Here is a 144,179-nt window from a genome sequence, read left to right as displayed (position 1 = left end):
TTGACTTTATAACCTGCTCTGGACAGCAGCGTTAACAGGTCTTTGGTCACTCTGAGGCAGATTGCAGCAGTCGGTGCGGCCAGCAGTATGTCATCTACATACTGTACGAGAACTGTGTCTTCTGGAATGGTGAGGTCTTTGAGGTCTTGCTTCAGGGCTGCATTGAATAATCCCGGGCTGTCTCTGTAGCCTTGCGGCATTCTGGAATAGGTGTATTGTCTGCCTTCAAACGTAAAGGCAAACATAGCTCTACTTGCTTTGTCAAGGGGCAGACAAAAGAAAGCATTTGCCAAGTCAATGACAGTGAAGTACTGTTGTTTTGGTGACAAGCAGGACACTGCTGTGTAGGGGTTGGGCACTTGAATGTTCTGTGGCGCTGTGGCACTGTTGATGGCTCTCAGGTCATGTACCATCCTTCAGCCTTTGTTGCCGGATTTGGGAACTGGCAATATTGGAGTATTCCATTTGGACTTTGTGTCAATCAGCACTCCTGCTTCTTACAAGCCTTGGATGGTCTCTCGTATGCCGTCCTTCTGTTCTTGCTTCAGGGGATATTGATAATCATTTCCACGTTGTGTTGGGCGGTGTGACCAACATCGTAGTCTCCACTTGACCATATTTGGGGCGGCACGTCTTCTAGCATTTCATCAGTGGCAGGATGGTTGGAATGTTCTCTCCCATGATTTCTGTCAAGGTCAAGTTGTTGGAGCAGTCCTTTAGAATACGAATGTTGTTGTACTTTCCAATAGTCACCATCGGGGGTGTGTGACAGACAGGGGGATGTGGTAGGAATCCACCTTACTCTTGAGACTGCTTTCATCATGGGGCCAAGAGAATTGTAAGGTATTCTCAAAACTGGGGCACTACGCAGATGGTGGAAAAACAGGCTTCCGGACGCGCATGGATTAAGTTATCAACATTTAATGGCAGGAAGTGTAAAACAATCATTCGAGGCGCTCTCCTCGTGTCCCTGCTCTCGGGAGCTCACTTGAGCACACCCTCCTGGGTCCAGCTTACCTGAGAAAGAGGCCGGTCTCCCTGAGACACGGCGTTTTCTCTCACCGTCGAAACGTCACTTCCGGTTCCGTCGCTAAAGTATTTTCACAATAAGATTCCAGTCTTGGTTTTGACTGCATTAAAAGTCACCTTCACGGAATTCAACCGGCTTCGTCAATCTATAATACTAACATAGTCACTCTCATGCAATATACATTCATTCTTGCCATTTACATTTGCATAGAGTAAACATTACCCCTATGCTTCATAATACATTAATAACAATATCAATATTCTCCTTAATATTTTCTCTTATAATATCTTTCTATATGTATTAATTTAAAACATAAGACCTCTGCAGATGTTATCAAAATAAACTATTACAACTTAACACAACATTACGGTAAAGTGGAACGGAAATATGCCTATGGCATTCAACCTGAGAATATACAGTAGAGTTACTGTGGCATGTGTGGATGGTAGGTTATCATATCTTGTTCTTGAAAAAGAGGTTGAGAATAGCAGCATGTCTTCATTACCAGTGCATTATCACCATGAGATGAACACCAACATGTCTGTCCACAAATTGTGTTCATTATTCTGCATCCTGCTTCTGTGTAACGATGTGCAGCATGTGTTGCAAGACACCGATGAAGAGGGGCATTTAGAGTTAATGACATTTCTCTGAATGATGTGACGATATCGTGGCTTTCCTGCATCACTGTCAATTACTATGACAAGAATTGTAGGTGCAATGCTGCTTCTCATGGTGCAATACTTTGCTCTCAATACGAGCTTGTTATGACCTAGTGTGGCGATCACATCAAGTTTATAATGTCAGTGGTCCACTGGGAAATAACACCTGCTCATAGCTTAATACAGTTTGAACTTTAACAACATGTTAGAATTGAGAGCTGTATGTTCCCCATCCCTGTAAGAATACAATTCCATCAATCTGTTGCCTTATCAACGGAACATCGGGACCTGCTACATGCAATAATGGATGTTCTGTACCAAAGTACATGCAAATCAGCACTCTGTGGATTTCATTATCTGCAGCATAAGTATTAATCCCTCATGTGTGTTGTCTGAAGATCTTTGCACCTCATGTAATGTCAGCCTTAGATATACACAAATCTACACAGCGTGCCATGTCATAGTTCTTATACACGGTGGTTGTGAGGACTGTTTTCCAATAAAAGTGCAACCATATGCGCATCTAATCTGATGAGCTATTTTAACTAAAAAATGCACTCTTTATACCAGCCATATGCTGCCAGTAAACTAAAGCATTAGTTAGCTGGATGAGTGACAATAAAATCCAAAGTGATTCAGCTTTGTGTGGCAATGTCACAGACAGTGATGAAGGGAAACCAAAGGCCCTTCAGTAACATTAGGCTGTAATTACACGAAGAGGCTTCATATTGATGTTCATTTCTATAATTCTATAAATCACCCTGCTTTATCTAGTTGACCTATTGGCCATCATTAAACAGGTTGTGTAGTACTTGCTAGTGTGGCAGAACCAACAGCAATTAAACATCTTACATTCTCAACAAAAAATTGATAATTTAGGCTTGACACCGATATTAGTTTTGAGGACTACGGCTGACAATTGCGTTTCCTTTGCAAACCGGAGGGAATGGTTTTAGTTTTTTACACGTTATCCATCAGTATGACTTATCTGGCGCAGTGTATGAAAATATTGGATTCAAATATTGGTTTCACCCGAGGAAAACATTTGACTGTTTTGGACTGACATCTGTGAAAAGATGCAATCAGGTGTTGGATAACAGATAGACATTTCCCTTGTTTTCGGCTATGAGCTCCAGAAAAACGAATGAACGTACAGAGTGCAGAGGTCACGCATGATTCTAAGACGGAGGTTTTTAAAGTGGGGTGGAGCATCAAAACATATTAAGGGGAGGCTTAATGAAGGCAATACAAAACTACATCAGTTATCAAAATAAGATCAAATAGAATAGCCTAAATGTGTCTGATGTGGTTGAAGAGATAATTCAGACATCCAGAAGTTTTGGGAAATTCAACGTTTTTCTCCATTTCCCCATCAGAAATACCATAGGACAGACCTTTTATGTATTTGCTACAGTCTGAAGTGATGGCCATTCAAGGCTATCTTGGTAAAACGGTTTAGTGTCCGTCCATGGGATCAATTAACATAATCATGATCCCATGATTATGTTACGAAGCACGTAAACTAAGGGCGCCTTTTGCCAAGTTTTGTCTGAGGGGATTATATGAAACACTGTTCAAATATATTATATAACTAATAATACTATTTTGATTTGGAGTTAATATATCTTCAGGAGGATCAAACATGAACCCGTTGCTGAGTAACACCTGTTCTTGGTTTTATTCTGATAATCTTATCAGAACAACAATGTTCTCTATTCCAACAAGTACAGTATGCTCTGCAGATCGGGACTATTGAAAATGAAACTTGACAAACTACGAGGAAAAACCGTAAATGTTATTTTAATATATAATGGAAGTTAAGAAATTTCGTGGGCCATACAATTGCATGAATATTTGCACAATAATCCTTAAAAGCCCCATTATCCAACATTGTCCTCAATTTCCAAGTAATCTGACATATGGTGTTTGTCAAGGCTCTTAATTAGACAATTCAAGTGATTTGTTTAATACCCTACTAGTATACTTTTTCATGATATTCTAATATTTAGAGATAGGATATTTGAGTTTATCAGCAATAAATCAGAATAAAAGGCTTGCAATATTTCAGTTGATTTGTAATGAATCCAGAATGCATGACATTTTTGTTTTTTTAATTGCATTACAGAAAATAAAGAACTTCATCACAATATTCTAATTTTCTGAGACAGTCCTGTATATTGCAGCTCCGGCTGTGAGGGTTTGTGCTGCAGTAAAATAATTCAGCACAATTTAATGTGGAAGTGTTTTCAATAATATTTAGCACAGTGCCACAGTGCAATGTTCACAGAAGGACTGGGCAGAGTATGGCTCATTAATTGCAAATTAAATGTTAAATAAACACTGTAGGACAACAGACCTCCAGCTGTTTTTCTAGAGAAACTACGAGTGAAAGATGAGTAACCTTCGCGCCAGACGAGAAGCATGGTAATTACTGTATCCTTATTGCTCAGTTCTAGGAAGGTGGAGCTGTAATAATTCAATCAATTCTGGCCTTTAGTCTTAACTTTACAAACCAAGCATCTCTTCAAGGGCACACTTCTCCCCCTTGGGACCCCGGTGGCATATTCAAGTAGACGCTCCCCTCTCCATCTCTCCACCTCTCCATCTCTCCATCCTTGCTGATACAAACAAAATGTAGTGCAGAGTGAAGTGCTTTGTGTTCGGGCTCACGTCCGCGATAGCCCACAGCAGCTGGTGTTCTCACAGACCACTGCATGGAAAATGAGCCGCTTTCAGGATGAAGCAGCCAATGGTGGATTTCTAACTCTGTGCTGTTTGGGGCCAGAGTCACTTTGATATGGACTTGAACAAGATTAACAGCAAGATTGTAAGTCCCCAGTCTCAGTTTTGGTACGTGTTGCTGCAGTTTGTGTCATTGTGTCTATTCCACAACTATGTAATGTTTTTAATGTAATTCATTTGAACTGAAGATGCAAGCTCAGATGGTATGATAGTTATGATGTAGGGAAGAACATGATATGTGACTACAAACTAGAGAAGTGTTGATACCGATATCAGATATTGGTCCAATACTGACTCAAATAGCTGGATCAGGTGTGTTGCATTTTGTTTTGCAAAGTTCAAAAAACAATGCCTGATCTACAGATAAACTAATGATCCCAGTCCCGTCCACACAGAAAGGCATACATTTTATTAATAGCAAACTGGTTTCAGATGAATACTTAGTCAAGTAAAGTTCAGGTATTGTCGTCGGTACTGAAAACATCAGTGCAATTCTATTTCAAGCACCAAGGTCATTGCAACACATTCGTCAAGAGTGAGGAAGGACAACATTTAGTAGCTCTCACACAAACCTGAATGACACTCATATTACATGATGTATGACATCAAAATATATGAAACCTAAACATCTCCATTAATCAAATGAAGAAAAAACCCACTACATCTGCGGTGTTTATCAGCTGAAATGAGAAAAAATGAATAACACGTTTGAGAGGCGTTGCACGACCTCTTTAGCAGTCTGACATGGCAAGCGTTACCAAAAGTTTTGATACTTGGGTAGCTGTGTTCTACACAGAATTATGATGCCAGTGTCTCCTCGCTCATCAGCACTCTCAGCAACTCCTTTGCTTATCTTTGCATAACTACACATCCTGGTCATGTTTCCTTTCTCCTCCTGACCATCTGTTCACTGCTGCCAATCTTCTGAGTGTGCCAGCTTCTGCCTCAATCTGAGTATGGATATTATATTCTTCCACTATCCTTACAGACACACACACACACACACACACACACACACACACACACACACACACACACACACACACACACACAGTAATGCTGTTAAATATGGCAGAATGGCATACACAATTTGTGATTGGTTTCACATCTTGAACATTGTAGAAATTGGCATGAGGCTATATAACGCAAATATGGCAACTAATATTCCTCGACATAAATAAGGATACAAATTTGTTCGGTGTATCAAACAATTTATTAGGATTTTAAGCAATAATGCAACACATCATACTACTCATTACATTTATGAGCAAGTTTTCGCAAATTGAACAATTTATGATTTCTTTTGTTAACTTCTGTTGTTTTTGTTAAAAAAATAACATACGGAAACTTAACTTTCACTTGATGTGCCAATAATTATGAAGCTCAAGTGGAAGTTCAGGAAGGAAGACACTCACTTAACACTGCTGTTCATTCATTATCAGTCTCTAATTCTCCTAGCGAGTATTCCATCAGCTGATTGGGGGCGTGTACATTAAATGAACTAATTAGATTCTCAGCAGTTGTCATTTCAGCTTAAACCGCCTCCCCCCAGGCTCCTCCAGTTAGCAGTCAGTCCTGGTCAACATTCATCGTCAGGTTACAGCAACTCTTTTTCTACACCACCACCAGTGTCTGGACTCCAGGGGGGATTCTGCCTTCGCAGATATCAGCAACATTACCCATTGCTTAACCTAATACAGAATGAAGTCCAATTGCCAAAGACCTTGCACGATTCAAATATATGCAGTTGTATTATATTAATGTTAAACTCTAAACAAGTCTCTCCTGTTCGAAGTCTTAATACCATTTAGAGTAGTCATATAGTGAAAAAGTGACCACAGCACTGATAGTAAAATATGTTGTTAATTAGCTTGTACTTTGTTATGGCAGTATTGATGATAATCAATAGCACAAGTGGTAGTTTTCTGATAAATATAGTGTGTATATCAAAATATGGCAAGTAAATGCAAAATCACATAGAAGATAACTCATGTATGTTTAAATGTCGTGCATTCATAGTTGTGGCACCAATGCAGCTAAATAAATGCTGGGTTTGAATTGGGAGAAGAACTATGGCCGCACGGCTGCTAAATATTGCAAGTATGGATATAAGAGAGGCACAAGCAGGCTATAAGGGCAAGAAATAATACAACTTCACGATTGCATAAACCCAATAGTGACAGCTCCTTAAGGGCTAAGCCTATTCTCATAGAATCTAGACATTCCATCCCTAACTAACTAACGTTCTTAGGTGTGTGTCAACTTAAAAAACATGTAGAGATTTTCTGCAGGCAAAATATTCCTGTTGTTTGTGCCAAAGAAGATTGTAAGTTGTCTTATTCACAACACAACACTATTTTCTCCCACAGCACATTACTGTACCTGTTCCTTGACCGGCCTCCACACTTCCCATTTCCTCCGGTAGCTAGTGGTTGGCATCAGTGTTGCCAGGTCCGCGGTTTTCCCGCGGAATTGGGCTACTTTTGAAGTGTTGCCGCGGGTTGAATTTCTTGTCCGCTGGTTCGGGTAGACCTATTTTGCATGCAAATTACATGACTATCTTTAAATAAAAATCCATATTTTAAATGAAATAATTTATTTCTACCCAAATCCTACCAAACTGACTCCAGATCAGCACGTACACACATGGACATGGGACACGCCCACATACACACACGCACCTAAAGCTCTCGCCGCTCTCAGTCTCCCGCGACCCGCTCGATCCCAACTCTGGTCTGGTAGTTAGTGTAGCTAGCTACACTGGAGAAACATGCCACCCGGTAAGTGGGCTAAATACGGGAAGAAATATACGAAAGAATGGGAAAGTGAAAATGGAATTAAAGAATGGATAGAACGGGGATGATACCAAAGCTTTTTGTCGGTACTGCAAAACCGAGATTCGTGCGCACCACAGTGATCTCCAAAACCACAGCAAAACGGGGAAATGCTGCTCCGTTCTCCAGTTGTCGAGTGCGTACATTGTTTGAACTATAAGTATATGATAAAAATATAGTGAAGCAACATAAGGTGTTTCAGTTGAAATAAGGTATTGCATTAACTACAGTGAATGCATATGAAGTAAAAACAGTACATTCATGTTGTCCAGGCAGGGAGGAAGAGAGAAAAGGGAAGAGAAAGCCTCAAGACAAAGCAACAGGTTAGTTTGTCCGTCAGTGAATTGGTCTACACCTTCACAGAGCTATATTTTATTTATGATAATATACTGTATCTAATTACACAAGGCCATTTTAGGACCTAGGTGAAATAACTGTTTAGGGAAAACTGCTTTTAATGCTGGCATACTAACCATTTGTTGTTACTTTGTAGATATTACAATACATTTGGAAATGATAGCAATGTTGTTGGACTTTAAAAGCAGTGTATATGGTTTGGCACAGGCATATTTTGAGTTCTGATATTGGGCTTGTTTTTTGGGCTTGTTTTATTGGCCATTGGGCTGGTTTGGGCTGGTTTTGATTGGCCATTGGGCTGGTTTTGTCACACAGACCTGGCAACCCTGGTTGGCATCCACTGCGCATTAAGAACTCCACTGCTGGCCTCAGGCTTTAAAAGTAATGACTAATACACTCTTTGCAAACCACCAAAAGAGTGCTGTAAAACATCTCAGCCTTAACAAAGTGATGCAATAATACTCTGTGGTCAACACATTTAACAGAGGGGTCTGCTTGTTCCGTAACATTCAGATAAGTAGTTTGCATATTATATTAGTATTATGGTGTTTGGAAAAGGCTTTCCTTTAGTTTTTTAATTAATACAAGTATCAGACATATGGAAGTTACCACCAAGTGAAGCCCAAAAATAAATGTATTTTCATGTTTTGTTTTGGAGAAAAAATGGGATTCCATCAGTGCAATTTGTATATTACATAATTTATACAGAGATGAACGCTTATCAAGGCAACATGGCGACTGAGGTACACGCAATTACAAGAGTTGCTCACATGAAAGTAAAATAATCTGATATAAATAAGTGATAGGTAAAGAAAAAATGCATTCAGGCTAACTTGTATAATGATGTTTTTGGTCAAGCGAATTACACCACTGGCAAATTACTTCAGTACAAAACAGCATGCTGATGGTCAATTTTGAAAGTGCACTTATTCAAAATTTTGGATGTATCTCCCAAACAGCTTGTCAGACCACAGCAAGGTGATTAGAGAGTGTTGCTGCGCCGCATGCTAACTATGGCTGGGTTTTCAGACTTGACAGGTGTCCCGACATATGTATTAGAATGAATTTGCACCTCTCCTCAAAAGAGAGTATTTCGATACGTGCTCTCTGGTCAAAACAAAGCTGACCCCAGAGGACAAGGTGGTGTTCTGTCAAGCAAAACCCTCACTGACAATCATCAAGTGTAAGAAATTCATCTCTTCTATGTCTCCGGTAAATATATAAACAATGGACCACATATGAAATATATGTAAAAAGATTCCAAACATCTCAGCCTTAACAGAGTGATGCAATAATACTCTGTGGTCAACACATTTAACAGAAGGGTCTGCTTGTTCTGTAACATTCAGATAATTAGTTTGTAAATTATATTATGGAATCTTTTTACTGTGGCTTCAACATTGTAGCTTTACTCTCACACATTCTTGTCCAATCAACACTTGTTTCTCTCAACACTTCTGTTGGTGTCCCATTTACAGATTCACTTTCACCCTCACAAAGACGTCTGTTTTAGAGGGCAATAAGCCTTTTTAGCTAATGGCTAATTCACCTGTAGAGTCTATTAGGAGGATGCACTACCTGCTGTTTCTCAAACTGTGCTGATCATTTAGGATGACTCTCTAGTCACAGTACATGTGAAACAAGGTAAAACACCAAAAAAAAGCACACTTAATATAATGCCTGTATTTCAGCGCTACACGCAGACATTGGAAGGATTTTTAATGTCACAGATTTTCCAAAATCTTCGCACAGTTAAAGCACCATAAAACAAAAACTAGTCTTGCAGATAATAATAATTTCCCCCGGGTAGGCTATTATCGCTTACTAACAGTGCAAGAGAAACAAATCTTGATTAGTTCTCCTGTGAATTGTCTGGCCCTCTGAATATTTATCAAAGTAAATGATATTATATATATATATATATATATATATATATAGTATATATATATATATTGTATATATATATATATATGTATATAATTTACTTGATAAATATTCCAAAACCATTCCTATACAAAATATTATTTCAGGAGTTCCACATTTCATGCACCCTTTTTGATAGTGGGATCTTGATTGAGTCCTCCAAATTGAAATGTCAACATGTCACGGATCAAACCAATTTCCCAATGTTTCTATTGTTGTCTGGAAAATTGAGAGGGGAATATCACCTGACAAAAATAATGTGTTCATATGCAGGGATGAGGCAATACATAAAAATGGAGCGATTCTTTTGCCAGACAGAAAGTAAACACTGATGCTGCTTTCAGCCTGCGCGGCTTTCCATTTCGCCAAAGAAATGTGTCAATTATCTTGATATACTCTCTGTCTGTGCATGCAGGGTCCGATTCATGGTTTTCGACTGTTAAGAAACAGACATATGTTGTCTTCGATAAGGTACATAGCGATGGAGCATTTCCAGCTGTGCTTACGTTTTTCAAATTTAGCCCTAGGAAATTAAATACACCCCGTACTGCTTTGAATGCATCTCATTTGAAATTATGAATACTTCAGGTGCTATAAACTATAATACACGTAATAGTCTAATGCAGCTCTGCAGCGGAGAGGGGGAGCTGGTTACAGCAGCTAAATCTGCTGCACGTCCCCCAATCAATTAGATCTGTGAAATCCATTTCTCTTTGCATGTTTGCTCTTGTTTGCAATAATTACAACCTCCACCCCAAACAGGCATGATAAACACCTCCTGATTTAGAAGTGTTTGTTCAGATCGGAGGGACCTGCTGCTTGTCTTGCTGTTTATAAACCGTGGAAATCTACAGGGATTACACAGGCTCATCACCATCTGCGGCATTACTCCAAAACAAGTCTGCACAGAGAAGAGCCCTATTAGGGCGCAGAGAGGAGGAGGGCCAAGTCAGACTGACATGAAATGGGCTGCTCTCACCTCGTCTGCAGAACAATACCATCATCATTAATTGGGCTGTTAGCGCAGACTCAAATACACACAGACACCCACAGACACCCACAGACACACACACACACACGCACACATTATCTACATATATGGAACTGTATGTAAGGATGCAGACTGTTTGTTACGCATATCCGTACATATAGAAAAACATGCTTTTATGTTTAATTTCATACTTACTTTAAATAAAACTACACGCATGTACCTCTTATCACATAGACCAGGGGTGTCAAACTCATTTCCCCCCGTGGGCCACATCTGCATCATGGCCGCCTCTTAAAGGGCCGGTTGTAACAGAAGTATATAAACTACTCCCCAACATATTGTTAAATCTCTCTCTCGTCATTTAATTAGCGTTTATTTGAGTGTAGAAATATTGTACATGAAAAAAGACTAATATTATAGCCTAACATGAATCCATTTAATCTGAAACCTTCAAGATAAAAGCACGGGATTTGTTGTCATAAATGTCTTTCAGAAAAGGTGATCGTGTGTCTTTCAAGCCGTCGGGGGCCACATGAAATGAAGTGGCGGGCCACATTCGGCCCGCGGGCCTTGTGTTTGACACCTGTGACAGACAATCAAAACTGCGCTGTAAAGGCTAATTGCATTTAGTTTTTTTTAAACAATATTTTCAAGAATAAATTTGACCCATTTTTGAGCAAAAAAAGACAGCAAGGGTAGAAAACGTTAATGTTTCAAAACCCTATTGTTGAGATCAAAACCCATTTTTCTGTCAGAACAACTGTGATTGACCGACCGGAATTTCAAAAACAAAACGCAATACACAACAACAAAACTGCAGGATACTTCCTGCATCACAATGCTTCAGATCAGACAGACTGTAGTTTGATTTGTTAGAGGCAACAAAATAACTCCATTGACTTTTAAATGACGGATGTCACAAATCAGATTCCTAATGATTGACAACTGCCGTCAACGCACCTGACAGAGACAATTTTAGTGACATCGGAAAAACACAGACAATAATAAAATATTTTGCAACAACAGTGCTCGACTGATGTCAACATGTAGGCCTGATAAACTGGCTTAATGATCGGTGTGCCTTGGTATACAACCTGCATATTAATGAAAGTTAAAATCTAAAAATAAAAAAGAAATAAGATCGGTCCCCTGAGTTAAACAAAGATCCACACGAGATGCACAAAAAAATAGGAATTTTGGAATTTTTATGAGAAGCGAAACTCTCCATATAAATAATGAATAGTCTTTTAATGTCAAGAATTCTCAGAAATTATGAATTACTATCTTTCTTCATATCAACAATAGTCACCGTGTTTACCCACTATTAGTACTAATATACTTCTCACAGACCAAGACCCTTTGTTTGGTTGTGTTCTGCCAGATCACTTTTTCCCCCTAGTTTTGCAAAGGTCTGATTTGGTCAATAAATCCATCAACAGCACATTGCTGTTCACCATGTCCATTCAACAAAATAGTAATAATTATGTTCGCAGTTGCTGCCAGAAACGATGCATTTTCTCGATTACATTTATGTTGTTGTTGGAATCAAAACATATGACCCTGCATCAATCAGTTTATAAATGCCCTCAACTAAAAGTGAAAGGATAATCCGGATAATCGGAGTACACGGTTCCCTTCCCAAATGAGCTATCACCAACAGATTAGTGCACTGACCCCAAAACCATTTGACTCACCAACAGACATTGTTCAGGCAATTTACAGTAATTGTAAAGTTTACAATGTAACCTTATAACTACAAAGACCTATCGGAAGACAGAAGCTAAATGGACTCCTGTTATAATATGGATTAGGTTAATATATTTATGTAAGACAATTCCATGTTCATAAGGCATTACGTTATATCAAACCTATCCATATAGAACTAAAGGTTGGTTAAAAAAGGAAACCAATAACAGCATCATGGTTATTGCAAAATTCCCATGGTCACTATGTTTTCTTGAGAATTTCTGCTCCAGTAGCTTCCATTAAGTCAAGTGGTGAATGTATCGTTTGTTTTTTTCTTTTATCTCTTTATTTTTTTTTATTATTTTTTCCCTTTGTGTGTTTTTTGTATTTTATGTTTGTGTGACAAACCTAATTGTTGTATCTATGTAGGTCTGCCATCTCTAAGTGTCCTTAAAGTTTTTATTTTATTCGGTAAAAATGGCAAATATGATATCAGAAGAGATATCATTTTGACTTTGATTTCTGGATGTGAATCTGAATACAAAGGAATTGTACGTGCTACTGCTTCACTTCACCCCTACAATACAGCACATTCCCTGTGTCACATATTATATTTTCAGCTGTATATCTGTGAATATATTCTTATATAAGTTTTTATGGCTTTCACCATTGAGGCAAATGAAAATCACATCAGGGGTCTTTTTCCAGCGGTTTGAAGTCTCTTGGACTTGAAAGCCCCCATGCAGTCGCCTCATCAACCATTTGGAATGTTTCAAAGAGACCTTGCAAGAAAATCACTAGTTAAGAGGGAACGATTTAACTAATTCACCTTTGACAAACAGGAATTTGCGACCCGTGGACCTACTCATATGTCACGCTTTATCATGGACCTCTTTCAAAGCAATCAATGACATTTAAATGGTACGAAGAGGCCACAGAGGGGGGTCTTGAAAGTTCCAGTGCCAAGGTTAAACTAAAATGGAGGGTAATCGAAATTCCGTTTATAGCAGAACAGAAGACTTGAAATAATTTCTTGAGTCCTGTTGAGAGAAATAGATTTCAAAATGAGCCACTGTATTTGGGCCCAATCCCATAACAGCTTTTATAGTAGAGTGTATCATATCATATACGGTTAAGAACTTAGACTTGGATGCAAAAGCCTTCTACATGTGGTGCCACTTGTTCCTCTACCGTTCAACCTTTCAGGAGAACACTTTACTGTCAAGTTATAAATGTACTTATGATAGCAGTAAACAAGTATTTGCTGTAGCTATTGTGGTAATAGTACTAGTAATAGTAGTAATTTATGGAGGATTTAAAATATCTTAAGTAAAAATAAATAAATAAATGTATGAATAAATACAGGAATAAATTAATAAATGCTTAAATACATGTATAAATGAACAAATAAATACAAGAATAAATAAATGCTTAAATACATGTAAAAATAAATAAATAAATACAAGAATAAATGAATGCTTAAATACATGTAAACATAAATAAATAAATACAAGAAAAAATAAATAAATGCTTAAATACATGTATAAATAAATAAATGAATACAGGAATGTAGAAATAGATTTATTTAATGATGTCCTGTTTGGTATAACTTATATTAATATTTTCCTGTATTTATTTATGTATACATTTATTTAAGCATTTATTTATTTATTACTGTATTTATGTATTTATTTATACATTTATTCAAGCATTTATTTATGTATTCCTGTATTTATTTTCTGAAGCATTTATTTATTTATTCCTGTATTCATTCATATATTCATTTATTTATTTATACTTAAGACATTTTAAGTCCTCCACAGGAATTTCCACCTGTGCAGAAAATGAAGTCACTCTCGGTCTGTGTAGGCTGTGATCCGAGCTTTGCTACCCTTTGTTGACATAACCGGGCTGGCCATCCATGATTGTAGTGCATGTTTGTGCAATGTGCACAGGCTTTGACCGTGCCCAGCTGGATAGCTAATGGATGCTGCTCCACATTGAGTCCATGCAGCGGTTAAAGTTGATAAAGCCATCCGACAACACAGAAAAGTAGCAGCTGCACTCTGACTCGCCCTCAGTGAAACACTTTCTGCGCTGCTAGCGCCGTTAGCTGTGAGACGCAGGCTCAGCAGTCGCCATGTTGATAGGCAATAGAAATGCACCCAATCTCGCATAAAGCACGTTAAAATCTCAAGTGAGAATGTAAAGTGCTACATAGCACTGAGACATGACTTCTCAAGGTAACAAATGACCTTTTAACAGTTATGCGAGGCAATGTCCGATCTTAATCCTTTTAGATCTCAGCAAGGCTTTTGATACTGTAGATCATGCAACTTTAATTGAGTGCCTCAAGCACTGGTTGGGTATTAGAGATACAGCACTTTGCTGGCTCAGCTACTACATTTCCCAGAGAACCTTTTCTTTCACTGTCGGCAATTTATCATCCTCCTTGCCAGACACACTGTTACTTGCTGGGTCATACAGGGTTACATTGTAGGTCCTATATTATTTTGATTGTATATGTTCCCACTTGGCCATAACATCCGTAAACATAATTGTCTCTTTCAACGGATAAAACTGTAGGTTTCTAGATTATATTTCCTGCTTTATGGCTCTTTTTTTTAATCTATTCCGGTATTATTATCAAATGGCCTCACACAAACACAGAAAAAATGACAGACATAATTTCTATTAACCCAAATAAGCTGCTGTTAACCTCTGCAAAAAAAAACATTTGTTATTCATACGTTTGTGGCGCTCAACAATGACGAAGCATCAGAGCAGATTTTCACAACCTTGAGCAAATCACCACCAACACATTTGAAACAGCAGACTGGGAAAATGATCAACTCAGAAACAGACTTTTCCTTTTGAAATTATAAATATGCGCAGATCTCTCACAAAGTTGTGGTATGCAGTATTGACAAGTAACAAATGACTATCAGTATTCAACATCAAAAAGATTTTTAAAAAATGTCACTGACAGCAGCCACATGGGGTTTCCCATGAAGAAATTAATGATGTGAATTAAAACAACATGCTACATCTTTAAAACTAATATACATTCACCACCAGAACCCCGGAAGCATGATGGGAGCATTATGATGCACATGCTTAAAGATAATCAAAGGAAGTGAGTTCAGCCACTACAAGAAAGTAATCCGCACATGCATGAGAATAGATATCAGCGGCAAACGTCATGACAGTGAACCCATGGAACAACGCACCGTGTTAACTTAACAGTTTACAAATATTGCATTCAACAGAGCCAAAACATTTCCAACACACGTGTGCACAAGCATGCAGTACTTATCTCGTTGAAGTGACGCCACTGGCCTGAAGTTCAAATTTGACAACCGATGGACGGAGGCAGAATCAACAGGATTATTTCCCCCCAAAAAGCCGCCCTGAAGCAAAGCATTGTTATCCCAGATGGTCAGACTGTCCGCAGGCGATCAAGTTTGTACAACACCACTGGAGCAGCAGCAGCAGCAGCAGCAGCAGGTGTTGGAAGCAGCATTACAAAAGAGTTCAGCAGAAGCAGCAGTTCCAAAAGTGAGATACATTTTCAATAGCTCGCCTTTACTTGCAAAAGGTGGATTAGATATCTAATAACGGCGAGCAGACTAAATCATGCGAGGATGCTGCTGCCACTTCTTTCATATGTGCATCAATAACTCTGTGAATATGGGTAGCACGGTGGCTCAGTGGTTAGCACTGTCGCCTCACAGCAAGAAGGCCCTGGGTTCGAATCCCGGTCGTCCCTGTCGTTCCCGGTCCTTTCTGTGTGGAGTTTGCATGTTCTCCTCGTGTCTGCGTGGGTTTACTCCGGGTACTCCGGTTTCCCCCACCATCATAAAGACATGCACCGCAGCCTCACCCCGGTTCGTATGGATGTGAATGAATGAATGTTGGTGGTGGTCGGAGGGGCCGTAGGCGCTGATTGGCTGCCACGCTTCCGTCAGTCTGCCCCAGGGCAGCTGTGGTTACTGATGTAGCTAACCACCACCGGTATGACTGTGTGTGTATGACTACTGGACTCTGGACTCTGTAATATCTTGTTCGGATAATTGGAATATTCTATTGACTTCCACCACTTACATCATATAACTGTAAAATGGGTTGACGTTATGTCCGTTCAGTACATGATTCCAAAGTCATTCTTGTGTATTAAATTTATGGCCAGCAGCTAACACAGAACACTATAAGAGATGAGTTAAAACTTTAAAGCCTGTTTTGATTTAAAATTAATTAGAAAAGCACAAATCAGTTCACAGTTATTATGTGTAAATACATCTGTAAGTGTGAAAATATTGCTATTGTGAAAAGAATCAACATGTATAAAGTGGATTCAAAATGCGGCTAATTTCTACATTTGTCATTCAAACTGATTGATACCTCCACAAAAAAAATTATAACTGGACAGTTTTTTTCTTTTGGTAATTTTCTTTAATAATACATTAAGTCCATGTTAATACTGACATTTTCTTCCCTCTGTGACAGGTGTAAGGGTACATATATATTACAAGGTTATGGTATTCCTGACTGAACAGTTAATATTTTTAAGTTAAATACTCTGGATATTAAAGAATCTGTCAAATTATGGGCAGAATTGAATTCAGATCATCGAGGCATCCATGCATATATTAAGGCTAATGGAGGCTGTGATGTGTCTCTTGAGTTAATGACTTTAATGCAAATGTTCACTTGTTTAAATTGGTTACTGTTTTGGACTTAAATGAACAGCCTGAAAATGTGTCTTCATTATCACAATTAAAACACAATATTGAAGACTGTATTCCTAATAATAATAATAATAATAATAATAATAATAAGACGAGAAAGCTGCAAATTCTGATGTACCCAAGAACATCAAGGTTTCTGTAGCTAGTGTCTTATTAAAAATATATTAGCTCTTTTACTATGAATATTCAAATTTTTCACTTGAGTATTTTAGTCGCCCTCTGTCTTCCTAAAGAACAGCATCTGGTTAGGTGTGTTACTTTTCATATTTTCATGGCTTGATCTTGAAAGGTTGCAAAGATGCAAACTCACACTTTGAAAAAAAGTGAACACAGCACACATTTGATGTTTTAATGCATCTTTCATCTTTGCAGGGCACTTATGGTCGACTGTTTACGGTCTGAATTCTTTTTTTAACCCTTGTGTTGCCTTCGGGTCATTTTGACCCGATTCAATATTTAACCCTCCTGTCGCCTTCGGGTCAATTTGACCCGATTCAATGTTTAATGTCGGTGTTCTTTCGGGAGTCAACAAACAAACATAAAGTACCTCACACTTAAACTTGGAAAACAATATTAATTCTAATAATTTTCAGGAGATTTTAATAGCTGGGGTCATATTGACCTCAAGGGTAAAATATGTTAGCAAATATAAAGGTAACAGGAGGGTTAAACATTGAATCGGGTCATATTGACCCGAAGGCGACAGGAGGGTGAAACATTGAATCGGGTCAAATTGACCCGAAGGCAACACAAGGGTTAAACATGTGAGTATAATCTTATCTCAAGTATTTTAACAGCAAAAAAGACCCTTGTTCTTCTTTTCTGTTTCAGGAGGTGAGTAATGCTCTGAAATTGAACCTATTTTTTATTTGCATCATACTGAGATAATAGGACATGTTTAAGACACAGTCAGATTAGGCTTGTTAAGACCAAGAGAGACATCATATCCTCATAGTGTGTGTGCCATGCAAGTCAAAAATGACAACGGTAGGTATTTAATTAGTCATCAGGATATGTATTATATTCCATCTTGAGACAAGGCCAGTGTAATTATTTTTCTCTAACCTTATTTGACAATTGTCTCATGTTTCTGTTAAGGAAGCCCTGATTTCCCCTCACTGAGGCCCAGCTGAAACTCGGCCTCTTCACCCTCTTTCTTTGGCGGCATCCCTTGAGTTCCCGCTGCTCCATTTAAACCATTTGGTCTGTAGTTATGTGAGGTCAGGTGTTAACAATCCACTTCTTCTGAAGGGGCTGACTAGTCTGAAATTCTGAAATTAGTTTTGCCAAAATCCCAGAGTACAATACAGGCTCCGCTTGGCTCCTTGTGTCCTCAAACTACATCCACAACTGTGACGTCAATCGTAGGAAACCACTTTGAAGCACATATTTTAAACTCACTCAACATAACCCCAATATGGCTGTGAAACATTCAGAAAAAGTACTCTTGCACGTTTGCACGCTGATAGGACATAACACCTTGACATCACAACTCTTTGAAGAGATTCATGTCCCTACCCAGTACTTGTGTTCTGCCTCACCCAGACTCACTGACATTGCTTCTCTGGTGTCTCTCATTCAAGATCTGTCTGCGGTCCTTTCTGAGATCCCAGCTTCTACATCCTTGAAATTGAAGGCTGGAGTGAATCTTATCGCCTCTCATTAGTTTCATTCCCATCCTATATGGCTCCCGTTATTGCCCGGCGATACACTTCTCACTCGGTAGCATTCATGGAGAAGTGGTGTCCTTCCGTCAGAGGAATTATATGAGTTGCAATAATTCAGCACACTTCTCCCTAACATAAAGCTTGAACCCCAACAGAAAGCAGTTGTCTGTATTGTGCCTGGATCATGTTGCCGTACCTAATTACATTTTTTCAATGATCATACATTTCCATTCAGTGCGACTGAAACTTGCACGTGTAGCATTTAAGCAGTTTTATTTATATAGCTTCATTCTAGAGGGACTGGTGCCAAGGAAAATGCATCGTGAAGTGCATATTTTATATTGTCGGTGTTCATGGACTGTAAACCACAAAACTGTCTGAACTAATTGTCTGATGAGGAATTATGTAACATTCAGTTCCACAGACTCTAAAATCAGCAGCAGTTTTAAGCTCAGAAAATGTATACTAATTATGTTATGGATGGAGTTCCAGAAGCATTGCCTGATGCTTTTGTTTAGTTTGATTGATGTGTTTTGGATTGATTCAAATAAATTGTCCCTTTTTTTCCCCAAGTCACAAACCGAAGAGCTGACTCTACTCTTGTCTGACAGCACGGGTTGGGAGTTGTTTTGAAAAGCGGCTCCCCTGAAAATATATTTCCTTAGTAGAAGGCTGTGAGGCAGCGTCCTGTCCACACAGTCACTTAAAAACGACCAAAATACTTCATCTTTATCTTAATCAAGCACTGCACGTACAGAATCAGAGACTGCTTGTATCATATTCAAATTAGATGCAAATATGGATAACAATGAGCGCCTGAGATGTTCATATACTGTACATATATATATATATATATATACTGTATATATTTTATTGATATGTCCTCTTTGCCTTGGCTGTGACATCCCGTCGTCTTCGTGCCTTCTCCTCTCAGATTGGGCTTGGCTGTGTCTGAAGCTGGTCCTGGCTCCTGACCCCTCACCCCGGTTTCTTGCCTCCATCTCCGCCTGGCTTCAATGGTCTGGCCTCTTTCGCAATGCCTCCTGCCTCCGTGGCCCTGCTGATGCACCACGACCCCCCATCCCCCCCCCTCTCTCTCTCTCTTCTCTTCCTCCTTCTGTTTCATGGATTGTGGAAAATCTGGATCGAAGATGTGTCGAGACTTTCTGCTGTCCTGATGTCAGTGGGGAGCTCGTTCCACCGCTGAGGAGCCAGGACAGCAAACTTTCTTGATTTGGTCGATTGGTTGTTGCCGAGCGGAGTGACTGCTCTGGGCGCAAATTACACCTGTACATGGTTTTAAGATTTTAAACCGGAACAGAACTCACTCAACATAGTTTTTGGCCACAAATGGGTTAATACAAATGAGGGTCAGTACCACTTTCTATCTCAATTTGAAAGAATTTGCCAGCTCCTTTTTCTTTTCTTTGCTCATTTACTTGCCTATTATGGTTGCCTCGCATGGCCCTCAGAAACATTGCACATGATTTAGCATTTCATTTCCACATCCAACTGTCAACTTCTCCATTGCAAAGATATTCTGAGAAGCAGTTTTTCTTTACATTGTCTTTCAAAATTGTACCTTCCCTGACTTTTTCTAACGAATGTACGGCACAAAGGGAGGCAGCACCTTGTTATGCCACAAGTTTTTTCTGAAACATCTTTTTCTTTCATCCAGAAATAAGAAAAGTACAATTATGTTCCTCGTACTTTAAAAAGAATATGCTGTTTTGTCTTTTTTTAATTTTTTAACCTTTATGTTCATCCAGCATTCCTGCCCTGCTCAATATATGATTGCATGCAGTCATAAGTTAGAGCCACCACAATTAAAACATATATAATATCACAATGAAAGCTTGTGTTTTCCAAGAGATGCAGCTGCTATAAATGCACTACTTTTGTATGTCATCATTTTAAATTGTGTAATAAATAGCTGAAGGCAGTTTCTGTTTATTCTGTTCCTTCTTAAAACATTTAGAGCTACAGTGACTTCCCTTCTATCTTCCGGAAGCTATTTTGTTTACCTTGGAGGTGTATTATGGAGATTGAACACTCTGGGAAGTAATTCTCTTAGCTTGGATGTATTAAAATATTTTGAAGAATAATTACAGGTATTGAAAGACTAATTATATTTTTTCATTACGCATGATATCAGTGTAGCATGCTTGTATACTCACATCAATTTAGGCAAATGAAAAGCTTGTTTGTATCTGCTTCAATTAAAGTCACACTGGCAGTCGAAACTGGCATTTCAATTGTGTTTTGCATCTATCATGTTCTTTCCAACTAAAATAGGATTCAGTTGGACATACAGTTTAGCACAACAGGGAGGGGAATGCTCAAAGCTCCGTCGTTAACAACATCTGAATTATCTCTGAATGAATAAATTGCTGCCACTCGGGGTGGCAAACATGGTATCTTGGAAAAAGTAAAAGGAGAAAATAAAGATTTTGTTGGGGTTATACTTGAGTGAATAGGTTGGAAGGATTGGGGCAAAGATGTTGTAAAAAAAAAACTTTAAATCTGCCATTTTCAGTCTGTCCCTCCATCAAAGATAGAGACGTCTTGAGCCGATAAGCCATCGTTGACAAAGCATCTTCAGGTAGTATAAATAAAAGAACATGTGTGTTATACAATTGTCAGACTAGCATCAACCACAATAACTACAAAAGTCAAGCAGACACAAAAAACCACAGTAGGACACATAGCAAGCAACCTTATTTTGTCAATTCCTCAAGTTCTTCTGAAGTCTTGTCATTTCTATACCTGTTGACATGTTAAATCATATTTGTGTTAACCCTTTGGAGCTCTGTTAGCTGACTAGCTGAAAACCAAATCAAGATCAGATTGCCTTTTATAGCTGACAGATGTTGCATTAAACTTCTTCCATCTTTGGAGAAGCGTTCGTAAATGTGATCTTTATTCAATTTCATTATTTGTTGTTCTCCATGGAATTTGTTGTAAGTTACTGCAAGGTTGGAGTGTTGTTTATTTGCAGAAGCTGCTGTCAGACTACAGTTTAGACTCTGCACTCCCTTAGTGATTCAGGGTATTTTCACTCAAGTGTTATTTGGTTCTTTATTAACTCACGCCAGATAATACATTTTGTTAACGGAATTTTTGAGGGAAATATTTGAGCTCAGTCTTTTCAGAGTGATCTCAGCTTTCAGGGATGGACTGATAATCTGCAGCAGGTGACTTGTGACTTGTGCTAAAAGCAGGTGAAACAAGGGGCCTGTGAACTGTGCAGTGCGGAAAAGGCTGCCAGAAATCCCACTCGGGAAAACAGATATGTCTTTGCTGTTGCTATTTTACGTTTACAACATCTCCGTGTCGTCCCTTACAGACGAGGAACTCTTTTGACTCAATCAGACAGATTGCCTAGGTAATATAAATTGTAGCCATATTGCTAACAGATAGCCGACAATCAATTAAGAGCTTCCTCCTGCTCATCAAGTTAACACCCTTCAGATAAAATTTAATTTTTGTGTCAGCTGTTGCCATTGGGTTGCCGACTGTGTCTTTTCACGTACTCCTGTAAATATTTGTTATTTAGCTGTGAATCTCGGAGACAACATTTATTGGCATAACCTTCTTGGATGGACATTAACACGCTTGTTTCCTCTTTTACCAACAGATGGCTCTTTAAAACGACACTCCCTTTGTGACTTTTAGATGGGACAGTTTTATTTGGCGACAAGGACAACACTTTCAGGGGCCGCACTATTTCTTCAGTCAGTATGAATGTTTAACAGCCTTTTTCCAAGAGGGATTTAATCTCAATTATAGCAAGGTTATACTCTTCAAGTCTATTTAGTGACTTCTGTCAAGTAATTTGTGGCAGAACATGTTGAGGCCACAAACAACAAGCTCAAAGCATTGCATTTTAGAAAAACATGCAGATTAAATCGAAAGTAATCCACCCCCCGCCCCCTCCCCTACACACACACACACAAGGTTAAACAAATGTAACTTTGCCCAAATCAATGGGATCTTGCTCAATGGCGACCTTTTTCTTTTTTCTGAATAACAAGCAAATAAAATCAATGCAGTCCGTTTCAATTTAGTTTCTATGGAAAAGCTATAGAAGCGGGCCAGTAATTGTTGTTAGAGGTGGAAAGAAACTGATTATATTTACTCAAGTTTTCAGCGCAATTGGATGCTACTTTATAAATCTACTCTATATTCCACTATAATAATTCTACCATTTACATTACTAGTTTCTTCGCAGATTCAGATTAATATTAGAAAGTATAATCAACAAATACATTATAATGTACTATTAAAGGTTATCATATTGTTGATCCCCGGAACAAATGTAATAGCAAGCAGTCTATAATGTAATTAAAGTAAGCTGCACCTCCATCAGCTGTCATAATAAATCCATATGCATATTAATGCACCACTAATTCCCATTTAACTATATGAAATAAATGTTTCTGCATAATACCCTATTCAAAATAATGAGTAGTTTTAATATTTTTCCTTCAAATATATCCTGATGCTAAAATTGTTGTTTTTTTACTTTTACATGTATGCACTGTAGTGTTACTACTCAACTACTACTCAAGTAATGTTTGTGCTGCTTCTTCTATCATTGGTTGTTGGCATACAAGACAGTTTGACCTGACAGCTAGAATAAAGGTCACAGGGTCACCAACATCCTGGATGCCAACTCATATTATTACAAAATGCACTCATAATACTTGAGATAAGAGAAAAATCATTCTTTCCTAATTTTGAGTACCAGAGACATTGAGGCTTTTATATCGCTGCGTTTGTATTAATTAGGCTATTTTTTTCTTTCTTTCTTCTTTTTTTCCAAGCACAAAGTCAATTCTACAGTCTGCAAAAAGCTGCACGTCTAGAACTCCAAGTCGTCTCCCTCTGACGCGCAAGATGCTTCCTCTGCTGTCATCTTAAAGTTACACTGTGTCCCGGCACCGCGCGGCTCGGCTCGGCTCTCCCACCCGCTGGAGAACACAGCGCGTTGCGATGGGACGGGCTTGGCGCAAAGCAGCGTTGATGCGCTGTTGTGTCCGGATGCTATAAAGATGCGCACAGTGCCTGCGCGCCCGGTGCTACACGCTGTCAGTGCATCCGAGCAGCAGCGGTCGGTGCTCGATTGGTTTCGTCTGGAGAAACCATGGCAGACCGAGAGGATAGTGTTGCAATTCCTGACTTCAGCTGCCTGCTCCAAATGGATCCCTGTCTCAAACCGTACGAGAAGGACTTCAAGCGGAGGTAAAACGCGGCTTAATCGGCGCTTGTGTGCACAGATTTGAGCCCAAATCAGTCCCCGGCGAAGCGAGCAGAAGCCATGTTTACGATGGCATCCGCGTCTTGAAATAAACATGCACAACTAACAGATTAATAGCGATGTTTGCCACACGCCAGACCATCGCCCTCTGCGTTCGGGTTTGACATTAGGTGTGATTGGAGGTCGTGCGTCAGCAGCTTGCCACCATCCTCCCCGCCTGCTGAATAACACGCACGCACGAGAGGAACATAAATGAGCCGCTATCTAGCATTTTATTTGACGAGTTGCCCAAGAAGTCGAGCCGCGTCTCCACTTCCTATGTTTGACAGTTCGAGGGCAGCAGCGTGTGTTTCTCAGTCAGCTGACGTCCACGTTGCGCCGTGAGCTGGCGCTTCGGGCTGAAACTGTCTGATCCTCGCCTGTTGTGGTGCTGGAGCTCGACCCGGAGCATCGCTGTGGTCCAGCACCACAGCAGCCTCTGCCTCCCGCAGGCCTTGGCCCCCGGTGAGGAGGCGCTTTCCTCGTCATTGTGTCCGCTTGTTATCGAAGCATTAGTTGTCCGAGAATGGCTTTTTAATTTAGTTTAAACTCTTCCAAATCGGTGCACATGCGCTATGTGATTGGCTTGTTTTTTGGGGGTTTTCCAAGTGAAGGGCTCTGCAACACAAATACTGATTCATACTGATCTCATATGCTGCAAAGTGCGTGTTTGGACTATAGTGCATTTCATAATCTGCGTTTATATCCAGCACACATTAATTTTATTGAATCTTTGGACAATAAACAACACTGTGCAGCCCTTTTTATTGATTTGTCCAAGGCTTTCGACACTGTCGACCATGCAGTAATGAAGCAGAGACTTCTTACTATTGGACTGTCAAAACATACTGTCTGTTGGTTTGAAAATTATTTATCAAACCGATCACAGTGTGTACAGGCTGAAGGCATCACCTCGAGTTATCTTGATATAATAAAAGGTGTGCCACAGGGTTCAGTCCTTGGACCACTTTTATTCACAATTTATATTAACAGTATCGGTCAAAATGTGCCAAATGCCAATTTTCACTTTTATGCAGACGATACTGTCATTTACTGCTCTGCTCCTACACAGCATCAGGCTCTCTTACACTTACAAACAGCCTTCGATACTGTGCAACACTCTTTTAATGAGTTGAAATTATTGTTGAATCCTGATAAAACGAAGTTGATGATGTTTACAAACTCAAAAACAAAGCCATTAAACCTTCCAGCTATGATTTCATTTCAGGGCAATGTGATTGAGTCTGTATCATCATATAAATACCTGGGATTCTTGATTGATGACTCTCTCTCTTTTAAACCTCATATTCAGCAACTTGTTAAGAAGTTGAAAGTGAGGCTGGGTTTCTATTTCTGAAATAAGTCTTGCGTTTCTTTTAATGCTAAAAAGAGACTTGTTGCTGCTACTTTTATACCTGTGATTGATTATGGTGATGTCTTATATATGCATGCATCTTCTCAATGTCTCCACTCCTTAGATACTGTCTACCATGGAGCATTGAGGTTCATCACAAATCTTAAGGCTCTGACTCACCATTGCTCCCTGTATGCGAGGGTTGGTTGGACTCCTCTGTCCATCCGGAGACAAAATCATTGACATGTCCTTATTTATAAGGCTATTCTCCACGTACTTCCATCGTATCTTTGGACGCTAATTCAGCTGAAAAACCCTGGAAGCTACCATCTTCGCTCTGTGACCTCTGCTCAAGGCCTCCTCTTGCTCTCCGTCCCTCACGTCCGTTTGGAAATGGGGAAAAGAGGTTTTAAGTTTGCTGCTCCTGCGGCTTGGAATTTGCTGCAGACAGACCTGGGTCTCCGGGAGCCGGTCTCCTTAGGTGTTTTTAAAAATAGATTGAAAATATTGGAGGGAAATTCATCTAGCTGTCGATGTTTTATATGACGGAGGTATGTGCTCCTGTGTGAGCTGGGTTGTGTTGGCTTGAGTCTTAGTTTTGGTTTTATTCATGCTGTGATTTAGTTTTTCGTTTTATATATTGTCTGTCACTGTTTTATGTTGTATTGTATGGAACTTTGTGTGACGTGCTGCTGCTGCTGTCTTGGCCAGGACACTCTTGTAAAGGAGATTTTTAATCTCAATGAGGCATTTCCTGGTTAAATAAAAAAAAAATTTAAAAAAAAAACATTGTTTGTGCAGTTGCCAAAGTTTCATGGTTGATGGTATCAAGCTACAACTCCCAATAGTTTATGACAAGGCTTGAAATGTTTCCATGATGCGTCTTTGTAATTGAGTCATGTATTTGTGCGAGTAATGCACAAACCAAAGAGGAACGTTCTGATGGATAATGTGACGTCTTTTGTATTTATAAAAATGTGAGAGTTGAGCCAGAACCAGTGGCGCCTGGTGAATTTGGGGGGGGGGGGGGGGTGCAGTTGGGCAACGCGGTTTAAATAGCACTCAACAATGAGAAGAAAAGAGGTTTTGAGTAGAATATTGTACAAAACAAAGCTTTATTTCAAGAAAACACCGTGCTCAACACTGTCCAATAACAACTATCAACACACTGTAACTTTGGGAATGAGAGGTTCAGAGCAGCTTTAAGAAACATTGGGTTGGGTTTCAGAGGTTTACAATATAAAAGAGTTTCACCCTCACATGAAAGAGGTTCAGAGCAGAATAGAGTCAGAAAGAGATCACATGTTACATTGGGTGTTTGACAGAGTAGACCCACTACTGTAAAGACAAGTAGCCCTCCTCTCTTTAATGTTGGCAAACTTCTCCATAACTCTCTGGTTAAAGTCAATCATGTCTGTAACCAGCCTGCTTCCATTATTCTTGAGGGAATGTGTCTGTTTTTCAGAACTTCTTCGTTGTGTTTTCGATGCCAGTTCGGTCTCCTTCTGCTGCTCTGCTCTGCAAACAGGGTTAGCTTCATGCTGTTAGCGAGTTAGCTCCATGCTCTTTGCTAGATAACTGTGGCAAGATTTGTGCTTTACACTTGTCTGAAGCTCTTTAGATCCCTCACCCCGTTGTAGTCCAGAGAGTTTCAGTCCCAGGACTTTGGAACAACAGACAGGGGAAACTAAACAGCGCATTACTCACTGAGCCTCCAGCTAACAGCTCCGGTTAGCAACCTGCTCTCGTAGCTCCGTGGAGCTCTCTGGATGAGGGAACGATACCGGTCTCTGATTATCCGAATAGTCCAGTCACGTGAAATAAAAAACGATGTCATTGGCCAGGGCGCAAATGTTTGCGCCCCAAGATTCACGTTTCATCCGCCAATGAGAAGCCGTCCTTGCGAAACGACCGTGACATGTTTGCTCGCTGCCGCACACACATTGCCCCGAAAATGGGGAGGGGCTTCTCTCCGTGAGGATGAGTGGCGATATATTATTTGTCACATTTAACTTAAGTGGTTGTTGACAGGGGCTTACTGTCTCCCACACACATTTAGCGCGTCAACACGGTATATTTGCTATTTAAATGATTTGGGATATAATGTTTTTTGACAGGATATATTATATTTTTTTCATTTTTTTTTCATCTCAACATTTTAAGAGGGGCGGCGCCCTCTATGGACGCACCGCCACTGGCCAGAACCATTCAGATGATAACCTTTTGTGATCTAAATGTGTAATGTTATGCACCTGAAGTTATACATACATGTTTTAATCCAGAATTTAAAAGAAATTGTCCTTGTTCCTCGTGGCATCATTTGGAGATTATTAGATGTGGGCTCACCAAACATACTCGTATGCCATGATCACGTTTACGTGTATGCACTGAGTAAAGACGCAACTTAAAACTTTTCATCAGCATCAAGTTTACATTTCTAAACTTAAAGTTAAGAAACATCTGTTTCTAAAACTGACCCTGAATAAACACACCGTTTATTCTGTGTCAGTTTTAGCATCAAAATAGTTTGGAGAATATTTACAGGAAATCTAGAGACTGGACATTAGTTTTAAGTGAACACTGACACACATATGAACTTTTATTGCCTCTCCTCACAGATACCTGAAAATACTAAACTTGTGTCCCTCAGTTGACCTTGTGCCGACTCTAATCTCCAAAAGTAAATAGACTCTCTAAATCAATAGTCTGCACAGGCTCTAAAATTAGGTTAATCTTTTTGGTTTTCGTGGCTCTTTTTTAAAAACTACTGTGAGTTCTGGTTTTAACCTGATAAACAGACTGTTAAAGGGTGTAAGGCCGTATGGCTCGGGCTCACCCAATGACAGTGTAATTATTTAGCTCAATTCCACACCTGTTGCATTAGCCTCACCTGCTGGATGTCTTGATAAAAAATTGAGTGTGATGTTTTTCACTCACAAGCAGACAGCGATAATGATGTGCAGCGTTCATTGTTACGGTATCTACTCACTGTTGGGTCGTTCCCCACACTAGCCCTCACAATTTGGCTGAGGGGCCACATTGGTTTAATCTATTTCATTACCATGTCCGATCTTGTCTCTAATGTGGCAGGTAAGGGACCCCCTGCTTTGTATTTGAAGCATGTGAGTGGGGCTCTAGTCTCGTCAGCTCTATCTAAGACACAGCTTGGGATCGCTCGGCTTCACAGAGCCACAGACGTGTCTCAAACACCTGTCACGCAGATGAAACTAGCACATACATTATTTTAAATGCAGGAGCACTGCTGTGTGAAGGTTAATTCTGCATAAGCCCTCGATGTCCCATGGCCCAAACACCACACCATGAGCACGGGCATAGCAATTGAGAGCTTTCTCCGGCTGCGGTGTCATGCTGAGTCCCCTCGTCCGGCTGCACGGTGCTCAGAATTCATCTGGCTTATCGGGAAGAGACCTATGACCATGCAGGCTGATGCCTTAGATTGCACGGCCATGTCAAGGCTACCTTCACATCTCAGCTTTGTTGAACTTTCTTTCACACCAGATATGGCCCGGCGTATCTGGTGTGAAAGAAGGACTCCAGACGATTTAGCAGGCCTCCCATCCTAATGAGTTGTTCGGTGGGTTTGTGGGGAGTTCTCATTTTATTTCATCAGGAAGCTACTTTCAGAATAAATGGGAATAAAACCCTTGATGCACAGTGAGCAGTGCTCTGTTGACATGCTTCAGTATGTACCCTTCCTGGTGCACAAGGCTACAGGAGGTTCTGCAAGGAGTTTGCAGCTCGTGGCTCCGCATCTCCTAAATTGGACCAAATGAAAGTATGGAGCATTGGGAATGCTTATTGCGGCAACGAGTTTTTGCAAAGACTTGAGTGTCATCGCAACTCATTTCAAAGTGAAAATACAGTAATAAGTCTGAGTCTTATGCTTGTGATGGTGATGCAATATATTTAAAGCAGACTGGATTCTTGAGTTTGAAGTGATGAATACAAATGCATGGCTCTGACTGAAAAGCAAAGAGCTAAAATACAGGGATTGAAAATAAGCGAGAGAAAAAAAAGGCAATTTACAGTTCCTCAATGGGAATTATTAGACCGACTGGATCATCTTCCTGAAACTATTGTAATAAGTGAATGTTTTATGTGCCTTCGTTAAAGGGCAGCATTCATTTTCCTGTCACCTTGCTTGAGGGTCAACAAAGGTATGAGGTGAGCTGGGAAGTATCGCTGTCATCAATCACCCTCATCGTGCAGGTCCCTCTTTAGCCTCATTAATGTAGAGTCAAAGAAGGACTTTAATGGCATTATTTGGAAGTCACCTTGCTGCCGGGGCCCTATGAAAGCCCTGTAGGCGAGCTCAGATCTGGAGGAGAGTTCAAGCATTTTTCTCCTCGTGCTTTTTCAGGCTGTTGTGGATGGTCCTGACACCTCTGTGCTTCAGCTGTCACCATCAGTCGTACACGGACACGCACTCTACATTTAGAAGCTCGATTATCTAACGGTGAGTTAAAGAACAGGTTACAAAGTGCAGCTGCTCCATGGGGAGAATTTAAAAAGTGGATTATAGTCACGACGACAGATTTTAAATTCTGACTGCTACGACCTCTCATCAATTTTTGTTGAAGATATGATGGAAAATAGATAAGCCACCCTATCTATCAGATGCAGAGCTTTTTGTTTGAAGAACGAGGGGTCAGAACAATTATTTTATCTGACTTGATTTCTCTGATTTATCCGCCTCGTCATTTTAATCCATCCATTTGATTAATTTGGTCACCATAAAGCTAGCCCAATGATTCCTTTCACATGTGATGAAGATAAGTCCAACATTCTAGAGAACGAAGCAAAACAAATTAAATCCTTTTTCTCTAAGAGATGCAATTGTATTTGCTGAAATTGACCAGACTATTCAATAAACTTGGGTTGACCTTAGGAATTTGAATTATTGTAAAATGAATCTACCTGAAGCAAACAATGACCACTCAGAGTAGTTTAGACGATACAATTCATTTTAACAGTGATGAAATGCGTTATGGAAATATTGAAATGATGTAGTACAATACTTCACCTTCTACGTCATGACAAAATACTGTTGGGTTGCAGTTGAAGCCTAAAAATGTTTATGAGTGTGTTGAACTATAATTGTACAGTGCTATATGCACATTATAGGACTTTACGGGCTGAGTATGTTTATAGTGCATTATAGACGGGGGCTTTATAGAAAGTTTTACCAAACTTACAATTTCTAGAAACTGTGGAATGACTAATCAAGTCAAGCTTTTTTCTTTAGGCCAGTTCCACATACAACCATGAGGCAAAGGTTCTCTACTTTGCCCGTGTTTTTTAATCCAAGAAAAAGCTCACCATGATTAACAATGCTTATAAGAAGTTGCCGCAGGAGGACAATGAGGTGAGACATCCTCCTACCACGGGATGTTTGGTGAAATGGTGCAACTGGTCTTCCACTGGGGCCAGGCATGAAAAAAGCTCTGAGGTCCAACTTTCCTTCTTGGACTTTTTGTCTCCAGATCTAGCTGGGATTTAATGCTGCGCTGCTTCTTTTCCCACTAGTTCAGTCTCTCGTGAGACTTGTTTGAGCTCCTCTGGAGCCCTGAGGAAGGGAGATCTTCTCCTTTTTGTTTCTGCAGATGATTGATCTTCTGCTGCTCCTCACTGTTTTTTAGAACCAGTCTCTCCAGCTGAGCCTCATTCTCTTTTTCAGGAGAGTGCGCCCCAACTGGTGTGGTATGTGGAGCACCCTCACATCCTCAATGAGATCTTCACACACTCATTTACACCAGCACCTCTGGAATATCTCCTACTAACCAATTTGGCTTTCTCTTGTGCTTGCTGAGCCCAGCTCTTCTCCACTAATCCCGCTTTCAGTCGCTTCATAGTCCAAGTCTCAGCTCGTGACTGGAACTCATTTAAAGTTTCCTCTTGTTTGTGAATATCAACACGATCCAATTTGAAGGCGTTTTTCTCTGCAACGTTACGATCTGACAAGTTCTCTGGGAAAATTGTGTTGACGTGAGACGAAGCGAAAATGTAGCTGACACCGAACTTATTTGACGGGATGTTGATGTCTGTCACTTGCAATTTTGCTGTGTGCAGTAATATGCGGGTCTAATATCTCAGTTTTGCCGCATGACATTTTCTCCTGTATAGATAAGATAAGATATTCCTTTATTAGTCCCTCAGTGGGGAAATTGCAGGATCACAGCATAGTAGAGCAGTAATACAAATAAAATACAGTAACAATATTTAATATACAGAGGAATACAAATATAGGTAGTAATTGAAGTGTATTCAACAGATTAAAGCAGTGGTTCTCTAACTTTTTCTGTGGTGCCCCACTTTGGAGGAAGAAAGATGTTCGTACCCCACCGCCCCAACAAAATTGTAACAAAATGGTCCATGCTGAATTTGTATTGAAATAACAACTTCTTGTGACTCCTAATATTTTGCAATCACTTTCATTAAACCAGATTGCTCCGTCAGACAAAAAACTAATCCGTTTTCAATCACTCTATTAGAATACAAATTAGGGATGGGTATCGTTTGGGTTTTTTCCGATACCGGTACTTTTAAAACGATACCGGTGCCTAAACGGTGCCTGAACCGATATTTTTTTTTTTTTACGCACAATGAGGACATTAAAAACCTCTTTGGCCATATTCCCTGTAGAAGCCGTTATCATGGAGCACTGACAAACAACGGATATCAGACTGTTAACATACACAAGATATGTTCTCCATTATATGATGTGATATGTATTGTCATGTGCAGACTTTATAGGGTTAATCCTGTCACTGTTTTGATGGGCAAAGAGAACAACCAATCAGAGGTACTGAAGATGACACGTGACAAATAAAGTTTTGCTTCCGACAGCGAGAGTTACACTGAAACAAAGTGATGCCCCACGGTCTTTATTCCTCCGTCATTATATTCCCGGTAACACCGGGTATACAGCCGGGATCGCTGGACATCAACACATCTGCTAGCAGACTGTCACGCTCGTAGCTAGCTACGAGCTAGCTTAAACATGGTTATAATGGCTAATTTATTATTTCTTGGCCTACTTTTATGAATGCAAGACTTGCAATCAACGATACGGTACTAATCTGAGTTCAGGCTGCTCGTCATCATCGGTCTCCACGTGTTCAGGGGGACCGGTGACGGTCTCCCCATCGCGCCCAGCCTGACGCTGGTGTGCTCCACACGGGCTCACGCAGTCACACACGGCGCATGCCTCCGCTGTCAAAGTTAAATATGAGAGGCTCGTAACCTGCTGACAGGGCGGAGTCACCTGAGAAGTTCACAACAATAGTTTTATTCAATTTCAATCGGCTCAGGCACCGGAAAGAAGCACCGAAATGTGCGTTGCGTTTCGGTCCGGGTAATACCGGTTGTATTGGAACTGGTACCATATTGGCACCGGTTTCCGGTACCCAACCCTAATACAAATACAGTTTTATCTGTGCAAAACCCCCTAATATTTGGCAAAAAATAGCTTATTTTGGCTGCAATTAACAAGCTTTGCACTACAAATATTTTCAAGATAACAACAATAAAGTGCAACCTTTACAAAACAAAACGAGTGCAGATATGTGTGAGTCATCACGTTTTATCATTATTATATGCTGCAATGAGCTTTCCACGACAACTCTTTTAAAAACAAGGTTGCAGGCTTGATACGGCCACTCTCAATTAATGCTCAATGTTGAGCTCTTATTTTGAAGGGCAACAGAAGGAAAGCGGAACTCACTGAGATTCTTGGCAAATCTGCACTCCAAAAGACCTCCGTCTCCTCAGCAGAAAAAGTCTGCTCTGTCCCTTTTTAGAAAGTGCATGTGCATTATCAGCCCATTCCAGTTTATTGTTCAGGTGAACACCCAGGTACTTGTGAGATTTTACAATCTCAATGTCCAGTCCCTGGATGCTCACTGGTACCGGAGGAGAGCGTTTACTACGGCAGAAGTCCAACACCAGATACAGATAGAGAAGAGTTATCCAAATGGAGAGAGATAAGAGTGCCAGGACTGTAATCTGTGCCTCCATCTATAATCTCCTGTTGCTCTATGACCACTGACGAGGATACAGAACCAGACTCTTTTGTAATTTGTGGCGACGGGGATTCGTAGTGTCTCTCGTCGTGTACTACTTCTTGACAATGAGCAGCAGTGTTTTTTAAATATTGCTGTGTTCCATTGGGAAGCGGTAGTGCGAAAATAAAGGCATGCATAACTGATCTTTTGAAGGTTGTGTATTTGATAAATCTGCTCCATCACATCTTCCCATTAACGATGGGTCACATGACAGCAACAGGAGGCGCTCAGGGTTTAGTTGCTCTATCGGATCTAAGGAGGGATTCAGCGTGTTTTAGCTCTTTGGTTTCATGGCCGCACTGTATCCTTACTCCTCTGGTTCAGTCTGACTGAACTCATCAGTGTCCTTTATCGACACAGCAGGCAGCTATTTTCAGCAAAAAGATCTGATAAACCCGCTGTAGCCTCTCTGCCCAGCTCCAAGTGGCAGCCAGACTCAGCTCGGGACAATCTGGGGAACATAGTGGAGTATTTAGCTGCTAAAGAGCCAAATATTTCCTTCAGGAGTTGGCGGAGAGCAAAACTCTGAATGTTGAATTTGTATTAGTCAGTTGGAGAAAAACACGACTACATTAATGTTAATGATGATAATGTTTCTCCATGTCTGCCAGGTGTGTTGAGTTTGCCATATAAACTTGTGGTTAAAGCCTCCACCGTTCCCAGGAGGTAAAAAGAAAAAAATTAACGAAGATTTATTATGATAAGATAGTGGCACATTATAATGCAGTACATCACTTTTTACTTTTAGTGAATGTTTAATTCAACATGTGTCCAACCTTCTCCCTAAACACTGAGATTAGTCTTATTTATTTGAATTGCAATTAGGAAATTCATTTGTGAGGGAAACTTAAGGGTAGCATCATTTTGGAACTATTGATTCTCACCTTAAGATTCAAGGTGCTCATAATATTTCTGAAAAACTTAACACTGACTGAATATCTCTATAGTCTAGACTCGAAATGTCCGACTTGAGCAATATTATAGCTAATGAATGAACTTGGACTGACAGCGATGCACAAAAAAAAAAGTCATGCGAGCTGAATCCTTTTAAAGATGGGGATATTTTTCCATAAATCCTGCACTTTTTGGTTTCAAGCCTAAGACAAAATAGATGCTCCTCAACATTTGACAGGCACATGACTATTAAACTGAGATCCGTTATTTATCTGCTCTGTTGTTACGTTTAGTGTGACATGTAAACACAGGAATTGCCTGTAGTTTTAATAGGTTTGAACATTGCATTCATGGCGGTGGAACCTCATAACCTTCAAATAAATGTGACGGCTTCAACTGAATACAGGGACACAACAGTCTGCTATTTTAACCTTGACGTGCCTTTTATATTATTATTCAGTGCCAGGGGAATAAAGGCTTGCTGTTTGTGATGAAATGGTCACTCTGTAGACTCTGCACTTTGTTCCTTTTTATAGGCGCACAATTCATTTGTGATGTGTGGTCTCACCTCCTCGCTGCAATCTCATGTGGAAGCAGACACAGGAGATGTGCGGAGAATACTGCAGCCACAGGATTTTAGCTCGCCATCCTCGCCGGTCCAACCTTCTGGAACTCACGTGTTATAATCATAGGCGTGACTTTCATGCCTGTTCATATTGTGGCAGAGGAGCTCTAGCCCTTCGTGAAATCTTCCCTTTGTCCTTCTGTTTAGCATTTTCTGGAAATGGTGGCAAAGGAGGTACAGTCGTATGCAAAAGTTTAGGCACCCCTCTGAGGCTGCATGATAATTTACTCTGTCTTCACCAAAAAAAGATCACAGTTGTGTAATATTCATTTTCTAGTTAACACTGAGTGCTGGGGTGTTTCCCAGACAAAGATATTTAGTGTAGCAGTATTTAGTTGTGTGCAATTAAATCAAATGTGAAAAATAGGCTGTGCAAAAGTTTGGGCACCCTTATCATTTTGTTGATTTGAATACCTGTACCTACTAAATCGCTGATTAACTGCAACACATAATTAGTCTGATTAACTCGTTAAGCCTTCAATTCCATAGAAAGGTGCATCCAATCATTAGAAAAGGTATTTAAGGAAGCCAATTGCAAGTTGTGCTTCTCTTTGATTCTCCTCTGAACAGTGGCAACATGGGGGCATCAAAACAGCTCTCGGATGATCTAAAACAAAGATTGTCCAGCAGTATGGTTTAGGGAAGGCTACAAAAGTTATCCCGGAGGTTTCAGCTATCAGTTTCCACTGTGAGGAATGTTATTAAGAAATGGAAGGCAACAGGCACAGTTCTTGTTAAGGCCAGAAGTGGCAGGCCAAGAAAAATATCGGAGAGGCAAAGGCGAAGAATGGTCAGAATGGTCAAGGACAACCCTCAGACCACCTCCAAAGACCTGCAAGGTGATCTTGCTGCAGATGGTGTCACTGTGCATTGCTCCACCATTCAGCGCACATTGCACAGAGAACAGCTGTATGGGAGAGTGATGCGGAAGAAGCCTTTTCTGCACACACGCCACAAACAGGCTCGCTTGAGGTATGCAAAACTACATTTGAACAAGCCAGGCTCATTTTGGAACAAAGTGCTGTGGACTGATGAGACAAAGCTACAGCTTTTGGTCACAACAAGAGGCGTTACGCATGGAGGCAAAAGAACACAGCATTCCTAGAAAACACTTGCTGCCCACAGTCAAATTTGGTGTGGGGTCCATCATGCTGTGGGGCTGTGTGGCTAGTGCAGGTACTGGGAATCTAGTTAAAGTTGAGGGTCGCATGGATTCAACTCAGTACCAGCAAATTCTTGACAATAATGTTCTAGAATCTGTAACAAAGCTGAAGTTACGGCGGAGTTGGGTGTTCCAGCAGGACAACGACCCGAAACATCGCTCCAAATCCACTGAGGCATTTATGCAGAGGAACAACTACAATGTTCTGGAATGGCCATCCCAGTCACCAGACTTGAATATAATTGAAAATCTATGGGGTGACTTGAAGCGGGCTGTCCACGCTAGGCACCCATCAAACCTGACTGAACTGGAGATGTATTGTAAGGAAGAATGGTCCAAAATACCTTCATCCAGAATTCAGACACTCATCAGAGGCTATAAGAAGCGTCTCGAGGCTGTTATTTTTGCAAAAGGAGGCTCTACTAAATATTAATGTGATTTTTCTGTTGGGGGTGCCCAAATTTATGCACCTGTCTAATTCTCTTATGATGCATATGGCATATTTTCTGTTTCTCAAATAAACCTTATTTCACTGCTAAAATATCACTGTGTCCATGAAGTATTATATATATGACAAAGAAGTTCCTGATCCAAATGCCCAACAATTTATAGATGAAAGTAATGGAGATTATCAGGGGTGCCCAAACTTTTGCATACGACTGTATGTGGCATCATTGGTTGGAATTTAAAGGTTTACATTTGGCAAGTACTGCCTGGATCCACTAAGCTCAACACATGGAGCAGCTGCTGAGAAATGGCGCTGTTACTTCAGCCCATCATCACCAGCCCCAGGGCATTCACAGGCTAGTCTGAGCTTGGCTTCAGGGCTAAAGGGGAGAGAGTGCACTTAACTCTGCTGGCTGAAAGAGGCTTTCTGTACTGGGAAGAAGGGTGGGAGTGGGGGCTGATATGGACTCCAGCTGGAAGGAACTTAAGTGAGATAAATTGCAAAGTAATTTGTCTATCCTTCCCAGTTAAAGATAACAAACAGAATAGTTACACATTGTGGAAGAAGTGAGGTAGGTTTGCACCCCGTGGTATGGACATTAAAGCGAGCGTTGGCATGGAAATATTAAAATGCAGCGACGTCTACTGCTAAACTTGTGCTGGAATATTTTAGAGATACAGTATATATTCCCAGGTGAAAAGGGTTACAAAAAGAAGAAAAAATGAACAGGTATCACCATTATTTCCTCAGATTACTTGCATGCAATACATCTTTTTTTGCAATGTAATTTTTTTGAAAATGTATGTTTAAATATGAAAATGAGCTATTCTACCATAAAGCCAGGTTTAAAATATTTGTTCTGATTGTTGAAATATTAGACTCGAGGCTTTTTGCTGAGGGAACATTGGATTTATCTTTATCCTTCAATTGTTGCAATGTTTTAAGGGAGCTACGAATGATGGATGAATACAACCATGTGCAAAAGCCTTAAGAATTTAGATGGTAATGAAACGGCTAAGTCTGGTGCATGCAAGTGCTCCTGGAGTGGAGATTTCTGGCTCGCAGTATGAGAACATCCTCAATTATAGGAAACTTCTTTTAAAGGAACATTGTGTTAGGAGAACATACTTATAAATATTCTATATGATTCATGTTAAGTGTATATTCACCTGAGAATTTTCATTTATATATTTGAACAGGGACATACACAGCAATCAACCCAGGGTTAAATAAGGTTTTTGATACCATACAATGATCTCAGGAGCTTGTTCTTTACATGGAACTGGTCGCCATGTTTCTACAGTAGCCCAGAAAGGACAAAGCAAATGCTGACAAGCACCTAGCTATAGACATTTGCCTTTTAACGTTTTCTACATGGGTTGCTGTCGTTCTCTGATTGGCTTGTCACACAAGGGACTTTTCAGTTGGTTGTAATCTGCAACCTCACAGCTAGATGCTACATGCAGCATCTTAAAAGTGATGTATTGTAAAATGTCTTGCATGTTGTGAGACAGTACAGGTAAATGGGGTACATTTGTGTACCCAAATATGTGAAATGTTGTCTGTTGACAACAATTTTTTTTTTAGGAGAGGTCTACATATGCAAATGGACAAAGTATAAATAGCTAAAGGTGTATTTATTGGATAATATCTTTCCAGTAGTCTGAAATAATGTGACGTGTTTAAAGTCATGTTATGGAAGCAAAATAGCACAAAATATTAAAACTGGACCGGTGAATGAAATGCATTGATTTTGCCTTTTTTGAGTCGACGTTACCTGATGCAAATCCTTTGGTTCAATATATTTAGTTGACATTCAGCAGTGACACTGAGAGAAAGCTATAGCAACTCTTGCACTGTTATCTCCATTTACTGGCATTTCACTCTCCTCCCACACCTAACAGACCCGAATGCAGTCGATGCTCTTCGGGGGGGGGGGGGTGGGGGGGGTTGTCAAAAAAACGTGATGGAGTGAAATTGATTCAACATCACTGATGATATAAACCATTGGAGGTATCTGTGCTTTTAGTGGCGAGTTATTCCATTGGACCCAATCAACTTGTGTGTGTGTTCTGAAGGTATGAGCTGCTACAGAAGCAGCTTTTCCAGCTGGAAGAGACGGAAGGAGGCTTTGACCGGTTCACACGCAGCTACAATACCTTCGGTGTGCAGCGACAGCCTGACGACAGCCTGTTTTTTAAGGAGTGGGCTCCTGCTGCAGAGGCCCTCTTTCTCACCGGGGACTTCAGTAAGTATCCTGAGGAGAACTCCTGTCAGCTCCTGAACATGTCAGCTGTGTGATCGAGGTAGTTTCTCTCAAGCTTGTACTGTACGAGTTTCAGTGCTGCTCATTTATTATCTACTCACGCATGTTAAGGTGTCCCAATTCTTACAAAATATAATCCAATGTGAATGCAAACACCCTGGAATTAAAGCTGAAACTATGCGTGTTAACCTCTAGAATTATTGTTTTTGCCATTAGTACAAAAATAATGAGTCTATTCAGAAATGTTTTTTATTTGTGTTTTTTAAAAAGCCTGCAGCAGGCTGATGGATGTAAGTGTCCTTCAGTCTAGTTGTAAAAAAGCAATCAATGAAAAGAAATAACACTTTATAATTAAGTTACCTTCACTGTTCGGGGCCTGAAAAAGACAAAGGGATTTTAGCGTTGGAACAGTAGAGAAAGGGTGCATATCTTCGCTGTGCATTAAATAAGAAATGTGACATTGTTGATCACTTGAACACAAAGAGGCCTCAAGGGTGCGGCACAAGGGTAGCAGCCTTTTTGATCAACCAACCTGGGATAGTAAATGTGAAAAATATTGATGACACGGGATAACTTTTATCCTGAAAAGGGTTCTTTTGAATGTGGCAGTGTTCGTTAATATTTCAGTAGCTGGTTATTTCATCATCGCCTGCAAAGTTGTTGAGAGAGTGCAACCTCTGTGAATGCACTGAAATCTCTTATTCCCCCCCGGTGCCAACTTTGAAAGTAATTTCAGGTTAATAGTCTTTTGAGTGTTATTTTCTTTTAATGTGGGCTGTGAAAATTATGCAAGATTATTTATTTGTGTCATCATTAACGCGATTAAATGAGACTTGGCTTTCATCTATCAAGCATATGTACAAGGTTATAAAAACCCTGTGTCATTTTCTTTCCTTTATCAACTATATTAATGCATTTTTTACACATGCCAGTAGTAATATATTATGGACAAACAAACAATGTAATAATAGAAGAAACAACAACAAGAAGGATGGTGAAATCATTAAAACCTGTGCACATAACTCCAATACTATTTGCTATGCCAGGCCACAGCACAAGCTCTCGCCTCTGTGCCGCGGACATTCTGAACTGACATTCTGCAGGTAATGATAAAGAAAAGCAAATGCTAGTAATAATAATTCCCTCAGATGGATGTTGTGTGCAAAACTGGAGATTTGTCTATTGTCCCTACACTTTTTTTTGTGCTCCTTAGTTCTGTCGCTTCCCTCTTTCCATATTTCCCCCTGTGACTTTTCCTTTTTTAATTATCTTCCCAGGACCTTGGGCAACAGCTCAATTCCAGCATTCAATTCTGTGAGATTGCATTTTGACACGGCTCAGTCATATTATTTGATTTCAATTTCGTAGTAAATGTGGAAACAGCCCAGCAGCCCCAGTCATGTCCATGGTGCAGGTTGGATGCATAATGCACTGTTTCTGTAGAGCAGTTTAAGCAAAGGGAGATAAAATAAAGTGTGAAAAAATATGACTGGGCCTGCCCTGCCAGTGGAAAGTGCTGGTGTTGTGCCCGGTCACTTCTGGAGCATCTCTTGTGATTCAATTCCCATCCTCTGCTTGTTTCTGCTCATGAATAGCAAACCGATGTAGATTACTGAATAAAAACGACATCCTAAATTGACACGCCGAGGTAGATGTTTAGTGTCTGGATATATTCCAGTCAGTCAATGATGATTGTTAATGTGGTATCAGCAGGGTTATGAATTTCACACCTCTTTGTCGGTCCCTCCGGAGATATAATTCAAGGAGCAGTGAAGTGGTATTTTATCAGTTTTGCTTTTAGATGACTGACCCCGCTGCTTTTCTCACTGTTGCGAAAGTCGCAGGATAGACGCGAGCAGTGCGGAATATAAAAACAACCAGACACAATTATGCATAATGAGACAGCGGGGGGGGGGGGGGGGGAGATATTGTGATCACTTCATACCAAGAGAGATTCATGTACCGACTTCGGCATCTATGATCATATGGCTCTCTTTCATCACGACACAGCTAATCAGAATGATGTCTGGCTCTGTGTTGTAAACCAATTAATTTGAATCCTTTGCCGTGCTCCCCTATAGATGACTGGAACAAATTCACCCACCCCTACACCAAGAAGGAGTTTGGCAAGTGGGAACTGATTCTACCACCCAAGCATGACAGGACTCCAGCTGTGGCCCATAACACCAAACTCAAGGTAGTACAGAACATGTTCATGCTTTAGCAGGCGGCGTCTTGCTCCGGTACGGGGGACCTGTCACTGTAATGTGCGAGGGAGATGTCATGTGTGGTGTCTTATTGACCAAGTGAAAACCTGGCGTGTCGCCGTCAGCAACATGCCATACTCTCAGCGCGGGCGAGAAGGGAGATTACTGCATGTACACAATCTGCTCAGCGGAGGGTAGATACACCCGAGGAGCCCAGCGGATGGCTTTTATTTCAGCTCCCGTCTGTGCCAGCTCTCCCTCAGCACACGGTGCCGTGTTTGTCTGTGCATGAAAAAACACTTCTACGTGATTGTTCTTAACCTCTGGTCAATAATTCATCAGGGTTAAATGCAAAAGACCCATTATGCATTGTCTCCAAAGAAAATGGCGTGAATGACAAATGATTCCGCAATGAGATGCCAGGCGTGGATCGGACGGCACCGTGGCAACACTCTCCTTGGGACCGGGTCATTGCTGGCACAGTCCAGTGCCCTGGACAGGTTGCCCAGCTCCCATTGTCAGCGGAGGTCAGTCTAAGGACGATAAGAAGCAGATGGAAAAGCTGGCACCTGGCCTTTCTTTGTGCACCCCCGCTGCCTATGAATGGCTGTCCTGCTGCGAGCTCCACTTCAGAATTAGTTCCACAGCACTCTCTCGTGGAAGCACGAGCTGAGCTCCAATCACTCTCATGTAGAGCAGCTTTTGTTTTTCCTGTTCTTGCACCCCCACCCAGCAGTCTGATTTTTCTTTAATATTACTAATGCTGGCCAATTTATCTGAAGGACCACCGCTCTCTCAGGCTATATGCCAGTCCATTTATCTAACGATCTTTTACTAATCCTATAAATTGTGAAGCATGTCATCAGGGGAGCCAGGCAGCTAACCCCTAGGTGGCCTGGCCATAATGAAAAAAACCCCAGAGGGGGTCTGTCCTACGGCTCACTTGCCGGTGGCATTGGAACAGTCGTTACTTTACAACAGAAGCCAGAATTAGTTGGGTTCTAATGCCGGTTTCTGCAGGGGACAAAGCGAGGCGAACACATACTGCGGCTAACGCTACAGGATCGATTTCTTGTTGGGCTTTTCCAACTCTCACGCTGGCTTCGTCCTTTGGCTTTTTGACTGATGGAGGCAAAATAACTTTTCAGTTAGATTTCCAAACTATACTTATTTGACCCCCTTCCAGTCCAGAATTGCAAACATAATAGACAAGAAGTGAGGGATAATGATTTAGATGTCCTACTTTTCTAAATTGCTCCCTGGCTCAAATCCACGCTCAAGATGAGCCAGTAAGTGGCTGTGTTAATACCAAGAGGAAAAGAAAGAAAAAAACACAGGATAATTACCATTAAATACATATTCCCCACACCAACTTCTCTGTTCAATACTGTGGCTTTTGTATTGTGTCTCTGGAAGCAAAGTATAATGGGTTTAAAGCTGATATTTTTATGTTAGCGGGGAGCTTCTTCCTGGATGAGCAGTGATTTTCATGTTGACATGTCGAAAAATATTTTGTTTATTGGTTGAACAATTTGCACCATTCTTTCTGTATAATAGATGGGGAATAATGGCACATTAAAAAAAAATGTTTATGATGCAAGCATTTTCTGTCTGGAGGATATTAATAAATGCTGATGTTTTAAAGTTGTGGACATCCAGGGACAGGACACACCAGAATCGGAGGACCCTGAAGACCAGAACTCTTATACCTAATGACTGTTATTCCTGGCTAATTATTTTCTTTTTTTTCCCAATGATGTCATTTTGGATTCATTTTTTCCACCCACTGTGTGTGTGTCCTCTCAGCTTATGTAAAATACCACTTATCTTTCATTGTTTAAATGCCGAGCTATAACACAACACTAATTTGTCTTCTTCTTCTTTGTTTTCTAGGTGGTTGTTCACACCAAGAAGGGTGAGCGGCTGTACCGAATCTCTCCCTGGGCAAAATATGTGACCAGGGAGGAGAAGGCTGTCGTCTACGACTGGGTTCACTGGGATCCGCCTCAGCCCTATACTGTAAGTTTTCCTCATTTAAAGAAAGGCAGAAATCTGGGAAAAAAAGAATAAATAAAATTTGAAAAACACCAATGCAGTGCAATCATTCAACAATTTTTGTTACTGGAAGGGTTTTCTGAGCTGCCAATATTGAAAGAGGACATTGTTTAATGCAAACATCAGAATCTGTGTCTCCTTCCAAGAGCAAAATTCAACAAATGGTTGGATTTAGATCCCATGGAAGGTAACATTGGTGTGAAAATCAGTTTAAAATGAGCGGATCCTTTTTTTTTCTCGTATGAAAAAATGTAGGCATAATTCTGAAAGTCTCCTCACAACTTTCATGGTTTGATGGCTAAAATAGAATAAAAAGGAAATGCTTTATCAAGCTACACTCCTGTGATGGCACTAGAATGCCTTTGTGTTGGGTGAGCTCGGTGTCCGCTTGCGGCGTGAAACATACAATTACATTTGAGATCGGTCTGACATCTCGTATCCACAGCGGTCGTGGCCATTGTTGAAGTGTGTGCTTGATGCTGAGAGGGTCTGAATGTGTCTCAATACTCGACGCTCTTAGCACAAGTGTGCAGAAGCAAAATAATAAGAGGCTATTAAAGACCACCTTGCCTTTTTATCGCTTGTTATTTAGCATCATTTTAATTAGAGGAGCCCTCGTACTGGCAGTATATTCGCTTTATTCATCACGAGTGTCTCGATCATGCACTTCAAGTAGGGGGTTTGTGAAAATGGAAATGTTCATGTATGAAACGCATCCTGTTCCCATTGTGTGGCACAGACGATGTGCATCATGGCTCTCTTTATCTTTAACATGTGCACAACCATAATCTGCCTTGAAAACACCCACACTGGGTAATTGACCTTTTATGGCTCGTAATTCCTCACAAGATGTACTGTATCTTCTTTTTTTGTTTCTCATAATTTTGGGTTCCTCTCCAGCCAATCCACCCTCGGCCAAAGAAGCCCACGAGCCTGAGAATATACGAGGCCCACGTAGGCATCGCTTCACCGGAGGGAAAAGTTGCCTCATACGCCAACTTCACGACCAACGTGCTGCCTCGTATAAAAGAGCTGGGTAAGACAAAAGGCTCCGTAAGATAATTCTCTTCCCTTTTGGCATCCCGCTTCTTCCGTTGGCTACTCAAGTCTGCGAAAATTGCTCCACAATTATCCTGCTGAGATCCTCTTCAACTGACTGTTAGGGAGAGCTTTTGTTGACTCAACTTGAGAACATTTTGTATCTCTTCGGGCCAAGAACACAGAAAGTGGAGCATCGAGGTGATCAAATCAGCGCCAGCGATGTGTTCGGGGGGGAAAAAGTAGTTGAGCGCTTCGTCGAGAGCCATTTCTTATAACCGCCAGCATCCTGTGCCATCTCGGTCTCCACTGTCCCTCCAGTAGCCGTGTTTTCAATGGCAGACCTGTCACTCTGCCTTTGCTCAAAGCCACACCACCACGTCAACATCCTGTTTACTGGCATCCCCTCGAGGGACCGCTCACCGTTGAACAGTGTTTTGTAAAGAGGGCTCCACAACACTAGTCGCACACACCACAGCAGATATGGCTCCAAAGCCGATAATGTATTCCTTTTCTCTTTTTCTCTTTTGCTTTCTTGACCCTCACTATTTTCCCGTTGTATCATTAATTTATACAAATGCCTTAATGTATATTATTATAAACTGTCAAAATTAGTTTGCTATCGATACATTCAACCGTATTCGTTACACGGCACTGTAGTTCAGTTCTCGTGCGGACTCACTTCTAATGTGTTTGTCCAGATTAATTCAGTATAATCCTCGGAGGTTTTGGTCGTCTGGTTTATTGATTGTTTGAAATTCTGGTTAAACGTCAGTGGCTGTTTCAGCTGTATCAGTTTAACTAAATAGGACAATTCATATTTTGAGTATTGTGAATCTTTTACCAAGAAGACTTGTGTCAGTCAATAAATTCAGTTCAGCACAGCTAATATATAAACAGAACAGTCAGTTTCTTTCCATGGGCTACTTGACATTATGATGAACATGAGTATAATATGTCTTTTATTCAACAAACAAATGCTATGACATACATAATTCCCTAATTCCCTTCATGACTACAGTTTAGGACTAGAGGATGACCATATGTCCATATTCTTGCTAACAGCTATAATTATCATTAATTGCTGAGAATTATCAATACATGTTGTGCTTTGGACTTGTGAGCAACTTGTTCATGTGACTTATGGACTGTATGTGTGACGCATTTTAATAATAACTCGACTGATATTTAGGAGCTAGATAAAAAAAAAAGAAGACTTTCACCTCAAGGAACAGATTCCTGTGGAGGTTTGCAATTCTGCTCATATGAGCCATGTCATCATTTAACATTAAAATACAGCCTGTTGCACTGACATTAATAAAAGGCACAGATATGACTGCTACGGAAGACCAGGAGCAATCTGATGAATGCTGTTTCCTTGGGTATGTCATTCGGTTTCGTGGGAAAGGTAACGATCAGAGTAAATGCTGCCAAAGAATCTACCTGCTGAGGGAATCAGGATTCTTCAGGTCTCTAGTGACTCTGCCAGCATTCCATTTTCTTGACAGTGTGGGTGTATATATACATATTAAAAAGAGAAATATCCTCTCAGTGCTTTGTCACAAGCCAACATTTCGTTTTATTTTTTATTTTTTTTGTCTCTTGCTTTCTCTCTAGCATGAAAAGAAGCCGCAATATAAATAAATAAACGAATGTGCTCCACACAACAGTGGAAAAACCGCAGGGCTTCCCTCCGGAGTGCTCAGTGGCGGTTTAGAAAGTTGTTCTCTTATTCATAGGAGCAGTTGTCGTATGTCGTTTTGAAATGTTCTACATGACCTCCTGACTCTGATAGCTGTTGTTCCCCTGTAGCCACGGCTCGTCTTTGTGATACCAGAGCTGGTGTCAAAAAGGAAATGCCGGGAGCTCACATGCCCAGTGTGACTGACAGGGGTCAAATCGTGTTGAGTCCTTCCAGACGATTGCCGTCCAACATTAATGTGGCCAAACGCAGGGGATACCTTTTCAGATAATGCTATCAGTCTCCAGAAATGTTTTCTTTTATTTCATCCAACCAAACCCATACATCAATTGAATATTTGCATTTTGATTCGATGTTTGGGATAATGAACCACGCAGCTGGAATCATAAGAAAAGAGAAGACGGCAAGAGTGAGGCTTTTCCAAATAGACGGGATGTTAAGCACTTTGTAACAAAGAAGCACCAGGATGTCGGGCTCCATTGTATCATGCTGCCTTCCATGAAGTGTTAGCATAAATTAGACAAAGTTAGTTCAATAATCTGGTAAAGCCGAATAATCTCTTCCCTCTCCGCAGGTTACAACTGTATTCAGCTGATGGCAATCATGGAGCATGCCTACTATGCAAGCTTTGGATATCAGGTTACGAGTTACTTTGCTGCTTCCAGGTAAATGCTTGTCATTTTAACAGTTTGATACAACATGAGTTTTTTTACACGTTTGAACAGAAAGCTCTCTTTGTAATGGCTATGGTATTCATTATAGATGCACTCATTTTTGTATTGTGTTTTATAGCCAACATTTTCTCATTAGTCATTCCCTTTTTGTGGATTTCACTTTATGTGGAATACAGCATGCGATCATGAGTTCAACATTACTTCGCCAGAAGTAAAAAGGTGACATGATAAATTCTTTCAGCTCAACCACGAGTGAAAGCTTCTGTTCCCTTTTCTAAGATTTACAACTTGGAGCCATATTAATTAGTGTCACATGCCATTCACACATCTTCATCTGCTACTTTCATTGTCTGCCCTTTTTCATGCAAAAAGTTTTCGAGAACTTCACTTCACTTCACAACATCATGAGAACAACACTGAGCAAGCAACTCCCCACTAAATAGTCACCTTGAATCAAGGTTGTGAAGTCTGGCTCCAACAATATAATCTCTCTGTAAAGACATTTGCTGTTAATCCAGCGAGTGGAGGGAGTCTTAGATAAAGGTGGACTAGTCGGAGTATTTATCCTCTCTGAGATACGTCCTCACTTGCTTGGAGTTTAAACCCAAAGTGTAATGTGTATATAGTGTAATTTCACCCATGATTGATTTAAAACCTGAGCGCCTCGAATAACAGGAAGCGTGGTAATACTGTCGCTATGTGCCCTATGTTGGAAAGGAAGCTGATATAATGATAGCTGGAAGGACAGCCGGGAAGTTATTGGACAATATAAAGAGTGTACACAAAGATATGCTTGTGTTTGTATATGGCGGTGTGTATGCATACAAACAGTTACTCTAGGAAGTTTTCCACAGTGTCTTCTTTATGACCCTTTAAATGGTAAAAAAAAAGGACTGTGGAAGTGTTGGAATACTATATATTAGAGTGTATGATCTTTTGTTCAATGATCTGAGGGGGATTATGTTTTGCTCAATCGTATTGTTATTTGAACAACAAACACATTCTAATGAAAATGATAATTCAGTGTGTGCCCTTGCACTTTCTCTTAAATCGTAGACCTGTTGCCACTGTGATGCTAATTTGAGGAAAAATACACTCGTATTCAAGGACCATTTTTATAGTCAAGTCAACTTATCCCCCTAATGCCCAAACTCGTTATGATCTAGTTTGGGCATTATAAATAGGGTATACTGTGACATGTTGACTTGGATTGGGGGTTTGGTTGAGCATTTTGACCATGAAATGGAAAAGGGTTTAGGACTAATACATAAATCTGTGTTGGTGTCCTTTTAGTCGGTTCGGTACCCCGGAGGAGCTGAAGCAGCTGATAGACACGGCTCATTCAATGGGCATCGTGGTGCTGCTGGATGTCGTTCACAGCCACGCCTCCAAGAACACCGAGGACGGCCTGAACTGCTTTGATGGCTCCGACTCGTGTTTCTTCCACTCTCCACCCAGAGGGGAGCACAGTCTGTGGGGCAGCCGCCTCTTCAACTACGGCAGGTACTCGCTGTTCCACTTTCCTGTGTTTATATCAATCCACTGTGAAGGTCAGGAGACATTTCGTCATGCTACGACCGACAGTACGTCAAGGTTCAAGCTTATTTTATTGTCATTGTCCAACACGATTGCACAATGTAATGTCGTCGTCTCTTGATATGCAGCATAAGAAGCACAATTTAAAAAAAGAAGAATTTGCTCGCACCCTGTGGAAAAATGCTGCGCTGTACTCTGATGGTATAGCAGCGACTGCTTCTGTATCACTTGGCAGACGGCAGCAGGGTGAGCAGGCTGAGGATGGGGCGGGTATAAACAACACAAACTTTCTTTTCTGCATCAAGTTTTAGCATTAAGTTTATTGGCATAAACATACGTGGTGCAAACATAAACAACATATTTGTGGAAGTGCAATGACGCATATGGTCAAAACATGATGGCCAGGTCAAGTCATTAATGTTTACTTTTTTTAAACGGGGCTGATAAATGAGCATGAGGGTTTTAAGGGTTCTATAAGCAACATATGAATGGGAGCTGACATACCACTTTTTGTATTTTACCAGATTATCTGATATAGCATGATGTGTTGAAGGTCAAAAGCAAGACATGATCTCCAAATGACAGATTGCATCTCCCACCAGAATGGCCATGCAGTCAGGTTAACTGTTCATTTGATATTCCTCAGGCTATTGATAGTGAATGTAAATTTCCTCACATGCTCTTGATTTTGTGCCCTTTACACATTTTGCCAGACAGGTGTGGAATTTTAATTGTTGTGAATAATGATTAGATGTTACAGCGTTGACGGGTGTTGGTTGTGTTCATATTTCCCTCTAATTACAAAAGTGTGAGGGGGAAAAGATGAAAGGTCTGCAGTTGGCCAGCTCTGCTGCTGATGAGTGTCAGTACACCAAAACTATTGCTTGGTGTTGTTAATTAAGTGTCCCTGCTCTTGCATCTGCACCCAAAGAATTATCCCAGACCACATAAAAGAGGACCTGTCACTGTTGAGTCTATCAAATGCTTTTTTTTAAAAACTGGCTTTTAATAAGTGTGTGTCAGTGTGCAGCCGTTTCCAATGCATTATACCATGTTTAGTGTCAGGCATGGGGGCTATAATACGGGAACACGGTTCTCCTTTCATTACTTATTGAACTCTCCTCATATCCGCAGCACTCATTAGACACGGTGCAGACATATGCCACAACTGGGAGGCATATGAGGAGTCATTTGTAAAAGCCGTAAGGAGAGCCGCAATGTGGAGCCAGTTCATTTGTCTTCTCTGCCTCTCACAGGTTGTTTGGACGTGTCTGTTTGTGTCGAGCTTTTCTGCTACTCCCTTAGGAAGGAAATGAACCTAGGAGGTGAGCCCCATGCCTGGTGGGAAACACGGGCTGTTTTTAATCAAGCAGCCCTGATATCGGCCATCATGTTCGTATTAGGTATGCAGAAGCTGACTGATACTGGCTATTGGAGCAGAGATATATCTTCCTTGTTGCTGCCTCTTCTGCTCCGCTTGTACTTCTGCATCTTTATCAAAGAGCAATTTTTTTATTTTTTTTCATGTTTCTCTTCAACTTTCCCTCATAAAAAATGCAGCTCAGTCTGGAGAGAATGTTGTTTAGATGCCTGCTATCCAGTTGTTAACTTCAGTGCATCAGCATTATAGGACACATACTACAGCTGTTGCCCTTGCTGCTAATATGAGAGCTGGTGTATGTCAAGAGGTTCTTGGCGTCTCAGTATTGAAGGAAACTTGTTCTTCCATCTACTAAATAGTTGAATAAGATGAGTAGTTTGAGTACAATGACTGTAAAGGAAATGAATCCTGTGCTTTGATCTGAACTGTTCCCGAATGCCCATGAAAGTTCTAAATATATTTTCCCTGTATATCAATTGACCGTCTGATGAATAATGTTTCAACTCTTAAATGTATAGGGATGTAGAGTTTAACTTGATGTCGGGCTCTCGACTGCTCTTGATGTCATAGGCAGAAATGTTTCCTTCATAAACCTTTTGAAAAAAGTCACCTTGAGACCGTGACCGAGCCCACGGTTCGGCGTGTAGGGGGCTGGCGGCCAGAGACGCAGAGTCTTTCTACAGATCAGGGCCCTCAGATGTGAGAGTTCTAAGAAGCTTGATGTTTTTTAATCCTGCCACCTCTCTCAGGATCATTTGAATCCATTTTTCATCAATCTTTGTGTGAATTCTTAAGATATGAAAAATAGGCCCAGGGCCATTCTTTTGAAAAGTCTTTTTAACTCCTCTGCCTGTTCTCATGCCAAGAGACTGGTCCTGTGTTTGAGGACCAAGGAGCAATAATTCCCCCTTTTGACAAGATTATTCTATGCTTGTTTTTTTTTATTGCGTTCAAATAATTGTTAATGATGTGTGCATGGTGCTATATAGTATAGTATATGTTACTCTGCCTGTGTGCCGCTGATGATCCTAAATTAATCGGGATCAAAAAACGGTTTCTACACATTCACTAAATGAGATTAGCTTGGATTGTAAGTATATTTTACAGGATGAGGGCTCAAATAAGGCAGTATCACACAATGTAGGTTCTGTGATGCATAATATAATGCTGAATCCATTAATCAAGATATGCTTTGTACTGTCACTCTCATACAAATCAGCTTATGCTATGTAGGTTGAATTACTATAAATTGTGTCTTTATTTGACAGTACACTTAAACATACCTTTATCTGAAGGAGAGAACATTATGGAACAGCTCTTTTTCCCTATAGGCATGAATTTCGATGGAGATCTATGTCCATCTTTATGTCAGCTGATGAGCTTCCAGTGTGTTGGTTTAACAGTTTTTAAATCAGAAAATTCTAAAATGGAAGTCCTGTACACAAAGGAAGACATGCAGAGAAGCAAATAATCTACCTGCTGATAAGTTATGTTTTTATTTTAAAGAAATGGAGCAAAAACCATCGCAAAGAAAACAAAAATTGATAAAATCAACCTCCCTTTTAAAGATTCTTTTGTTTTGATGTACTTCAGCCATCTTTGCACTACATTTGGGGCCTGGCTAGAGCCTGATCAATCAATAAACCCACACTTGAAATGTCAACTCGATTCAAATTGAGTCATTTCAGTATTTAGTACCCGTGAGTTATTTCCCCTGCCCCATCCAGTCACAGCAAGGGGAAGAGCTGTCTTCCCCTTGCTGTGCTCCAGCTAATCAGCTGAGGTGTGCATGGTGGCTGGGTGGAGCTGCCCTGAGTGCTTCCAGTAGGTGCTGGGTGGAGCCAGTTGGTAGGAACTTGGCTGCTCTTCACCATCATGCCCCTCAGCTGCTTTAAAACAAAAAATGCAGAAAAGTACCGTGTTTCTCAGCCAGCAGTCAGTTTTGTGTTTCATTCAGATCTAATGAATAGTTTACATCTTCACTACAGAGAAAATGCATTTGAAGTGTTTAAAGAGATGTTGTAATTTTTTGACAACTAAAATTAGCTAGCCAACAGTTGTATAACCGTTCTGAAATTCCTTACTCGCCAATTCAATACACCACACAGGATGCAGCTGATTTCAGCCATAGACTGTGGACACGATGTTTCCCATTAGTTTGGGGACTATTGTTTTAAAGCCTTGAGTTCAATATAATTTTTGTTTTGCTACCAGAAGAGACAAGAGATGCTGATTTACATTTGTATGCAACTAAAACGGTAACATTAAGTTTCATGAATTGAAAACACGTTAGAAATTTTTGACACAAATAAATAAATACGGACAACACCCAGACTGCACAGCGCTGTGGCAGCTGTCTATTTTAGTCTAAATGGTACAATCATTTTCAAAAGAGCATCATGCTGTATCTAAGAAACCACAGGGACTGCTATCCCCTCAGTTATGCCTGTAGGGCTGCACTCTCCCTCAAGACTCACTGCTAGGTTCTGGCCCACCTCTCTTTTTTTGTGTGCCACTACCAACACCTGGTCCACTGGCTTAAACTCCAATGGGGCACAAGTACAAGGTGATTCTAATTATATGGTGCTAAACATACAAATAGTCTCACAGGCAGCAGAGTATATCTCCCGGGATGCCAAACAAAAGCAGCTAGCTGCCAGGCAACCTAAAGAATGCCAGACAAATGGCAGATATCTGACACAAAGCACAGCAATACAGGGACAATCTGTCAGGCAGCGAGATGAGAGTTTAGCCAGCAAGGCAGCCAGCATTACCAGACTGCTCGACAATGCGCTGCCAAATATCAAGAAGTATTTCTTACACGTGTCCAGCACAAGGCGCACATTGCGGATTGGCTAATGGATCTGTGTTTTACTAGACAGTGACTTATTTGATGAAACCAGGCATGATTAAAATGTCTACCTTTTTGTCACAAATGTAATAGAAAATGCATTAACATCAGCAAGGCATATCAGTCAAGGATCTGCAGCACATATGTGTATTTAATGTACCCACAAGCTGGATGAATAATTCCATGATTGAATGAATAAATAAATCAAGCCTCAACCTAGAAATGTGAATGTATTGCCGGTGTGTCTCCTGTCAATTTCTCTGTCCTGCACACAATCATGGCTTCGGGGAAAGGAGAACATTTTGAAATGCGTTAAATGAGGCACCTTATTTGTCCTTTTTGGTCCAACAAATGCACACCATCCATCAGGCTGTCGAGCGTCGTTGTTTGAGCATCACACTTTGTGTGGAATGGCCTGTCAGCGTCTTACATTTATTTGGTCTTATCTGTGGCTTACCTGTGCTGTTGTGAAAACGGGGACTTTAATCTTTCTCTCTCTCCCATCACGACAAGTTGCCATGACCCTTTATGCAAAGTTGACTTCTACCGGCATCGCGTGATTCCATATGAGCTCTGCTTGCAGCAGAACTCGAACACCATAATATTGGTCAGAGGAAATAAGCTCCGATAAGGATGAAGCTGATGTGGGGGAAAAAAATGAGTCCATCATTTGAATTTACTTTGAAGCAGTGTTCTTGCAGGTAAAACGGCACGTATGATCGCTGACCTTATCGTACTCTACAAGCAGCAATATCAGAGGTTCACTCTGTTAGTGCTCCCTAACCGCTGTCATTGCTGAGCTTTAGCATAAGGAGAGTGTAATATGAAATTTGCTTTTGTATTAACACCACAGGCCGAGTGATAACTTCATTGAACTGCATAGATAAGCGGTGTATTGCATCTGGTATAGAGATCTAACTTTCCCACTATAATTGGACTTGATGATGAATGGCATTGTGGGTCCTAATGTGGCAGTATGGTTTCATCTTGGGGCCTCTGGCTCTCACTGGCTATTATCTCCGTCCCGTGAGGATACATTGTGTCTGAGTCTTTGTTGGCTCTGCGCAGTGGAGTGGAGGACCTAATCTATTTATCACAGTGTCCGCGTGACCACCCAGCCAGGCTGCTATATCGGATCATACCAGGCTCCCTAGTGCTCTTCCTCTAGGGAAGAAGGAAGCGCCAATGTAACATGCAGCTTCACACCTGTCTAACAATGCTGAGGTTGATCATCCCTGAGGAATGGAGCACAGAAGGCAACGCATTTAAATGTATTCTTGAGTCATGGCCTACACATACAGAAATATCTATGATTTTATCCGTTACCACTGAGGATGTAATCCTGAGAATTTCATTGTTGAAAAATTCAGGGGTTTGATCAGTTATACGACTTTTTATACGGGGGTATTGTTGAGAACACTACATGTCTGGTCTTTGGATGGACTTTTGCTCCTTCTGATTTTACCGAAGGGTTGTTGAAGTATGAATCTGGGACTCACTGCTTCAACAACTTTATGACATGATGAAATTGCATTGAAGCAAGAAATGTTGAACTACCTCTGTGTGTGAAGTCCCAACTCACCCAAATGAAAATCAATGCAGAATAATTCAGGCTCTGATTGAGGTTTGGAAACTACTATGGTACATATAGAGACCCAAAGGAACATTCCCAGGTACTTCCCAGAACTAAGATGACCTCATTCAATATCAGTCACAATTATAGTTACCTTTTTTTACATTTTATTATTCAGCCTCACCGTATAACTTTTATAAAAAAGTTTTTAAAAACTTCAAACGTAGTGCGAGTTGACAACTGTGGTCTTAATCATATCTAACAACCCAAATATTTTCAGATGGATGTCGCTGAAGCGTCATCCTATCAAATAGGGGTCCTTATAGATACAAGACACAACATTGATTCATCAGGGTATGGCAGGGAGGGGCTTGGCCTGCAGCACTGACCTTTAGAGATACCAGCTTCTCACAAAAAAATAATAAAATCAGGTTTCTAGGTATGGTTGACATTCAGGTCCACTGTACACATATGATTAAAGTCATTGTTGGAGCTGAGTTTACAGAGAGCAGAGTTGAGGATGTCGGACTAAGACAGGTGTTCACATTTAATCGGTGTCATTAATGTGTCATTCGCCTCACATCCACTGGGCTCTCCTGTTGCTTTGGAGCATTGCCTCGGTGTGTACTATGTTCCATTCTGTGCTCATTACAAACATCGCATAGTGATAACCAAATCCGGAGTTTTTAACTGACGTTTCCATGGAAACACGCCACTGAGCAGGAAGTGTGAGGTGCGTAGCGTACCTTGACGTTAGTGGCTGCCCAGATCCAGATGACTTGCATCGCTCGGTCGGGAACGGGAGCTGGCAGCATTTATGGAATCACCTTCTCCAGCCTCCGTCAAGACAGACCAGCCAACCGGCATTTTGTTGGGCAACAAAACCCAGACACAAGTTCCGCTTTTCTAATTGGATATTGTGTAGGTTTTACCCATTTGTTTTTCTTTTGTTGTGTATTTTCCATCTTGCTTGTATAACAAAGGAGCTTAAATACGTTGAATATGGAGGACAAAGTAAAGAGCGTATTGTTTATTTCCATTGCCCTGCATGATGTTTCTGCAGCATGAAATCCTCCCAGTTAAAGTACTGGGGGACGGGCCTGGCTATAATAAACGCTAGCTCAGTGGTCATGCAAGTGCTCTGATGGAAATCGGGAAAACATTTCTGCGCACTGAAAGCCAAGGATTTCTCTTCCTGATACCCAGATGCGTGAAAGGCAGCATCTCCTCTACAGTGGAGTTAATGAAAACACCAGCTCCTGTCAATGACACTCCATCTTCAACATAATGGAGCTTTGGATTTCAATGTGTGAATGTCCTGTAGTGGTGAAAATGAATCTCTGGTGCCTCAAGTGCATGATGAGATGTGTGAATAATTTACAGCTTCTTGTTTATCTGACCTTGAATGTGTGTGTGTGTGGATAGCTGGGAGGTGCTGCGGTTCCTACTGTCAAACCTGCGCTGGTGGATGGAGGAGTACTGCTTTGACGGCTTCAGATTCGATGGAATCACCTCCATGCTGTACCATCACCATGGCATCGGTAAGGCTGGTTTGTGTGCATCTCATATTTCAGAACTGGGTATTGTGTGTAAAGCATGTCATCCTCCACTCCTCTGAAACCCACATTGCAGTTTGCAGCCCAGACTTGTGTGCATATATTTCTGATCTAAACAACATGTTTTAATTAATAAAAAAAAATTGGTATCCAACTTTTAGAGTTCTGATAAAGAAACCAATACCTGGGCTTTTGGCATCGACCGATAATGATCCCATACCAGTGTTTAACCAATACGCTGTATGCCTCACTGTGTGGAAGTCACTGAGATCATTATTTGATGTGGACGGTAATACCAACGAATATCAGGCTTGACTTAAACATTGCATTCTTAACTTTATAAAAAATAATGAATGCATGAATGTATTATTGTTATTGTTGTGTAACATGAAAATGTGAATCGGGGTTGCGATTTAAAAAAAGACAAACTTAAAAACTTCTCCAAAAGATGTTTTAAATGAATAAATGGAGTTGAGTTAAATACTAAAAAGTGAGATATTCACCAACGGAATAGCCACGATGAGTGGAGCTTTAGTAAAACAGTATTTCAAATGATGTCAGCCTTCTGACTGAAGTGTGTAATTTTACATGCTACAATGTTGTCTGATTAACACAAACTACTGACGCAAACCTTCCGCAGAAAGCATGGAAAATAATCCAAACGGCCCTTTTGAAATGTCCCACAATCTGTGATATGGGTAATATGGTATTCTGAGTTTCTCTGCATATACCACTCTCCGCTCTCTAAAGGAGCAGCTACTGTGTAGCTCAAGCACTAGTTATCAGATAACGAGTCAAAATCTCTGTACTAAACTGAGTGAGCATTGCGTTCCACTTTTCTCTTCAGAATGAAAGCTGTGGAGTAAAACAGCACCTGAACATACTGAGGAACGGATGATTTCAGGAATCCAAGTGAAAGATATGATGAGTGTTGACGAGGTGTGTGTTTACTCCTCAGGCGGTGGCTTCTCAGGGGACTACAGCGAGTACTTTGGCTTACAGGTGGACGAGGACTCTTTGGTCTACCTAATGCTTGCCAATCACATTCTCCATACCCTTTATCCGGACTGCATCACGGTTGCAGAGGTAAAAAACACTCCACAACACACCTTTCAGCTTCCACTTACTTTGAAATGTCACTGCCAAAAGCTATTATTAATTAAAAGCACTTAATAGTCGGCCATAGCTTACTTGCATATTCGTTGGTGTAATTAAGAGTTAATGCAAAAAGAAATTGGGGTGTCACTTGTTTTTGGCCGGTGGTATTAGAGTTATAGAGGGGGGCTCGGCTGACTACAGGGAACACAAAGTGAAGATGTGATATGAAATAGTGTGACTTCTTTGCAGGATGTGTCAGGGATGCCTGCTCTCTGCATAGGAGTGGAGGAGGGAGGTCTTGGGTTTGATTACCGACTGGCTATGGCCATCCCGGACAAGTGGATTCAGGTAAGATAATTTACTCTTTCTTTTGTGTCCGCTCTGCTTGTTTTTTTTAAAATTCTCTCCAGCAGGTTTCCCAGACACTGTCGGCCTCCGCTCACGATGAAATGTACGAGGCACAAATACAGTAGAGGGAAAACTGAAAGCAGTTCAAAATGGGGATGAAAGACAAGGGGAGTGACAGGACATGTTAGGATGCCTTAGACACTCTTGTGCTACCTTATAGCTGAGTCTGATGCTCAGCATCTGATTCTTTTTAAGAAGCTTTCAAGTGGATAACTTCTCGCGCAATATAGGAACACATGGCGCTTGCCCTGTATTTTCCTGAAATACACGGTATTGCTCTGATGTGACTTGTGTGCAAGAGGAGGCTTATTAATACACCTGGAAACTTGGCATTATCAACAGACTTCTGGATTTAGGACTATATATGATTATAACCCTAGAAAGGTTTTTGTGTCTACTTGTACAATAAACGACAACGTTCTGGAAAAGGCGCTTAACCCTTGTGTTGCCTTCGGGTCATTTTGACCCGATTCAATATTTAACCCTCCTGTCGCCTTCGGGTCAATTTGACCCGATTCAATGTTTAATGTCGGTGTTCTTTCGGGAGTCAACAAACAAACATAAAGTACCTCACACTTAAACTTGGAAAACAATATTAATTCTAATAATTTTCTGGAGATTTTAATAGCTGGGGTCATATTGACCTCAAGGGTAAAATATGTTAGTAAATATAAAGGTAACAGGAGGGTTAAACATTGAATCGGGTCATATTGACCCGAAGGCGACAGGAGGGTGAAACATTGAATCGGGTCAAATTGACCCGAAGGCAACACAAGGGTTAAGTACAATGTAACATAATATTCCTGGGTTAAAGGAGACGTATGCTCATTTTTGGGTCTTGTATTTTTGGGTTTCTACAAGATTTTTTTTTTAATGCTTTGATGTTTAAAAAAACAAACATAATGTGTTCGTACTGCCTGAATAAATATATAAAGTCCGTTGTCTAAAACTCGCTGTTTAATTCCCTCCTCTCCCTAATTGGTCAGCGCTTCCCGGTCTTCCGGTCTGTCCTCCTGGCTCATTTTAAGGCCCAGTTGTTGAATACGGGCTGTGTAAATTTTTCAGGAGACTGAGCGTTTTGATACTGATGCACCTAGACTTGCTTTAGAATTAACAAAAATCCATGTAAATGATGAATGAATGGACAGCAAACTAAGTTTACATATTGATTGCTTGCTGAGATTAATTAAATTGATTAAATAAATTGATTGTTTCCATAATTCTAATACTGCACTATAAAATAGATCTTCTTTCATACTGCTCCGATGAAACCAGGCTGTTCTATAATCACAAACTGTAATTGTCTGGACCCTCCTGTACTTAAAAGAAGTGCTTTGCATAATATTATGTTACACAATTAAATACAATAAAACAGAGGAGGTTAATGTAACATCTTCTTATTAAGCAAAGATCCAAACAAACTACTGAATCAAAACGTACTTCAACAATGGCTGTCACATTCATAGTGAGATGTGCATGTTTTTACAAATGTTTAACAGGTCATATTATTTCCTTGACCTCTTTTGCTCTCAGGAAGAGTTTATCAAAAGTCTCCTGTTTGTTTTGCTTTTATTCTCGCGGAGCGGCAAATTATTTTCTTTCATTAAACTGCGGAAGGTCTTTGTGCTTTTTCTAAAGCAGTGTTAATTTATTTTTCCTTTCCTCCCCTTTTTAATCCGACCCGCTCTTTGAATGGGAAGATCATTCTTTTTGCATTCAAACACCGAGCTATGAATATATGATTGGGGAAAAAATAATTGTGATTTGAAAATAAAAGCAAAAGGAAGACACTTTCAGAATGGTAACGAAAAGGTCATCATGTCACTGATCCAAGCTGAAATCTCCTTTTGTGTTGATGTTTTTTCCTTAAGTGGACCATTTGAATAGGCTGGCAGTCACCTTTACGTTTCACTTTGATTCATTATTCCGTCTAGAGCGACTTAACATGATGTCAAAGCAAAGGTTACTTTTCTGTTTAAAATTAATGCTGTGTTAATGTTACTTTCCTGACAACACATCTTTGTATAAGCAGGTACTCTATATCACCACTCGTTCATAAGGCCAAAGGGTAATTTCAGCCGTAATGAATTCATGAAGAAAAGGGTAAATGATGTTAACTCTAACGTTGAGAAACACTTTAAGCTCTTAAGAAATGTAGAAAATATAATTAGAAAATTTCCATTTCCATTCATTTATTAATGAAATGGCAATAGAGCATGACGGTTTTTCGTCCTAAAATGCATTGAAGAGAGTTCCCAAACCAGATCTCTAATGCTTCCAAATTTCTTCAAATGGTACCTCTGTGTGAGGTAAAATACCTTTACATATGTGTTCATTTGTAGATATGCTTGTGCTAAACAAGTGTGTGTTTCTCATCAGTTCGTGTTCACCTCAGTGTTAATTGTCTTCAATGCAAACATTCCAGTGACAATCATGAAAACTATGGGTGGCATTTCGTCTTGTTGGACTACAAAGACACACCGTTGATCAACTTAAAGTTAAAATGTGACTTTGGAAAAGAGAGGTTGTTGTGCTCTTGCTTTCATCTGTTTTGCTCCTTTTTAAATAACCTTTCATGTTTTCACAAGCGTCATTAGTAAAAAGTAAAAGGTTATTTGACACATTAGTTTGGGTTGTAGTATAGTAACATGTGGTTTGGAACTGGTTCTCAAGCTTCATTCAAAGAGCTGATATATGCGGGAGCAGTACCACCACTTGGTTATTCTGTACTAGGGAAAAGCTGGTTTGGAGGAGTGAAGTCTTGTGGGTGAAAAGCAAAGTTTTTTTTCTGCCCATTGTCAGAATTTTCTGTTTTTCCATGTATCCTCAAGGTTACCACCGGCCATGCCATACAACATGCTCCCTTAAAGACAAATTGTAGCTAATGTGTACTCGAGTACAAAAAGTTAGAGAGAAATGGCCACTGGAGTAAAAAACATTGAACAGCATCCACTTCAACAGATGACTTTAAAACAATAACGTTTGTGGATGTTCAGGACATACAGTATACACTGTGTATTTAGAATATGCTGGTCAGAATTGGAACCTTTTATTGCCGAGTGTTTTCACATAAAAGGAATTTGTCATGGCAGGTGGTGCAACAAGAGTCAATAACATTAATAACAATCAACAAAAATCAACACAGTGCAAGAATTAAGAATATAAATATAAGATGAAGTGCACAGACAAACAAGTTTCAGACTTTAACCAGTATCAGTACTTTAAGTCGCATTAAAATGCTGCTTCACAAATGTATGACCTGCAGCAATAACTGCAACTGGTTATCCTCTAGTGACATAATAAAGGATTGAGGTAAGAAGATTACAAAAACAGTAACGTGAATAACTTGCGTGATTACGGCTAAAAGTGAAAGAGGCTGTTTACTCATAGCCAGCAAACTTAAAAACACCATTGAGTGATGTCTTGCCACCCGACACCACTTCAGGCTGGATGGGGAAATTCTGCACACCAAATATTCTCTGTCCTTCCACAACAACTGTTGAAGCCCCCTTTAGCTCGCCACTTCAGCCCAAACTGCCACTGAAAGTACTTAATGGCCCACGATGGGAAAACATTGTTTTTAACCATCGGGCTATCCGGTATTAATGTCCACAACTAGTTTATATGGCAGCTGAGTAGCCATGGGAAGATGTAGACATACTCTGCCATCCATCCGGAGATAAATAATGGTAATTATGTATTTCTTTATCTGAGAGTTGCTGTCTGCACTTATGGCACCATCACACACTGCCGTACTCCACTGTTTTAAGAAATCAGCAAGTATTACCTAAAAGTACATTTGTCGGGAAGCGGACAAGCAGCACATTCTCTCTGGATGTTTGTGTTGGCTAGAATGTGGATTGCTTTTGTTTGTTTGTCTAAGTTTACAACAAGTAGAGGACTTATCTCGTTTGATATTCGAAGGACAATTGTGTCTAAAGAGGTTATCTTTTGTAAGATTCATGTAAAGCCGTGGCATTTCATCTAGTTAGCCGACACTGAAAGTTATATTTACTCATATGTTGGTGATGAAGCAGAGTTTGTGTGACCTCGGCGCCACATGCATCCTCTTGCACTCCGGTTTCTTGTGTTTCTCGATGGGGGAAGTCTATGCATCGTTAATCAAGCCCGTCTCTCACAGCGGTGGGTTTTACTCTGTAGCCATGATGGAGGGAAGAGGAGGGAGGGAAAGTCCCAGACTTGACCTTCCTCAGTGATTCTTGCAATAGCTGTGCGACAGGCTGTGCCGCACCGCTGAAACGCAGCCTGCTCCACGGTAACCGAAGGTTTTACAGGATTATCCTTGGGACGTCTCTGGAGAGGCTGTTGCTGCTTTTACTTTTCAAACAATATTGCTTGCAATGCAATATTCCTGTAGATACTTCTTCTGGTTGAATTTTTTTCAATTACATTTGTTGCCTCCTCGAGGAGACTTGACATCGCAAAGCTGAGGGAGAGCAAGTGAGCAGCGGATTTCGTGGATTTCTGCGCAGGGAAGCATTCACATGAACATGCCTTGGTGTAGTCAGTGAAGTGCACTCGGGGCTAGCCTTGCCTCTTCTCACAGTGTCAATTAGGGAAGGATTTGAATGGACTGAAGTGGAGCCTCCAGTGAGGGGTGTGTTGTGGAGAAGGAGACATGGCACGGGGGGTGTCAGGCATTCAGGAAGACGGGCAGACAGGCAGGCAGACAGGCAGGCAGGCAAGAAGAAAGAGCAAGAATGACAAAGAGACATTGGCTTATTTATAGAATCACATGTGAACCAGTGATTCTCTCCCGCTTTCTCGAGCGGGGCCTCACGCTGCTTCGGCCCCAGCATGACTGATTGATACGACTCATTTACTGGCTGCAGAAGGCAGTTAGGACCAACAGGCTGTGAACAATTAAGATTTCCTAATGAGGACCAGATAAGGCGCACAGCACAAGTTTGGATGATTCGATCTGATCATGACCATGAAATGATGTCACTCCTAATGGATAATGTTACAAAAGCCCTCTGATTTAACAAGCAGCCTTCCCTCCAGCTACAATAGATTGATATGGAGTTAAAACAATAAGAGGCGGAGGATGTAGGGGGCTCGCGTGGAGAAGAGAAGGCGATGCAGAGACTGTCATCTCTCTATGATTCTCCACTCTTTAACTTCAATGACCGCCGAGTCAATTCTCCCAATTTTGTTTCTGTTCGTCCATTTATTTTAATTGAATGAAAATATCAGTCTGCACAGCTCATTCCTTATTAGTTCGAGGGGGGAATCCATTTCTTTTCAACAGACGTTGCTCTATCATACAGGAACACTTTCATTTTACATGACTTAATCACATTCAGGCCGTCGGCCTCATTTTGCCTCATTTTAATATTCACATTTCAGCTTCATTCTGCTTTATTTTATGAGCGTATTGCACTCTGAGGCCTCCCTTGTGTGGCGTTACTGGCAGGGCGAGATTTAGACGGTGACTCCTTCAGCAAATTGCGAGGTGGGCTGAGGAGTGCCTTTCAGCTGAGTCAAGTCGGAGACATTTGTGTGGGCAGAATGTTCATTAATTTTCAACAAATAGTGAAAGTATATAGATCGGTAGGCATTAACTTGATCCGTGGGATTGCGTGCTGCACACCTTTGTTCTCTGCTCATCTCTGGGGGCGGTGCTGTCTGTGAGAAGAGAGGATGTCCCCATAGCAACACGGTGCCAGTAAAGACGGTAGAGGCAGGATGCTCGGGCCAGCCACCAAATGTAAAACAAGAGCTTTACACTAAAGGCATCTCTAGCTCTGGGTCCTTCCCAGTGAGATGGATGGTAGTGCAGAGGCTCTGGAATCAGTCACAGCACGCCAGTGGCAGGAAGATGACCTCATCCTGCACCGCTAGATTTTTTTTTTTAATGGTTTTATTTCTGGCTCTGCCTAATTAATCTGGGCACTCTGGTTGGCTCCTGGCAGCAGGCTTGCAAAGTAAGATTTGTGCACTGCTCATTATCATTGATGAAGTGGAGTGTCAGTGGTGCCAGGAAGCTTGGCTGGTTGGGGCTGATGTGGGTGAGCTGGTGGAAGGGAAGTCGTCAACCCAGTCACTCTTGTCTCTGCTCCGACAGCCCCACTCCCAGATTAATTGCTCCCAGACCACTTTTGCGGTTGAATTGAATTGTAATGATTCATAAGGAAGTGTAAAGTGTCTGAATGTACGTGGATGTGGAGGCGGACGGATGATCTCCGGGGTATATTCTGCAGATTCTTTTATTTGGCTTTTATATTGAAGCCGGTGGAAATACGAGGGTCGCATTAAGAGGATTTATTTATTTTTAACGGGTGTTGCATTCTTAGTTTAGCTGAAGGAGTGACATTTATGTTACTATTCAATGTATTAACCATTGTATTGTAATATTCTCCATGATGTATTGGCCTAATCAACCTTGGCAAGACACTTTTCTTTTAAAAGTGTCTTGAGATCAATAACCTGATAACTGACCCATCTGCCTTGACTATTAGGAAATGTAATGCATTATATATGCATAGTCATAACATGTTTCGCTTGTAGTGATGTGTATGCACCTAATAATCTCCCTGATGTTTTTCTATTTTTTCTTTCTTCTATTCAATGGATTTTCCCAGACTTCACTAACGAGATGTGCAAAGATTTTCTCTCCCAATATACAGTTCATCATCATATGGCTGTCGGTCGCAGAGCGACAAAGACTTCTTTCAATGTGTTGTACTACCCTACAGCCACTCTCCATGCATCTCTCTGTCGCGCAAGAGATGTCCACGAGTTGGTTTCAATCTCCCTTTTCTTCAGATTTCTCTTGATCGTGTCTTTATAACGAAGCCGAGGGCGGCCACGGTGTCTCTCTCCAGACGGTAGCTGCGAGTAGAGAATCTGCCTGGGCAGACCATCGGTTGACATTCTCAGAAGGTGTCCTGTCCAGCGGAGAGTCTTTCTGATAAGGAGGTCTTCCATAGAAGGGAGTCCTGCTCATTTGAGAATCTCCGTTAGTCACCCTGTCCTGCCTTTTGATTTTCATGATCGACCGCAGGTTCCTCATCATAAAAGTGTGTAGCTTCTTCACTTGACTCCTGTACACTGTCAAGGTCTCAGCCCCGTACAACAAGGTGGAAAGCACGATCGCTTGGTATATTTTGCCTTTTACTCTTGTGGACACAGTGGTTGTTCGTGAGTCTTTCGCGGAGGCGACCAAAGCACATGCTAGCCTTTGACATCCTCCTTTGTATCTCAGCTTCGATGCGGCCATCTCTTACTATTGTGCTGCCGAGGTACGTGAATTCTTGTACAGAGTTCAGAGTGGTGCCATCGACCATGATATGTTCCTCCCTGGTTGTTGCAGAGTTCGACTGGAACAGCACTGCTGTCTTTTTGATGTTAATCTTCAGGCCAAATTTTACTGATGCAGTGGCAAACGCGTCTACAATCCTCTGAATCTCTTCTGCTGAGTGGGCAACTAGTGCACTGTCGTCTGCAAAGAGTAGCTCTCTCACCAATATCTTTGTGGTCTTAGTCTTCGCTTTGAAGTGCGCGACGTTGAAGAGGTCAGCACTCTGGCGTGATTGAATGTAGACTCCATCCCCCATGTCTCGGAAAGCCTCTTCAAGCATCGCTGACAAGAAGATGGAGAAGAGTGTAGGAGCCAGTACGCATCAATTTTAGAGCAATATAGACGATGGAAGCATCGGTTTGTTACCTGTCTTTAAGTGTCATTAAAATAACACGTCAAAGCAAATCACATGCTTTAATTTGTTTAAGTATATCTTGTTTTTTATTTGAATATATGCACAATTTGTATCTTTCTGATTTATTGAAGAAGATCTTTAACACGCCATTTTTGCTCCTGTTCCTTATTTATTTACTTTACTGAATGTCTTTTGCCATAACGTCCAAATGTGCCTGTAAATTTGTCTTCATAGCTCTCATTTTCCTCTTAACCCTTGTGTTGCCTTAGGGTCATTTTGACCCGATTCAATGTTTCACCCTCCTGTTATCTTTATATTTACTAACATATTTTACCCTTTGGGTTCAATTTGACGCCAGCAATTAAAACCTCCAGAAAATTATTAGAATTAATATTGTTTTCCAAGTTTAAGTGTGAGGCACTTTATGTTTGTTTGTTGACTACCGAAAGAACACCGACATTAAACATTGAATGGGGTCAAATTAATCCTAAGGCGGGGGGAGGGTGTAATATTGATTCCGGTCAAAATGACCCTAAGGCAACACAAGGGTTAAGTGTATCTAGTCATGAACAATTAATGGTAATCAACTTTGACAAAAAAGGTTCATTAAAAAAACAACTAATGCAACATAAATACTACACAATTTAAAAACAATACTACGTGGTGAAAACGAAATAATTTTAATATCATTAAAATCCAGCTACGTGGGACAAAAACAGGTGGACATTAGATCAAACTGGGGCGAGACACTCGATGCCAATCTTGTTGTTACTTGTGATTTCATCTGTAATCGTGGAAATTACAGTGATGTTTGTTCCAAGGTATAAGGTCCTCTGCATCAGGGGCCATGTTGAACAGCCAGTGTGGCTCGAGAATCTGAGGCAACGCACTGAGCTCAAAAGGAGTTCAAAGGTTGGGGAACATGCAGATGAGAAGTGCCTCACTCAGGTTTTCTTGTGGCAGTGGGAATAACTAATATGGCCACACATGGCTGTGGTTAGGAAGAGTGACCGTGGACAGATGGGGATTTATAGAGCGAAAGACCCTCTATTTAGGTGCACCAGCCAGTTCATCTCAGACATATTGATCGGCACAATTACCTTCTTTACTCCGAGGATCATGGCTCTGTAGAGTAATATAAAGGTTTCCTGACCTGTCAATCAGCTGTCACAGCAAATTCCACCGAGAAGACTTCAGCCTGTCACTGAGATGGGCTCTTCAACTCCCCCACCAATCAGACAGGCTGCATGTCTATCACCAAGGGTTCTTTGAGGGCATAAACTCTCTCTTTTTTTCCATTTCAGATTGATATAGATACTGTGGCTTTCTAACATCTCTCTTGTTTATCAAATCATCTTGGTTGCCCACTGTCGTCGATGTGATTATCTTCTTCTTTGCCCCTGTGCTCTTGTTAGCTCCTCCACCTCCTAAAAATGACCCCTTCAGCAGGAAGGGTGCATGTAGGCAGGCCAGTGGCAGGGCATTGATTCCATGGTTGGATTTATTGTTGAATCCCTCCTTTTGGATGAGAGGCTCTGACCTTGCCATCTCAGGTGGGGAGGGCTGATGCCTTACTACCCATGGGCTGTAGTGAAGTTATTAAAAACTCCATTACCGCCATTCAAAGGTAGACATAACTCACAGTGCGGATATAGAGATGTCAAAACAGAGATTGATCTGAGAAAGAAGTGTAACCCAGAGAAAACTCAAAGGTGGAAAGAGTGCCAGAACTGAAATACTGAGCTTTAGACATCAGTCAAAACCCGACTGGATCTCTCAGCAACACATCTATCATGTCCTTTTTCAATAACCCCTCTCTGTCACCGTGTAGATCCTGAAGGAGTTAAGGGATGAGGACTGGGACATTGGCGATATCATCCACACACTGACCAACAGGCGCTATGGAGAGAAATGCATAGCCTATGCAGAAAGTCATGACCAGGTAGGCTATTTTCTACAAGATCCCACTGAGAAGGGTCTGGATTATCTTGCTGTGGGTCATAACACATAACCCACCTTCTTAGGCTCTGGTTGGGGATAAAAGTCTGGCCTTCTGGTTGATGGACAAGGAGATGTACACCAACATGAGCTCCGAGATTCCCATGACGGCCGTCATCGACCGCGGCATGCAACTGCATAAGATGATCCGCCTCCTCACTCATAGTCTGGGTGGAGAAGGCTACCTCAACTTCATCGGTGAGTGATTGTGGTAACACTGAGTGAGTGTGAGGGTGTGTGACAATTAATTGACATAAAATTAACCAACAACAATTATGATAACTAATTGCTAATTTAATTCACGAAAATGACAAACAGGTTTTTGTTTCTTTCAAGTATAAGGATTGTTATACTTGTCCCTGTTGTAGATAAATTACATCAATATTCTTTTTAAACCATTGGTCAGACAAAACAAGCAATTTGACATTTCCTTTGTCTCAAAGCCATTTCATACTAATTTAATTCTTGAAAAGAATAATGTGCAGAAAAATCTTTAATAAAAACAACCGACTGCTGCAGCCCTAATATACTGTAACTCTGTTTGTGCATTGAGGAATTAATTTACACTCACTCCAATTCAGAATGATGGTTCACAATATTCATACTGTATAATAATGTTGATTTAGCTCCCACATCATGTAATGTATCGCATATAACACAGCATATCAAATTGCATTACATTGCTTGTCAAATAATTATTCTATGTATATTAAACTCATATGAACGGGTCATATTATTAATAGTCAAGAGGCAGTCAAGTTTGTGATTGAGAGACATTGTCTTTCTGTTTTTAGTTTTTGTTGAGGGTTCATTTTCGATCCCTTTCATGTTCCATATTCATCCAGAATTTGAAGCTCTCCCCTCAGACACAACAATCCCTAAGAGTTCGGTGAACGGATATAAATGCACTTTTATTCTCCTGTCCATCCAAGTCCTCCACGGGCAACAGGCAGAAACAGACATCACTCTACATTTTTAATTGATGAGCTATTCCTTGCGTTTTTATTTTGCACTATTATTTCAGGGTGTTTTGTGCATTTATTTGTGTACATATAATTATGCCATAGTAGCTTCAGGGCAAGACTAACACAATTTATCTTTGCAATAATAAAGATATCCTAATTCACTAGGGCTTGAAGTAGCCCTTGTCACTTATTTTCCATAGTTCTTATATTTATTATATTTCTTTCATGGATACATAGCTTGCGACCAATGAGTCAAGGCTGATGATAAGCATCAAAGAAACCTTTTGTAGTGCGGTAGACGTTAATACTTGCCAAAGCTCATCAGTAAAAGAATCAGTAACTTCCTTAAATCACTTCTTAAAACCCATTTTTATAGAACATCTTTTAAGTGATCTAGTCTTTTTATGGAGAACTTTGGTTCCCCTAATTTAGTTTGTCTGTTTTTAATTTATTTGTAATTTATTTGGTTTTTAATTTATTGATTTTTTATTTTAATATATACTTTTAAATGTAATATTGGTTTCTTGCTATTCCACTTGTTTTGCTTTGACTCTCTGTGGAGCACTTTGTAAACATTGTTTTTAAAGGTGCTATATAAATAAAGTTATTATTAAAGCTGATGGGGAAATACAGGACAAAAGATGTCCACGATCAGATGGGCTATTTTTTTTTTTTCACATTGATTCCAATTCGTAGTCACTGTCGAAATGCTTCTCATATCATCTGCGGTATGATTTATTAAGACCGGCTGGTAAAGATAATAGAGTGGTAATGAATGATGTTGGAAGTTGACCTTGGTTGAGGGGAATGCTTTTCCATGGATGAGCCTTACTAATGTAAACACAGCCGGTCCTTGTGATCCACAGACTTTTAGCTCCACCTGGTGACGGGGCTATCTGGGTCCAAACAAAGTATTTCTGTAATACCCGAGCAGCCTCTTTGGATTCATTATCTCTTAGTATTCACTGTGATGTCCAGTCTTACTCTGGGAAGGAGAGTGAAACAACCTGTGAATTTCTGGGGGGGTGGAAGCCCAATCAAAGTGTCTGACAATCATAACAGCGCAGCTCACAATGAACAGGATGTCACAGAACTGACCCACTGTGGGCAGCTGAGGGACAGTTGATAATAATTATATCTCATGCTGAGCCTTTAGAGATAAAAGACTCACTCTGCTGTGTGTCTCATGTAATTTTACTCTCAACCAGTGCAGCGTCAGAATCATCAGGAGATGCAGCATTGGAAAAACAATACTTGAAATGGTTAATTGACAATGATTTCATGAAGTCAGTCGAGTCCTTTATCTTTTGTGAAAATGACTCAAGATGTTCATTCAATCTTCGCCGAAACCCATACTTTTTAAAATTGCATCCTTTGATCACATAATATTGCCCAGTCCAGAGCCATAAACATATCCAGGTGCTAAAGGACAATATTGTATAAGTCTCTTGTGCCTGAATTAAGATTAACTCGTTGATGCATTGCAGATTGCAAATTGCAATGCTTCAATCTAGGTACATATGGCAATAATAAGAGGGCCTGAAAACTCATAAGAATTTACTGTATTTATTAAGCCAAAGTACTACGGTACTCAGTTTCTCTTTCAAAGCTTGAATGGAATCAGAGGGTTTGTATTCTTTATACTTTCCATTGATAAAAATATCGAGGGACATCTTGTCTAAGAAATAATGTGTTCTATATCTATGCTATATTCATCTTTACACTATCTATACATTTCTCCATGCTTCCCATTGGCCTCCATTTGTAAATCCTTGTGTTTTATTCTTCAATCATTTCTATTTTCTAGCAATTATCTTAATTGGAGCTGCTAAAATGATAGACGCTGAGATGTGGGTGTCGATACTAAATACCTGTATTCTGCATTTATGTTCACTTGTGAATCTGTAAATTCCTGCCGAGTCCTCCGCCTGTCTACTTGATATAATTTGTCTCTCATAGTTGTCTTGTAAAATCGCCCCTTAATGGCGATCTCGCTTCTCCTCCTGGCTGTGAGCAATTTTTAACCTCTAAATCAATGAAAATTATTCTTGCTGATGCAGTTTTCTCCAGTCCAGTTATTACCCGTTTCATTGAAGGTACAGATGGATACTTTATCACACAAGTTTTTCCTCCAGTCCCTCAGTTATTCAAATTTCTTAGATTTTTCCATTTTTACTTTTGTTTCAACCTTTCATGCATCAATACATCTGTCAGTTTTTGTTTGTAGGTGTTGTATTAAAGAAGCACAAATGATGTTGTAGTATTGACAGAACTGTAACACAAATACCCGAGTAAAATTAAGACCTCCTTTTCAAAATGATTACTTCACAAGTATGTCTAATTATTCTCCAGTCCCTTAAATCAGAGTTGGCAGAATTACTCAGACAAAACAAGGCAGACATGGATTTCAGTCATTAATTTAGCCCACCCTGTCAAGTCGTGCTAAGTGGTTTGTAGAGCAGCTCTGGAAAAGAGACTAGTATTAAGGAGGTACAAAAATGAGTATGCTTCTCTTTTGAGAACTGCTGTCTGGCTGACTAAAAGAACGGTGCTATCATCCTCTCATAACGGTAATAACAGGTGAAAAGTTCAAAGTTACCCTGGAGAACACAACATCTGAAAGTTTCACAGTGGCACCCCCCCCCCCGTTCTGAAGTTTATCCCTGAGAACTTCCAGCTATCGGACGAGCATTAGAGAAAAATCAAATCAAGTAGATCTGAGATGACGTGCCGTGTCAGATAATCAATGTCAACAGTCTTTTAGTGAGTGCTGAGCAAGAGCAAATTGTTTGAGCAAGCAAATCAATTGGAAGTGTCTAAACTAGAAAAGGCCATTTATTTACTCATGACCAATAGCAAGCAGCAAGAGGACAGAGGGAGCATCGGCATGTGAGTGGCTGGGAGATGGATACTGTCAAAGACATGAAGTGTCAATGACATTAAAGGGCCGAGTGGCGTGGCAATAATGAAACGCCTCGGTGTTTTTATCATTACATCAGCAGGGACAGAATGGAGGCACTTGCTCTTTCTGACTTTCAGGGCTCACAGAAACTTAAGATAACCTTGCAGATTTACAATCTAAATCATTATGCTAAAAACTTCTCACAGCACTCCGTATTCATTGATTGATACAATATTATACTGCAGCCGTGGAAGGTGAATTTGGAACCGGTGTTTCTCCTGATACATTTCAAATGGATAACCTCACTGAGAGCTCACTGTGCTTGTGTTTTTTTTTGAGGAACATGGCACTGACCTACCGCTGCTGTCGGACCAGTAATGCTTATTAAATGTGCAAACTGGCAGTGTAGGATAATGCAGTAACAGGAAATCAATCTAGCAAGTGCAAATAATCATTGAATCAAGTTTGCATCTCTTTTTTTTTCTTTCACTGCATCTGATCCCTGTGAATCTCGCCTTCCCATCTCCTCTGATTCCCTCATTGATCTTCCTTTGCCAGAATGACTCCAATGGAAAACACATTGATCTTTGGCTCCTTCTTGTGCTGCTAATTACTGAGGAGACTGTGTCACTGTCAGGCCCTTATCTGATCTGGGCTGTGTAGAGGAGTAATGGGATGTGCCAGCTGAAAAGCTGTCTGACATAACCTCGTGTAAACATGGTTGCCCCCAACCTCCCACCCCCACGTTAATCATATACTTATTGGAAGTTGGAACCAGCAGAAATTTAATCATCATGATCCAACAAACTTTTGTTTCACCTCCCTGGCATGGGTTCAAAATCTTAAATTAAATGGAATAACGTTGGTGTTTTAGCTCCCACTTTATATTGGCTATGATGCCACTTAACTTGACACCTCTATTGATGACATGTGGTGACCTCAACAGGGCAGAAAACAGACTTATTTCTGATGTATGCATGTGTATATACAGTATGTACAGAAGTAAGTCTGATCTGGTCTATCACAATTTGAGGATGTAAATATATAATTTTGTCCATAAGCCCCTACAGAAATAATAACATTGGACTCACCAAGTTAATTGGTAAGTAAACTGAATTGAATTGATATCAAAGTGGAAACGTCACTAAAAACCTTTTAGGTTTTATATAAACATCAATCTCATGGAGACCTACTTCCTGGGTCAAATGTGACCTTCCATACTTGCCGTGTTTGTCTGTGCAATTTACCTGAAAATAAAGTAGTTCTGATAATCTGGCTGGTTTGTTTACAACTTGATCTTCCTGACTACTAGTGTTTGTCCACATGTCTGACTTTATTGTAGTCGGACGTAGTAAAATACAGCAATTTTCCTTCCTTTCATGAATGTTCAAAAAACAAACTTTGTATATATTATACTGAAACCCCACGGTATTTCATCTGATAGCTGAGCCCCCGATATATTAGGAGACTTAAATTATGATTTTATTCATGTGTATGTTGTGGTTAGAATCCATCATATTTTGTCCTTGTTGCAAACTGTGCTATCTGGTTTATTTCAGCTGTGAGGAGGCAGAGGAAGGTTATTATCACGGTGATTAATGCAGGCATATGGGGGGAACATTGCCGTGTTATCCTAGAGGAGAGGGAAATGATTACAGAATGGAGGTGTGTCCAATGTGTTTCTTTAAAGCCCAAATGAAAAGAAGATTCAAAGACTTTCATGGCGCACTGAATCGACCTGAAGAGGAAATCAATCATCTCCGCTAGACTTTATAAAATAATAACATTAGGAAACTGAAAGCAAATTCAGGCAAAAGAGGCTGGTGCGCTTCCACTGTTCATGAAGTGGAGCTCTTTTGAGAGCTTTTATCAAAGCTGCAGCCTGTATCTGGGCACTCTGTCTCGGACAGCAGAGGCAGGTTACTGTTTTCCCCTCTCACTCCTGTATTTGTATTAGTGCATCATGAAGTGTGAACTTGCCCTCCCTACTCCCTGTGTGCCACACACACACTCCCACATAGCAAGTGGACAATAAGGAAAGGCTCATTAATGTAAAAGTCCACACGACAACATTTTTCTGCTCTGCATTTATGGGTGCATTTTGTTGTGTGGTGGAGTTCTTATGTGTGCAGGTCAAGTGTGGGCCAGTAGATGAAGTCGCATCACGTTTGACTTATCTCCAGTGCAGCAGCAGTTTCTTTATCGGCTCGTTATTTTCCCCCGACAGCGTTCACGCCTGCTCGGTCTAAACCAAAGAACAAAAATTATCCATTGTTTCCTTTTGGTTCTTGTCCTTTTAGGCTTCACACTGACTTATTACAAACAAAGCAAGAGTTGTAAACATGGACTGACAGGTATTCATAGGACAGTGTTGGTGACCTATTCTGCATCAACAGCGCTACATGGGCCCCATTTAGGAACATCCAAACAGAATTTGTTTCAGTGACTGACAGCAAGTGATGCCTTGTCCACGGGTGCCTGAAGCCTTTTACTTCCCCCTGATGGATTATGAAAGATTATATCAATAACAGGGCACCAAATGTGTAAGTGCAGTAGCTCAAAAGGGCATTAAAATTGCTATCCTTATTTACTAAAAATAATGTTACTGAATAATATCATTTTATTGACAAAAATGTACTTGGGGTGTTGCCTTTAACAAAAGGAAAATGATAGCCACTTAATGTATAGTCTTATAAAATGGTCTAATGAGATGTATTAAGCGTTTCAATTTGGAACTCAATTTGGATCAATACTGAGATGTGTCTCTGTGTGGGTGAGAGACAAAGGATGGCCTTCTTGGTAACTAGGACCTCAGCCACGTGTGTGTTTGACTGTAGCCTAAAATGCAATATCTCAGGAAGGAAGGGGTACGTCTGCACAGGCCAAAATGTATAGGTTGTTTGGAACAATGTTGAATGATCAGCTGATCTCCTCATTTAACAAAAAGTAACCAATATGATCACCAAATGGATCTGAAAGCCACATATACACATACACTGTTTATGCTGTATTTTCCAGAAAATAAGTTCTCACTTCAATGTGCGGTTTTCTTCCATGTGGTTATCCTTGCTCATAGGATTTTTCATTAAACTATCATTCCATGTTTGTGATTTGTGACAATCATATCTTTTAAAAAAAATGGAGTAACATGACGATTTTAATGATCCTGTGATCTCTCTTGCGCTATTGTAAGGCCAAACTTGGAATGTTCAACATATCTGAAAAAAATTGTACTTTTATTAAGAATCATATTTGTTTTTGCAGAGCTTAAAACCTTTACTGATCTGCCATCATTACTGAAAACTTCTCATCGTCACTTTCTAACATCCACACAGTTGGATGTTCTTACGTTTCACAGTATTTGTGTCAAATTATGTATTTGCATCCTCATATTTCGGTAGATTTAGATATGGTATAATTTAGTAGTAACATTCAGTGTGTGTGGGTGTGATCAATGCTGGGGCTTTCAGATGTGTAGTTTACACGTTCTTATTGTGGTAGTACAGGGAAGAAAATCCGCCTTTTTCTGAGATGTCATTTTGTCTTTTACATTGTTAAGTTCAGATGTGTAGGAGGCTTGTTATTCATTTCACAACAAAAGTCTCTCTCGGCCCTTCCCTTCCTCCCTCTTTCTGCCTCTCGCTTTCCCTTTTTCCCTCTCTATCTTCCCTTCTTTTTCTCTCTCTCTCCATTTGCTTCCGAGGCCAGTGCTGCAGTGGTCTTGTTCTGTTGGCAGTCCTTATTGTTTGCTACTTCTTTAACACCTACATAATGTATTTCATTAGAATCTGCTGTCAGCCCCTGTCTGTTCCACTTCATCTCATCACTCTGATTTGTTTTCTTTTTTTCTTTGGTGGGGGCTCTTGGCACCACAAACGACTAGCCTGTATTCTTCTTCTTGTCATGCATCTTACTCTGTCGTCTCTTGTCTGTGCGTTTCTTCCTTTGCCAGGAATTCAATTATCCTGGCTGTTGTTTTATGAAGTTGTGTTGACATCTGATGACGGATTCATCATCTCATCTCCGGGCCTGACAGCATTGTAGCAACAAGACCGCCGTTTCCTCCACTTATGCAGTATGCGTTCAGTTTTGCATCTGGACTGTGTGACTCCTGCATTGATGCTGCAAGGCTGACGCTTTTTGTTCTCTCCTGGCTTTCCCTCAATTAAAATAAGGAAAACGAACAATCGTCCTTAGTTGCCTGAAAAGTGCAGTTCTGCTGGTCTTGAGGCTGCAGAATAATTCAGAAATGTAGTTAATGCTGTAGTAAATATGAATTAATCAAGAGTGGGATGATTTCCAGGAGAATTTCCTTTTTTTTCTCAAGATTATTTGTGTCTGATAAATGAGAAGTTCAGTGCAGTTTCTCCCCGTTTCCAGCGTTGACATGACGTTTGCGCTCCGTTCTGGAGAAATAATATATAAATATATCCCGGTGAATTATTTTTGCATAAATTTGTTGAAGCACTGAGACTCAATTGTAAGCTATGGGATTTATTTGCAATATTTTCACTTGTGTTTTTTGTTTTTAAAAAGTTTTTATTCATGAAAAGGGCACGGTCCTGGGTGACGGGAAGGTTGGCACACTTTAGATGGTGAAAACATTGCAGGAGCGTTGTGGCTCTGTTTGAAATTGGAAAGTACTAACCTCAGCTGGGGTTATGCGAAGGTCGCACACCGTCGCTGACTGGTCGCTTTGATCCGTCTTCTTTTGTCCTGTTAAAAAATTGCACAAATCTTGAAAAAGGATAGCACGGCCGATAGAGTATGCTAATTCAAAGAGAATGTGTGGCTTTCCCTTCATTATGTACGTTCTCTAATAACGCACTCTCTGTTGCAGGGAATGAGTTTGGCCATCCTGAGTGGCTGGATTTCCCTAGAGAGGGGAACAATCAAAGTTACCACTATGCCCGGCGGCAGTTTAACCTATTGGATACGGATCACCTGCGCTACTATCAGCTCTACGCCTTTGACCGGGACATGAACCGTACCGAAGACAAGTACGGCTGGCTGGCGGCCCCACCTGTAAGGACATCACACTCGCTGTACAGTAGGCATTGTGCACTCTCTATAACAAAGTCTCATCCCAATATACTGTCACGGCATCATTCTTTAGACGCATACAGAATATTTGATGTCGTCTATTGTCCCAGAAAATTGTTCATAAATGATTTAGCTCTGGTAATATTATTTTTCAAGAATGAGTGTATATCCGAAGCCACCCTCTTTACACACCTTTACAGTTTTCTTCTCTCCACATTGGAGGTGTCAGGCAGGTGGTGATAAATGCACCATAAGGAGAGTTCATTTTGAAGATGTCCTGTTTCTCTGGCTGCTGTCAAGGTGCACAGTAATAGATGTCACTCTCATCCTGCAGCCTCTCTCTTTGCCTACATTTAAAGCCCACGAGAGAACAACAAAATATGTTTTTCTCTTTAGGGGCTGATAGCAAAGTAATGGGATAGTGCAAATGGGGAGTGTGGCTAAATTGATGGGGATTAGAAGTGAGTCTGCGAAATAGATTCAAAAACACTCCCTCACATCCCTGGGAATCGGCTGATTTCTGAGCTTTCTGGGGCGGTAGGGATGGATGCTCCTGGCAGGGAAGATGCATATATTTGGCACCAGTGCTGACCTGCTCAACATTGGGTGCTGTTTTTCTTTGCTTTCTCTGTACCTTTCGATGTGTGATGCAGATGACAGCTCTACAGGGTATAATTAAGACATCATCTAATGTTGTTTTTCTTCTGATGTATCGCCTCAAATCATTTATATAATGCAAGATAACTATTTTTATATGAGCAGTCTTAAGGTTATCTTTATGCATGAAGGTCTTGGCTGCTGGAGAACAGGAAGACCATCCATCACCAGGACAACTCCTGAATATTGGGCTTTATTACAGATACCTTAAGGGTTCTTTTTTTAAGTGTACTTTAGCAAATCCCCAAATTAGGACAGGAGATGCAGCTTATACAATTCCAGAGCAGATGTGCATGTGTCTATTAATCATGTTTTTGTTTGCTATTTTCATGAAATAATTATAATATTAAGCTGCTAAATGATTATATTGGGATCACTAAAAAGGTTTTTAGAGAATGTTATTGGGCTTTCAACATATTGTTGTTGCCCTCTAAATTGAAAAAGAAAAGATCTAAATAAGTTAATAATAATTCAAATGCTGTCGAATCCGCAGATCATCCACACTTATATTATTATTTTTTTCCTTTTTTTTGCAGTTTTAGAAATGCGGAACCAAATTAGTACAATGTGCCTTCTGCTACAATTTACATCTACAATTGGACAGTGTCCAGGGGTCTTGATTTAGTCCAAGTCCAGGTCTAGGTAGAATCATGTCTGAATCGAGGCACCTGAAGGACTACGCCAGGACCATTTAAAATGGGTCATTCCTGTTTCGAATACAGACAGAAAGTGATCCCTTACATTGTCTGTCTAACTAGTGTTAATAGACTACAAGTGACAAGAGGAAGAGGTGGACTCCGACTAGACACATTAATCAAAATGTCCAATATGTAAAACCTAAACCATACTGAAGCAGTAGATAATAAATCGGTTTCTGTTGCTGACCCTGCGCTCCGGTCTCCGACAGTGCTCGGAAGCAGCTCAGACAAAAAAAGGAATTATTCAGGGTTTGATGCAATATCACACAAATACTGTAGAACATCACTCACAGATAACGCCAATAACCACTCAGCTGTAATAACTAGATGAGACTGGATCCTCTGTAGAGCTTATCAATGGAATTGCCAAGGTAATCATGCTTAGAGGGAATATTCTATATTTGGAATCTAGATATATCTGTGGTGGGAGCTTCCAAGGGCGTTTTGTAGTTTAAATGAGAAGCAGAGGAGCATCTACCGGCAACTCTCCCGGTTGTCCCAGGTGTAAGTGAACTAAGAGGAAGTGTGCACGGAAAGGTGTGATTTGTGCATTCCTCTTCTAAAGGCCAAACTCTGGACATTGAGTGCAGAGATGGCATCGCTAGAGGTGTTCCTCTGTGACGACGTGGAAATAAACCAGTCCACACCAGCTGGCCTCCTGAGTCTGTGTTCCACTTTAACCAGCGTTACTTAACTGGAATGCAAGCCATTACAGTTAGCCATTAGATTATATTGTTTGCTGGTGATTTTATCTAAATCTATCTTAATTTATAGTCTGTGCATCCAAACATTCAGATTTTTGTGCGCATTAAAGAGATTAATATCCAATGACCTCAATTTAGAAAATACTCATTATTTATTAGGATTACAGCTTTAAATGTATTGACGATGTCTCTTGCCTCTCCCAATACATAAAAGATTTGCTCAGGCGAAACAAACATTGAAATACAATGTTTCCACCACCTGCATCTGACTCGCCTTCTGTTCCAGTGAGCACAGCAGCGATTAGGAGGGCCACAGTTTGTGGAAATGTTTCACTTTAAATGGTAGTTTCATTGCTGATGTGACAAATGGGGATACTGTTGGGATTCAGCCTCATTGTCAGGCTAAGGTTCTCCCAAAAGTCTTGTTTCAGGTCACAATGCTGTTGCCTGCAGAGACCCAATCAGAAACGTCACACGCCTAATGTTAAAGCTATGGAAGAAATAGAAAAATACCTCCCTCCGATACTTGGGGAGATATTTTTTCTTGTTGCACACTGAAATTATAGGTTAAATTATCATTTGTATTTTTCCATCAACAGTCTGAATATAATCACAATAATTTCAGGATCACCGCCAAGTCTGTTGATTGCATTAACATTTATATATTTATAAGTGAGCATAAGTACATTGTGCTTGTTTATCAGGTCGCAACGTGACGGGTGCAGGTTAAATTTCTATTCCGATGTGGAGGCAGTTGCAGGTAGCCAGAGACGAGGCTCCACATTTGTGGTCTTCTCACGTAGAAATGGACTTTGTGACAGACCGTCTCCTTCACCACCATCCTCTCTGTCGGTCCAGTTGCAGGGGTGCTCATCTTCTCATTCAGCCGTGAATATGCCGCCCTGAAATTGACTTGGCGAACAAGACACTAAAAATAGGGGGTTGGGTGACATTGATAATCTCTGCTAATGACACGTTAACAGTCGCTCGCGCCACAGCAGAGTGGTGGCTTTATCATATGCAGCTGTCGAAAGCTGACAGCGTGTGCCTCGCGCTGTCCTGGGCCGCTGCGTTCTGCTGAGTGCCACCTGAAATGTGGTGTGGGAATGTTGCTCAGCCTATTTGGAAATGTGTAGTCCACTGATGTAATGTGCCCCATTTTAACTCTCTAAATCCAAGATGAGAAAGGTAATGACTATTCATGAGGAAATATTGTATTTCTCTCTCGCTCTCCTCCCCTCGCCCTCTCCTCCCTCTCTTCTCCCTCCAGGCCTTTGTCAGCGCCAAGCATGGAGAGGACAAGGTCATTGTGTTTGACAGGGGACACGTGGTCTTTATCTTCAACTTCCACCCAAGTAGAAGCTTCCAGGACTACAGGGTGGCTGTAGAAGTTCCAGGAAGGTATCCTTTTTGGCCTCGACTGTCACGTCACTTCTCTCTCCTTTCAGATCTTCAGACAGACACGTGACTAATCTGTTGGTATTCCAACCGTCTGACAGTATATGTCTGTATTAAAGGGACAAAGATATAAAGCTGGGAATTCCATAATCCGAGTGTATGTATATACATATATATATGTGTATATGTATATACATACACTCGGATTATGGAATTCCCATCTTTGGAGAACGTTGTATCAACTTTGGTTAGCTTGTAACTTTTTTTCCAACAAACCAAAGCCAATTGCGCAATAATCCATCTTTTCATCAACTCAACCGAAAATATTAATCTTTGAAAAAAAGGACATGATTATATAGTTTTGTTTTTTTAAAGGCTGATTGATTTCTTATTAAGAATAAAGAAATGTCTCTTGTAGTTTGGAGTGAATGTTGCATTTGTTCGGGACAATTCTCAGCTCAGGATTCGCAGTAGTTAGGTTTATTGAAAGTGGATCAGGGATCTCAAATGTGTCAGACTTAAGTACGTGTGATTCATAAAGAGCTGTGATTTTGATGTCAGTATTCTCTGAGATTAATAGTTTCATGATGTAATATTAGCAGTCACTGTTGAGAGGATATTGACTAAGTTGTTTATGCTGGTGTTGTTATGCCATTACAGAGAAACAAAAGCAAACAACGTGATTCAGAGAGCGCTCTCTTAAGAGCTATTGGCTGTCTGTCCTCCCAGTGAGCAGCACAGAGGAATTTAATGAGTTCCACAGTTTTGATTACAGCAGGCTTAATGATCAGGGATGTAAAGGGGGGCTGAAAGCTGACAGATTTGTGTGTATTATAACGGTACATCCTTCTCTTCTGGGGCCCACTGAAGCCACAGCCAGGTTGCCGCATGGATACAAAGCTGTGTTTCTTCGTTCAGCTACGCTTTAAATAAAGTGATGGCGAGCCAAAAAGCAGACTGTTTGTCAGTTTTCTCTCGATGCCGGTGGTTCAAATCCCTGCACATGACCAATTCAGTCTCAAATTATGAAACCAAGGCTGTTAAACAGCAGTTGTTTCTCTGATTTCTGCTTCATTTTTTTAAAAGAGTTTGATTTAGATGAATAAGGTGATGCTTCTTTTTAATTATAATAACATATTAAAACTCCATTAAAAATGGAATCAAAATACACTAGTTTAAAAAAAAACGATATCATTAACAAGCAGTCATTTTATTACGCCTAATTGAAGAAAAGGAATTTCTTTGCATTTTGCCTAATTATTACATTATCATGCAATTATTATAATACATACTGTGGCTGCTTAAGTTATGTCATAGAAAGCCTGGGTATGAAGATGTTTTATAGAAAACTAAATTCTCTATTGCAGTTGTTAATCGACAAGTAAAATTACAAAAACAATAAACATGAGATGAAACAATAAACACATTTATTTATTTGTATAAAAAAAAAACAGAAGTAACCCCTGATCTTTTAATATCAAGCATTAATTGTGCGCTTGTGTGATGTGCAGTAATTGTGCTTTATACCTCTTGTATTTGGCTCTGCCTTAAAGGGGTGAACCTCAGGCACGCCACTAATAGCCTTACTGCACAGTGTCTGTAACATCGCTTTTGAGGGTTTATTTTCATTTAGATGGAACCACATCTTTTCCTCCTGGTGCTTCTTTTGATGTGTAAGGAGCGTCCTTCGACACTTGGTGGTTTGAGAGGAAATGCTCATATATGTGAGGGCAAAGCTCTGGCTGTCATTATACAGAGATGCAGTAAACACACAAAGGCAAATGTGCTGTGTATGTGAGGAAGGTAAATGTGGCGTGTGAGGAGATGCAGATCCTCCGATGGGAATGTGTGCAGAGGATCCAATTAGGAGAGAAGACAGATGAAAGTGCCACTTAGAGGCAGAGGAGGTAAACAAGACAAGCTCAAAGAGTCCAAAAGTGGTTTTTTCATAACACTCTGCTGTCATATACTTAAACTTTATTCTACCTGTGATGGTCAGGGATGTCACAGTGGAGCTCCACACCACTGCGGTATCTGGCAATAATGGCTGGATGCAGCTGACCATAGTGTGCACCACTGAAAATAGATCCAACACAGGGTGTTATTATACTCATCCATTTTTAGACGCTCAGAGCAACTGCGTAGTATCGAGAGGTAGGAGGGGAGGTGGAGGAGTCAACCAAATACGGGACTGTTGTCCAGGACACAGGCCTTGTCTCTCAACCAAGAGTGAAGGTTGACATTGTGTCACTCTGTAGTGACTCTGTAATGACTCGATAGTGGCGTGAGTCCGTCAAGTTAACTTCAACAGCACTCTTTTTTCTAAACCTAACTACCTGTCAAGATGGAGATTTATATTGAAAAGACACTATGCATGAAAGGAGTTCAAACTGACACTAGCGGGGTACCTAGAGTGTCACAGTTTGAAGGTTAGGGCTACTGAATATGTGTTGGTTTTTGACAAGTTGGAAGCGAGAATGTGTTGATTATTTCTTTTGGCAAAAGGGAGAGTTGGATATTATACAAGAGGGCATCCCTTTCCAGGAAAAAACTATATAAAATGACCTTTTGTTGCCGTCTGTCACATGGTGGCCGCTGATTGAGCTGAATCTCAAGGTGGGTTCTCTATTTGCTTGTTGTATCATTTTCAAAGTTAATTTACTTCTAAGCATGTGGCCTCATTACAGAAAATGTAACCAGTTCTGCATAATACTTCAGTCTTAATCATATAGAAAAAAATAGTTGTCAATATTGGAACAAAAATAACTTTCATGCTTAGATGCGGTTCAGATGTGTTCCAGCTAAAGATTTGCTGGTTTTATTGTAAAACTGTAAGTTTGCTGTTTTAACTTTCAGATGAGTAACAAATCTGCTGCAATATAGGCATCGTCCCTCAGTACCAGGCCTTAGTTGAATTCACAGTGAATAGTTTGCCGCTTCTCATTTTTAGACAAGCCTCTCTTTGGCTTCTCATTTTCTTCTGAATTTTCGCTACTTTTATTTTCTCTCCACGAGAAACTTGAGAGAAAGTGAAGCCGAAAATGTTGTCCATTAAAATGCACTCAACGTGAGCTTTTTGACAGGCACTCAAATCATCAATTTTTTTTACCGTTTTTGTCTGAGACTCATGGTGGACGCATTCTTCAGGGCTTTATCCGGCTGGTTAAAGAGTATTTGAAATCCCAGTAGGATCCCGTCATGAAAGCTGTACCTGTCAGGGCAGATTGGTCTTTGATTTACATTGTGCCAAAAGGCAGTTGAGATTGTGTCAGGTCATCATTCTCCTTTTCTGTCTGAGCCGTTCCTTGAATGCCGTTTGTAATAATTCAACTACAGGTGCAGTGACACTAACAAATTAATAAAATGCAGACTGTTGTGTGCATCGGTGGCAATCATTTAACGTGATATTATCTAGAATGTACCAGATAAGGTTTCTGAAAATATTAAATATGCATTTTTTTTCTTTGCACAGCATGCAGCAGAATGCATCGAGATGGATTGCTTAGGCAAAGTGAAATGTACTTTTCTCTGCAGCTAGATATCATCCACAAACATCCAAGTGTTGTTGTGTTCAAAGGCTGTCGAAAAATAGGTGCTGCCTTTCTATTTCTGGCCATTAAGGGAAGTTACAGTTTATCATAACTTGGGTCTTATTTCTCAGAAAAACAATTCCTCGATTTTAGAACATGGTGTTATCAACTCGGAAGTGTTCTCGTCACATCATCTCATAGTCTAGTTCACCAGTTCAGACAGTCAAACAGACACAGATTTGACTTCAGCAGATTCTTAATCACCCAACATAATTGGCACCCAATGAAATCCCTCACCTGAAACTAAATACATAAAACACAGTTATTAATGCACAGGAAAGCACAAACTAAGACCCATACTGTCATCATCCATTAGTTTATTATGACATCTGAGCCATCTAAAATAATATTTTAAAAAATAAACATTAAAAGATGCTCATCTCTTTTTATAAAATGCATGACAATGGTCGGTGTCGAGCTCCTCAAACGTGTTTCATAATTTATCAACACAACAGCGATAACGTAACAAAGTTATGCTGATGGCTAGTAAACAGCACTTTTAGGTGTCATGCTCTTACAAAGTGATGGAATCTCTTTAATTTGAAACAAATAGTCTTTATGTTTTCTCACTTTACATCCGTTTATGTAAGTTTCAGCTGAAGGTGGAAATAAGTCAAGTCTGGGGGGGAGCAAGAAGTGGCAGTTAGAATGCTTCCACTTACTTCAGATGGGCAAACTCATTGAGCTCAGCTCTTGTTCGCCCACATCAGGTTGCTATTCCTTCCATAAAGCAAGAGGGAGATTACAAGCTGATGGAGAAACTAAGTGGCGGCTCGGTCTGCACTCGTGGTCACGGCCAGATTGTTTTCAGGTCATCAATGGCTCTAATCATCAAGCTTCGGACTGCCATCTTTTCGTTCTGCTCATTAGGAAAATTGATTGTGTTCCAAAAGCATTCCCTTTTATTCACAAAGGTGTTATTGATTACAATACTTGCTGCACTGCAAGCTATTGTTGCCTCCGTCTGTAGCCACTGACAAAGACGTAATCGCTCAAAGCCTCCAACTACCAATTTGTGCTGGTTCTCGCTTCCAAGCAGAGAAGTTTGCCAAGGAACTCTGAATTACTGTCACGATAACTCATTTCCAGAGCGCTCCGCCTCACCCACGTGCACTTTTACAGTGCACATGGAATCCACATGACTCGAAATGCACAACAAGCTATGTGAGGGACAACTGCAGTGTTACTTACCCTCAATCAGGTATTGGAAAGTATTTACACTGCACAAATGTGTCCCGTGCACTGTTAGAATTGGCCAATGTCCAGTTTTTTATTGTTTCTAGATTAACCTTTGGAATAACATTCATGCTCACTTTCCCAGAAGCTATAAAACCCCTGAGAGAATATTTCTATATTTGTCCTATAAATATCGTACAGCCAAGCAGAATGAGTTTTCTCTGTCAATAAAACAGCAGAGCAGTGGAGACGTGGGGGAGGGGCTCTTACTCCTCAAGAGAAACAATGCATGGAGCAGCGCCTCTTTTTTATTCATCGCTCTCAAAGCGGACACGGAGGCAGCAAAAGCGGAATTTTCCTGGATCTGGGGCCGAATGAGGCAGGGTTTGAGGATCAGACTCGCGTGCCACAATGTTGCCTATTGTAACACCTGTGTTGGATCTATTGGGATCAGGTGATTATTCAGACAGCCAATTAGGGAGCTGTTTACGTGTCTGCTCCTCTCTCCTGGTGTTCATTACAGAACCATTCCTTAGAGTTCCTGTCCCTTAGAGACGGGAGTAAATAATGCACTGTGCAGATGTTGATGGGTATTTACATTATACACCAGGGTGTGCATGATGACTACTAGAGGAAAACTGTATAGAATATATTTGTATGTACATACTTGTGAAAGTGCAATTTCTCCCTTTTTTTTAATTGGGTTCTTAAAATGTCTTCCATATTTATGCTGACATTATTAATGACCTTGTAACTGATTCCGACATCAATCCCTCAGCAACAAGATGGGAACTGTGCTAATGTCAGTTTAAGAAAGGAAGGAGGTGTTTTCGTTGTTTCTTCAGACGGACTTTGGGGGAATTGGAGAAAACTGACGACTAATGTATGAAGGTAGATTTGTGTCTTCAAATTTCTCCTTGTAAGTAAATTATTTTTGAGCGCAATTTTTTCTTATAGCGAAGGTTTTTGATTTTCACCAACACATTCTAGTTTCACAAGCGAAATTAACAATTGGTTTACTTACAAACGAGAAATTGTCTCTAAACCTTTTTTTTGTTTGCGTAATAAAGACGAATCTACCTTCATACTAATGTCATATCTAAATTGTGAGAAAAGAGTCCTCACAATTTAGATACAACATTAGTAATTGATATTCTCCAATTCTCCCTGCTGTAGAGCAAAATTAACTTTTTGGAAAAGCGGGATGTATGCTGAAGCTCTCACTGGAGCATATGGTATGGATACATATTATATGTAATGCAATGTCTTTCCATCTCGGTTCCTCCTCAAGAACGCCCACATTGTATGAGACTGCGTTAACATTATTATGGAGGCATCAGTCAGCTCTTCAATCTTCAAAGACAGAATTGTAAGCACTATCTTAATGTAGCGAAGAACCACTACACTCTCTGACATGTTTTATGGTTTTACAGCCTTGAATCACTCTGGTATACTTTGTGCATGAGAAACATAGTCTTTCTTTTGGAAAAATATGAGAGCTTTTTGATGCAGTTTGCTGGTTCAGTATCAGACCTAAATGCAGAAATGCCTTCTGGTGCCTTCACCAAATATCAACCTCCATACTTTGACAGTTATTTACATGTGGCGTTGTAGTTTATCTGGGTGCATGTATCGTGAGTTCAGTGTCAAAAAAGATTAATTATAACACGGTGATTAAAAATAAAAAAAACACGAAAAGGTCCAAGATGAGTGGATACTTTTACGAGACGGTGTATTTGTTGTCAGTTGTATGGATCACTTTTTTGATTAAATCATTATTTCTGCAGTTAAGTGGATACATTAGGCTGGCAGGCAGGATGGCTGAGCCATGGCTGATTACCTTCTGTATTTATGTTCATTTCAGCCAGCGTTCTCTTTGTCGGTTAGGGCTCCGCTCTGTCACTTTTGTCGTGCCGCGAAGGGGAGATGGATGCTGATGGATTCCAATGAATATAAACCAGCTGAGCACTGCTAAACCAAGTCTGAACACCAAAAGCACTGGTGATAAAACCTTCTCCTGTGCTTCTTACGTCTTGGATCTTATAATCTAGTTTCCCACTGCTATTGCACCTTAATGTCAATCTTTGTCAGATACAAAATCAAGCTGGATTCGGATGAGGATCAGTATGGAGGTCACGGACGGCTGGACCACAACACGGAGTTCTACACAGAGCCGCAGCCCTTCAACGGTCGCCCCAACTCCATGCAGGTAATTCTTCAAAGGTCATCTTTTGTCGTCAGCGAGTCCTTACTATGGAGGGTACTCCAAACATAAGTCCTCCAAACATAAGTCCCATGCCGTTGTTGTCGAGTTCAGTCTCGAGACCACTTCAATGCTGTATCACCATCCCACTCTGCATACTAATTTTTAACATGGTTGGAGGATGTTGTACATTGAAATGGTGACACAATTAGGTGTGCTCAGAAATGTCACTATGCATACTGAATTATTTTGAAGTGTGCTGTTGAAGGACACCATTGTCCCGCAATGCAGTGCACATATGTAGTAGAGGAGCTGCAGAAGTATCTCGGAAAATGCAAAGTGTGGGGATTCAAACTTTGAACAAACATTTGTATTTATTACCTTCGCATTGAAAATGCGGAAGGTTATGTTTTGATCGCAGTGTATTTATTTATTTATTTATTTGTATGCGTGTAACTCAAAGTATTAAACTGAATCGCATGAAATTTGGTGGGATGATTGGTTATTATCCGGGGACCATTTGATTAGATTTTGGGGTTGATCTGGTCAAAGGTCAAGGTCATGAAAAGGTCCAAATCTTCTTTTTACCATAGCGCGGTAAATTTGTATCCAATTGGCATGCAACTAATGCCAAAATGTTCATAATTCAATGCCCAATCTTGTGATATACGACATGTCATAATGACCACAATATCCGTTATCAATTTACAGTTCCCCACACTCTCATGCCAAGTACCAAAAAAGTGGCTGCGGCGAAGGTATGCACTCTACCGAGTGCCCGTTCTAGTTATTTATTTATTTGTATGCGTGTTATTCGCAAAACAAAAAAAGTTTTAAACCGAATCGCATGAAATTTGGTGGGATCATTGGTTATTATCCAGGGACCATTTGATTAGATTTTGGGATCAATCGGGTCAAAGGTCAAGGTCATGGATAGGTCAAAATCTTCGTTTTACCATAGCACGGTACATTTTTATCCAATTGGCATGCAACTAATGCCAACATGTTGATAATTCAATGCCCAATCTTGTGATATGCGAAGGTATGCGCTCTACCGAGTGCCCGTTCTAGTTCTTTATTGCTTTGTTGTGTCCACATGTATTTTGCCAGTAGCATTACCAAGTTGCATGTCATTACAAAAGCTGCATTTATTTCCTGAGTACTAAGTGCCTGAATACCTGTGTTTGTTGCAGGCTGTTTAAACATAGGGCATATCTTTGATCTTGCTCTATTTTTTCTTCATTTCAGACATTTTGACTTGTCAGGTCTCATTAGAAAAGCGGTTGATGATTGCATTCAGTCAGATCATGTTTGGACTTAACGCAGCAAGAAAGGCACATGGCGTGACTAATAGCCTATGACCCCATTAATGTGTCCCAGGAAACCACACCAACGAGTACCTGGATCCTGACACTGTTACATTAAATCTTAAAAGAGCATTAATTTGTGTTATTAGTTGCACACATAAGACTCATTATATACAACTGTGTATCTGGAGGATTAATATGTATATCCACGAGTCAACAGATGAATCATCCTCGGTCGACACCAGCATATCTTCCCGGAGATGTAAACATTAATAAACATGAGATGGTAACTCTATGCTGACCTTCACATCCTGATGCATCAAATGATTATCTTTCAGACATATAGCTTTAATTTCTGAGGATGCACATAAACAACAATCTGTAGAAACGCAGGCATTGTAGCCACGAGGAGGCTGTGACTCTTCTTCGGAGTAAAGAATCCTCTCATTAGTTAACATTATTATATTTTGTCTGCAGCACGAGTGCCAACTGTTCACAACTTATAATGCGTCCGTGTTTTACAGCGGTTTAGTGTTTTCCTTTGATGCGGGGAAAGAGGTGTACACTCAACCTGCTTGTAGCAATTATAAAGTGAGATGAAATAGCTGTCAGTGTGTTATTGTTTTTTCTTTTAATGTTTCGTGTTTGATTTCACGAATCAATTTAGCTTGAAATGGGGTTTGTAGCGAGGATCCTTCCGAGCCGTTCTAATGAGGTTGAAGTGTGTTGTCATGAAAGAGGGTTGCCTGTTCTGTCAAAAAGCCACCATTTCCCTGGTCTGGGCCTCTCCGCTTAACCACTGCTCTATAATTTAGTATCTTCCTCATTAATCCGATTAGCTTTTAATGCAGAATCCAGAAAATGTTCAAATCAGCCTGCAAACGGCTCGCTATGTCTATCAGGGGAGGGTATCCATTGTTTGTGAATATCTTATGTGGCATATATACATTTCACTCATCCTGGCAGTTATCCTGGAGTCATTGTGTGAATCTGATATCTACAGATTTTTCATATTCCCCGGCAAACAATGTGCACTATTCATGTCGTTAGAAACTTTTATGTGTACGCCTCTTAAACTCACACGGCATCATGGAGGGGAGAATAATATCTGGGAGAATGAACCACTGGGCTTCCATCATGGAGAATGCTTTAGGCTAATGGCATGAAATAGGTCGGTCCTAGAAAGAAGCACTGATATGCATTTTAACTAAGCGTGCTTGAGGATCTTCCTCATGTTTGCCTCCTCTTTTTTTTCTTGATGTAATTCTTGCTCGTTTAAAACGGAGAAAGGCAATGGGATGTTTATGAATAAGGTCAGGGATGAATTGGTGAGGATCGGCACCGATACCCCAACACTCCAACTGTAGCCTGGCTGATTGCACGTGTTAGATCGTATGTTAATGAATGCAATTACTGCTTGAGGATGGTGATGTCTGTGAAGTGGTCGTCACAGTCATCATCTCGCTCCGTTGATTTTCAGTTTGTTTTGTCAAATAATAAATATCTCGACGCAGTGCACGTCAGCTGTGTCGGTTGGTACCAGAGATGACATGGCACCTGAGAAGGTGTTTGTTTATCTGAACTCAACTTCTCTTCAGATCAATACTGAAAGTGTTGCACTTAATGTACGGAGGATATTGCTCCGCAGTATATTAAGAGTTGGAAGGAGCACTTTAATGCATCAAAAATGTGTTTGGAAAAACTCACACTTCCATTTAGAGCCTCATTTCAGCATTATTTAACCTTTAAAAGCTCCTCTTCCTCCTTCATGCAGACAGTTATCCTCCATCTTATTAGCTTTGGTTTCGTCAGATGAGGATTGCACATTCTCTTAAATCTCTTATTAATTCAAACACCACGTCTTCAGCCACGTCCCTCTTGGCCAAAATGTGAAGTTTAGTTAACAAGTCATCTGCTAATGTTGGCACCATCATGGAGCAGTGGCGTCCCTAGGCTAAAAAACCCGGGGCTAAAGCCCCGGATGTTTTTTCATTAGCCCCGAATGTTTTCAACCAAAAAAAAAAAAATTTGGTACACAAGTGGTTAACACCTCCAGGTCGCACGTGACGTCATTCACCCAAAACAGCGGAGTCAGACTGGCAGCAGGCGCACGTAACAGCAAGCTGCTGCCTGAGTGTTTCTATGTCTACAAATTTCGCTGCTTCACTCTTCTGGGCTAAGCCCAGCGCCGCCGCTCCCATAACGCGCATCGCTCTGCCGTGATACGCGCCGACACATCCGCGCACACAGGTGAGCACACTCTGACTCGAAAAACTCACTAGCACCCCCCCCCCCCCCCCCTCCTCCACAGGCTCCCTCGTAGAGATTGCACAGGAAGCCTGTAGTCTTGCATAAGGATGCTGCTTCTTCTCGTCTTCCTCCTCCTCCTACTTCTCACACCTACCTGGTTATGACAAGAATAATCCAATGAGAGCCTCTGCGTGGGCTGCGAAACGTGCCCACATCGTCCATGTTTTATTTAACAACTGTTGCTTTTAAAGTCTGTGCAAACGTCTTCTCTCCTGTCTTTTTAATGGGTCCGACAGTTCTCCAGCTTCCTCGTTACTCAGCGATGATACACTCCTTGTGGATACAACTCGTGGAGGCTGCGGCGCACATCATGTAACGGTTAACGCCCCGTGTTTACAGATGTGGTCCTGGACTGTTGTGCAACATCTGTTTAGTTCCATCAGTCATGTCTTTCTCTCCATGAGCAAACTAAGAGAGAGAAAAGTCCTGCACCTCCTAAAAAAATAACGACAACCAAATGGAAGCTGTGAGAAGTGAAACCCATGGTTCGACAGTGAGTCCAGAGGAATGCTGCATGTTGTAGTGGACGTCGGTAGGCTGCGTCTTTCAGGCTGCTTTCAGTTTCACAAATAGAAGCTGTTACATGGCTCGCTTAAATTACAAATATTTTGATTTATCTGTCAGAAAATTAAAAAAAACTTTCATTAGCTTTATTGTGAATTAATAAAACATGAACTAATTGATTAATTAAGTTATTCATTAGGACTTCTACATTGTTTTATAAAAGGTGGCTTATTGAGAAGTGGTACCAAAAGATGCATTTTTGAAAAATCACATTTTACATTTTAACGTTTTTAATTAGTTAAAATGCTATAAGTTGTTTAAAGTACCATTTATAATTAAGATGAAATAAAGACTGAATCTGACCCCCCCAGCAGAACTAAAATCACACTTGACTCATTAAAGGGTACCTGTAGTGCAAAACAACAACGTGCTACATCCATTCGGCGCATCAAATAAATCATATTTACCCCGCCGCTATTGTCAACAAGTCACGCATAGCCCGAGGATTTACATTTCTTTGTCAACATTCCGAGTCCGTGAACGCTTCAGGGCGCAGCCATTTTGCTAGTTATTTACTCCAGCTCAAAGCTAACTATGACGTAGAGTCGTTGAAAGGAATTCAGCCAATCCGGAGCCACTTCTACACGCGTTGCTTCTTGGGATAGATCGGTGGCCTCAAGAATTACACAATCTATATCAGGGGTGCTCAATACGTCGATCGCGGCGACCTGCCAGTCGATCGCGGCGTAGTATTGGTAGATCGCATGACATTAAAAAAAATTGGCCCGCCCCCCTGTCACTTTCTCTATAGCGCCACATTACAGCAGCAGCATGTCATTTCTGTCTCTACGTGTTGCGTTGACAGTCCTCTGCCCGCCGTCTCGCGCGCGGAGCTCCCGACACCGGTTTGCGCGCATCGGGACGGACGGAGCAAAGAAAAAGTCACTAGCACCCCCGCACATGTCGGACGAACATTGCATCAATGAAAGACATCTCCAGCGCTGGCTTATGCGCGATGTAGCTATCAAGCTCACTCTTTTGTGTGAAGCAGATGAGGTCTAATGACACTATATCATCGGACATAAGTTCGTGCTCTTTACAACAAATGCACTCTATGTCTGTTTTCTGTGGCACACATTTCCCACAACTGCACCAAACGTCCGCCGACTTGCGTGCACGGTCCGCACGGTGAAGCATCTGGACCGGCGGTCCTTCGGCATCAACTTCATCTGAATCATCGCTATCATCGCTGTCACAATTCACTAAATGGGGATAGTCTGCTTTTAAAGGTTCAAACAAGTATCCAGTTGCTGAATCAGACAATCTTTCATCGTCCATATTATCAATCTCTCAGCATTTGTTTGCGAGCGCTCGACGTTGTTTACATTGGTATCTGAACACATCCGCTGTGGCTGGCTGTCGATCTATCAACGATCTGACGTCACACCACCGGCGCCATATTCAAGCACCAGTGCAATGTCGCATGTCGGAGTTGAGGACTTTGAACAGCCTAAACTACGTATTGTTATTGAATACTGGACCGTCAGTGCATGAATAACCTTTAGAAACACATTATCTTTTGATCTGGCTACATATTCGTTTTCACTACAGGTACCCTTTAAATGACCCTTTTTATGTTTAGTTGGTTTTTCCTAGCACACGTTTTAGCTCAGTAATTGACTTATGCCCTTTCCATTCACTGTGTTCCATCTCTCAAAGCTCTTTAATGACATTGTGTTTTTTTTCTTCATATGGTGTGATAGTCGTTTAATTGAATCCATATGTGTATGAATAGAGTGAATGTTTAAACGGCTTGCCATGAAGCTGATTACAAAAAATGAAATATATTCTCTTCTCTTTATCCAAATAACAAAATGCAGCTAAGCCTACATCTGAGTGAACTGACAGCTCGATATACTCAGCAGGGCATTTCATGAGAATCTCACACATCAAGCAACTGCTATTGAACGATTACAATGTATTCATTTTGCAAGACCAAAACGTATTCTAGTCGGGGACAACAACTCTCCATGTGAGAACATTTGTTTTAGGTTTACCTTGTTTGATAATTGTCACATTTACAGTTTTGTTTGAATTTTGTTTGAGTGTTATGATGCCAAAGACATGACGCTAAGAAACACTGATGAATAATTAGGCGCTTCAGAACCTTTTGATAAACATTGCATGCACCAAAGGGCCTGTCTCCTTTGACAGTTTCACAAAAATAACTTAAGGGAGAAAGAAAAGAAGTCAGGGAAATGTAGCAGACGTGTAGCTCATCATCCAAAGATGTACATTTCCATCAGAAACAATAGTATAATAATAAGCATTACCTCATTCACTGATAAACACTCAATTTCCAAAGTGAGTAATGGATGCAGACAGACATGTCTGGAGACTTTAAGATCACAGATAGTAAGGTTATGCTCTTTCCAGCAGCCCGGGTCAGGACACAGAGACCTGCTGGATGATACATTTCTGTGAAGCACCTCATGAATCTTTTATCGGTGTGTTTGAACATCGATCATATTGAGTATGAGCCAAAAGGCTGGACTCTGCCTTTTAAAGTGAGACGAAAATCGAAATTCTCACATCGATGTGATCCGAGACGATAAAAGACATCCGTTAGAAAAACCAAGTTTTTAAGAAAATGGTCATACAGCCTGGTTTAGCGTTCTGCTAATTCAGTTATTTAAAAATGCTTTACTTTCTCTTCATCTCTTTTTTGCAGCAGCTCTCATATCAACATTTGGAACAAATTGCCAGATTTTCAAAGGTTCTGTTGTACAGTAACTGCTGTTAGGTCTCAAATGCGGTTCATGCAAGTCTGGCGGTAAAGTGATGAACACCTACTCCAAATGACTCGTCAGAAAGCAGCAGAGGTTTTCTGGAAATAATCAGAAAAATCCAGTCAGATGCTTGAAGACCAGGGTTGCTTGTTGTGCATCGCCTTTTAAAAGCGTTGGCAGCTGCATGTGTGCTCCACTGGTGAAGACTGTGTGACATTAATACTGGGTGACTGGATGTGTGAGCTGAATCGCATCACAACGCTGTAGGTTAACCAGGAATGTGAAGTCATTAGCGCTGAGAGCAACGGTGGGTTTCTCATATGAAAATATGAGTGGCATTTGTAACTGAAAGCAAGTCTCCACTTGGGGGCATTTTGGACATGCGAAGGGCTCCCCACACCTCCTCCATACAGGAGGAGAGACACACAGCTGTCTCCTTCTGAAATCGTTTTCTTGTTGTTGTGTCTCTTTGGAGACCTTGCGTCGTCTCTTTGTCGGCATTCTTCATCACTTTGTGGTTATTATGTGTCTCTTGTGTTAGTTGTATGTGCCTCTATGGTGGTAGTATGTCTCTTTGTGACCGTTTGGTGTATTTTTGTGGTAGTTGTGTGTCCCTTTGTGGTCATTCTATAGCTCTGTCACCATGTTGTGTATCTTTGTGGTGGTTCTATATCTCTGTCACAATTCTGTGTATATTTGCAGTGGTTCTAAGTCTTTGACAATTCTGTGTATATTTGTGGTGGTTCTATTTCTCTCTGTGACCATTTTGTGTTTATTTGTGGTAGTCCTATGTCTGTTGACCACTTTGTGTCTTTTTGGTTGTTCTGTGTCTATTTGTGGTCGTTTTGCTCTCCTCTGTGATAGTTTTACATTACTTTGTGTTTGTTCTGTATCTCTTTCTGGTTGTTTTGCTTCACGTTGTGTTAGTTCTGTGTCCCTCTGTGGTGGATAGATGTCTCTTTCTGATCATTTTGTGTAATCGTGGTTGTTCTATGTCTCTTTGTAGTCATTCAGCATGTCTTTCTGTGTCGCTATTTGTGATCATTGTACATCTCTTTGTGTATGTGTCTTTGTGGGGTCGTTTTGCTTCTCTTTGTGAAAGTTGTGTACTTCTTTGGGGTCGCCGCTGTTCAGCAAAGGTTAAAAAGGCTTTAAATTGCATTCCCTAAAAAAGATGATGTGGCAACAACAACAAAAAGTTGCAAACTTGATGTTCACAGCTCACACAAGTTTCAGGGTGCTGCAAACATATTTTATTATTGTATGGAAATAAACTAATTTAATTCTGGAGCAGAAAGATAAATATGTTACAATTGCTTAAATGTTTAGCTGAAATATGAAGTCATGTATTAGTGAATGGGCTAAAATGTCGTTAAAGCCCTATCACTATTTTGCACAAGGAAGCTATACTTACATTTTAACCACGTTGACAGATTAATTTGGAATGTGTCACTATTGTGATCTACTTGGTGGAAATAAAAGCTGTTGACATATTCCAGGTTAGGCGCAGTGGTAGCTTTTGTCTAAACGGGTGCAATGATTTATTTTGCCTTCCCTTCTCTCTGCATGGAGACTCTACCACTGCGACTATTTAATTAGTCACCAATGTCTGCGCCAGTGTTTCAGTGCCGAGCCACTCGACTCCCTCTGTGACAAACTGTTGCCAAAGAAACGCATCCGCAGCGAGCTAAGATCCTCTAATGTTGAGGGGCGGCTTTAAGAGTTCAGGGGGTGATTGAATTGTTTACAGTTCTGCGCTCTTTCAGTTTTCTGTTGGGAAATATAGCATAATTTATGTCTGCTTGGCTTTTCCTTTGTACCATTAGTCATTTCAGATGTATGCCAGAGTGGCTCCTTGCCTCCAAACGACACTGTGAATATCAAAAGGATTGATCAAAGACTTTATTAGCTACACCTCTACAAAATAACACCCTTACTATGATTTCTTTGTGTGTTTATATAAGAAATCTGACATTTCCAGACTCGGTTCCTTCTTTTTTTCTTCAGTGTGCTTAGTTTTTGCTGACATGTTTTTTTCTTCAATTCACCAAATCCTGTGAGATGCTCACAGCTTGGCTTTTGCCCACTGGCAGATTGTAGCTTCAGAGGATCTCAAGTTTACAGCTGATGCACAGCCAACATCTATATATATATATATATATATATATATGAGAGAGAGAACACAGTAATTGCATTGATTACAGAGTTCAGAATGGAAAATTATGATTATTTTATTTTGGCCCCACACTTATGGCATGATTGCTTATTTGGGGTTTGTTCACTTGAACGGCAAGCTTTCAATGCCAATAAAATGTGAATGAATTTTAGACGGATAAATTCACTGATCATGAGCACGAACTACGCCAGGATGCACAGTCTCCATAGCTCAGAGCTGTACATGAAAGTCTAGAAACCGGCTCAGACTCGACTTCAAGCTGCAGATCTGCTGACTCCAGTGCCACCCAGAGGTCTTACTGTTGCTGCAACTCTGTCACACTTTGATTATACTTCTCTAACCTTGGCACTCCTCTTCAAACACGGCCGTGGTGTTGGTCTACTGTCTACGCTGAAGAGTTATTATTTATTTATTTTCTGCTCGTATCTGAATATCCCTCTAAATACAAGCTCCCTCCACTTCTTCCCTGTTCCCAGTTGTTTCTCCTCCCCTTCATGTGGCCATCATGTCGACCTTGATTGTGAGAAGCAATCACGCCTGATTATCGAGGCACCGGCTCGGGACTCCGTGTCTGACTTCTAAAGAAGTACAAACGTGAAGATTTAATAATTTGCCAAATTGGTTATCTTGTTAGTGTCATTAATCTTCAGCTGTCATCTCACTTATTTCCCCACTTGCTTCCCTCCCTTTGTCTCTTTTTCTCCCTCAGGTCTACATCCCCTGCAGAACAGCTTTTGTCCTGGCCAACGAGGAGATGGATCACTGTTATTAGAGGATGATTGTCTCCACAGAGACCAGGGTCGAGAATGGATTCCAACCTCAAACTGAGTGTAAACAATCACCTTCATCTTAAAGTCTCCACCTTGCACACCACCCAAACCCACTTTTTGTGTTTGAGTCTTTTTCTAAATGGGGAGAGAAAGCACTGAGCTTTTGTGGTTTCAAACGCCATCCGCAACCAGAGATGCTGTGTAATCCCATTCACTACAGATTGGTCCATTTGGGAAGCGTCCAACCTAACCAGCAGCTAGATGCTAAAAGTTAAAACCCTGCCGAGTCCTTCCAACATGAGCTAGAAGCCATTTATAGGCTCTGTTGAATGTGGCATGCCATCTGAAACACATGAGCGGCAACATAGGGAAGCAATTAATCAAGCATGATGAAAGCTCAGAGAAATCAAGAATATTTCACAATGTCATCCATGTTGATGAACGGTCTACTTAATTATATTGAATTCAAAACACGGATAACATTATGGTGTCACAGACGCATGAGATTAACTGTATTATCATTTACATTGAAATTCAAAATGTCCAGGTATTTCATTACTGGCGATACATCTTTCCTAATTTGCATTTTGGGACCTTATACGTATAACAATATTGCAATTTGCACAAAGTAATAAGCTGCTTTGAATTACTATACTTTTAATGGGTATCTAAAACAGTTGTGTTGGAATGTTTTCATTAATGCTGCCATTTGGGAGCATTTATTTGGTTATTTATGGCCCTGTTATTGAGCCAATAATTTGCAGCTAAAGCAAAGTGATGAAATCATCTCATTTGGATTGTTAACGGTGTGTTGCATAATGCACAAGTAACGTTTTTTGCTGAATGAGACTGTTTTTTCTCTCCACTTAACACAAAGTAAAGCATGGTGTTCTCCCACAGTAGGTCCCATTAAGGTAGTTTATATTGTGTATTTCATAACATTTTTCGAAGCCTACTAAAACGTGTTGGTACTGATGATGAGCACATCATTTTGTGAGGGTTCTACTGGTGTGACTAACACACCCGACAACTATAAGATACCTTGATTCACGTGCACGATGTTCATTAGATGCTGCAGAACTCCTTTGGGATCATTGCAGACACCTAGACGGAGCCTACATTCATGCAGATTGACATGTGCCTCTCCCAATTAGCTCAGGCGTTTGTGGCTTTTGTCTCAACCCACTCTGATTGAACATCTCAAAGAACAGCTGCAACGCTCATCTGTGTGGAGATTATCCATGAACTAAAACTGATGATGGGTGACTGGTTTTGTGAGTGCTATATTCATTAAAATGGTCTATCATACCAGAGGATTCATCTTTTGTAATTATGTTTTGCAAAAGACTGATAATTGATCTGTCTCCAGCCTTTTGTGTTCCTACTTTTTTCAAAAAAATCCCCTGTTGCTCTATGAGTGAATGTCTATTGAACAACTTTCAGCATTCCCTGCACGTTTTATCAAAGCAATACTGTTGGAAGTGAAACCAGAGCTTCCCAGATAAAAGCTAACGCTTTGATTCAGTGCCATAGACACTGTAATGCTGTGTGATCCACACCTACTGCTTTAGCACAGATTCAGAGACATTTAAGATGTGTATTGTAGCATATGGCAGGTTTTTATCTGCCTCCCCTGCAGCCAAATGGAAACAAATTCATATCCAGGACCATCCTCCTGTGTTTATTCAAAAGTATCATAAACATGTCATTTCTTTTTGTGTTTCATTCAAACAAGCTGTTTTCTACCCCTCGAAAAGTGGACGAGTGGATCGTAAATTCCGAGCAACGAGGATTCGGTTGATGTGGAGATTTTAATCATCCGTCAGCTGACCCAATGTCATTGTCGTTTTACCACTCAACAGGAATTGTCTGCATTTGGTCTCATAAGTAAAATTGATGTCTGATACACCGTGACGATTGCTGCATATTTCTTTCATTATTACTAATGATAATAAATCAGTGCCTGTCGGGCCACAAGAAAAACCGTGGATGAACTAGATGTGCCGTCTGACTACTGATTCTGTCCCATCACACACTTCTGTGCTTATGTGAGTAGTGTACTGGGCCAGACTTTAATAAGGAAAGCCCGGAAGTGTTTGGGATGACAAAAGTAAGACTTGCACTCTGCACTCCGGAACATAAAGTTTCAGTTTCCATTTGGTGACCAGGGAAGCTCTGAAATGCTGTTGGGGGACCATACAGAGCCACCGCCTTAGTGGTTCTCTCTGCCTGACGTAAGGGGGATGAAAGACAACCCATCGGACCACAATACTTCCATTTCCTAGGCTTCCTCACCCTGTACTACTTTGTTCACTGCCAATGACGAGCAGTTTGGGAAAATAATGCTATGGTCCTTTTTTGAGGCTGTCTTTTTTTGTCTCAGTAACTTTATGGTGTGCTACCACAGGGGATGGCTTCTACAATATAGTGCAATTCAATCCAATTACCATGCAAATGTGTTCACAGTAGACAAAATAACAGAAACACCCGAGCATATCGCAATACCACCGCCAAATGTGTCCTCAACTTCTCGGAGTTAAATCAACACCTTTCTGAAACGGTTGCAGCAAAATGAACTGGAAGATTCACAGTCCTAGATGTTGCACTGAAATGGGTGTTGAGTGCAGCCCCTGGAGATACCAAGGACATGTCTGATGTACTGTAGCCTACCGAAAAAGATTTTATAAGTAACCCTGGAAAGCACAGAGCGCATTCTGTGTTGTAACGGTTTGTCTGTTGGTATTTCTTATGGGCTCACCAGCATACAGATGCCTGGGGGGGAAGATCCTGGAGAATGCAATATTGTCAGTCAGAATTGGGCCTCTGACATATGCACAAAGAAGATTTTTTTCAGAGTTCGACCCAGGTGACTGCACAAGTCAGGCAGGGATTTCACCATACAGGCTTCTGCAGCTTTAATGCAAAATGCCTGTGATTGTATTATATTCTGCCACGAGCTTTCCAATACAGGCTTCGGTCGAGACAAAGTTAGAGATGTGAAGTCAAAGTTTCTCAATGCGACATTCAGAGCGTTTACACAGCAGCAAGCAGCTATTGGCTATGTAAAGTTATCGTTGAGTAATATCCAAGCCTATATGTTTACACAGCCACGTCGGCCTTCTGTGTGCGTGTTAACTGTATGATAATGCATGTGAGCATGCCCGCGGTGCAATGGAACAACGGTGTTGTTGTAAGCGCATAGCTCCGCCCACCAGTGGACCCTCAAGTAAACACTTAACGCCGTCAGCTAACCCCCCGCTATTTAAGAGTGGTGGGGAGGGAATTTTCCTATTTAGCACTTAGTAACATCAAGTGAACCGTTTGTAGGTCATGTAGCAGGTTATCTGCTGGTATAGGAAAACAAGCAATACATAATTTTGGGGAACAAACACACAGGGCAATTTAGTACTATAGTTCAAAGTCTAGTGTTAAGCAATAACAATTGCAAAATCATTGTAAAACAACATTGTTCACAATTGAGAAATAATCAAAAACATATTTCTAACATGCTGATTGTGATGAAACATTTCACATCTGACTTATTTCATTCAAATTCATATTGTGAAAGATATGTCATACGTATATGTCATACTCATCAGATCATTTGATAAATGGGAATTTGGAGAACTGTTCCCTAAAATTCTGATTGAACATGAGAGTGCTTGCTCTTTTTTCTCGTGAATATGTGAAACGGTCAGGAAAAGTGTGTGTAGTAGCCTTTGGTTTTCAGGAACAATTCCCTCCTGCAGGTTATAATTCCTGGGGCACACACTTGAGATGGGTCTACTCCTTCATTGGAGTCCAGCTGTGTTTAAATAAACTGATTGGACTTGATAAGGAAAGGTACACACCTGTCTATATAAGACCGTACAGCTCACAGTGCATGTCAGACCAATGAGAATCATGAGGTCGAAGGAACTGCCCAAGGAGCTCGGAGACAGACTTGTGGCGAGGCACAGATCTGGCCAAGGTTACAAAAGAATGTCTGCAGCACTCAAGGTTCCTAAGAGCACAGCGGCCGCCATAATCCTTGAATGGAAGAAGTTTGGGATGACCAGAACTCTTCCTAGACCTAGCCGTCCAGACACACTGAGCAATCGTGGGAGAAGATCCTTGGTGAGAGAGGTGAAGAGGAACCCAAAGATCACTGTGGCTGAGCTCCAGAGATGCAGGAGGGAGATGGGAGAGAGTTCCACAAAGTCAACAATCACTGCAGCCCTCCACCAGCCGGGGCTTTATGGCAGAGTGGCCTGGCGGAAGCCTCTCAGTGCAAGACATATGAAAGCCTGCATAGTTTGCCAACAAAAACACAGGAATGACTCCAAGACTGAGAAATAAGATTCTCTAGTCTGATGAGACCAAGATTGAACTTTTTGGTGTTAATCCTAAACGGTATGTGTGGAGAAAACCAGGCACTCCTCATGACCTGCCCAATACAATCCCAACAGTGAAACATGGTGGTGGCAGCATCATGCTTGGGTGTAGGGACAGGATGACTGGTTGCAACTGAAGGAAAGATGAATGTGGCCAAGTACAGAGATATCCTGGAAGAAAACCTCTTCCAGAGTGCTCTGGACCTCAGACTGGGCCGAAGGTTCACCTTCCAAGATGGGGTGCTGAGTGTACATTAATGAGAAATAAAATTAACTTTTTTTATTTTGGCAAATGGCTGCAATGAAAAAGAGTGCACATTTAAAAGGGGTCTTAATTCTTTACATACCTGTACATACCTGGTGCTTTTGTGAAAAGCTTTTTGTATTTTTCTAGGATGGTAAAATACTATCCTCCATAACTTCAGCGTTGTGTATAATTAAAGGCTTCCTTTCTTTGGTTGGTTCATGAAACGTTAAGATGGGATAAATCATAGGAGCCTTGAGAATCTGAACGTTGTGTAGTTGCAGTACCAAGTTCGGAACATTAAAAGGGTGGAACAAAAGTGTTGAGAAAAATACAATTGTTCAAAACATGCATCACAAGACTGAGAATACAAGATGGAAACAAGAATTAGAAGTTCTGGGTTGACACATTCTGTCTCATGATTTACCATTACGATGGATTCTTCTAAACGAATAAAAGCCAGGTCATTATAAATCTGAAGGTATTCACATAATCCCCCTTCTAACCATCCAGATTACATTTTAAAATGTAGAATTAAAAGTGTTCCCAAGATGTTTCTACCCTGCAGGTATTCAGAAAGTACATACATCCTAGCTCATTTTATATGGCACAAGAAAAATCGATTCACAATGTTATTACAGGGATGACATGAAAGGTATTTATGAAACGTGTTTTTTGTTTAGAAAGGTTGAAATTCAATCTATACCGGGGTAAAGAAACCTACAATGCCAACATTTCTTCTCTGGTGACTTTATTTAAAAAATCCAGAGTTATTAGGAGCTATTATTAATTTTTCTGGAAAAAGAACGCTTATCTTTGCCCAGATCAGAGCCACAAACTGGGACTAGTTTGGGATCATGTGTAGCATCTGTTTATCCTTTTGACAGATGCTTCCAATGTTAGTGCTATAAGCAAAGCTAAAAGTTTATTTCTCTATTCTCATGGAGTATTAGTATCAAACACTTCAGAAGGAGAACTCCTTGTTCCTCCTGGGTCAAGCTATCAATGTGTTGCTTTTACTGCAAATATATGACTGTCGAGGTCACTGGTGCCTTACCGGATCACACATCATGGAGTTGGTGCTCTGCAGCGAGAAGAGTGTGCTGATATTCTTTTTGTCATTGGTCAGTTTTTCATATTTTTGCAACGCTGCACCGACTGGTTTCAACGGTGATCTTTGGGACCCAAACTCTTTGTTTTCATTTCTACAAGGTAATTAAACACATTCTCCTGGTATCTCGAGTCTATTCAGTCCTCATCATACAGCTTGAATGAAAACCATCAGTACTTGAGCTCCTGAGAACCAGAACCTTGAAATAAGTTCACCAGAAATGTGCAGATACTGTATCTGAAAGAAGCAAAATGCAGCGATATTTGGTGAGGGGAAGCGTGTAAGTATTTCTCATGAATGACTTCCTCCTCCCAGTCCCATGGGAACTGCAGTACCTCAGAATCACCTTAAAGCGCTGACTCCCATTTATCAAAAGGGACCCACAATTCGTTCACGCCAGTCAACCATAAATCTAGAAATGCCAGCGTCAAAAGACATTCTCCCACCAATTACGTATTATTAAGCTTTGATGCATGTGATATTTTTCGTCAAAGCAAAGAAGGGGCTCATGAAGCCGCCAATATCCATCTGATCTCAACAAATTATGCAGCTACCTGTAGCTCCCCACACCATACTGATGTAGTGGGAGGAATCCCAGTCTGGATGGAGCTTTGTCATGACTGGTGTGGCCTCCTTTTTGCAGTGGGAAAGAATCCCCTCACATTTATAACCACAAATCCTGGTTTAGATGGTGGGGCTATATATATGAGAGACCATTTTTGTTGCAAAGTAATGTCCATAAACATGCTGTGTTGACGCCACTGGTTTGTATGCAAGAACATATGACAACACATGCAAACTGCACTACATTTAATATGAAGACATAAACAACATATTACAAGTTACAACACATGACAACATATTACAAGGTGTGTTGTCGTTTCTGATCACCATCCGCGATGCCTCAAAGAGCCACAGGAAGTCCGGCGGGTGGCATTCGCTTGTGAAGAGCGCCGCCTGGTGCGCACTTGAGGTACTTGCCAGGGGAAACGAGCGGCCTCTGATGTCCGTTTGATAATCAGGTGGAGCCACAAGGCAGCTGGGCGGACCTCCCACTAGTCAGCGAGCGAGGCCTCCTCCGTGCACGCACGCGCGTGCGTGTGAGTCCATACCAGCAAACCAGCAGTGGGAAGTTTCCGACTGATGACGGCGATTTACGCCACTAGTGTCCGGAGTCGTGCAAACTAAAGGAGGCAAAAGCAGTTTCTCAAAGAAGGTGAGACGTTTTAAGTGGAGTATTTAGACTCTTACTTTTAAATCAAAGTTGTATTTGTTTCAGAACAATTATCCCATTAATCCCGCTGCAGTTTGTAAACAATCCAATACAAAGAAGTTACATCTCAGCCATGCGGGTGTGTGCGTGTGTGTGCTGCGGTACACACACGGAAGCAGCGGAGTGCACATGGTCTGAGGGAGAGGAGTCAAGAGCCATCCGGCTGATGCAACATGAACCCCGGGAGCATCTCCTGGACTCCTGTAGCCCTCGTTCTGGACCAGGGTCCTTTAAAGTAGCCGAGTGCGGCGCAGCGAGCTTCACCCGTGATGCATCGTTCATAGAAGTGATCAGTTACGTTAAAGTAAAATATGTGGTGGCCGTGAGGAGAAACATTGCCTTTTATAGCGAGTCCCGTCTCCACCAGTGGTGCTGGGGACGAGGAGTCAATGCGTGGACGTTACGGCACGTCTTCTATCGGTGGTATCAAATAGGCTAATGATAATTATGACCAATAATTTGAGTAGATAATGGAGACTTTGAAATATATGTTTGAAAATGCGTTGTGTTACTACGTGATGATTTTATATGTACCTACATTTGCTACTGGAATTCTATAAATATATTTTGTAATACATTATCATTCAGGCCCACTGTAACTATACTTGTGAGACTACTTTTTTGTTTTGAAATATTTAATTGTCATGAACACATTTCGATCAAAAGAGACCAGTCTGATGAAGAAAGGATCATGTGTATTGTTAAACGATGATATGATAAAGTCCTCGTTAACGTTTTTTCTTCTTCTGGGTTTCTGGAGAGTTTTCCTGATCCAATGTGAGGTCCTGGGACAGGGAAGTCATATGTGTACAGATTGTAAAGCCCTACAAAGCAAATGTGTGATTTTGGGCTAAACAAAATAAACTTACTTGAATTAAAGTCTCAGAGTGTTTGGCACTTGGAGATTTGGAATTGAGGGCCTACTGCCCTGATCATCAACGAGCCCCCGGGGAGGTGGAGGGGTGCGTAACAGCAACATGAATGCCATATTTAATTGAGAAGGCAGCAAGATGATGGCTAAATATGTCATTGTTTCATTGTGCTTATTGGATCGAGGACAACGGCTGATTTAAACAGCTGGTGTCGTGACAGCATGACATTTTTAGAGATGGTGACATATATATATCAGTGGCGGCTGGTGAATTTTTTGGGGGGGGGGCGCAGTTTAAATATCACTCAACAATGAGAAGAAAAGAGGTTTTGAGTAGAATATTGTAAAAAACAAAGCTTTATTTCAAGAACACACCGTGCTCAACACTGTCCAATAACAACTATCAACAAGCTGTAACTTTGGGCATGGGAGGTTCAGAGCGGCTTTAAAGAACATTGGGTTGGGTTTCAGAGGTTTGCAAAATAAAAGAGGTTCAGAGCAGAATAGAGTCAGAAAGAGATGCAGCACATGTTACATTGGGTGACAGAGCAGACCCACGACTGTAAAGAAAAGTAGCCTCCTCTCTTTAAAGTAGTCACTTTACTCTCTGGTTAAAGTCAATCATGTCTGTAACCAGCCTGTTTCCATTATTCTTGAGGGAATGTGTCTGTTTTTCAGAACTTCTTCGTTGTGTTTCGATGCCAGTTCGGTCTCCTTCTCCTGACTGTAAACAAGGTTAGCTTCAGGCTGTTAGCGAGTTAACTCCATGCTCTTAGCTAGATAACTGCGGCAAGATTCGTGCTTTACACTTGTCTGCAGCTCTTTAGATCCCTCACCCCGTTGTAGTCCAGAGAGTTTCAGTCCCTTTGGAACAACAGACGGGAAATTAAACAGCGCATTACTCACTGAACCTCCAGCTGACAGCTCCGTTAGCAACCTGCTCCTGTAGCTCCTGGAGCTCTCTGGGCTGAGGGAACGATAAGTCTCTGATCTGCCGAATAGTCCAACCACGTGAAATAATAAAACGATGTCATTGGCCAACGAGCGCACATTTTTGCGACCCAAGATTCACGTTTCATCCGCCAATGAGAAGCCGGTCCTTGCCGAAACGACTGAAATATTTTCTCGATGCCGCACACACACGTTAGATCGCCTCGAAAAAGGGGAGGGGCTTCTTTCCGTGATAATGGCGATATATTATATTTTTTCACATTAACTTAAGTGGTTGTTGACAGGCTGACGGTCTCCCACACACATTTAGCGCGTCAACACGGTATATTTACTATTTAAATGATTTGGCATATAATGTTTTTTGACAGGATGTTTTTTGTTTTTTTTTCGTTTTTTTTTTCATCTACAAATTTTAAGAGGGGCGGCGCCCTAGTGCCCTCTATGGACGAACCGCCACTGATATATATATATATATATATATGACGTGTGAGCCAATTTAACATATTGCTTTAAAAATACTAGAGGAGTTGAAGTAAACGATTTGGAATATTTTAAATACACTGTGATCATCTATCAAATAAATGTAGATTTTTCCGGTGTTGCAGTTGTTGGGGGCACAGTGCTAGCTAGTGGTCAGAGACGTACCTAAGACTGAGGACCGATCCTATAAATCATGGACACCAGAACTATTAACTGAATTATAGTCTGTAAAATACAAGTCACACATGTTTTAGGTATAGTATTCCATATATCATATTATATGGCTGTCGGTCGCAGAGCAACAAAGACTGCTTTCAATGTGTTGTACTACCCTACAGCCACTCTCCATGCATCTCTCTGTCGCACAAGAGATGTCCACGAGTTGGTTTCAATCTCCCTTTTCTTCAGAGGTCTCAGCCCCGTACAACAAGGTGGAAAGTATGATCGCTTGGTATATTTTGCCTTTTACTCTTGTGGACACATGGTGGTTGTTCCAGAGTCTTTCGCGAAGGCGACCAAAGCACATGCTAGCCTTTGACATCCTCCTTTGTATCCAGAGACGTGTGGTGAGGTTCATGGTTGGTGAGGCACTGACTCCTTTAGTGTCAGATTTACAAATATATAAACCCTAAAGGGTAGCTTATTCAATTGGCTACTGGTTATTTCATGTCTCATCAGCATTCTCCACACAACACACACGCGCACACACACACACGGTCCATATTAGATACGTAAAGGTAAGAAAAAGTTTGAAGCAAACCTTTTAGCTCCGGCGTTGGTCTACCTGTGTTAATCACGTCCACTTTTGACTGAAAGTCCAGTTTTGAGACATTTTTAAGCTTAGATATATAATCCTCTTCCATGTTGGCAGTCTGGCGTAGCAAAATACAAAAACAAACAGACTTGACTCGCCTTACGCCTCTGCGTAGAAGAAGCAGCAACAAGTACCTGTTGGCTCACGAGCGCCCCCTTTAGCGAGGCAGAGTATTATCTGCCTCACCCTGCGCCTTTTCACTGCGGTTTTATTTCGCATCAGCAAAAATAAATGTCACTTACAAACATTAAAATGTAATGGTTAAAGACCTTAGCCAGACTGAAAAATCAGGGCAAATAAACATATCTGCAAACATTATATTGGCGACATGCAAAAATACGGCAACCCACACGGGCCAATTGCATGCATCAACCCAGCTTGTGATGGATTGCGCAATCAGAGGTGAGGCTCGACTTGTCGCTGCCTCAACTCTCGCTTCATCCTGTATTTGAACAGGAAATAGGTAAATTCAGCGATTTGGACTATTAAATGTTAGAAATTAGTCATACATAAAGATCGGTGGACAAATATTAATATATATTTGATGTTATCATTATTTTTATTTTTTACTTTTTTTACTCATGACAGGTGAGGCAGAGCACGTCCCTGTTTGTATCTCAGCTTCGATGCGGCCATCTCTTACTATTGTGCTGCCGAGGTACGTGAATTCTTGTACAGAGGTCAGAGTGGTGCCATCGACCATGATATGTTCCTCCCTGGTTGTTGCAGAGTTCGACTGGAACAGCACTGCTGTCTTTTTGATGTTAATCTTCTTGGCCAAACTTTACTGATGCAGTGGCAAACGCGTCTACAATCCTCTGAATCTCTTCTGCTGAGTGGGCAACTAGTGCACTGTCGTCTGCAAAGAGTAGCTCTCTCACCAATATCTTTGTGGTCTTAGTCTTCGCTTTGAAGTGCGCGACGTTGAAGAGGTCAGCACTCTGGCGTGATTGAATGTAGACTCCATCCCCCATGTCTCGGAAAGCCTCTTCAAGCATCGCTGACAAGAAGATGGAGAAGAGTGTAGGAGCCAGTACGCATCCCTGTTTGACACCATTTGTTACAGCAAAGTCGTCCGAGACCTCCCCCCTATCTCTGACTTTGGTCACCATTCCAGTATGTCGACCTTCTATCATGGTTGTGAACTTTTTCGGGCAACCATTTTTTCTCAGCAACTGCCACAGCCCGCTCCTCCCCACTATATCAAATGCTTTTGTGAAATCGACAAATACCATATACAGAGGTTTGTTCTGCTCGATGCACTTTTCCTGGAGTTGTCGCAGGCAGAAGATCATGTCCACTGTGCTCCGGTTTGCACGAAAGCCACACTGCGTCTCAGGTACAACCTCTGGAGTGATGTGACTTGAGAGTCTGTTCAGGAGAATCCGGGCGAAGATCTTGCCGGCTGTGGACAGAAGAGATATTCCTTGATAGTTTCCACAGTCTGTTCGGTCCCCTTTCTGATAGATGGGCACAAGGCTGGCGTCCTTCCACACCTGAGGTACAAAGCCTTCCTTCCAGACTTTGATGATCAGTCAGTGCAGCCTGTTGCGCATATTGATACCTCCGGGCTTCCATACCTCTGCTGGAATGCCATCCCCACCAGGTGGGGGAAAGAAGGGATTCAGCTGAACCTGCTTTTTCAACAACATATCTCAATCTACATCGCGGCCGATCCTATTATCAGCAGTACTTTATGTGTGGTTTACATTCATTAAACAGTAAGAGATGAAGATCTTCAGACGTCAGTGATTATGTATCTGCTGCATCACGAAGGGATTTAGCTTTATTTAGCTCATTTATTTACTTTCTTTAGTTTTCTTCCACAAAGGCAAGAAGAAACTGTGTGTTTGTGTGTCGCTCAAGACCGGCTTTAACACTTCCGTCTGAAGGTATGAACATATCGGCGAAATTCAGAAACGAGTAAAAGCTGTACTTCCTTTCCTCCTAATGGCTGGCTCTTGTTGTAACTTTCTGCTCTTCGTAGCTGTAATGCTCCAAGGTCAGTGTGGCTCTAGATATGTCACTAAGGCCTATTTCCCTGGAAAGGAAAGTTTGTTTGGCTTGTATGTGGGGTAAAATGTCATGTGACACACTTTAACCCTTAGATAATGTGTATTTCCCATATGCAGGAGGCTCTGCAGGTGTGTGTCTGACAGGTGGACAGGTCCAGTATTAATGACGCACTGAAAGTACTATATTCTAAGGATATAATGCCATCTAAAACATTAAATCATAAAATTACATGTCCACCCTCGTTTATTTAGCCCTGCATGTCACATCTTGTGCATGCAACAGTATGCCTTAGCTGTGAGTTCTGAACCTCTGGCTGTAACGTATAACAAAGACGTATTCTTTCACTTCCGACACATTGACGTGAGAACTGAGAAGTACACAGTTTACAGAAGCACCTTGTTTTTTCCCTTTGAGTTTCTATCTTCAGCCTTGTGTACACTCGGCAGGTTTGTTTTGGCCTCTGCATGTCGGTCCAATGGTCTGGCTCAACTTGTTCAGGTCATCGTAACCTAGACAGACCAAACAAAAGAGTGTGAAGAGTCCCTGTTCTATTTGTGGGCTGGGTACTTGGATAAGAGGCGTCTGTGTCACGTGTCAAAGCAGCTCTTGTAAACGTCTCTGTTGGCTCCATTCAGCCTCAGCTGATGGAAATGAAATGTACAGCTCCACTCACTGGAGCAAGTGGTTGAGTAGATTTCTTAAATGAAAGAAGATAAACTGCGTGGCAGTAAAGACAGGAGATCCTGTTTTGTGTTGCGTTGTGAAAGTGAGTTTGTGTGTATTGTTAGTCGCATCTATATCAGTCTCTCATGCGTTCTTTCAGCAGAAGCTTTGGAATTGGATCTCAGATTGTCAGGATTATGCCTTGCACAATATTTACAAAATATCGCAATGTAATAGTTCGTCAGAAAATAGGAGAATCTCGTGGCTTATCTCCGTGGCTTCCGTGGAAATAGTTATCATTGCCACCAGGCACGTGCACAGATAGAGCCCTAGTGGTGCTCAAGCACCAGCCCTTTTGCCCTGGTTGAGAAAAGTGCCCTTTCTGCTGGAGACACTTTTTTTCTTTATTAATAAGTATTTAAGAATAAAAATTAGCCTCTGTCATCAATTCCCCCCAAATGTGTTTTGATATCTGACGGGGCATTTATTTGAGTTCTTGTGAGAATTTCGCCCCGACATGCTCCGCGGCGCTCACGAGCCCCCCTGTTTTGTGTTTTATAAATGCCATTTAGACAATGTCGAAAGTATTTTGAATTCACTAATTAATTTTATAAATGTCACAATAATTCACAGCTAGAACATAGCAGCTAAACTATGCTAACAATAGCTCTCGGTGTCATGCTATCCATGTGCCATATTGTTGTATGTGGTATGTTTCTCTTTGTTTGGTCTGTTCCAGTTTTACAGAGATCAATCTTGTATGAGTAATTGCATAAGCTGAAAAGAGTAAACAAAAGAAAAAACAACACGTGTAAAGGCTTCTTACTAACCAAGAAGAGTGATCTCATGCCGGGAAATATCAGATTGAGGCTTTATAACGTTTTTACAGGTCGTAAGTTGTTTATTATATGGCATTTTTCGCTCCTATCATTTTGTAAATGAAAATAAAGTGTAATTGTTAATAGAAAACATGTCACTTTATTCAACTTTCATGTCTTCTCACGACACAATGTGTTTCAAGTGTTGCTAGCAACCAATTACTTAACTTCAAGTTACAGTGATCAAAAGACAAATCATTTTGGTGATGGGTGCCCTTTTTTTTGGTTTGAGCACCTGCCCCCCAAAATGTCTGCGCACGTGCCTGATTGCCACCATCCATCGCAAAAGAAATAACCATTATTTCTGCTTTATACATCGGAACATCAAACGCCCTCGTGTTTGTGTTCCTAACATCACCCGTGGGCTCACACAGCTCAGTGGATTTCACCGACTGCGTCGAGGGATTTGAGTGTGTCTTTACTGTAAATGGCAATGTGCAAAAAAAAGTTTAGTTCTCAAAAGATCACAACATTTTTGGGGATTTATATGTCTCTTTGTAATCGATAGTTTAATAAACTAAGCTATTGTTTCTTTAAACATCAAACCAAGAGAAGTTTGTCTGGGGCTAGTCCAGCAACATTTTTTATATATATATATATATATACTTAGTCTGATAAGGCATAGTCATCTATGTGCTCACGTCATTCCTGTCTTGTTTTTTGTTAACTGCCATTATCCCGTGTAGCGCTTTTGGTGCCAGCCGGGATGATCCTGGCAACATTAAAGGGCATCGGGAAGCAGCTCCTGCGGGTGAAGGTCGTCGACTGCAACTCAGAGGACTCCCGGTTGTCTCGATGCCTCAACACGTTGGACCTGGTGGCCCTCGGCGTCGGGAGTACGCTGGGTGCCGGAGTCTACATCCTCGCCGGCGCCGTAGCGCGGGAGAGCTCTGGACCCGCCATCGTCCTCTCCTTCCTCATAGCCGGCTTTGCCTCAGTCCTGGCCGGTCTGTGCTACGCCGAGTTTGGAGCCCGCGTCCCCAAAACTGGCTCGGCTTACCTCTACAGCTATGTGACCGTTGGGGAGCTGTGGGCTTTTATCACAGGCTGGAACCTCATCCTCTCTTACGTCATTGGTAAGCCACTTTACATAAGGAGGGAAAGCATTCGGTTGCTACTCCAGATCATGTTCAGTGTACATGAACACTGTCCTCCACACAGGAACGTCAAGTGTGGCCAGAGCATGGAGCGCGACCTTCGGTGAGCTAATCGGAGGGCACATTGAGGGATTCTGCAGACGTTACATGACCATGAATGCCCCAGGCGTCCTGGCAGAGTACCCAGACTTATTTGCCGTCTTCATAATAATCAGTCTGACGGGTGAGAAGCAACGCAGATACATCTCTGTGAAAAAAGTTTGATCTCCTTTTTCCTTTCGACATCATAGGCTTTCCTCTTTTACAGGCGTCTTTTTAAAAATTACTGCTTATAGGACTACTTGTATTTGGAGTGAAGGAGTCGGCCATGGTGAACAAAGTGTTCACCTGCATCAATGTGGTGGTGCTGCTGTTTATGATCATCTCTGGCTTAATCAAAGGAAACCTGAACAACTGGAACTTGAATCCCGGTGAAATCCTGAATGCCACCAGTAACTCTAGTCTCAAGTGGGTGACGTGCAGGGCTTATTCCCTCAAATGTTATGAGCCTAATAATATACCTGTGTGTTGTGCTTTAGAAATACAAATGTGTTTTCTTTGTTTCACTTGCAGTATCTCTGATACCCGACCATCTGCGGAGCGTCTCGGTGAAGGTGGCTTCATGCCGTTTGGCATGAGTGGCGTCCTCTCTGGCGCCGCCACCTGCTTTTATGCATTCATAGGCTTTGACTGCATTGCCACGACAGGTGAGAGGGAATACATTACATTGATGAGCAACACTGGTGACCCCGATCCTCTCACATCTCCAGCTATGTTCCCTCCCCAGGAGAAGAAGTGAAGAATCCTCAGAGGGCCATTCCCATCGGCATTGTGGCCTCGCTCCTTATTTGCTTCGTGGCGTACTTCGGCGTCTCCGCGGCCCTCACTTTGATGATGCCTTACTACCTGCTGGATGAGAACAGCCCTCTGCCAGTGGCCTTCAAGTATGTGGGCTGGGAGCATGCCACTTACGCAGTGGCCGTTGGATCTTTATGCGCCTTGTCGACCAGGTAAGAGGCTTTCCTACTACCTCTCTGCACGAAAAGGATTTAATAATTCATGTCTTGTACCTTGAATATATTCTTCTTTCATTCAGTATATAAGTGGATGCAATATTATTCAATGTATTAGGAGCTGAACCGTTGAGAGGAAAATAAGTGATTTATTCATCTATTGTTTAAAGGACATTTGTAAACTCCTCCTTGATGATTCTTAGTTTTTTTCATGGTTTAAACTACTTAGTTCCAGTTTTGGAAAAACATTTTAGATGGTGGAGTCCTTCAAACCTTGTTTTTCTGTTTTTCTCTCTCTTCCATCCTAGTCTACTAGGCTCCATGTTCCCAATGCCCAGAGTGATCTGGGCCATGGCAGAAGATGGGCTGCTCTTCAAATGTTTGTCCAAAATCAGCCCGCAAAGCAAAACCCCTCTAACAGCGACAGTAACATCAGGTGTTGTGGCAGGTGAGGTCATGACCTAAACCTACTAACTGGATGGGGTCCCCATCATCCTATAACGCGACAAGACGTTCTTGTCACACTCGGCCTCAACAAAGCACTCGGCCCAAGATGAATATACGGCACAAATGTCCTGCAAATGTAATATTTCTTAAATTATTGCCATGTGCAAAGCTGGCACATAGACACCCTTAGGACAGCATCCCGTGCTGTTCATCAGGAAGTCTGGCTGGGAATGGTTGCAGATGAGGTCTTGTGTCAACACCTGACTTCCCAAACGTTTTCGTTGAGTAAAACAAAACTCTGCCTCTTCCTCCTCCTCCTTCTTCTTCCTTCATCATTGGCTTAGTCTTCTCGGGTCCATGTTTCCACTGCCACGCATTATCTTTGCTATGGCTCGCGATGGTCTGCTCTTGTCGTTTCTGGCGAGAGGAAGACGCCCAACATCTCCACCATTGTGGCAGATCTCCCTGGTAGGCAGCTGACATGAGCCCCGAGGCAACAGCGGCCCCTTGGGGAAGGAGGACGTTGGCTCCTATCACATGAGGTTGTAATTAGATGGAGCTCGACAGCAATAGTGTGAAAATGTGTATGAATTATGTTATGTTATCTGCATTATACTGTGGTCAATGTGCATGTTTAATTTTTTTACATTTTAGGATTAGTTATCTTGACATTTTGTGTTTTTCTCCGGTGTGTCCTGCAGCTGTGATGGCTTTCCTGTTTGACTTGAAGGACCTGGTCGACCTCATGTCTATTGGCACTTTGCTGGCCTATACTTTGGTGGCTGCCTGTGTGCTGGTCCTCAGGTACACCTCATCTTTCAGTTGACGTAACCGGTCTAAGCTTGCCAGAACGCTGGAGGATTACCAGGCTGAATGTGTCCATATCTAACCACTAAGGCATGCTCACGTGCACTAAGCGTGCACGCACAGCCGGCGGGCTCTTTCAACCTAGCAAGAACAAGGTTAACAACACACACAGAACGGAGAGGGACACATGGCGCGTGGATGCCACATGATTGCTCTGAACCTCGTACGATGCACCTTTAAGATAATGTAAAACATGACTTCAAATTATAAATGTAATGATTTGAAATATAAGAATTTGCAGTCGCTGACATTGACCTCCATCTTCGTTGTCTTTCATGCAATTAATGCATTTGTGATTACAGTCGACGTGAAAAATCGTTTAGAGAGAAATATCTGCTAAACCCCTCATAATTAAGGGGATGCAGTATGGTTTTAAATTAAGATTTTAAGTTTTTTTATTTTTTTAAATGTCCTCATCCTTTCGTGAACAGCAGTTGTGAGAGTACAGTCGTTTCTCAGCGGGGTTCTGACCATCTGTTTCTCCGTCTGAAGGTACCAGCCTGACCAGCCCAGTGTGGCCTACAAGATGGCCAACACTCAGGATGAACCTGAAATGGCTTTTAACGAGGAGAACATCGAAATACTGCCACAACCAGACGATCGCTTCACCATCAGGAATTTACTTTTCCCCTCAAACACGGAGCCGTCCCCTCTGTCCGGGTTTACCGTCAACATTTGCACCAGCATCATGGGTGAGACGCACGCAAAGTCCAGGGGAAATCCGATGATGGCGGCGGAGTAATTCACCCGGTTACTGATGCAGCACATCTCACGGTTTTCTGCTCCCCTCCAGGTGTGTTGGTGTGCGTCTTTAGCATCGTAGCTGTCCAAGGACGTCTGGCAGTCTGGTCAGTGTCTGTCCTCTGCTTTCTCACGGTGGCGTGCTTGATCGTCATCTTCATCGTGTGGAGACAGCCGCAGAGCAAGATTAAGCTGGCCTTCAAGGTAGACACCAGAGAGTATTCTCACACCACTTCATAGTTGCACAATATACAAAGGGACACTGTAGCTTGTGGAAAAGTACTTTGCTTTGTGTTCGTTTGCATGTTATTCTGGTTGAGCACTTTGTCGTTGTTTGTACTACGTTCTATCCACATACAGTTTGACTTGCTAATCTTCTGTTTACTAGAAGGTTTCATTCAAAAAATAAGCCCCGTTCTTCTCTTCTTTTCGTTTCACTGAAGCGTGATAGTTATATGGCAGTTTGCCATTTCTTTACACAGTCCTTTGTGTTTTTGTTGAATACTGCAAGGTCTTTTGGGCTGCAAGGGTTAGGTAGTAGAGGGCAGACAAGGCAGTGCTCCATTGTATGGTCTGCTTGTCCACATTCACAGGTGGTTGGGCCAGTCTTGTAGCCCCATCTGACCAGAGCATCTTTGGATCGTCCCGTTCGTGTTCTAAGGCGGTTGAGTGTTTTCCATTGAGCCCATGATGCTTCTTGGCCAGGGGGTTGGTTTTCAGTGGGGGGTATTCCCATGTCAGTTGGAGGTGGGTCATTCTCAAGTTTTTCCATCCAGAGTTGTATTCTGGTTTCTTCCCGAGACTTTGTTAGGGGCTGGACCTGGCTGAGAAAACTTTTTCTTGACTTTAGCCGTTGGGCCGGAGGGTGACATCCATGGAGGAGATGGCGTTCATCGCAAGTAGCTTTTGTTTTCTCGACTCGGCTGACAACTTTCCGTCTAATATCAGCAGGTGCAATGCCATCGAGGAGGTGCAGGTTGCTTGTGTTGGTGGGTTTCAAGCAGCCAGTGATCAGACGGCAGGTGTTGTTCAAGGCTGGGTCAAGTTTCTGGGCATGGGTTGACCTCTCCCAAACAGGGCATGCATATTCTGCAGAGGAATAGCACAGGGCCAGAGCAGTAGATTTTAATGTGTGTGCTGTGGCTCCCCATTTGGAGTTGGTCAGTTTCCGTAGAATGATGTTTCGGGAACCGACTTTGGATTTTGTGTTTTTGATGTGTTCTTTAAAGGTGAGAGTACGATCCAGGGTTCCTCCAAGGTAGACAGGGTGGGTACAGTGCTCAAGTGGTGTTCCAGACCATTTGATGTTAAGTGGTCAGTTGGCTTCACAGTTCCTGAGATGGAAGGAGCAGACGTGGGTCTTTGTAGGGTTGGCATGTAGGTTGCGCTCGTAATAGAGGAGTAGCTCATCTAGGGCTGTGGTGAGGTTTGCTTCTACTGCTTCAAAGGAGTTCTCTTGGGATGTTACACAGAGATCGTCGGCATAGATGAAACGCTCAGTGTTCTGGTCCATTGGCTGGTCGTTGGTGTAGATCAGGGCTATTCAACTTCAGTAGCAAGTGGGCCGAATAAGAAAATCACGGGGGGTGTGAGGGCCGCACAGAATATTGATCAAATCAGCACCCGATGCTCACCTGTGCGAGAAGGATTGTTGACGGGGGGGGGGGGGTGCTAGTGAGAGTCGCGCGCGAGCCGAGAAGGATTGTTGACGGGAGGCGGGGGGCTGCTAGTGAGAGTCGCGCGCGAGCCGAGAAGGATTGTTGACGGGGGGGGGGGTTTGGTTGAGGCAACAGTGAAACTCGATGGCTCTGGGTTAGATGTCTCAATGTATAAAAGAGGCGTGTCCGTCAGTTTTATTTTTTCTTACCAAGCTATAGTGATTTGCAGGCAGTCTTGTGGGCGAGAGTTAAACTCAAACGGGCCGCTAGTTGAATAGGCCTGGTGTAGATGTTATATAGTAGTGGGGCCAGCACGCTACCTTGAGGTAGGCCATTTCGTTGTTGTCGCCACGCCCGTTGAAGCCCCGTTTAAAAGCAAGCTGTTCTGACTGAACAGAGCAAACACCGCCAAACAAGCAGTGAAGGGGAGAGGATTTACTCTTGAGACTTTACTGTTGCTTCCAACCTGCTAAAGGACTACACATATTTAAAACTAATTAAATGCAAATCGTGTGTACTTGACATTATTGCCGGTCATCCTTTCTTCATATTTAAGGTTGTAATGTTAAATGCTCACACTTTCTTCTCGCAGGTTCCCCTGCTGCCCTTTCTCCCAGTCCTCAGTATGTTCATCAATGTCCATCTCATGATGCAGCTGGACAAAGGAACCTGGATGCGCTTTGCCATCTGGATGGCTTTAGGTATTTAGGAATTCAATGCCAAATATGATCTTCTGTTGTAGTTGTTTTGAAAATGAATTCATATCTTTGCCACAATGTTTCTACACCGTTTTTAGGTTTCCTGATCTACTTCGGCTATGGTTTTCGCAACAGTGCAGAGGCCGCGTTGACCAAGTCCAACATCAACACGCCGACCTGCACAATAAAGGGCGAGTCCATGGTAACTTTGAAGAAAGCATTTCTACACAACACGCAAACCGCCACAGGAGACGATGAGGAAGATTCCTGAGGAAACGGGAGGTTCACTGATCCACTCTCTTTCTGTTCTGTCAAATAACCGCAAATCTACGAGACTGAAAGGGAGACTTTCATGCACCCTTCCAATCAGAGTGTTGAGTTATTACCTTATTCCAGCCACACATTTTGATGACAGTAAAAATGCTATGCTTATTTTTTCGCTGAACACTACTAATTATGTGGCACCAAATCAACCAAAGACAAGGAACACATATCAATCAAAACATAAAATGCATCAAAACTTTATGTTGGTTCCTTAATCCACAGTTTCTTAAAGCCACATTCTTTTTATTGTTCTGTTATATAACACATTTTACTTTACACTTTACATTTTGAGTTCAGCTTTAGTTATTTGTAAAGCTTGAAATCGCTCAACATTTGTATGTGTTGGCTGTTTATAGAAAAGACATGAATTACAAAAGCGTTCTGATTGAAAGTTATGAGGCTTATCATTTATGCTTTCTTTATTTTCTATAGGCAAATCTGCATGCTTTTAGATTCCCTGGTACATATTTGTTACTCGTCATGGTCCCTTGGCAGGCAGTGGGAGATTAGTTTTTTAACTCCACTTCCCTATATTTCACAATATAATGAATTACCACCTCTGTCCACATAAATCAACACAAAAGGAAAGTTCGTTGTCGCAGCTTAAATTGAGAATCATAGTAATTATTTTCAAACTGAGTTGAGAATGTCATTGTATCTTGAGTGCCTTTTTGTGTTTTTAAGTTGACCTCAATGGTAAAAAATGTGCGACGCATTTTGACAAAATGTGCTGTCCAGAAGGCTCAACTCTGTAGGCCTATGTTTAATATTAACTGCTCAGAATAATTCACCATAATCTGGTACAGTACTTTTGTGATCAGTATTATCTCAGTGCTTGTTTTCTACAGTTGAATGATGTTACATTAAGATAAAATACAACGATGTTGTCTCCATCAAGGGACTTCATTTTTTTAATTAGCCAAAGAAACAGAAAGCTGCTAATGTGAAATGATTATTCCACATGACAGAGGATGTATTTTAAGTGCCTATTTCCCAAGTAAATGTTATTGCTCCATCAACAGAGCTGATATTGCTCTATCAACAGCTTGAATTGTGAAATATATATGTCTGTATATAACGTACACTTTGGAGCAGGAAAAGCATCTATTTATGATGTATAAGAGGAAATTTCACCGTTGTGCAGCATTTTCACTTTTTACTTCACATACATCTGGATAGGCTGAAGTATAATCAGTTTGTGATTTTCAACACCTTCAGTTTCCATAGAGATAGTCGTACTGTAAATTCAGAAAACAAACTACACCGGCAGTTATGTTTACCTCAACAGTAATATATCTGAGAGTGCTTTTGCCATTCAGATGCTATTTAATGATTGTGGAAATGAAAGCTGAGTGTCGGTGTGTGCAGCTAAAACTTGAAAGCAACATTGTTGTGTGTTCACTAAAAATAGGAAATGCAAAGAGATCCCCGAGTCCCCTTTTTATGAATGCTATGATGACGTGTTCTTTTCTTTGCCTTTTATGTTCCATTGAGAGTAACTATTAACATTGCTAGAAGCCAAATTATGTTATTTACTTAGATGTTTTGCGTCGAAACAATGTCGCCATTCATGGACATAGTTGTTTTAGATTCCTTAACAGAGGCAATTAAATAGCCTGCATGTTTGAAATGCTACATAGACTTGTAGAAACAAATGGGGTGGAAACAAATGGGGTGTATGAAACTTGGTTGCAGTCTGAGAGTATGCAACCGCATTGGCAAAAGTAAGTTACCGTTTTCTGTCCATAACTAGCCTGTATCTAAACTGTTGTCGGGCGTTTAAATCAGTGGGACATTATCAAGTATGCACTTTGGTCTCCAAGTACCTGATGTGTGAAATGCAAATGTACAACATTTAATATTGCATGTATTATGTAAAGTAAATAACTGTTACAACCGGTGCCTTTGTGGCCGTTCACAATAAATAGATGGAATATATTAGTTTGACAGCACAACGGCATCAGGAATCATTCACAAGGCGAGGCTTTAGCTCTCTTCTAAGTTCCATGTTTCACGTGAGGCTTCATCTTAACCCTTGTGTTGCCTTAGGGTCATTTTGACCCGAATCAATATTACACCCTCCCCCCGCTTTAGGATTAATTTGACCCCAGTCAATGTTTAATGTCGGTGTTCTTTCGGTAGTCAACAAACAAACATAAAGTGCCTCACACTTAAACTTGGAAAACAATATTAATTCTAATAATTTTCTGGAGGTTTTAATTGCTGGTGTCAAATTGAACCCAAAGGATAAAATATGTTAGTAAATATAAAGGTAACAGGAGGGTGAAACATTGAATCGGGTCAAAATGACCCAAAGGCGGGGGGAGGGTATAATATTGATTCGGGTCAAAATGACCCTAAGGCAACACAAGGGTTAAGAAACTACAAATGGTGCAATTAATTGTCCTTGACACTTTTCAATATGTACAAAGTTGTATGCTGCACCATTTATTTTTGTTTTGCTGATTTTATTGTACGTTGTAAGTTAAGTTATAAAGGTGTAAAGTGTATCAGAGTGGTGGAGGTCAGCAGTTCGGCATGCGGTGTCTTGCTATTGTTTGTGATTGGTATAGTTACTGCTGTAAATAAATATTTGCTGAAAGTTTAAGCGCAGACAGTGTATTTGTTTTTCTTGCTAATTGTGTTATGTTAATAGTATGTATTTATTGGTCTATGTATTTAAGTTTATTTGATCTGGATGCCGGTTTGCCAAACCGATTATTATATAATCTGTGACTCGTGTTGACATGAGTGAAGTGTATGAAGTAATATTTTTGCAACAATGACTGCAAACTTGTTTGTATTGTGTTCATGCCTGTGAAGCAAAATACTGTTCACCAATAGTAATGCTCTCTTTATTCTGTGACTCTTCAAACCCTCGCTGCATATATCCTCCATAACTGGACAGAAAGTGTCAGTATATTGAGCCGAGGGACGTGAGTGTGTCTTTACTGTAAATGGCAATGTGCAAACAAAATGTAGTTCCCAAAAGATCACAACATTTTTGGGAATGTATATGTCTCTTTGTAATATTTAGTTTAATAAACTAAGCTATTGTTTCTTTAAACATCAAACCAAGAGAAGTTGGTTTGGGGCTAGTACAGCAAACACACACACACACACACGCATAGTGGGTACAAATGGCTCCAATGAAACAAAGCGACAATTTTAAAGGGGTGTGTGTGTGTGTGTGTGTGTGTGTGTGTGTGTGTGTGTGTGTGTGTGTGTGTGTGTGTGTGTGTGTGTGTGTGTGTGTGTGTGTGTGTGTGTGTGTGTGTGTGTGTGTGTGTGTGTGTGTGTGTGTGTGTGTGTGTGTGTGTGTGTGTGTGTGTGTGTGTGTGTGTGTGTGTGTGTGTGTGTGTGTGTGTGTGTGTGCGCTTCACAATACTCAGAGTAAACTGGTTCCAGAGACTACTGTACCAACATGCAGGTTTTATTGACGAGTAAACTATAGTTTCACAGATAAAAATGCACACACTAGAACTTGAACCATGTGGGTCTACACTGCAGTCGGTGAGGTCAGTGTAGAGTTATATTATACAAACAGTAAATAATCACAATAAACCAAATAAAACAGAACTGTTCATGGCAAACACATAATGTGGCACAATAATAAAATGACCATGCAAAGTATGACTGTATAACACTGTGGTCCCCCCTTCAGCCCAGCACAAAATCCAACAAGCTCAAAATAAAAACCTAAAAAAGCCCAAGCAATTGACCAACTTAAAAACACTAAAATATATTAGGCCTGTGGTTGCTTCCTCAAGGACTGTAAAAACTAAATAAGCACATAAATATAGTAAAGGAACAAGCACACAAATATTTCATGAAAACATGTGTAAAAAAACATTTCATAAAAACATGCATGGGAGAGTAGATCTATCGTCCCTCAGCGAACACAAGGACGTATAACACATTTATGATGCCTTTAGTTATCAAGCTCCTCTTTTATGGAACCAGCTTCCAATTTCAGTCCGGGAGGCAGACACAGTCACCTCGTTTAAGAGTAGACTTAAGACTTTCCTCTTTGACAGAGCTTATAGTTAGGGCTGAATCAGGTTCACCTGGTCCAGCCCCTTGATATGCTGCTATAGGCTTATAGCTGCCGGGGGACGTTTTAGGATGCACTGAGCACCTATCTCCTCTTTTTTCTCTCCTTAAGGATGAATTTTCATCTCTCAATCACACTTTACTAACTCTGCTTTCTCCCCGGAGTCCTTTTGACTTCACGTCTCATGGGGTCATCGGACCCTATGAGACGGCATAGATCCTATCTGCCTGATGGATCATCGAGGTCTGGGTCGTGGAATTCCTGCTCCTGACTACGCCACTGTCCTGTTGAGACTCCGCCCACTGTTGAGACTCCGCCCACTCCTCCTCCCCACCGCCATCTGCCTGATGGACCGTGGAGGTCTCCATCGTGGAATATGCCTACTATGAACTATTCATACACTCTGTCATATTCATTGAATGTATTTTAACTCTAAATCTGTCCTTCTATACACATTACATCTATTGCATCTGTCCATCCTGGAGAGGGATCCTCCTCTGTTGCTCTCCTGCAGGTTTCTTCCCTTTTTTTCCCCCTGAATGGTTATTTGGGAGTTTTTCCTGGTCCGATGTGAGGTTTTGGGGCAGGGATGTCTCTGTGTACAGATTGTAAAGCACTCCGAGACAAATTTGTAATTTGTGAAATTGGGCTATACAAATAAACTGAATTGAATTGAATTGATGTAGTACAATGAACTTAAAATATGATATCATATTACAATCATGTTTTTTCGAATCTCCACAAAAAAAGCCACATTAGTCCCCCAACAAGGCCTCAGCTGCTCTCAGGTGTCTAACTACCCAGGAAGAAAGGGCCCAGGTGAGCTTTTAGCCTTTAGTTTTGTGTGTCGTTTCTTTGCTGCGTGCGCTGACTGAGGCTATTTATTGCAATTATGCAGCATTACATATGTGGTGATGGGAGAATAAGTGGGTGATCTCACCTGCAGGGGGCGACAAGAGCACGTGTTGACATGGGCGTCAAGTTCCCTGCCTCCTCTCCTCCTCTCTTCCTCTCCTCCTCCTCTCTTCCTCTCTCCTCCCTGTTCTCCAGCGATGGTGCAGCAGACCGTCTCCTCCTCATCACATCTAAAGGTGGACGTGTCCCTCCTCCTGCTTCTACTTCTTCTTCTTCTTCTTCTTCCTCGTGTCTTCACAGAGGAGCTCCTCTCCAGCGGGTCACCTGGATCTAACCGGTGAGCTGTCCCCGCGGCGGCGTTTTCCTGCCCTCTAAATCTCAATCTCAGATCCGCGGCAATGATACTTGAATGTGTTGACACTGCCGCATCTGCTGGTGACACTGCGGAGGATCCGGGTTGTAGGAGGGTTGTTATTTTCATTTCCCAACTGTTTCAGAGAGCGCGAATTGTAATAGCTAAAAAAAAAAGGTAACCCTGGTGAGTGTGTGTGTGTGCGTGTGAGTTCAGACCTGCATGCTTTATTCTTTCACCTCTCTCATGTTTGTGTTGTGTCTGTCCTGAAAGCAACACCTCCTCCTCTTGCCAGCTGCCCGTTTGCGGGTCATGTGCGTAATGTGTATTTTGAAGCTGTGCGATGAGGAAGGATGCAGTTCGAGCTGAATACATGCACGTCAGTCACGACAGCAGTGACATAGCTCTGCTGCTGGGGCGGCTCCAGTCACCACAGCCCTGATGTGTGTTTCATTATGTAAGAGGCCTATTGGTTATTATGTTGAAGGTGAACGCTGATGATGTTACTGTACGTGTCTGTCCATGCATTCAGGAAATCATCTACACAATTGTTTTCATGTCACATTAATGCTTCTCTGGCATGCCCTTCACTTGGCACACGACCACTGTGTCAATGTGCTGAAGGCACAGCGACGGAAGATGTCCTTTGAGCTTTAGTTGGTGACACAAAGAAGCCAGGGCCACTGAAGCGTTACAATGGGAGGGAGGCTGGTGTCAATATTTCATGAGGATTCCAGCTTAATTAACCATCAAGGGCAGCTTGGTGGACACATGCAGGCCGTGATCTGGGGCAGGCCTCCGATATACGAGTAGTTGGAGGGAACCTTCTCACAAGCACTCGCGCGAGGATGCACTGATTTCATACGAGCCCCCCTGCCGGTGAAGGGTTCATCATCATGCTGTATATCAAGTTTCAAGTTTTTATTGTCACATCCCCTTTTATACAAGTATAATCGGTTTGTGAAATTCTTATGTGCAAAACACCCGACAGCAGTAGCAGACTAAAAAAAGAATAAGAATGAGAATAAACTATACAATATCCACACAAAAAAGAAGAAAGTATTAACAATATATATATAAAACAATGTAATAGAATATACATCATGACAATATATATATATATAAAACAATGTAATAAAATATACACTTTTTTGAGACAATATATATATATATATGTATACACATACAATATATATATACAATATATATATATATAAACAGTGTAATAAAATATACACCATGGCCATAGATATTCACAGAATATGTTCTGGTGTATAGTGTTAATGAGGTCTCAGTCCTTGTTCAGCAGCCTGATGGCCTGACTGAAGAAGCTGTCCTCGTCTGTTTGTGCGACACTTGATACTGCGTATCGCTTGCCTGACGGTAGAAGGGTGAACAGTTTGTGGCCGGGTGGTTATTGTCTTTCATCATCCGTTTGGCCCTGGCCACGCACCGCTGTGTATATGTCCAGGATGGAGGAAGCTCACCTCCAACGATGTACTGTGCCGACCGCACCACCTCTGTAGTGCCCTACGCCCAGGGCGGTGCAGTTCCGTACCAGACGGTGATGCAACCTGTCAGAACACTCTGATGGTACTGGTGTAGAATGTTCTGAGGATGCGGGGCCATGTTGAATTTCCTCAGTCGCCTAAGGAAATACAGGCGTTGTATCCCTTTTCACCACGTGAGTGGTGTGCGTGGTCCATGTGAGGTCCTCGAGATGTGCACGCCGAGGAACTTGAAGCTGCTGACCCTCTACTGCAACCCGCCTATGGAGATGGGGTGTGCTCTCCTCTCCGCTTCCTGTAGTCCACGATCAGCTCCTTGGTCTTCTTGACGTTGAGGACGAGGCTGTTCTCCTGGCACCACTGTACCAGTGATCCAACCTCCTCCTGTAGGCTGTCTCGCTGCCGCCGTGGTGATCAGCCCCAACACTGTTGTGTCGTCAGCAAACTTGATGATGACGTTGGAGCTGTGCATGGCCGTTGCAGTCGTGGGTGTACAGGAGTAGAGGAGAGGCTCAACACGCATCCCTGAGGGGCTCCCGTGTTGAGGGTCAGCGGCTCTGAGGTGGTACCGCCATCCTCACCACCTGGCGGCCCGACAGGAAGCCCAGTATCCAGGTGCACATGGTAGAGTGCAGGCCCAGACCTCTGAGCGTGGTGTCGTGCTTGGCGGGAACAATAGTGTTGATCGTTGGGCTGTTGACGACAACCAGCATTCGACACACAGTTCCTCCCTCCAGGTGGGAAAGGGCGGTGGAAGTGCCATGGCAATTGCGTCAGTCGGTGGATCTGTTTTGACGATAGTGCAAATTGCCATGGGTCCAGCGTGGCAGGCAACATGGAACAAATGAAGTCCTTGACCAACCTCTCGAAGCATTTACTGACAATCGAGGTGAGGGCTACGGGTCTCCAGTCATTCAGGCAGGTTACCTTGGGGTGTTTGGGGACAGGCACAATGGTGGACATCTTGAAGCTCTCAGGAACAACAGCCTGGGACAGGAGAGGTTGAAGATGTCTGCGAAGACTCCTGCCAACTGGTCTGCACATGCTCTGAGGGCGCCCGGGATGTGGTCGGGACCTGCCGCCTCGGATGTCCACCGCTTGAAGGCTCTGCGCACGTCAGCCTCTGAGATGATCAGCAGGCTGGTCTCCTCGGCAGCGCTGCCGCGGCTGCCGTTCACGTCGAACCGAGCAAAGAATGTATTTAGCTCGCCTGGGAGGGAGGTAGAGGAGTTCTCTTCACCGCTGGTTCTCCCTCTGAAGTCCGTGATTGTCTGTAGCCCCTTCCACACACCTCTCACGTCATGGCTCTTGAGCTTTTCCTCCACCTTGTTCCTGAACTCCCGCTTGGCAGAGCCGATGGTCTTACGGAGGTCGTAGCGGGCTCTTTTGTATTGGGAGGAAGGTGGCAGCGAGGTGAGTTGCTGAACCCCTGGGGGATGGGGGAACATGCTCAGGGAAGCATGTTGTGGGTACGAGCATTTACATTCCATGAGAGGAAACCCGTGAGAGGGAAACCAACTAGGGACAAACTAACGAGGCCAATGCAGGAGGGAGCCTATGGCCCAACACAGTGGCAGCAGTATGTGCTGTCTGGATGGAAAGGGCATATGTTTTGGTAAAGGAAGTGAGGAATGTCAACTCGGTCAGTAAGACGAGCAGCAGCATTGAGCTCTTTCCGTAACGCTCAGCTCCCCAGAGGTTTTTTGAAGGGAAAGAGGTTGTGATGAATTAAAAGGTTTAATTAACTCTGTAGGGCTTTCATTTCAACCAGCACGGGAGACTGTGAAGAAGAAAATTATGAACTCTGATCAGTATGAAACATATTAATGTGACTCACAGGTAAAAGTAGGGCAGGCAATGTATAAGAAACTCCCAACAGATCTCTTAGAGTCATATTGCCAAATTACATATTCATATATATATATATATATATATAGGCCCTATGTATATTTCAATCAGGGAGAGACCAGTTGGATGAAGAAGGATGTTTATTGTTAACAGATGATATGCAATGATGAAGTCTCAGAGTCTTTGGCGCTTGGACTCTACGGGGAGATTTGTAATTGAGGGCCGACTGCCCCGATCAGCAATGAGACTGACCCCCCCGTGGAGTCCAGACCTCAAGATTCAAGATTCAAGATGTTTTATTTGTCACATACACACACAGGGTGTGCAGTGAAATGAAAGTGGCAATGCTCAGCAGGAATGTGCAAGGGCAACAAGTACACACTATTGCAAATAAAAAAACAACACAATATTTACAATGTGTGTGTAATGTGTGTGTGTGTGTGTGTGTGTGCCAAGAGGGGCAGTTGTGGGTCTATGTGGGGGGTCTGGTGAGGTCAGGTTCACAATCCTGATGGCCTGAGGAAAGAAACTCCGTCTCAGTCTCTGTTCTTGCAGCGTGACTTAATGGACGGGCCTGCCTGACCGCTACAGCTGAAACAGTCTGTTGTTGGGGTGGTGAGGATCCTTCATGATCCTGCCCGGCTCTGGTTCTGCACCTCCTGGTGTACAAGTCCTGCAGGGTGGGAGTGTAGTTCAATAGTGCGCTCAGCGAACGCACTACTCTCTGCAAACCTTCCTGTCCTGAGCCGGAGCAGTTGCCAAACCAGGCAGTGATGCTTCCTGTCAGGACGCTCTCTACAGCTCCAGAGTAGAAGGACTGAAGGATCCTCTGGGAAACTTTAAATTTCCTCAGCTGCCTGAGGTGGTAGGCGCTGCCTTTTCTCACCAGAGTGTCTGTGTTTGTTGACCATGTCAGATCCTCGGTGATGTGGACTCCCAGGTATTTATACTCCGCTCACCTCTCCACAGTAGTCCCGTTAATCCCCAGTGGTGAGTACGTCCTCTGTTGTTGTACCCTCCTGAAGTCCACAATCAGCTCCTTAGTTTGGTGACATTCATGATGAGGCTGTTGTCCTGGCACCAGAGTGACAGATCAGCAACTTCCTCCAGGTAGGCCTTCTAAGTTTAGCCGGAGATCAGGCCCACCACCACTGTGTCATCAGCAAACTTGATGATGGTGTTGGAGCTGAACCTGGCCACACAGTCATGTGTACAGGGAGTACAGTAGGGGCTGAGGACGCAACCCTGGGGGGATCCTGTGTTCAGGTGAGGGATTTGGAGGTGTGTTCTGCCCACCCTGACCACCTGTGGCCTGGCGGTCAGGGAAGTCAGGATCCAAGCACACAGGGGTGTTCAGTCCCAGCTCAATCAGCTTGCCGGCCAGTCTGGAGGGGACTATGGTGTTGAAAGCTGAACTATAATCAATGAACAGCAGTGTTACAGCACCCCTCTGGCTGTCCAGATGAGGAGAGTGTACCCTATGAGACAGCATAGATCTATCTGCCTGATGGATCATCGAGGTCTGGGTGGAATTCCTGCTCCTGACTACGCCACTGTCCTGTTGAGACTCCGCCCACTGTTGAGAGACTCCGCCCACTCCTCCTCCCACCGCCATCTGCCTGATGGACGTGAGAGTCTCCATCGTGGAATATGCCTACTATGAACTATTCATACACTCTGTCATATTCATTGGATATATTTTAACTCTAAATCTGTCCTTCTATACACATTACATCTATTGCATCTGTCCATCCTGGAGAGGGATCCTCCTCTGTTGCTCTCCTGCAGGTTTCTTCCCTTTTTTTCCCCCTGAATGGTTATTTGGGAGTTTTCCTGGTCCATGTGAGGTTTTGGGGCAGGATGTCTCTGTTATTACAGATTGTAAAAGCACTCCGAGACAAATTTGTAATTTGTGAAATTGGGCTATACAAATAAACTGAATTGAATTGAATTGATGTAGTACAATGAACTTAAAATATGATATCATATTACAATCATGTTTTTCGAATCTCCACAAAAAAAGCCACATTAGTCCCCCAACAAGGCCTCAGCTGCTCTCAGGTGTCTAACTACCCAGGAAGAAAGGGCCCAGGTGAGCTTTTAGCCTTTAGTTTTGTGTGTCGTTTCTTTGCTGCGTGCGCTGACTGAGGCTATTTATTGCAATTATGCAGCATTACATATGTGGTGATGGGAGAATAAGTGGGTGATCTCACCTGCAGGGGGCGACAAGAGCACGTGTTGACATGGGCGTCAAGTTCCCTGCCTCTCCTCCTCCTGCCTCTCCTCCTCCTCTCTCTTCCTCTCTCCTCCTGTTCTCCAGCGATGGTGCAGCAGACCATCTCCTCCTCATCACATCTAAAGGTGGACGTGTCCCTCCTCTGCTTCTACTTCTTCTTCTTCTTCTTCTTCCTCGTGTCTTCTTACAGAGGAGCTCCTCTCCAGCAGGTCACCTGGGATCTAACCGGTGAGCTGTCCCCATGGCGTTTTCCTGCCCTCTAAATCTCAATCTCAGATCCGCCTTGCAGCCCAATACTTGAATGTGTTGACACTTGCCCGCATCTGCTGAGTGACACTGCGGAGGATCCGGGTTGTGGGAGGGTTGTTATTTTCATTTCCCAACTGTTTCAGAAGGCGCGAATTGTAATAGCTAAAAAAGGTAACCCTGAGTGAGTGTGTGTGTGTGCGTGTGGGTTCAGACCTGCATGCTTTATTCTTTCACCTCTCTCATGTTTGTGTTGTGTCTGTCCTGAAAGCAACACCTCCTCCTCTTGCCAGCTGCCCGTTTGCGGGTCATGTGCGTCAATGTGTATTTTGAAGCTGTGCGATGAGGAAGGATGCAGTTCGAGCTAGAATACATGCACGTCAGTCACGACAGCAGTGACATTAGCTCTGCTGCTGGGGCTGGCTCCAGTCACTCACAGCAGCCCTGATGTGTGTTTCATTATGTAAGAGCCTATTGGTTATTATATTTGAAGGTGAAATGCTGATGATGTTACTGTACGTGTCTGTCCATGCATTCAGGAAATCATCTACACAATTGTTTTCATGTCACATTAATGCTTCTCTGGCATGCCTTCATATTGGCACCGCGACCACTGTGTCAATGTGCTGAAGGCAATAGGCGAACGAAGATGTCCTTTGAGCTTTAGTTGGTGACACAAAGAAGCCAGGGCCACTGAAGCGTTACAATGGGAGGGAGGCTGGTGTCAATATTTCATGAGGATTCCAGCTTAATTAACCATCAAAGGGCAGCTTGGTGGACACATGCAGAGCCGTGATCTGGGGCAGGCCTCCGATATCTGTGAGTAGTTGGAGGAACCTTCTCCTTGGCTGCTCTCGCGCGAGGATGCACTGATTTCATACGAGCCCCCTTGCCGGTGAAGGGTTCATCATCATGCTGTATATTGGGAGGAAGGTGGCAGCGAGGTGAGTTGCTGAACCGCTGGGGGATGGGGGAACATGCTCAGGGAAGCATGTTGTGGGTACGAGCATTTACATTCCATGAGAGGAAACCCGTGAGAGGGAAACAACCAGGGGACAAACTAACGAGGCCAATGCAGGAGGGAGCCTATGGCCCAACACAGTGGCAGCAGTATGTGCTGTCTGGATGGAAAGGGCATATGTTTTGGTAAAGGAAGTGAGGAATGTCAACTCGGTCAGTAAGACGAGCAGCAGCATTGAGCTCTTTCCGTAACGCTCAGCTCCCCAGAGGTTTTTTGAAGGGAAAGAGGTTGTGATGAATTAAAAGGTTTAATTAACTCTGTAGGGCTTTCATTTCAACCAGCACGGGAGACTGTGAAGAAGAAAATTATGAACTCTGATCAGTATGAAACATATTAATGTGACTCACAGGTAAAAGTAGGGCAGTCAATGTATAAGAAACTCCCAACAGATCTCTTAGAGTCATATTGCCAAATTACATATTCATATATATATATATATATATATATAGGCCCTATGTATATTTCAATCAGGGAGAGACCAGTTGGATGAAGAAGGATGTTTATTGTTAACAGATGATATGCAATGATGAAGTCTCAGAGTCTTTGGCGCTTGGACTCTACGGGGAGATTTGTAATTGAGGGCCGACTGCCCCGATCAGCAATGAGACTGACCCCCACGTGGAGTCCAGACCTGGTGCTGCTGATGAGCTGATGGAATGATGAGTTAAAGTAAATGGATCCGTGAAGACTGCGTGGAGATGGGGATGTGGAGGGCTGCGTAACAGCAACATTTATGAATTGAAGGTAGAAAGACAGTCATATTTTAATGAAACAGCAGCAAGATGATAGATTAGCCATGTCATTGTTTCCCCGTGCTTATTGGATCGGAAAACCAGCTGACCTGCGCATCTGGTCTCATGATTGACGGCGCCGAGCGATGACAGCGAGTAAACAATGAGTGAGCATGTGTGAGAAATGATTGTGAGGATCTTAACCACAGCTGTTTGGTTGTTTGGTTACCCAAAGGGAGTTTGTGGCTTTATGTGGATTCATAGCAAAGTAACCTTGGGGGAGAAACCTGCTATAGGGAGGCAGGGAGAGGCAGGTATCAGGGACTCTGATTCATCGGTTTCTGCTCTGCACTGCAGGTGCTGACTTGGCACTTAGTGTGTTGTGTGTCTGTACTTAAAACCACACACTGCTGTCTTTTGGGACCTCTTTGCATTTCCTTTTGTCCTCCCAGAAATATAACATTTAGAAAAAAACAATATGTCTTGTATCATTAGGATCCCCCTCATTAGGATCCCCCAACAGATTCATTTTCATAAGAAAGGAAATAAGATGCTATTTCCTGCGATGTAAGTGAATGCACTTCCATTTTCAGTCATTACATCCCTTTTAGAGACAAAATATTTTTCTTTGACTTCAAATTTATCGGAAAACATTGAAGGCTCTTATGCTAATGGTAAAAAATGTATAACAAATGTTGTTTTATAAAAATGTTTAAAAAAACATGAACTAATTGTACCGTTTGAACTTGAAAAACGGAGATGAATAATGGCAAATATTTGGCGGTAGATGGACACTTAATGTGCAAGTGCTTCTGAGGGTCTGCTGAAGCACCCTATACCCAGGAAATCGGTAAATCTTAGACATCCTTTATTATGTGCCTTAGGATGAAGCAAACAGCGGGGAGTAATCACCACTGGGTTTTTCCCATTTATAGTGCAGTCCAAATCAGAGACTCTAAACATCAGAACTGTAGTGAACACACCTGGGACTGACGTATCTTCTCCACACTTAGAGTTGCACATCAGTATCTTTTTGTGTGTGACAAGATCCTCATGAACAAATGGAGAGCTCCTACAAGCACCAGTTGAGACATGACCTGTCTCATATATTTTCCCATGTAAACACTGTCATTGTGTACCCATCGATGGCTAATGTGGGAGAAAAAACAGACTTAACCGCCACCTGTTCGCCCCACATGCTGTCATTATGCCACAACCACACAGCTCCTCTGCAGGAATAACACAGAGCTATCATCTTTTCCTCTTTGTGTTAAGCAGTGACGCGTTGGTGCTGACTGCTGACCAAGTGTCCTGGGATTGGTAGCATTGCATGTATTTACAGGAGTGTTTCACAAGAGAAGGGAACACAGTAAGCCATGACTGATGCAGAAGGGAAATGCGTAGAAAATTACAGTTTGCCTGCACGACGTAAAGGATCTTGCCAAAGTTGCTTGAGTCTAATCAAAGTTCTCAGGAGGCAATTTCAGAAACTACATTGAAAGGCTGATTGTTGAGTTACAGACACAGGTGGGGACAGCAGTAGTGTCAACATATAAATGATGACATCATCCACGTATATTACCTTGCAAGAGCAAAATAAATGTTGGTGGCTTTAAAACAAGGTCTTTTAAAGCACAGATAATGTCGCTGTTCAATGCAGTGCAGTGTTGCCGCAAAGATAATTAGTTCAATTATTGAACTAATTATCTTCTAATTATATTGAACTTCAATATAATTAGCTTATTAACTTTGAATAGGAATTAATGCAACAGGTATAATGGGAATGCCATAATGTAAGTGGAATTTATTTTTGACCTCAGAGGTCAACAGTTGCCTTTATAAAGTCTTTATTAAAGTATTCACCAGGTGTGATCGAACAGCTTTCGGTCAGCGGAGACAATAATTTTGTCATATAAGCCACAAGTGAGGTCTGACCTAGTTTCAGCCTTTGCATGCATTCATGGATGGATGGATCCTGGTTCTGGATAAAACAGAATCCTATTCTCTCACACAGATCTTGGAAAACATCTTTGTTCGCTGTGATCTATGGAGTCAGATCGGTGTCAACATAAACGAATGCACACATTCACATGATTCACAACTGTATTACAATGAATATCTCCACAGACATGTTTTCAAGGCACATACAAAGGTCGATAGTTGTATATAAATGTTTTTTTTAAATTCAACATACTGTATAAAATAATGATGCATGCTATTTAAAAGTGTTTTCAATCTAAAACACATTTGTTACATTATAATATATATATACATTGTAAACTTCACCGCTTATGTGTGCGGGAAGGTTAAATCCAAACGCACATTTTTGTTTGGATTTTATTTTCGTCACAGACTTATAACTTCAAAGTTCAATGTTTGGACCACTTTGCCTCATCTCTCATTTGTTGGTATTCTAATTTGTTGATATTCTAATTTGTCATCTTTTTTACAAAAAAGGATAAGGACCCCAGATGCCATGAAGATTCACCCTCCAAATTAGACATCCTGGAAAAGAAATGTGAAACTTGATTCTCGGCTCCTGCTGTGCCACTAAGAGTCTTTGATGGAGGACAGACTGTTGGGTAATTGCTGCCTCGGATGATTGATTTTGAAAGTGCTCTTGAGGGCGCTGTAAACTGTATTTCCAGCTATTTCCAAAATGAGCGAACAAAGAGAGACATTTGTTGATGGGGAATTACGAAATGACAATCATCAGGGCGGCATGCTGGCTGACGGTGATGCCAACGCCAATGAAATCCAGACAGAGGATGGCGGGATGACGGGAGATAATGGCGACACTGGCACTCTGGCTGGAACTGAAATGGCTCAGCAGGACAAAGTCATCATCTGGGGTACAGACTCCCAGTGTGACGCCGCCGATCTGGTTGAGTTTGAGATGCTGGAGTGTCAGGAACTGGAGGCGACCCTGGTTGAGGACGCAGAGGACTTTGTAGGGCTAGCAGACCACAAACCGCTTCAAGGTCGGCTTTCATCATGCAGCAAAGCTACAGTAGAACAAGTACCGGATAATAAGAGCAGTGAAAAGAGAGAGTGTGTTCTGCATGGCGCCAGTGAGTGGGAATCCAGCGTCTCTGCGTCCAGGACTGAGTTAAGCTCAGAAACCGACGCCTTTGTAACCTGTCTGTCCACCATTTCAAGCATGGACACTGCTGTGGACACTGCTGGCAGGACCCAGACGACAGACTCTTGGAACATGGCCTCTGGTCCTTACTCAACTATCTCAGAAGACTTGACTCTGGTTTCTCAGAATGACAACACCATCACTGAACGAGGCAAGGGCACTGCTCAACCTTCCCTCTCCTCTGGAAAGAGCACGATACACAGAAACGATGTGGACGTAAATTTGAATTCAATGGTTCACTCAGAGGATGTGTTATCACAGGCACAAGTGGGCAATGGAGTTGATCTGTGTGAGGCTGTCATTGATGAGCACAGGAAGAACACAACACAGAGAAATAAAGCAGGGAATACCATTTTAGAGGGAGAATGTTATCGAAGGCGAAGTACAGAACACAAATATGTACACGCTGCAAAAACATCATGTGAAGGAAACACTAAAATGAATGAAGGCACACATGCTGATGAGGCTCCTATTGTGAACTACAGTCCGCCCCAAATGGGTACAAAGGGAACTCAGTCATCAATTGAATCCAAAGCCACAAAGTACCAAGGATCATTTGATAACTCTTTTAAAAAACAAAACTCATTTGACAAGAGTTTCAAAAAGCAGCCGTCGTTTGAGAATACTTCAAAGAAGCAGCTTTCCTTTGATAACAGTCCAAAAAGGCAGGGCTCCTTTGAGAAAACGGTGACCTACAGCTCTTCAAGCCTGGAGCGGAGGAAGCCATGGGGGAGCCCCAGTCGACCAGCCACTCCTACTTCCCCGAAAACAACCTCTTGTTCCCCCAAGAAACCACTGTCGGCTTCTCCAGCCAAGGTCCAGAGCATCAGGGCACTGAGCTCGGAGCACAGTGACTCCCCTCAGAGAGGTTTCAGTCAAACATCCAGACCTCCAGGAAAGACAAGTTTGAGCAGTTGCATCCCCAAACCTGTTCAATCTCAGCAGAGAGAGCCTGAACCCAGGAGGACTTCTCCTCCCCAGAAGCCGAAAAATGTTAGACCAAAAATCATCACCTATGTTCGTAAGAATCCTCAAGCAAAACCCCCAGGGACAGATGCCCCACTCGAAGCCTCCGCACTCCCACTCAGACTGTCTTCTAACTACAGCCAACCGGCTCAAAAAGATACAAAGATTGGTCCTCAACCTAAATCCACAACGGTGTTATGTTCCTCCAACCTGCTGTTTGACAAATATCGACAGGAGATGCAGAAGGCGGGGTACTATCCTCCAGGCATGGCTGCGACTGGGGCGAACAATCCAAGCAGCTGCATCCCTCAAAGGCTGAGTGGAAAGTCGGGCAGTTTTCATGAGGAAATGTCTGAGAAGTATCCCCGAGAGGTGAACAAGGGTCTTTTGAATCAATATAATGTAGTTTGTCATTGCATGCTATACATACATACACATAGACACACTGTATATATATCATTGTCGTGAAATATTTGAAAACAGTGATCGACTGTGGTTTTTGTCATGTTCCTCCCCAGCATGGTTCCCAAGAAGAAGGCAGTGTCTACCGCTCACCCAGAGCTTTGAGGCCTCAGCTGGGTTTGGGGGCAGTCACCAGGCAGCCAGCAGCCAAGACAAGAGTTCATCAGACAGGTCAAAGGTCAGCCCCTGTTCCAGGCCAGTCTGCTCAGGCAGCCGAAGCGTCCGCCAGTGGCTACCCGAACCCTGCAGGTGAGATGCTTATCTGCAGGTATTATCGGTTTAAAGTGGAAAAGTTCATGTGGTGTCAGCGCATTATATGTATGTATGTTTTCTTCTTCTTTTTGGACCAAGAACATTAAATAGTATTATAGCATTCTTAACTTACGTGCTTATGCTGCAAATCAAATAGTAGTTTAAAAACATTCAGACCATTGTGGGAAAACTATTTTATGAGAGCTTTCCCATCTCCATACTTGCACATCCCACCCTCTCGTTGTCGGGCTGCAGAGAAGGTATCTTCTTCGGCTCGCTGAATGCATTACCTAATTGGTTTGTCCTGTCATGCGTCATGTTCCTTCAGCTTGGCCTTTGGCTCCTGAACAATTGGAAGTGCAAAGCATTTTATAGCAATGTAACTCAAAACATGTTTTTAATTGTGTGTGTCGTCTTTATAGCTGCTGGGGATTAAATGAAATAGATATTTTGTATGACTCATCAGATCAGATTCACAGATGGTACTGTCTTGTTTTCTGTATAGCTCCAGGAGAGCAAAAGAGATCAGGAGAAAGAGGTTCAGAAACCGGCCCCAAGAGTGCCCTGCTCAAATCAGCTCAGTCTGGTCTCCGACCTCCGGGCTTCTCCGCCTTGCCAGCTGCCCGTATGGCCACCTTCGGCTTTGTCCGGACCTCCAGTGTCTCCTCTGTATCCAGCAGCCAGTCCAACGAAAGCAGTCACAGTGATTCCTGCCGCTTCTCTCAACGTGAGTCACGCTCTCTGCACACGCTTCTTTTAAATTGGGTTTAAGAGTCTTTACTAAATTAACTTGAAATAATGAGAGACTCAAACACAAAATCTGACAGACTGCTCAGTCTCATTTGTGTGCCTTGTATTCCACATGTACCGTTCTCCATGTTAGTTCGCTGGTAGCTCCTGGTATCCTCAGTTACTATAGCAACAGCCGCTCACTTCCTCTCCTTTTTCATTCATTTATCACGAGTAGGCACTGAAAGCTGCTGCGCTAGAGGTTTCCACATATTTAAGTCCCTCTGCTGCCTCTGCTCAGCCTGCATACTGCAGCATTTGATCTGCACCGGATCCTGGTGCTCAGTTCAACCCTTCCTGCAGTCTCCATTTAGAGAAATCAATGCTGGTAGAAGTCACATGACACACTGATTATCTAACAGAGCTGTAAGAAATGTGTCGCCCGTGTATTACAAAGTGTGTTTGTGTGTGTGTGTGTGTGTGCGTGCATGCGTGTGGGTGTGTGTGTGTGTGCATGTGTGTGTGTGTGTGTGTTCTGTTCCAACATGGAACATTTTCCCTCGTGTGATTTCATATTCATCCCATGATCCGGTTTGACTGACTCACAAAATGAGCAGCTGTACAGAAGCTTTACTTTTGGTCGTATTTACATTAACTTAAATGTATTCAAATCATTAAAAAACTTAATGTCCAGATCAAAGTTAGATTAGTCTTTTGCACAGGCAGAAGTGTCCCTGTGGCATCTGTACTGACTGTGCCGATTGGCTGAAATGACGATGGGTTTAATACTGTCCTCGCTCAAGTGGCACCGCATTTGTTTCAGCCTTTCCTTACTATCTTGTTCTAACCTGCTGGATTCAGACGCTCCCTTACGCCTCTGGTGTAGGCAGGATCCTCAGAAATAAATAGCTGTTACCTCACGCAGGGTGTGCCTACCCCCCCAAGCCCCTCCCTCAGCCTCAACTGCAGAAACTGCTTCGCATGTCAGCAGCAGTCTTTTCTTCTCAATGTCTAATCTCTGAGATGAAAAGAAGTGTCGGGTGTGGTGTGACAGGATAATCTGCTGACGCTGTGTTCCCACCGACACCGCCGACCAGCTTCATTCTTCCCTGTGGATCTCCTCAAACTTTCACCAAGTCAGATAATGGTCTTTCTTTCTGCTTCAGCATCCCTCCTAGGAGTCTCCAATGTACACTTTATTGAGTTATATTGGACAATTTTTAACACCGATTTTTCAGAAAACGACCACAACTAAAGATGATAACCTGCAGTTATGTAAGTGTGGCCTACTCTGTTTTGTATCGCCATCTTTGTTAGTTTCTCTGTGGATCTGTTGCTTCATTCGTCAATGAATGACACATTATCTGTTTCTTTTGGCTGCCTTAATGAATGGATGGGTGTGTAGCAGATAGTAAAACGCTTGGGAGTAGCTCAGACAGCATGGCCATGACTGGCAGCTTGCATAGCAGCGTTTCCCTACAGGCTGTCAGCTCTGACAGCGCGGCTCCATTAGTATGGCCTCCGTATACATCGAACACAGACACGTTCATTGGGGGGGAAACCAGTGTGACTCCTAAATCCTTCCGTGATGAACATCAGGACGCTGACGTTGTATTGAGTTAGCTCTGTAGGAGTCTGTTATGAGCACACGCTATGCTCATGTGTCTGCCATGCTGTGTGGATCACGTCACAAAGTGTGTTTGGAGTAACAGCATCTTTGCCCAACGGCTTTCAAGGCTGCAACATGAGATGCTACTAAAGAAAGATGGATATAAGTATTATAGCTGTTACGGCCTCTCTCGGTTGCCTAGAGGTGCACGGGCCGTAACATACAGATATATAAGAGACACAGCTTTGACAAGGGTGGAACAAAGGAGGCAAACGATAGGTAAGGTGAATCACTTAAGCAACAAGGAATATTTATTGGCAGAGTTAAGGCTTAACAAAGGTAAACTAAAACAGAATCAACAAGACGTCATGGTCTCCAAGGCCAACACAATAAACCAAAACCCCCATGCTAACTAGAAAATAAAAGGTCACACTGAACTACCATAGTGAAAGGAAAAACAATACTGAGCTCCCTGTCTAACCACAAAACAGGAGAAAAAAGACACAACAAACATGGCAGAGAGCCCCCACACAGCTTCACCCACAGAGAGACAAATGGTGGCCTACACTTAGGCACCATGCCACGGAATGGTCCCAGCTCAGAGGCCAACGAGAGTGAAACACTTGATCTTGAGGTATATATATATATGTCCACTGATTATGTGATGCCTCTCAGGTGGTGTAACTCCACCCGGCATACAAAGAAAACATTACATGTAATATGTACTAAGTGGAACCGACCTCTCTCATATCTTGTAGACTTGGTATAACTACTGGTGACTGTATACTTTATAATCAAACTTTGGATTTAGCATTCCAGTTCCAAGTCAGACTTCAAAGCAGTTAAGGCAGCACAAATATCTGAGGCATGTTATGAATAATAAGCCTCTTTTTTTGTGGATTAGTCCCTCAACCTTATCATGCCCAGCACGAACACAAAAAACAGCAGACAAAATTCTCGTTAAAGTCTGAACCCGGACTGTTTTATTTTTCAATCCATCCATTTAATCAGGAGATCTGATTAAAGCTGTGAGGTGGAACAGTCCAGACATCAATTTCACTGGACTGCACCACGGGTTTAAGAGACATGCACCCTAACAGAGTTCTCATTGGTGTCTTATCTCACTTGCGGTTGGATATTAAACAAAATAACTGTCAAACTAATAAGACTTAAAATTATAATAAGAAAAATAATGCAAAAATAATGGCTTGTTTTTATTCTTCTCAACCTGTCTGTTCTCACATGAACACGTCACCAGCAGAGTACAGTCCGTGTTGCGGGTGTAGCACAGATCAGTGGATGTGTCCTGTACATGCAGTGTGAGTCTGCCTCCAGCTGACGGCTTCAACCCATCTGCTTCTCGGCTCAGACTTTCAGTAAGTTGCCTTTGGAAAGAAAAGCATCGACTGGCTCTCGTTGCGGAATCTGCTGCAGCGAGGAACATGACGTTCGTTTGTTTTTGCATTAGATTCTATGTTACGACAACAGCTTGTTGTTTCGTGTGATTTCAAAGCACCTTAAACCATCTTATGTTTTATTCTGTCTCGGGTCAGAATAATTCTATTTTAGTTCAAGGGCATTGACCTGTCCTCCTTTCCTCTATGAGTGTGGATGCACCGACAAGAGTTATTGACTGAGGAGCTGAATATTTCATGATAAGTAATTGGAGCTATCCGGTTTAACTTTGACCGACGAAGTAAAGGTAAATGCTGAGTAGTTAGTAGTGCTGGAATCCATGTTATGAAATGTTATGAAAGAAAAGAACAACGTCTGCCAATGTGTAACAAGCGCGTGGATCTCCCTGTTCGTATGGGGGGATGTTTGTTTGTGACGATGTTTATCTGTTGGACTACGCCTTACAGCCTCAATTTGTCTTTGAATCAAAGCCTTTCATATCTGCAGAAAGCTAGAGGCGGAATAACAGCTGTTATGAATAATTAAGGTGTTTGCAGCATTCTGCTTTTCTGCTTGCCTGAGTACATTTCTGCAGTTTAGAAACTAAAACTATAGATAGTGATCTGCTGATCCAATAGCATTGCTACAAAGCAGATGATTTGGAGCATTGATGCTAACAGGGACAAAATATACGCTTTTTAAGATTTCGAATTATTTACGGATGCACTACACTGTGAATGTACAAATTCTGAAAAATGTTAATGCATTGACTAATTCAAACACAATGCTCCCGTCCCAAAGGGTTTCTTTTTTTTCTCCCACTTTGACTAAACTTAATTCGAGCTTCGTTCATAAGAAACTTGACTCAATGGGAACATTCACTACCAAGCCAAGTTGCATACTTATTTTTGTAGTATATTATCGGGAACAAAGGGAACGATCACATGTCTTCGGAGTGTTTATGTCATGCACTGAAATCTACAACATTTATACAATTATATTCTCACACAACAAACAAAACAAGAAGTGCAAACAAAGTGACGGAAAGCGGATGCCAGTATCCGTTTATCCATCCCGACTCATCCCTGTTCAGCCTCACAGGGTTCATAGATCACAAAATACATTTCTCTCTTCCCTGCTCTGCAGATCGTGGCAGCGGCAGCGATGACACACCTCCGCACAACGCCACAGCGCCCTGCAGTGAGGCCCCCCATGCTCAGAGCCGGCCACCTCCTCCCAACGCCCCCGGCCTCCAGCGCCACAGTCTGCCGCCACAGCGCTGCTCCCCGCTTGGTACGTAGGCCGTTTTATGTGTATTTGATGTTGGAGCTATCTCCAGAGACGACAACATTGTGCTGCGCTTTCCACAAGGCCCAGATCAAGGTCACTGGGTCCTGTGATCACATGACCCTGCCCTTGAGATTAGATATGTGAGCGAGTGTTAGAAGGAGTGGTAGAGGGAGGTGGCAGTTTAGCATTGGAATGTACTAGTCTACGGGTAGATGACGACGGATGGACTGCAGTCCTCAAGTCACATGAAAACAGGAAATCTGAGGAATACTTGACACTGTAGACAAGGCGGATGAAGGGGAATTTCTGTTTTTTTATCATCTCACCTGCATCAGGTGATTCTTTAACGCTCAGGTTTGCGTAACTTTGCTGTATTGTTTAAAAACGTAAAATGGCTTGGCTGACGTTTGTGTAATTGTAAGTAAGGATTCTTAGCTGTTACTGAGCACTGCATCAGAGCACTGATACAGTCCATAACTGTACTCTCTCTCAGCTGATGTAGGCGTCTCTGTATGTCGGTGCACCTTGTGGCTCGTGTTGAAAGTGACGTATCAACTCCATCCAGTGGTCACATAAGTGCATTTCTGATCAGCCACGAACAGCATCAGCTTCCTGTGGAGCAGCACCTCCATCTAGGGGCCACTGACTGTACCACACTGTCACCTAAATATGTCCTCACTTTGGACGTCTATATCAAAGTATGATTACCCCTTCTCAGATTGTTTGATCAGAAACCAAACAAGTACAAATCGAAGAATAGAAACAATTCTGAAAAATAAATGCATTTTTTATATGTTTTTTTCTCTTTATATCCTAGTAATAATCTCACATTCGCTTAGATTGAAAGTGCTTTGGAGGTTCCAACCCTCAGACCGGGAACATGTGCTTTACACGATACATGCAGAGTTGCACAGTCAAATATATATATATATATATATATATATACTGTAATAGTAATTATAGCCTTTCTTCACTGGTTACCAGCTTCTCTCCTTTCAGTTCAAATGTAATCAGTTGACTTCAGAGCCTTTTCCTACTGGGCCCATTGAAAGAGCCACGTTCAGTTGAAAACGTTAAATGAAGTTTAAAAACCTAACTAGCCTCGTCTATCCTCAAAATGACTCGGTTCTAACGTTTATGATTTTAAGGGGTTGTTTGTGTATTGTGTATTATTTGATTTGTCCATTGTATTCATGACAGCCTACCCTGATGTTAGCCATATTAATCCATATTAATGTTTGAGCAACATTCTAATGCTGCATCAGTTCAAGATTAACCTAATTTGATATACTTTACATACACTACCGTTCAAAAGTTTGGGGTCACTTAGAAATGTCTTTATTTTTCAAAGAAAAGCACTGTTTTTTCAATAAAGATAACATTAATCAAAAATACCCTCTCTACATTGTTAATGGTATTAAATGACCTTTATTCTAGGTGGAAATGTCTGGTTTCTAATGAAATATCTCCATAGGTGTATAGAGGCCCATTTCCATCAACTATCACTCCAGTGTTCTAATGGTACATTGTGTTTGCTAATCGCCTTAGAAGACTAATATCTGATTAAGAAACCCTTGTGCAATTATGTGCTTAGCACAGCTGAAAACAGTTATGCTGGTGATATAAGCTATACAACTGGCCTTCCTTTGAGCTTGAAGTTTGAAGAACAAAATTAATACTTCAAATATTAATCATTATTTCTAACCTTGTCAATGTCTTGACTATATTTTCTATTCAATTTTCAATTCATTTGATAAATAAAAGTGAGTTTTCATGGAAGACACGAAATTGTCTGGATGACCCCAAACTTTTGAACGGTAGTGTAGGTATCATACTTATATTATGATATAATAATGTATAAACCATATGTTTTGTATGTCAGCAAAGCAACTTGTTAACTGTCTTAAATGTCATTTAAATCAAAGTGAAAGAGTAGAAAATAACAAAAGTGTCCTTTGAAAAGTCTTTAGAAGTATAAACTATGAAATTTAAAAAGTTAAGTGAGGTATAAGTATCTCAAATGTAATTCTACACCACTATTAAACCATCATTATGTACTAACTTGTAATATAACAGGATGTCATGGTCAATGGTGTCGAATGCAGCACTAAGGTCTAACAAGACCAGGACAGAGAGGAGTCCTTTATCTGCTGCCATTAAGAGGTCATTTGTAATTTTCACCAGTGCCGTCTCGGTGCTGTGGTGTTTTCTAAATCCTGATTGAAATTTCTCAAATAAACTATTATGATGTAGAAAGTCGCACAACTGATTTGCACCACTTTCTCAAGGATCTTGGAGAGGAAGGGGAGGTTAGAGATCGGTCTGTAGTTAGCCAATACCTCTGGATCCAGAGTGGGCTTCTTCAGGAGAGGTTTAATAACAGCCACCTTGAAGGAGTGTGGTACGTGGCCTGTTAGCAGAGACACATTGATAATATCTAATAGAGAGCCGCCAATTAAAGGCAAAACGTCTTTAAGCAGCCTCGTCGGGATGGGGTCCAAGAGACAGGTAGACGTGTTCGAAGTAGAAACCGTTGAAAATAATTGGTCACGGTTGATAGGAGAAAATCCCTCCAAATATACACCAGGGCATACAGCGGTTTCCAAGGCCATTCCACTTGAGAACAGATTGGCACTGGTTATGGGCAAGAGATTATTAATCTTGTCCCTAATAGTTAAAATCTTTTCATTGACTAATTCAAACACAATGCTCCCGTCCCAAAGGGTTTCTTTTTTTTCTCCCACTTTGACTAAACTTAATTCGAGCTTCGTTCATAAGAAACTTGACTCAATGGGAACATTCACTACTACAGCCAGTTTTTCTTATTTACTGTAGTATATTATGGGAACAAAGGAGCGATCATGTCTTGGTGTTTATGTCATGCACTGAAATCTACATGTTTACGTTATGTTCTCACACAACAAACAAAACAAAATTGCAAACAAAGTGGCCCAGAGCGGATGCAGTATCCGTTTATCATCGACTCATCCTGTTCCTGGCCTCACAGGGGTTCATAGATCTACAAAATACATTCTCTCTTCCCTGCTCTGCAGATCGTGGCAGCGGCAGCGATGACACACCTCACTAGCATACAGCGCCTGCAGTGGGGCCCCATATGAGCCGGCCACCTCCTCCCAACGCCCCCGGCCTCCAGCGCCACAGTCTGCCGCCACAGCGCTGCTCCCCGCTTGGTACGTAGGCCGTTTTATGTGTATTTGATGTTGGAGCTATCTCCAGAGACGACAACATTGTGCTGCGCTTTCCACAAGGCCCAGATCAAGGTCACTGGGTCCTGTGATCACATGACCCTGCCCTTGAGATTAGATATGTGAGCGAGTGTTAGAAGGAGTGGTAGAGGAGGTGGCAGTTGCATTGGAATCTGTGCTGATCTGGGTAGATGACGACGGATGGACTGCAGTCCTCAAGTCACATGAAAACAGGAAATCTGAGGAATACTTGACACTGTAGACAAGGCGGATGAAGGGGAATTTCTACTTTCTCATCTCACCTGCATCAAGTGATTCTTCAAACTCCAGTTTAAGTAACTTTGCTGTATTGTTTAAAAACGTAAAATGGCTTGGCTGACGTTTGTGTAATTGTAAGTAAGGATTCTTAGCTGTTACTGAGCACTGCATCAAACACCCCATTGATTCCATGACATACTCTCTCTCTCAGCTGTAGGCGTCTCTGTCAGTGCACTTGTGGCTCTAAATATTTAGTGACGTATCAACTCCATCTAAATGGTCACATATGATGCATTTCTGATCAACCACAGACATCGCTTCCTGGAGCAACACCTCATCAGGGGCCTGACTGCTACTGTCACCTAAATATGTCCTCACTTTGGACGTCTATATCAAGAGTATGATTACCCCTTCTCGTTGTTTTGATCAGAAACCAGAAACAAGTACAAATCGAAATAGAAACAATTCTGAAAAATAAATGCATTTTATATGTTTTTCTCTTTATCTAGTAATAATCTCACATTCGCTTAGATTGAAAGTGCTTTTGGAGTTTCCAACCCTCAGACTAGAACATGTGCTTTACGATACATTCTTGGGTACTGATCAAATATATATATATATATATATATATATACTGTAATAATAATTATAGCCTTTCTTCACTGGTTACCAGCTTCTCTCCTTTCAGTTCAAATGTAATCAGTTGACTTCAGAGCCTTTTCCTACTGGGCCCATTGAAAGAGCACGTTCAGTTGAGCGTTAAATGAAGTTTAAAGAAACCTAACTGACACGTCTATCCTCAAAATGACTCGGTTCTGCGTTTATATGATTTTAAGGGTTGTTTGTGTATTGTGTATTATTTGATTTGTCCATTGTATTCATGACAGCCTACCTGATGTTAGCCATATTAATCCATATTATTTTGAGCAACATTCTAATGCTGCATCAGTTCAAAATTAACCCCATTTGATATACTTTACATACCTACGTTCAAAGTTTGGGGTCATAGAAATGTCTTTTATTTTTTCAAAAGCACTGTTTTTCAATAAGATAACATTAAATCAATACCTCTCTACATTGTTAATGTGGTAAATGAGCTTCTTCTGGGGTGGAAATATCTGGTTTCTAAAATATCTCCATAGGTGTATAGAGCCATTTCCATCAACTATCACTCAGTGTTCTAATAGTACGTGTGTTTTGCTAATCGCTTCCAGAAGACTAATATCTGATTAGAAAACCCTTATTACAGTATGTTAGCACAACTGAAAACAGTTATGCTGGTGATATAAGCTATACAACTGGCCTTCCTTTGAGCTTGAAGTTTGGTAAAATTAATACTTCAAATATTAATCATTATTTCCTAACCTTGTCAATGTCTTGACTATATTTTCTATTCAATTTCAATTCATTTTGATAAATAAAGTGAGTTTTCATGGAAGACACGAAATTGTCTGGATGACCCCAAACTTTTTGAGCGGTGGTGTGGTATCATACTTATATTGCATTATAATAATGTATAAACCATATGTTTTGTATGTCAGCAAAGCAACTTGTTAACTGTCTTAAATGTCATTTAAATCAAAGTGAAAGTGAAAATATAAAAGTCCTTTGAAAAGTCTTTAGAAGTATAAACTATGAAATTTAAAAAGTTAAGTGAGGTATAAGTATCTCAAATGTAATTCTACACCACTATTAAACCATCATTATGTACTAACTTGTAATATAGTTTTAAAAACAATAT

At 41.6% G+C, this 144,179-nt stretch overlaps 2 protein-coding genes across 2 annotated transcripts; both read left to right on the top strand.

Annotated features, from left to right (window-relative positions):
* The first annotated feature begins 23,480 nt into the window (after nucleotides 1-23,480).
* gbe1b (glucan (1,4-alpha-), branching enzyme 1b) lies at nucleotides 23,481-97,719 on the top strand. The gene is made up of 16 exons (XM_056441438.1): nucleotides 23,481-23,884; nucleotides 38,585-38,754; nucleotides 40,854-40,969; nucleotides 42,873-42,998; nucleotides 43,935-44,070; nucleotides 46,349-46,439; nucleotides 47,742-47,951; nucleotides 55,215-55,330; nucleotides 56,304-56,431; nucleotides 56,693-56,791; nucleotides 66,362-66,472; nucleotides 66,555-66,726; nucleotides 75,236-75,420; nucleotides 78,768-78,898; nucleotides 85,753-85,870; nucleotides 95,660-97,719. Exons 1-16 carry the CDS (start codon nucleotides 23,787-23,789, stop codon nucleotides 95,720-95,722), a joined length of 2,070 nt encoding a protein of 689 aa, XP_056297413.1. The 5' UTR covers nucleotides 23,481-23,786; the 3' UTR covers nucleotides 95,723-97,719.
* Nucleotides 97,720-102,253: 4,534 nt separating this feature from the next.
* LOC130210915 (high affinity cationic amino acid transporter 1-like) lies at nucleotides 102,254-118,891 on the top strand. The gene is made up of 12 exons (XM_056441439.1): nucleotides 102,254-102,664; nucleotides 110,081-110,470; nucleotides 110,556-110,714; nucleotides 110,827-110,998; nucleotides 111,104-111,237; nucleotides 111,318-111,540; nucleotides 111,852-111,991; nucleotides 112,692-112,794; nucleotides 113,350-113,549; nucleotides 113,651-113,802; nucleotides 115,849-115,957; nucleotides 116,053-118,891. Exons 2-12 carry the CDS (start codon nucleotides 110,101-110,103, stop codon nucleotides 116,223-116,225), a joined length of 1,935 nt encoding a protein of 644 aa, XP_056297414.1. The 5' UTR covers nucleotides 102,254-102,664; nucleotides 110,081-110,100; the 3' UTR covers nucleotides 116,226-118,891.
* The last annotated feature ends 25,288 nt before the right edge of the window (nucleotides 118,892-144,179 follow it).

The sequence above is a fragment of the Pseudoliparis swirei genome, chromosome 20 (genome assembly GCF_029220125.1).
Source record: "Pseudoliparis swirei isolate HS2019 ecotype Mariana Trench chromosome 20, NWPU_hadal_v1, whole genome shotgun sequence".
In the NCBI taxonomy this organism is placed as follows: domain Eukaryota; kingdom Metazoa; phylum Chordata; class Actinopteri; order Perciformes; family Liparidae; genus Pseudoliparis; species Pseudoliparis swirei.
The sequence above is the reverse complement of the archived record's forward strand: the minus strand, read 5'-3'. Positions and strand labels throughout refer to the sequence as shown.

Coding starts and splice junctions, on each gene's coding strand:
- gbe1b (XM_056441438.1), top strand. CDS start 23,787: ATGGCAGACCGAGAGGATAGTGTTGCAATTCCTGACTTCAGCTGCCTG. Junction 66,727..75,235: donor AGGCTACCTCAACTTCATCG/GTGAGTGATTGT, acceptor TCTCTGTTGCAG/GGAATGAGTTTGGCCATCCT. Junction 75,421..78,767: donor GCTGGCTGGCGGCCCCACCT/GTAAGGACATCA, acceptor TTCTCCCTCCAG/GCCTTTGTCAGCGCCAAGCA.
- LOC130210915 (XM_056441439.1), top strand. CDS start 110,101: ATGATCCTGGCAACATTAAAGGGCATCGGGAAGCAGCTCCTGCGGGTG. Junction 110,715..110,826: donor CATAATAATCAGTCTGACGG/GTGAGAAGCAAC, acceptor TACTGCTTATAG/GACTACTTGTATTTGGAGTG. Junction 111,541..111,851: donor TTATGCGCCTTGTCGACCAG/GTAAGAGGCTTT, acceptor CTTCCATCCTAG/TCTACTAGGCTCCATGTTCC.